Here is a 144,179-nt window from a genome sequence, read left to right on the forward strand (position 1 = left end):
TCAGGAAAAGATGCCAGCTGAGAGAGAAATTTGAACACATCTCTGTTCACTGAGCATCCAATGTGACATTCTTGTTTTTATTGTTTTTATTACTTGAATTTTTTTTATTGAAATCAATTAAAATAATATAAAATAAAATAACAAAATGCTTAACCACTGTCCCTTTCTGAATACATAATAAAAAATAAAATAATCTAAAATAATTTGATATAATATAAAATAATATAATATAATATAATATAATATAATATAATATAATATAATATAATATAATATAATATACTGATAATTATATCCTAGCAAAAAAATAAAATAAAATAAAAGTTGTGACCCTTTTTATACAAGACCTGATCATGTTGTTTATCGGCTGATAATGCATGAGCACCTGACAATGAAAAAAGAGGATTTCCATACATCTAAATGTTGCAAAAACAATTTCATTAAACATCCAACAAGCAACATCCCAGAGATGTATAGCAGAAAATCTAACATTTTCAAAACTTGCCAACATTTTCCAAATGAAAACACGCGCACAGTTGTGCTTTCAGAAATCCAACCATATATCCATCTGATTTCAAATTGACACGGCACAAAATGGATCTTACTCGTCCCTATCCATCATGAGATGCTCCATCAGAACTTACTCTAGTGTGTAAGCACCCTAATTCTGAAAACATTACTGTATTAATGTTTCACCTCAGTGTCCCGCAGTGACATTCCCGAGAAGAGATTTCTCTATGAAGACTTTCAACAGACAATAAATAACAGGAATACCTTAACTCCATATGGTAAGAGTGTGGAGGTCCTGAATAATTTCGTTATCCAAGAAACAGAACCCCATTAATGCAGGACTACACTGCTACATGCCAGATAGTTGCTTAAAAGAACAATAATCCAGAGAAAATGAGATAAAACAGCATTTGCTGAGCAGACAAACACATTCTATCATCTTAGAAGGTCACAGCATAGGCGCTATTGAAATAAACAGCTCCATATCCTGGGCTTTGCCTACAAAAAATCATTTGAAATAGTCAACTTATCTGGCCTCTACCGGACAAAATGACAAAAGCAATTGTTCACAATAGCATATGAGAGCCCCATTTGGCCTTATTTGTAAGCAGTCAGGCTTGAGCGGTCAGCAATGTCATTTCCATGTGCACGTCCAGAGCGCCCATGCAAAATGAGTCTGAGTCTTGATTTCTACTATACAAAGTGGCATTACTAATCCACGAGTGACCTGCATTCAAATTTACATTTGTCATGTGGATAGTTTCATAATTAAAGAGCAGTGCAATGCATTGTGCAGCAGCCCTGACATGCCTTCACATCAGTTTCATGGACACAGATGCATGAACCAGATAAACAGATGCAACTGTTCCCAAAACCGTTATGAATACTGAATTGTTGTTATGAATATTGAAATAATAAAACTTGACATGCATCCTGAAAACAGCTAAAGGCATTATAAAAATAAAATGATGGTTTAAACCCTTTTAAAAAATATATACTGTTTTAATCTATCACAACTGTAACTTTACATCTCACAATAACTGTAGCTTTATATCTCATTTGAACTTTTAGGTCGAAACAGACTTTCATGAAAAATAAACAAATTTATGTTTTACGATAATCTAAAAGTGAACGCAAATGGTATTGACAGAAATAGTTTAACACTTTTTGCATTCACTTTTAGGGACAGAAATTTAATCAAACCACGGCTTCACCACAGTCCAACCAAAGACAGGAACTTGTCTTAAGAAAGCGAGAAAGCTAAATAAACAGTCGAGAGTTGGCCTTTGCTCTGATGGTTCAGAATCAGAGCCCTTAAAGGTCAAATGCATAACAGATTACAGGCTTGATATGTCAAATAAAAAGTGAAGTACTATTCAAACTGAGACCAAAACCAAAGGAACTTCAGGGCTTTAGGATGTAAAATAGCTGCCTGTCCTGGAGCATATTGTACCTGACTAATGAATTAAAAAGAATATGTAGCAGACTAAATTAGTAGTGTAAATTGTATTAGCTAAATTATTCAGTGTTTATGCCACTGGCATTGAACTGCCGTATTATAATCCAGAGTCACCTACATGGCCAGAGGTCTCATTCTACCTCTTTTTAAAATAATTGTATCTCCATTTAACATAATTTCATAATCTGAGCTCAGTGGAAAATATAGGCTACCCTCAACGATGAATCAGCCCCCTGGTGAACCGTAAAACTGGCTCTATATACAGACAAACTACTTGAACATTAACATGAAACAGCCATCACAATCTATTGTGACTCATTTGAGTCCAAGTGAAACTAAATATTTAATAAGAAAAAAATATATAGGACGGACTGGATTTAAATCTTGTGAATGTAATCGATCATGGAAAGTGTAAAATTCATACAAGAATTGAGTCAAAACTGAATGCAGATTTTAAATATCTGTCATGATTTCCGGTTACAACTGTTACTGTAGCTTGACGTTAAAATGATACCCAATATTAAATGACTGTATTAAATGCTGAAACATTTTTCAAAGACTTCATTAACAATGCTAAATGAAAATCAGCCGTGCAAATTAGCTAAAGAGCTGTTTACAGTAGCTATTGGCTGACTTTAAAAATTTTTTAAAACATGGTAAGGACTCCTTTTATAGGGGTGTTATAATGTCCTGCACTTTGCTATATTGATTTGTGATGCACTGAGGTCAAATCTAATCCTGAGGTCAATCTGTCTATACTGCCTATGACACAATCAAGCACTGTTAATAAATCAAACCCTAAATCCCAACCTCAGCATGTATAAAAATCTCTTGTTTAAAAGCACAATGCATCAAGTTACCAAATAAAGATACAAAACAGTATTTTGAAAGGATGTATACACATCTGCATGCTTCAAAAGATGCTCACAAAAATAGTTTAACCATATTATCCATATTTTGTTATGATAGAAACAAACCAAAGAATTTTGTTAGAGTCTAGATTCAAGTGAAAAAGTTAGCCATACTGTACGTAGGAGGACCCACATGCCTGAATGTTTTCAATATTTATACCACATAAATCATATGTCAGGAGTGACACTGTTATTCAATATAACTGTACTGCATTGATCTCCCACAAAGCAGTGAGTTTGGTCAATTCAAGCCTCTCTTTCTCTCAGCAAGTCTCCAGTCTTTCACTTTTCACTCTCTTCAATCGTTCATTCTGTTCATCACAGTCAGACTGAACTCCCGCCAGACCCTATCAATCTGAATTCAGTAGAAATAACAGCGAGCTCATAAAACACAACATGTGCAAGGAACCGTCATTATTTATAGACTATAAAGTGCATTTAACTTAGGGATATCAAATAAAAAGCTGTTGCCTTTAGTTTATGGAATGTCTGAATTCACAGTCCCATCAATGAGGCTTAATTAGCCATTTATCGTGAGACTAATGTCATTAAAATTATTTAAATATTTAATGCCATTCATTATTTAAATATTTAAACATTATATAAAATTATTACAAATAAAAACAGCCATTTTTATTTACTGCATTATTTTATATTATTTTATTTTTATTTTTTATTTTTATTCTTCAAGGTCTAAGCAAGCATGACTGATACATACCCCTGGACGGAAATCTTACCAAAGTTTATAACAGTAGTCATAGTTTACATTATATGTTTCATCTTTAAAAGAATAGATAAAGACGCACATGACTCTAGTACGCACCAAAAATAACGTTGGGCTTTCCCTAAACTGATATCATTTTAAGAGCTAAAGAGGAAGAAAGAGGGGAAATAAAAGATCAGTTTAAGGTGTCTGTATCAGTTTCAGAGGTTGTGAATGTGAATGAGGACAGACAGATGAAAATCAGACTAAGAGAGATTTAAGAAAGAAAAATAATATTTTTTATGCCATAAAGATCTGCATTATTACAGACAAATCTGCATAATGGCTCACATGAGCAGAAAATAATTAAGAATCTAATCTGATTCAAAATCCTAAAAAGCAAGAGTGTTTCTGACAATATCTGACACACAATGCCAGTAATTTAAACTGCTTGTATTTTCTTAGTCATTGTTGATGGTTTGGTTTTCTGCAATGGGGCAAAACTAGTAGATACAAAAGAACAGTTTTTAAAAGGCTTGTTTTTATAAGATACACAATTAACATCCATTTTCTAAACATTTCCAGAACTCCTAATATCAGTGCATTTACACAACTGACAGAAAATAATCTACAGTACACTTCCTTTTGATATAACTCATGTTAATGACTTTTCACAGTTGACAAGGGACTCTGATATGAAGCTCAAAATGTCATTAGAGTCTACAGAAGTCTGTCTGGATTGAGTCTCAGGCACAGAGGGGAGTTAGAGGTCTTTTAAAGCAGGAAGTTGGATTATTTTAGACCTCCACTGTGATTCACAGACATGCTACAGATAGAAACCAGACGCCAAGGCTTTTTGGAAAACATTTAAAGGCAAAAAACATGCTTGTGACTCACATTAGATCAACATTGAACCCTCATCAAAGCATACAGGAGTGTTGTAGTGTGTTTGGATGAAGAGAGGACGCAGGGTTCACAAAAGAGGCCAGGAGGACAAGAACAGAAACTTGTCTCGCAGGAGCGAAATTTCACAGGGCTTGTGGGTGCCATGACTTCCTAGTTATTTACACTGAGTCATAAGTCAACACACATCTTTTTAAAGCAGCACGCAGGCCACAGATTACAGCTCTCAAATACCCATAAATCAGCACGGTTGAAGCACAATGATTCTACACCAATTTAAATATTTCACTATTCTCCATGGTTAGGTTGGTCAGATGTTATGCGTTTTGCAACTAAATGCCACTCTTGAGATACCAAACACAAAGAAGCAGTGTCTGTAAAGGTTTGTACAATGTACTACAATTTCAAAATATTTCACATTAAGTCACATTTATGTTAATAGTTACAATATATATATACATACTACCAGTCAAAAGTATGTAATGATTAAGATTTTACAATGATTTTGAAAGAAGTCTCTTATGCACATCAAGGCTGCATTCATTTTAATAAACAATACAGTAACATTTCTAATAATGGTGTTGTATTTTTTAAAAATTATAATATGTAATTGATTCCTGTGATGGAAAAGTTGAATTTTCAGCAGCCATTAATTCGGTTTTCAGCGTCACATGATCTTTTAGAAATCGTTATAATATGCTGAAATGATCTTTATCAAACAGAATAAATCCATTAACAATACTGAAGTTTATAATATGACAGCAAGGGGGATGGAAAAAACTTAATATATAAATACTTAATTACTTAATATTGCTGATAACAGCTTTGTTTTAGTAAAACCAACAACTCTGAAGGAGCAAAGTCAGTTACAGCCCATCAGAATCCAATAATTTAGCCTTCTAGAAAACATTAAAAAAATATATTATTCATGTTTTTGATATGCTGCCAAATCCAGTAATTTCAATAGACTGTAAAATAGATGGATGGATGGATGGATGGATGGATGGATGGACAGATAGATAGATAGATAGACAGACAGACAGATAGATAAATAGAAAGATAGATCTATGTCCATCTTCAGTCATGTTTGACCTTAATCTCCACTAATCATTTATCGGCCATGACAAGAGTCAGCTTATTCTTTTTGAAGCATATTAAGACAGAGCAACAGAGACGTTTGCCCATACTGAATAAATCTGTAATCCCAATGATATAATGTCAGACTGATCTAAAATGAAATACAGGCAAAGGTTCACTACCTACACTAATGTTACACCTGTAACATTTCCCCAGACAATTCCTCTCACAGAAAATACTGTTCAATAATCTACCACACCAACAGTAAGTTAGTGTTACACTGAGTTCATGCCCTTTAAATCAAGCTCTATGATGCATTAAAAAACTATGATGCATTAAAATCAGGTCACAAGGCACATGTGGCATGTTTGCAAAGCAATTACCAGCATGCAAATGTCTAGCCTGCCTTGGCGATGACAGCTGGTGCAAATGTAAATATCCAGCATTTGAACTTACTGAGTCACAAACAAACACTCCAAAACCACAGCATAAGCTATTTACTTCATTCCCAGTGATCCTCTCTGTGCAGTATTGTCCAGTCACTTCATACCAGATGGTGGAAAGTGCATGGCTAGATAGAAGGCAAAGAAAGGTCCATGATAAAGCACAGCTGGCTTGGTGGCACGTACTGTACCAGGTGCCTGTTGTGCTTCATCAGCGTTGCTATAAATTCCCATCCAAAAAACCTCCTTTTCATGGAGCATAATTTTGATATAAACAGGTTAAAAAGCAGTAACCAAACAAAAAATGCATAAATTATGGAACGTAATAACTAAATCGAATAGAAATGTAATTTCTTATTACAAACAAAACTGAACAAAATTTGTTAAAGTCCAACAAATTCAGATTTTTCCAATCTACTTCCAAATTAGATGCATTGGATGGAGCGGTGACAAAGGTATTAATTGAAAAGTATATTTTTGCAATTCAAAAATGAATTGTTCCAAAACAATTTCAGATCCAGTAAAGAATTATCAAATACAATTTTTTTAAATAAAACAGTAAAATAAATGAATTACATAAAACAAAAATAATAACAATACAAAAAATAATAATAATATAAAATATAATAATAAAATCTCAAATAAAATCTAAAACAAAATAAAAATATTTACACCCTTAAATATAAAGAACCTGCTCCACAAATGGCTTTCTGTTCCTGTCTCTCAACTGCATTATACTAGCATTCACTCAGCATTTCTGTTGTTACATCCCTGTGCAAATGCTAATGAAAAAATTTCTATGAAAATCTAAATGGGAAACTTTTCTCACCACAAGGGACTAGTGGCTCTGCAGCACACAAAGTAGCAGCTGTTATGCACATGTGCATTATGATATCTCATTGCCTTGGACAAGAAAGCAAATGTCCCATATTTTCTCCTTCATTAATCATCATTCAATTGTGTCGATGTGAGACCGCCTGCAGGTCACCTATGAAGCCATCAGAGTATTTAAAATCCATTAAAAATTACAGTGAATTAGTGTAGAGCACACACCATCCATACTATAAATTTTCCTAACCTGCAGTGTGTGAATGTCCGAATGAAATAGCACTATAGTGTTGACCTGCAGTAAATGGTCACAAAATATAATGAAGTGCAATATATTTTTTGCCCAATTAGAATATGCCCTGAAGAGTTATTTAAAAATAACTCTAAATAGCATTACCGATTCTAATTAAATAACATGTCTGACATACAACAGCCACAGACCACATCATGACCACTGATGGATTGCTCCATGTGTTATAAACTGCCATTCAGCGGTGAAATCACCAGAAGTGTTTGAGAAGCCATCTTACTATTCCCTACCAGCTGAGAGCTTAATTGACTGACAGCAAAAAAACAGACCTAAAGACTTATCTGCAATGTTTATAGTCTTTTCGGGTAGGATAAGTGCTTGCCGACAGAGGTGACTGATCCAACACAAAATATATTTCTTTATGTTCGTAATTATGCAGGAAATATTAAACATGAATATATATCTGGTATTAGCATCTGAAATTGATTCGGATATACAATACATGCTGGGCTGCCAACTCATCGACTCATGAGCAGTGTAGCCAATCACAGACAGATCTGTTGATTCTTGAACACCTCTGATTGGCCATTCCGTTCAAATAAATGCTGGATCTTGTTCCACTCGCTTGCAAATCCTTTCACTGAAACAGGATGTATATAAGAGGTTCATTGATTATGAAGGAACTTTGTGAGATTGCGATGAACTGAGGTGACACCGTTTTAGTGATTATAAAGGAGGTGCTAGTTGTGCACTTTCTAAGATAAAAATATAATACGTTTAGAATTTTTAAAAAAATATGTTTTTGGTGCTAAAGGCCATATACTACGGAGCCCTGCACATGACATGCAAGAAAAAATAAATAAATTGTGCGCATGATTTACTAATTCGTTCCCTCACTAAAATGTGCACACGATTACTATAGCGTTCCCTTGATTTAATATTGTGTTAATAGATTATAGTTAATAGACTAATATATTAGTAGAAAATATTAAATTTTTCATATAAAACAGCCTATTGCTTTATTGCGGTTGAAATCATTTACAAAAGTAATGAATGGTAAATCTTGCAATTCTCTCAATGTACTTTGCTATTCTTGTTGAGGTAAAAGCTGAGCTAGTTTTGTAGCAGTGCAACAGCTATTTTACATAATTTTATGATAGAAATGCAGAAAATAAAAACAGCTTAAATAATATTTGACAACACAGAGGCGGACAACTGTCCTTCCATAATATAGAAATAAAAGTGCAAAATAAAAAATATGTACATTTTTAGGTCCCATTTGCAACCGTTTAATGGAAAATGCCATTAAACATATAAAACACTATTTTCATAAAGAAACAAAGACAGAAAAGAAAGATGCAGTAATGAAAGAGCCTTGTTCCCGTTGTCTTTTGTAGGGTATCCTGTATCATCTGTGGTTGTTTTTTGTCTTCATACCATGACAGCAGGTCCATTCTCAAATGAATAAATATGCAAATCAAATATTTACATTTGAGAAATGCACCATAATGAATAAATATTGAGGGATGATGTCTTTAAATGACGAGAGCACCTGCTGGTGACCGATCACGATTTCAATCAAACACAGACTTTCATGATGGCGCGTTTATCGAGATGACACACAATGAAAGCTTCGTTTTAAACGGCGTTCAGATATTTCATTGAAACGCATCCTTTGTGATCCCTGTCATATCGCCGTGAAAATCCGCATCATCACCGGTTGCCATGGGAGAAGCACGACTGGATGCTCCTCATCGACTCAAATACTGCACCTACTGCGCCTTCGCCTTCCCAAACGCGTCTCGCCATGAACACGGAAAGAATAACGCAGCTTCCAAGATAAAAAAACTGTAAAACTCACCGATTCCAGTGAAGAATCCTCGACCCATCCGGTTTCACGGGATTGTTGTACGTTTGGTGTGTTGTGTAGTCGGCGCGCACCGCAGCTTCTCTTTCTCCTCGAGCGCTCGCGCTGCTCCTGCTGCTGTCAAACGCGCAGCGCCGTCACGCGCACGCTCAGTGCAGGCGCAGCTGCAGCGCGCGAGGAGCTCCAGGCTGACAGGACAGAGCACACACAAACAGCACTACTGGACACTAGTTATTATACTCTTGGCGTAAAGAAGTTGTATTTGTTCAATTCTTTTTGTTTTTCAAAGAAAGGCGTATTCTTATAAATGATGGAGGCTCCTCAAACTTAAAGGGATAGTTTACCCCAAAAGGAAAATTTCCAAACCTGTATGAGTTTCTTTCTTCTGTTCAACACTACAGATGTTTGAAGTTGCTGGTACCCATTGACTTCTATAGTATTTTTTTAATACATCGATTTATAATTAGTTTTAACTAATTATTTTACAATTTTTTTTTAGTTGTGCTTATTATAAAAAAAAAAGTAATAATAATTAAATATTAAAAGCAACATCATTTCCATATTATTCATTGATATAATTTAATATTATATATATATATATATATATATATATATATATATATATATATATATATATATATACATATATATATATATATATATATATATACATATATATATATATATATATATATATATATATATATATATACACTATAACAAAAATATTAACTAATATATTCTGTGTGCATAGATATTACACACAGAAAGAGGCATAAACACATACACACACACACACACACACACACACACATACATTAGAATGGCAAATGAGCTCATCAGAATGACTGAAGGATTTTGCAAGTGTTTTCTTTGTAGACTGCAGAAATACTTCTCAAATTGGGGTTTTGACATCACAGGTTAAAAAAAAACTTTCAAATACATAAAAATAGACATTTCAAACAGTTCTTGGTGTATCTTTTAATCAATTAAATGTTAATCTGGTAAGAAGCAAAAAACATATATATATATTTTAAAACTTGATTACCCACCATAACTTGATTAATTTGATAAAAAAAATGTTAGCCTGAATGCACTGTAAGTCACTTTGGATAAAAGTCTGTTAAATGCATACATTTATTTATTTAATTTAAATTTAAAATCATTAATTATAAGCATATCATTAAAATTCATGGAAGAAAACCAATCCAACTCAAATCAACAATGTCCACTCTATACAATTTTCTACATTACTTTGTCAAAGCCATATTTAGGCATGTGTTTGTGCAGATGGGTAGCGTTGCTTTTGTTGCCTCTATACAGGACATCTGATTCATGGTGTTGGTTTGGCAATCCAAGTGAAAATGAGCATGTTAGTCGTCACACTGTACAGCATAATGTCTGGTCTGATACCCAGCCACGTCTTCTCAAAATGTTAGACGTACCATTTACTGTGCACAAAACCCTAATTGTTCTCAAAAGTCCTGAATGTCATGGGACATCTGTTCTATCAGGGAAATATGAGGAGCACAAGGAACAAGAGGGAGAAAAAAATCTAATAGAGTAGCATGTAGCGTAAGGTAAGGTAAAATAAAAGACATGGAAACTAAAGTCTAACCCGTTTCAAAACTTTCAAGAGTATTTTTGAAGAATAAAGTCTGCACTGATCAAGTGTTGCTCTCTCTCTCGGAGCTAATGCAGAATGGCTTTGTTTATACTTCCCACTTCCTAAATTGGTTTGTTGACAGCTTTGAAGACATACATCATCCAGAAAAAATCCATACAGTATATGTGCCAGAGCAGAGCCAACCGGTAGGCTGTTTTCTTACAGAAAGCATGTTCGTTTTACAGCAAGGGACATTTTCAGGGCTGTGGGTAGATCAATATTAATTGAACCAGTAAAAAAATAAATTAATATTTACTGATAATAATGCTCATGTACATAAATGATATCCTACCATATATATATATATATATATATATATATATATATATATATATATATATATAAAGCAATTTTATAACTATAAACGACTAGTTCTAGGTAGATTACTTACAAATTGTTGTCCATTACTGATTACAAATTACATGTTGAAAACGATAGTTAGTAACTGAACCTATAATGTAATAATAATGTAATGAATTTCGACTAATTTTTAGATTACTTTTTATTAACTAATGTTTTTTTCCCCCTTCAAACTCAGAAGTAAGGATCGCAACATTTTTTACATGACATTTACACATTATTTGCAATTGTATATTGTGAATAAAGTCAAAGCTAAATGGTATGACACACAGTAGGATTTTTGGAAAGGAAGCTTTAAAAGAAAAAGAAAAAGAAAAAAAGAATAAGGGGGAATCAGTAGATTATTAATAATTTCAGCTATTTTATTAATAATATATAATCATGTAATCCAAGTAACTCTAATCTGATTATGAGGATTTTAAAATGTAGTGGAATACTCAATGTACTCAGTCTATGTAATCCAGAATATGTATTATCAGTAAATGACACATTATAATCAGACTATTGAAAATGAACTATAAATGAATGGTTAGTGTCATTCCATTGACTCACCTATGTGTAAATAAATGTTGTCCTCCGCTTTTTCATAATGTCTTATTTGCATATGACTCTGTCGTTCAGTCTCTTTGTTTTGTGATATGTTTTTATTTTGTATTTCATGACATTTTTGGCAAAATTCTAAAGTTTCTATAACACAGGTGTGAAAGCGATTGAGAGCGACTCTTTGTGCTGAAACCGAAAATATCATAAACTTTCAGTAGAGAAATGAAGCAAGAGATTGAAGTCCAACATTTTCAAACCTGGATCTTGTGAAGGTGGAGAAATGGTTGCTAGGGAACAGGTCTAAATTACATAGGGTACTGACATATCGCTTGATATATGAATTTACAGAGTAGATGAGTGTGTGGCAATTCAGCTACTCAATATTAAAAATATTAATTTTTCTGAAAAATAATAATACTGAAATCGCCTTAGTGACATATTAGTTACATTTGATGCTGAATGTGTCAGAAGGCTCTAGTCTGTTCTTCTTGCCCAAGGGGATTCTGGGAGGTGGATGATGCAAAAGTCGAGTCAGATATGGTCCTATCTGCTCCTGCTCGAGAGGAATACTCCACCATCTCACATGTATAAATTGCATTCCCCCAGTAACATTGATCTACTATCTGACTAATTTTCTGCATACTCGACAGGCTGCTAAAAACTACTCCAAGATTCATTTCAAATAGAATAATGTGCAGAAATCCATAACTTTCAGCATAATGAAACTGATAAATAATAGGCTAAATTGTGGATTCCCAATGATAATCTAAAAGAGATTCTAAAAAACATATATTTTATGACATCTTCAGAGAGAACAACTATAAACCATGAAACAAACTGAAGTTAAAAACATTTATTTCTCTTCATAATCATCAGGGAATACAGTTTATGGTGATAGGAAAATTGAATTTCTGAATCGAGCTGTTAAAACTGAAATCTACAACACTGTTATACATGTATTTTTATTTTTTTACACACACATGGATTAATTATATTTTACAATATTATACACTCGGTCTGAAAAGAACCAATAAATTATGTCAAATATTTTCCAGCTAAGTGCATGCAGAAGCAAATAAAAATGTGTACTGGAAAGCAGCGGAGGCATTCAAACATAATACACGAAATCAATGATCATTTCATTAGTTTTTCCACAATAATCAATGCAAGCCATCTTCAGCCATAACGCAACCGCATTGAGTGCTTTCGAAACATTGTGTGCAAAATCTTTAAAACATTAGTGCTGCTGGATACCACTGTGGTCTGACATAAAATTACAAGGCTGATCATTTGAATAAAAAAAAAAAAAAAAAAGTGGTAGAAATTGATTTAGCAGCTCACCTCATGCTAACTACAGTACTGTCAGTTCAGTCGACTAATACTAAGGGTTTTTCAAGGAGAGACATTACACAACAGCAAATGTATCCTATTGTAAATGAACGGATCAAATTACATTAGTATATCCCAACAAATGAAAAGCAGCAAATGCATTGTGATGGCTAGCCAGTATTGCCGCTAACTTTTCGTGCTCAAGGATCTTCGTTTCAAACAACACAAGGTAAACAATAACTTTTGTTACAATAAAAAATAAAGCCTTAAAATCAGACCTTATGAAACTTTTCAATCTTATGTGCTCGTCAGTATGAGGCAGAAGACTTGATTTGCTATTTTAAACTGACATATGGCAACATGCATTGTGTAGTTACACTGTAGCGCACAGTTTACCTTGTTATATGTGAAAAGGTCAGAGGTTGTGCTAGTTTGGTTTAGATTGTAAGTTTAGAGTTTTGAGCGAAAAGGAAGGCCATCGTACATGTCAGCTTTTAGCTGGGCCCATTCGGCGAGTTTCTGAACGATTCCCTTTTCTTGAGTGAGAACACTAGCCACTTTCTTTAACTTATTCTCGTTACGCTCCAGGTACTGCTGACCCTCAGCCTGCAGGACGTCCAGCCTATCCTGTCTGCTCTCGTCCAGTGGGATTTCCTCACTCATGTAAGGGTTAAAACGAAAATAAGTGTTCGGGGGGAGAAGGGCATCCAGCATCGTGTGGACCTCTATAGTATAAGAAGAGATTCATTAATAAGGGTTTATGTAGTGAGTGACAAACAACAGAATATTAACAATGTTTCAATGTTTATAACTTTACTTGTTTCATAATGTCATCACAGTTTTCATTATTTTTTTTATGATACAGTGTTCCTGTAGCTCAATTCGTAGAGTATTGCGTTAACCAATGAACACATGATAGGTAAAAATTGATCGCTTTGGATAAAAGTGTCTGCTAAATGCATAAATTCAAATTTAATTTTATATATATATATATATATATATATATATATATATATTTTATAATATATATATATTTATAATATATATAATATTTTTAGAAATTAAAATAAGTTATAATTTTTTTTATAATTTAATAATTTTATATATATTTTTATATACATTTTGTATATTTCTAATTCTAAATTATTATTATTATTTTTTTTTTTAATTTGTAAATTATTCACATTTTATTCAATTCAAGAATTTTTTTTTTTTTTTTTTTGTGCAAAAACAGATGATTATTCTTATGGAATCATTTTCTAAATGACCCAATTCACATTCTTGCTAAAAACAAGCCTCGGCTGCTCTTGTCTAGCTAGAATGGATATCCAGAGCTGCAGGTGCTAGTGGACAGATCTGATCACGTTCTCACCTTCAGTGTCTGTGGCGCTGCTGATGACATTGGTGAGTTTGGTCTTCAAGCTGGTATAAGTGCTCGAGCTGGTCTTGCCTATGGTTTCGTATCGGCCTGTGCCCAGAGACACCACACACTGCACAGGCGTGTTGGGCCACAAACACTTGCTCTCGTGGATGGCCAGAGCGGTAGGGTTATTGATCAAGAGACCACCGTCCTGGATAAAATCAAAAATCAATCCAATGTTAACAAGATCACAGCCAGGTAACCAAACAAGAGGGAGAGCGATTCACAAGGTGCATGTGTGCTCTCGCAACTACAACTGGAGAAACTAAAATATACTATTTAAAAGAAATTTTGAGTTTCTGCCAAAAGAACTGCTTCTGTTATTATTATTATTGTCCACAAGCATTTCTTCTTTGTGGAAATATGGGTTATTCTTTGAAATACTAGATAAAAGAGGTAAATTTGCATTTCTAGCTGATGTGATGATGGGAGTCATCATAATGGAGACGTGGGTAGAGGCATGTGAAATCCATTTACTTGGCATCATCCTTCTCCATTTCTATGCCTCCCTTAAGGAGTACATCAGAGTAAACAAGATGAAATCGTCCATTAGACAGCATCCCTCATTCCTCAAATGTGCCCTACATTTAGTGACACGGATACTGATGTGTCTCAGTGAACTACATGTTGCTTTCCCAGTCCAAAGATAATGAAGGATAGCTCATTACAGCAATCAAAAGCTAATTAAAAGGATATTTCACCCAGAAAAACAAGCAAACTTGAAAAACACTTTTGTTACTAGAAATTAAATAAACATTACCTGAAATAATAAAACGTTTTTAAAAATATAATAAATGTTTTCAGCTAGTTGCCATTTATTTCAGCTAGTTAAACCTGTGTACTAAAAATAACGAACTAAAACGGAAATATAGATTAAATAAAAACCACACAGACAAGTGATAAAAATGACAAAAAACACTACTTTGTAAGTACAAGAGCAGCATGAACAACTCCTTTTGCATTCCACAGGATAAAGAAAATCAGATTTCCTTAATGGGGATGAGAAAATGAACATAAATCTTTCATTTTTGGGTGAACTATTCTTTTAATGATTGAATCAATGAATCAATCAAATGAAGAAGAGTGGTGCGAGTGGTGTGTGTGTGTGCACGCGCGCATCAATTAAAGCAGCGCATTAATCTAGAACAGTGATTAAACCGAACAGTTTTAATGCACTGGCCTTGTCTCACACACACACACACACACACAGTGGTGTTCAGTACGGTCACACTGTATATCTGTAAGAAACATAAAAAAAAAAAAAAAAAATGAAAATTGCATGAAAATTAAATAGGCCCATTGGAAAAATAAAATATGGCACGTCATGCCGAAAAGGTTGCCGACCCCTTCAGTAGAGGATTGACTTCTTGTTTGATGGTCGAGACTCCTTGAGGAGAGTATGCATAACAGATTACAGCCCTGGCATGTGGAGAAGAAACTGAAGAGCTATTCAGAGCAGAGAGAGAGAGAGAGAGAGAACGAGTAAAAGATGGATAGAGAGAGGTTCTGCCATTGGTGGCATTCGGAGTCTGAAGTGCTCTGTTGGCAACAGGTTTTAGAGCCAAGAGCCTCTAATACATTTGCATTTTAATGAGGACACATTCATCCCACACAGTAAAAAAACACATCAAAACATCACGCAGCAGCTTTGAACGCAGAACTATTGGAAGATTAACCTATTGAATGTGCATTATGTGGGTTTGCTCTGCCCTTAGGCTAAAAAAATATATAATAATAACTGAATCAGCTACACAGACTATTAGATGAAAAACGAATACCATCTGAAAACGGTTCATTCTCATCTTGTTCGCCAATAAATTAGGCCTTCCCTAAGGACAATGTCACTCCAAATTTCCTATGCAGAATTCTCCAAAGAGGATTTGACCGCAAAGTGAGGATTATATTATATGAAAGCATCATGTGGATCAGTTATACATAAGAGCATCTATGAAAAAGAGAGGGAAGAATTTTTTTAATGAAAGGAAAAAGAAACCATTTTTTTTCAGTGCATTCCTTGTTGCACTTTATGATTTGAAGTAAAAGAAAAAAAAAATGTAATATGTGAACAGCATTTTTTTTTATATATTATTTTTTATTATTATAAGATGCCAAATAACTTGATCAACTTTTCAAGAATTTAATTATTTTAATAAGTTAAGTTTTCTTCTTCATCATGATATTAAGACTTTTTTTTAATTTAAGCCAATTCAAAATAATAATAATAATAATAATAATAATAATAACAACAATAATTATCAGATATTAATGTATTTTGAAATTAATGTATATTATTTCAGATTTGAATGTATTTTGAATAAATTAATAGATTTGAAAAATAAACATTTATAAATGAAAAAAAAAATAATTCTTGTGACATTTTTTAATTATGCCGCCCCCAAAAAATTATTTATAATTCATGAATGGGCTGTATTTTTAATGTATTATTAATAAATTAATATAGAAAATCCTTATTTATGAATTAATAGAAAACAAATCACACCATTTCCACCCTTGTGATCTATCAGGACTTTTTTTATTTTATTTTATGCCCCCCAAAAATATAAAAATGTATTTTAATTCTGAATTTAACTGTATTTTTGTATTTTAAATAAATGAATAGATTAAAAAATCAGTATAAATTAACAGAAAAGACATTTTTAGTTTATGCCTCACAAAAATATATAAATTAATTTTTATTCATTTATATTTAATGTAATATAATGTTATAATACATTGTATTTAATGTATTATAAATAAAATAATATAGAATATTATGAAAATAGATTATTATTAGATTATTATTAAATATATCATAAAAAATAATAATATTTTTTATTATATATATATATATATATATATATATATATATATATATATATAATAAAAAATATTATTATTTTTTATAATAAATAATACAGAAAAAAACACACAAATGGGTAAAACTTTGGCAGAAACTGCATGCAATCCTTCTCACTGTTAATACCTACATTTCTAAATAATAACAGGCCCATCTTCTGACTGACCACAGATCTCATTGGAATAAATCTGGGCATTCATTTAGCTCGGTCACCAACAGCTTTATTGGCCTTTTTGGGACAAAAGGGACATTGTGAAAAGCTGTATGCGAACTTGGTGGGTGTCAATAGGCAGACGGACAGAATGACGCCTTCCTGATGGATTAAGAGACACCGCTGAGGGCTACGATTCAACATTAACGTCTGCCACTTGGCTGATGAAATCTCAGGCTGTGAGGGTGCGTTCAGTGTGGCAGAGGTCGGACAGTGCCAGTTTGAGCTGGATGAAGACAGGCAGTGAGGCAAAAAGACCTGACAGCTACTCCAGGGTAATTCAGACACATATTCAAACCATGAACTATTCAGAACAATACACTTTCCCTAACAAATCTGGTTTGTGTATACCTTCTGTATTACACATCTTGATGCATATTGCAAATACGCAGCCACACTTCAAGACTATTATGATTCAGAGAGAAGTGGATCAGAGAAGTGAGAGGAGTCTAAATAATCTCTCTGACAGGTATCTCTTCAAATAGCAATACGAGAGCCACAAGAACAACACTAATGACTCTGACTGTACAGCACAGGAAACAGCCTGTAGTGCATGTACTGTATGTGCAGAGTTTGCTTTTCCTCTCTCTTCTTCTGACAAGAACCTAAAAGGGTTTGTAATGATTTTCAATACTGCAAGAGATCTAAGCAAGGATGACGTCACAAACTGTCCGAACGCTTGGACCTTAACATGTTAAAAAAGTCATATGATAAAGATTAGCCTTAAAACATGTGGATAAGTTAAGAGCAAAAAGAAATGTAATGCAGATAATGCAGAGCAGACTTTGCATGCTTTACCTGGTGGAGGTCATTTCCTAGTACAAACTCCTGGAAGTATCCTGGAGCAGCGGAGGATGCTCGAATGGCTTGCCACATTTTATGCTGGCAGCTGCCCAAGTAGTGTGAGCGAACCCCAGGCAAGAAGTTATAATTCCTGAAGACATATGCTTTCAGCGGCAGGCCTCTGTTCACAATTGTGCTCACCGCTGACACCTAGAGGAAGCACTGAGAGATTTATCTAAACAGCGAAAAGGTGAGAATTGCATTTTTTTTACCAAATATATATTGAAACCCACCTTGGGGCATTTAGAATCCTTGGAAGTCTCGATCATTAGTCCAGGCCCCATTCTTTCTCTGTTGAGAATAAAAATAAAAAAAAAATATATATATATATATATATATATATTTTTTTTTTTTTTCAATGCAGTTTTAAATGTGTCTCTTTACCTTTATTATTTTATTATATTATATTAATATAATTATATTATTTATTACCCTTTTCTTATTTTGTTATTTCTATTTTCAGGTCCAAAATATTGCTGTACAAATAAAATAAAATAAAATAAAATAAAATAAAATAAAATAAAATAAAAAAAAATAAAATAAAATAAAATAAAATAAAATAAAATAAAATAAAATAAAATAAAATAAAATAAAATAAAATAAAATAAAATCAAATCAAATCAAATAAAATAAAATAAAATAAAATAAAATAAAATAAAATAAAATAAAATAAAATAGGCTTGTCCACTTAATTGTCTTACTTGAGGATCTCTTCCCAGATCTGGCTGTCATAGTACGCATGACTCCAGCCCATTTTCATTGTGCCCACAATTAGGTTCTGTTTAAAGACATCAGATCCCAACTTCCGATAGAGTTCCTCACACTCATCCAGAGGGATCTGGAACACTCCCAGCATAAAGGCCAGGATGGACCCTAAGGGGAAATAACCGCACAGATTTAAAGGAAGTTTGTTCATTACTATACTTACCGGTAATAGACATTTTCCAAGCAGTTAATATAATATACCTGTACTAACTCCACATATGTAGTCAAACAGCTGGTAGATGGGCTTCCCTGTCAAACTCTCCAGCCTGTGCAAAGCCTGCAATGCAACCAAACCCCTACAAAACAATTACATCAAATTACAGGACTGCACACATTACATTTCACTGCAAATATAAACATGTTAATTCATCTTATAACATACAACTAAAGGATCAATTCACTGAAACAATTAAGGAGTTTTCAAGAGTATAACGGACATTAACTTTTTACATCTTAGGCTTAATAAATGTGGGAAAATTTCCACAAATCTGTACAGTACAGTCACAGTTTATTTTATGTTTTTTTTTACTACATTTAATTAATTTTTTGTTGCTCACAAATTCAAAATGAAACATTCCATATGGACTTTAATTGAGAATTAAACGTAATATATCAATAGGTCTATAGATTAGTTGATAATCTAACCTGATACTTTTTACATTATTTAATACAAAATTTAATGTTGTTTATTTTAACTTTAAAATGAAGAAAGATTAAGTATATCCTATCCCACTGCTGGTAGATATAATGGTATAAAATAGTGGTTTATCATTTTATTCTTGTTAAAACTGTGACATGACAAATCCTTCAAATTAGCCAAGGATGATGGACAGCATCTAAAGGGATTGCAAAATTGTGTCAGTTCTATTTTTTGATGACCTACTCTGAGAGAAATTTGGGCTGACCTACTTTTATCTCAAATGTACTTCCACAATCTGTTAACTTTCAGTTAATAATCTTTCCCTAGTAGTCATCTGTCTGTCACCTGGTCCCCCCTCCGTCGATGGAGAGGACACGTATTCCTCTGCCTTTGACTGGGTCATTGTAGCCCACCAGAGCCAGAGCCTGTCTCACTGCAGCCTGCAGATTGACGTCTCTGGCCTGCCTCAAACGCAGCAGACACGGGATGACCTTCTCCTACAGCCAGCGAGAGAAAAGATGAAATGAAACACAGGAAGTCATTAATGGAGATTACGATGTACAAAAAAAAAAATTGGCTGGACACACACTTACAGTGACTGCCACCCCTCTGGTCTCTGGAAATTCCAGCAGGTGGAAGCTCAGTTCCTCCACCCTGCTGATGGTGATCTTCACATCAGTGACTCGCTGAAGACTCTTGACCAGTGCTCTGGTTCTGTTATCCACACTAACACGTGCTATAATCTACATACAACACACAGAACAATTACATTTCATTCTTAAACATCATAATCAATGTGTTTCTAATAAAACACACCATTAAAGATATTCTATTGTATTTACAGGGATATTATTCTACCTTCTCCCTCTGAGACAACAGCCTCTTTGCTTTCTCTTCTGCCTCTTTTTGCTCCTTGCTTTCTGCACTCTTTGCATCCTGGGACGCAGCCTGTTCAGATCCAGAGGGCTTTTCCTTCTCTGCTGTGCCACTCTTTGATTCCGCTCTGAACTTTGGGACGAGAGGAGTGATGTAGTTTCCTACAAAAGCCTGGACGCTGGGCCTGGGGTAGGACAGGTAATGACTGATGCCTTTCCTTGGCGATATGGGGATGTTTGAAACCGCCTCATCCTGAGCTGGAGCAGAAGGGGCTTCTGGACTTGGGACGGAGCTATTCTTCTCAATAACAGGGGGCGTTTCTGGTGTGGATCTATAGGACACAGGCAACGCCATTAGGATATCATCCTTGCTACTTTTTGGAAGAGCACTAGACTGGATCTGAGATGGCAAGGATGTTGTGTCTTCTCTAACCCGTTGTGATCTTTTGTCATCTTGCATGTCACTTCCAAAGTAGGCATTGACATGTTCAGCCAGGTGATCGTACGTTTCATCCATGTTGGTTGTGAAGGCTGCAGGCTGAAAACGTTGCAGCGTTTGCTTTGCAACTGCACTGGTCGTGCTTCCTGTGCTGCTAGACAGACTGCTGATAGATTTTGGGGCTTCTTTATGAAGTTCCATGTCTTTTTTCACCTCTTTCTCTCTGGGCGGCTCAGGTGTCGCCATGGTCATGACAGCTCCGGCGTCTGCCTCGGGACATTCCACTTTAACATCTATAGTTTTGCCCTGGGTGGCACTGGGTTTGAGGCGCGTGATTTTGGCGAGGAGGTCAGAGTTCACCGTTCCGCTCACAGCTTTGGTAACGGTGTCCAGTGTGCTCCTGATGCGGGACATGCGGTGAGGTTACTGGAGGGAATTCTGGGATACTCTTTGAGGAAACACACGTGCGTGGATTGGGCATCAGAGTTGCTGAACCCTGGAGAGTTCAGTCAAAGCTTTAGCCATAAGTACTCCATGATAATACATGAGGTAGGAGGACTTTCTCATTTTAAAGGCAACCTGTAATGAGAAAAATTGTTATATAATATTCAATATTAAGAAATCGTCAGTATCCAGATAATCCTAGCAACTGCATAGCATTGTGCTAAAAATAGTCAGAACCCTTGAGCAACTGCAAAAGAACACCCTGGAATCACAATATTTAATATTCAGAGTGATTAAAATAAGGTATTTTCTGTGAGGAAAAAACAAACAAAAAACAATGGGCCTTATTCATGAAGTATGAGCAAAATGAGTGTTTAATTTTCATGATATTTTTCCAACATAAAAAAATCTCATTACAATAATAAATGTAAAATGTAAAAGTAAATATAAAAAATGGCCCCGTTTACAGTTAATAAATAAAAAGAAAATATAATATTTTATATTTTGTTATTTTTATTAATATTATTATTAATAAAAATCAAATATTATTAAACAATAATAAATTATTAATATTATTATTACTATGATTCCGACTCACCATCTCTGCAGTACAGTGACGTGACTTCATAAAGAAATGCACCTTTTTCGATTTTAATTGTTTCGTTTTAGAGCAGACATTTTGAGCTTTCTATAGATATATTTTTAATTTCTGTGAGGCATTTAGCTTAAGTTGAAAAAATTTCTAATAGCACACATTTGTCTAGGTTAAAAGTTTAAACTAACATATGTTTAACATGTTGTATATCTAGAGATTTTATTGTAGGCACGTGAAGTGTTGATTTGAGAAAGGTTAAACTGATCAAACGCGGTAAATTCACGTTTCTTTGTCGGTCTCTTGGTCGTCACTTTAAAAACAAAAATGTTACATTTTTCTAAATTACCTTAATAAGGAAACAAAAGGAAATAAAACCACTATGCAATTAAAAACAACTATTTGAACTATTTTAATGGCTGTACAGTAGGCTATATAAGTGGGAAAAAATGCCAAAAATATTAAAAAATAGGCTTTTTTTTTGTATGCAAAATATATTTTATTTCTCTTGCGTTATATTCAAAGTCGTCAGAACAAATGAGAGAAGTAATATATCAAGTTAGTGAACGGACTGTTATTTTGAGTCAGATCATGTTAATGTTAACGTCTCCATTCAATCAACTAACGTAAACATTAAACAGTGACTTCTTCTTTGGTGTTCTACAGAAGAAAAAATGCAATAAAAATGTTAAACGCGGTGAGGAAAAAATAGAATGTATTTACAATAATTTGTAAAGCATCGCGTTTATTGCGAGAGCTAATGCAACCGTCACCTGTCAGTCATCACCATGGAAACCGACGTCAACATTTCAGAAACGCTGACAGCGCACATATTGCACAAAGTGAGCATAAAATCAAAACCACAGCCAGCGTGTATTTCATCATAGAAAACCGAAAACTCCAAAATCCGACCAAACACACTGCCCGTGGGCATTCACTTTCTCGTCGAAACCAACAGATCCAAACTTATTCCAGGACAGACAATGTTTAGGGAAAAGTGGCTGATGGATGTCATCGAGAGAAATACTTTGCTTATGGACACTGTTGACTTTTAACACTTCAAAATATGTCAGTTTAACTCTGTAGAGCTGTCTACAAACGATCTCTTTCAATGGATATAAAGTAAAATGATTCGACATAAGGAAACACTGTAGTATCAATGTCTCATATTTACCATACAAATAGCTGTTTTGGCACTGCAGATCGAATTATCTAAACGTTGATGACTTACCTAAATATTAAGTTATCTAGATATATATGATATATGTTAATAGAGATAACGATTTATTGTTCATTTGTTTATTATTTTTAAGAGGCAGCTCATTGGACTGGTGTTGTTTTGATCAGCTAAGACTGCATTAAATAATAGTCTAATTCTGATCTTTTAAACCGGAGTTTGAAATGTTAAGCATAAAAATTTAATGACATACCCGCCGATTCCTTATTATTCGCTGTTATTTCGTTTAGAGATATTATGAAAACAGAGAATTATGAATCCAAAATTGACAATTTGACAGGAAACGTAGAGAAACAGAACAGATGACGCGATGTGAACACAGCCAATCAGAGCGCCGGGAATCTCCTCTTCTCTTCAGCTGACCGGAGACAAACAAACAAATGGGAAAGAGCGCACTGCCAACTACTGGGAGTAAGTGAGACAACACCTCACGAAACGTAAATAAAGGTAGAGTTTCCATAAATATACCATATTTAGAAATGTCTTATATATTATAGAAAATGTATATACAAAGAATGATTAGTTACGTTAAAAAGCACAGTACAGTAATTCTGTTGTAAAGGGTAACTACATACAAATGCACTGGATTTTGACATAAGCACATAATCTGTTAAATTAATAAATCTGAAAATACTAAAACTAAGTCAAATTAAAACTTGTAAACTGAAAATATTAAAATAAAAACATTCAAATATTAACAAAAACTAATTATATAATATATATGTGGGTGTAATACAATATGCATTTAAATACATGTAATTGATTTAAAAGATTCTCTCTAAATATGTAAATGCAGATTACAAGGGTCAGAATTCAATATTCTGTGCCTCTGATGTACCTCACAGGAAAAATCTGTATGGGTCAGATTGCTCCATCTCAAAGTCCTCCAACTTGGAGAGCAAGAGCTTTCTCTTCTGGATAAACTGAGCTGCCTGACCTGCATCTGTTCTCCATGCAGCAGTCCAGAACCTTCACCTTCACCTTCCTATGCCTCAGACTGAAGAACATCAATCAATCTCTCTTTCTGTCTACCTATCTATTATACAAAAAGGTGACTGTGAGCTAGACTGTGTGTTTCAAACTTCTTTCTGCTAAATAGAAACCAGAACTAAAAATAACAGTGACATGACATGATTGACGAAGGTCAGTGGAAAAGAGAAGTGCTGTGTTATATTATGAGGAAAGGAACATGAACTCACTGCATCTCGTATTTCCTCTTCTGGATTTTTCTCTGAAAAACAGATATTTCTGCATTCATTCACATAGTTTTGGACACTAAATAATGCATTTTGATCATTTCATTTTTTTAACTGTAAAATACCATCCAGTTCTTCCTAATCCTCTCATCTCTATGGTGTTGATGTTCCAGAATCCTTGTTTCTGTCTCCTAATTGAACTGATATGTTCCTGTTGCTTTCTGAAAGAGGTGATGATCAGATAAAAATAGGTTAACTTAATATCAATAAAGTAACAATATATTAATATAAATTAAAATGTTGGTGTTTAGCCATTTGCTGACTGTCACAGTGTATGAAGTTGAGGAGATGTTTCATGGATGTTCAACATGTGACATCAGTTACAGTGACTAACCAAGTGCAAGTCATCATGCATCATTCTCAGAGTAAAAGTGGGAGGATACAAAAAAGAAATCATCCCCTCTCGCTGCAGCTGAGCCAGTTTGTGTCTTTCTACCTCTTCATCATAATCACTGTCATACAAGTGAAAAAGCACTGACAGATAATCAGAGTCCTTCAAAACCAGGGCACATACTGTATAACACAAGCACAATTGTTAAAGGCCACAAAACCTGAAAATATTTAGCATTTATTATCCATAAACAAACAATATTTGTCACCTCCGCCCCTGAAACCAGGCTCTGTATGCTTGAGCAGTTGCATTCGGAGGCCTCTTCCTGTTCACAGCCCTCTCTGTTCTCTCTCTGCATTTATGCAAATCAGTTACAGATTTATATAATTTTGTGGTGTGAAAGAACGACAAATACACATTTAATAAGAACAAAGAGAGCACTTGTGGGATATGCTGTATGGGTTGGGCCTCCTTAGTGAAAGGTTGATTAGTTTGTTATTAATTACTTTTTTTAAGCAGCATGTGGCATTTTTCAGAGCAGGCTCAATCCTGGGGTCATTCAAAAGATTGAAAGCGGCTTTTAATATTCTTAACTTCATAATACGAGGATGCTGTGACACTTCACCCATAAAACATCTACATTTTAAAATGCTACATCTAAGCTCTTAATCAATTTACACACTGACCACGTCTCCTTGTGGGTGCAGAGGTTTCTCCACAAGAACTTTGTGCTTCTTTGTTTCCTCATCTTCCTCCATCATTTCTATAAAAGACATTCTCGTCTTTAAAGTTTGATTTCCAGATGTCATAGGTCTTGCACATAATTCTGTCTGCAGTGAGTTTATTCCTGTACCTGCAGTTTTAGCTTGAGCCTTTGGAGTCTCCTGGAACTATAGCAGGTCAGGGATTCTATAAGCGAGCACAGATCTGTCTCACAGTTACCATCATCCATGTATTCACTCTCCTGTAATAATCTAAAAACACATATACACAAATTAGTTTCAGTTCCTATTACTCTTGCACATAAAGACTGTAAGGGTACTTTGTAACAGCCCAACCTCTTCAGATCCTTCCCGGGACTGATACGCTACTCCAGGCTGGAGGTAGGATCTGTGGACAGTGGGAGTAATGGGAATGGAGTCCGATCAACCAGCGTTATCCCCAGCTCCTCCAGCAGTCTCCTTCTGTAGGTCAGGTATGGAATGGTATCCATGAGAGTGCAGAAGGAGAAATCATTAAGGATGATTTAAAGTCTACATGCAACTGTTTGAAAACTTAGATTTGGATTTGTGAATTGGAATTGATCAAAAACTCCCTGGTCACCTTTAATCTGACCAACGGGTTTGGCTGGGACTTTAAACCTGCTCTTGATTCAGTATATTGCACGTTCTGGTTGTAGAACCTGGCCACATGCACAAATTAAAAGTGTCCTGATGCCACATCCTGAATTAAAACCCATCACTTTAAAGGAATAGTTTGCCCCAAAATTAATATTCTGTAATTTACTAACCCTTCTATAATTCCAAACCTGACTTTCTTTCTTCTGTGAAACACAAAATAAGATATATAATTATATATATATATATATATATATATATATATATATATATATATAATTATTATTATTTTTCTTTTAATATTGCTACTGTTTTCCAAATTTTTGGGTAGTACCTGAATACCTGATCATATGTAATCTGGATTATGTAATCAGATTACAAAAGATAAATATTTGTAATTAGATTGTATTACCTTTAAAATACTCATAATCAGACTAGTTAGTTTTTTATTGATTACATGATTACTTAATATACTCAAAATTCCCACAGCATATGCATTTCATGATGTTGCTAACAAAGAATAAAATACATTTCTTTATTTCTTAGTATTTTTGTATTGTATTTTCTTTATTTCTTTGTATTGTATTTATATAAAAGATTATCAAAGAAGATTATTCTACTCAAATCAAAATGATAAACAAGTCGGGTCAGAATGAATCTATATTAAGAATTAAGATTCCCACTCACAGAAAATTTTGAAATATTTTAAAAAGGATATTTTAAGTTATTATAATATTTCACAATATTACAGTTTTTACTGTATTTTTTAATTGAAAAGTAAATGAAATAAAAATAGCTGTGGGGAGAATTAGAGATTTATTTCATCTTACAGACCCCAAATTATATATATAATATATGATGTATATTTATAATATATTGTATATATATCATTTTAAACAGTCTTTAAATAAACTGTAAAAGAAAACTAGTCTCTTAACAAACATTAAGTCATAAAACTGAATGCAAAATAATAATACTAATAATAATAACAAAGCTGTTCAGTCTTGATTACAATACAAATAGTCTAACACATGGTGTACATCTACAAATACCAAAAGTCATAAGAACCCACCTAGTGAATAAATAAACGTACTGCAGTTTAAAGTCTAAATAACTCTATGAATACTAAATTTAACCTAAGAACAATCTCATAGTCGCCTTCTGTATTTAAGCCAAATAGGCTATTTAATGAATGTTCAGAAATTAATTTTCTTCACAAATGTGATACAGACCATCAAGCTTCACAATCAAAACAGTATAATCCAACCAATAAAAACAGGCGTTCAGTCCTTATTTAGTATAATAAACTGCACTGACCTTGTTTAACTGGGTTCGGGTTAGGGTTAGTGTTCAGTGGTAACCCAGACCGCGTAGATGGGTCACAGTGCATGTATGAAAAATTAAACACAAACCACTTCCGTTTACATTGGCCCCTGTCATCCGGAAGGGTGGTACCTGTTCAACTTCTGCAAATACGTCTTCTGTCGTCTCGTGCCTTGTGAAAAAAACAACATGGATATGAGAGAGTCCTCCTGGAGAGCCGTGCTCAGTCGGTCCTCGGACGTTTGATCTGCTGGAGCTGAAAGGACGTACAGACGCAGATCTAAACCTCACCTGATCTGTATGCGCCCGTCAGGTAGACGCTGAACCGACCCCGAGTCACCGTTTGGACACTTTTCAGTGCAGGTGAGTGATTTGAAGTTCGCTAAACCGTTTGCAGAGGTTTCGAGGCATGAAATTCGGAGGGCTATGTCGTATTAACTTGGCTTCGGAAACCAACCATGTTGGCTTCTTGAGTAATAGGCAATGTTTATGTTTATCTTTTATGTGTGGCTATTTGCATGTTACTAAATCTGAAAATATCAAAAAAAATATTGTATGTTGAAACCTTAGTAAAAAATAAAAAATAAATGGCATGTATTTGATCGCATTACTAAAATCTAAAAACAACGATATAAGTAAATTAAATAAAACCAAAATGATATATTAATATTTTTAGTATGAAATGTATTGTTTAAATATCTGAAGAGAAATCAGGTGCTTAATGTCAGAATTCTTAAAAAGAACTGCCGACATATATAATATAATTATCTCATTTGTTTTTACCTTAATTTCACAGAAATATTGAGCAAATTCTAAAAAATTTAGATCCCAATAATGCATTAAATCAATAAAAATAGATTAAATAGATAAATAAAATAAATGATAAAAGTTTCTCAAAACATAATTTGTATGACCCTATGTAAAGTTTCTAATGGGGGAAACAAAAATAAAAAAATAGCTTTTCTGGGGACCTTCACACATGCACAATGCCATCCCTTCGTCATTTACGATATCATATGCAGATGTTTGGAAAGTGATGAACTGAGTCTGTTACATAAAGATAACCGAGGGTTAAAGGAACTACATAAGAGTACACCAAACATAATCGTTATATAGGTACCCCCCCACCCCCACCTACTTCTACACCGTAAACCAAATCAAAAACACATTTGGTTAATATTGTTCCTCTTGTTGATTCATAATGAAATTAGCACTTCCTTCATGGGAGGACAATATCAAGACGGCATTTAAAACCAGGGGTTTCCAAACTCAGTCCTGGAGGGCCAGTGTCCTGCAGAGTTTAGCTCCAGCCCTAATCAAACACACCTGAGCTAGCTAATCAAGGTTTAACTGGTATTCTTGAAACTTCCAGGCAGGGGTTTTGATGCAAGTTGGAGCTAAAACCTCCAGGACCGAGTTTGGGGACCCCTGTTTAAAACAAAGTCTCTTGACTAATGTTTAATCAGAAGAAGTGACCTTGAAACTTTCACAGCCTCTTTTTCGTTTCTGCATAAGTCACAGCCGTCATGAAGACAACTTAAAATGTCTTTTTAGTGCAGGTGGCTCTAATGGTGGCGTTCACGCTCGGCCTTCATTGTGCTCAGTCATGTTGTCGTTTATTTACAGAGGTAACATGACCTCAGTGCTACTGAGCTTTTCAAACTGAATACCCACATGCTTTCTATTTTCCCACGAGCACCGGCTTTGATAGCAGCGATTTTAAAGACTTGGCAGAGGCCTGAAAGCTCACATCTTGTCACATTTGTCATTGTGCTGCTTTTGAGTTTTAGATTTATTTAGTCTTTTACCCTAAAATTGTGTGGAGTGATACTTTTCAAAAAGAAAAATTTTCAGCTTAACACCTCTCTTTGGCAGATTCAGCTTATAATTATGTTCCTCTCCGATAGTTGCCAACCTCCAGACTAAACTGTCTGTCAGCAATGTAACTATTTCTCTTTTTTTTTTTTTTTTCGCCCCATTATGATATTAGCTGACCAAAAGAACCGTGTTCACCATTACTACTTCCTCTGACCAGCACCATGAGTGGTCATCCACGGAGGATCCGTCTGAAGCCGTGGCTGCTGGCACAGGTGAATTGTGATTTACTATGCACTTTGTAATTTCAAGGAACATTTCTGAAGAAAAGCCTAAAAACAATGGAATTTTAAAGATAGAATTCACCCACGATTGAAAGTTTACTCACCCTTATGATATAAGCTGTATAAATGATCAAAAAGCAACATAAAAGTAGTTTTATGACCTTGATTCTGCCACATGCATTGATTCTCACATCAGTAAGACGAACCAAACCATGACACAGCATTTTTTTTTTTTTTTTATGTGCATATGCAAATTATATTGAGTGCTACATCAGATGAAAAGTGACGACTTGAATTTCAGTTTTTACCTCATGACCATCAGAATATTTGGAATAAGGTTGGATAGAATACTTTTATGATATTTTTAAGTTACTTTAAAGTTTTACATTTACCATTGCTATGAAATCCAGTGATTTCGATCGAAAAACCCACCCGATTGGAAATGTTGCATGAGGGCTATAATCCATGCAGCACTTCCGGATATCAGCATCTAAAATGGAAGCAAAACTAGCAGAGGAATATCATTTGAAATCTTGACGTCCTAAGCTTGTTCTACATTAGTAAAGTAAACATTTCTCACCCTGCTAGATTAACAGTGGGAAATACCCAGGACTGCAATGGCTCAATCAAGAGCGCAGACTGTTCCGGATCCCTTGGAGACATGCCACCCGCCATATGCCTACCCTGGAGGAGGAGAACACTATATTTAAGGTGAGTAATATGGTCTTGGAATCACCCATGCTGCTTTTTGTAACCTTTTTTTTTTTTTTCTGTAGATATTGAAGTGGTATCTCGTCTATTTTTTACTCTGTACTTATTCTGTTCTAAAGTTAGCACTAGGGGGAATTTGTTGGGGGTACTGAAATACCTTGTAGTTTCACTCTTCAGTATTTATTTTTTCAAATAAAAGAAAATGATTGGAAAGTCAGTGTTTTTTGCTGAAAACTGAGGCATTACATGTCTGTATTTACAAGTTCTAATGATTTTTAAAGATCATCTTTAGTATTTTTGCAAGCAACTTTAGAGAACTAAAAACGGAGTTTCAATTCCACTTGACTGAACTGTGGCAAAATTTTAAGAGGAAGTCAAGAAAAGTATAGAACGAGGTGAAAGACTGCGAATTCAAAATTTGTTCTGCGACTGTTAGAACTCATTTGAGGCATTTTTAAGCAAGTGTACATTAACAGACTTCATATTTAGCAGATTTATGCTTTCAAATTGAGTTTTTAATTTTCAGAAAAACACATCAAAAATATAGACAACTTATCCTGCACTACATACATGTTTTTCCAAACAAATACTAGAATAGGAATGCCTCGCCCCCTGATGATACTTGAAATCGACTGTGACATAACTAAAGCTCATTTTCTGTTTAAAAGAGAAAGGAACAAGTCATGTGTCTAGATATTTTCTAGTCCGTTTTACTCCTTTTGCTCTGCAGGCTTGGGCTCTCGAAACAGGCAAGTATCAGGAAGGAGTAGATGAGCCAGATCCAGCAAAATGGAAAGCCAATCTCCGCTGTGCTCTAAACAAAAGCCGAGAGTTCGGACTCCACTACGATGGCACTAAGGACACCCCCGTCCAGCCTTATAAGATCTATGAGGTGTGCGACCAATCAGTCAATGGAGGTAAGGACTGGGAACACATGCTTCGGACCAGTTACATGGGATACTTTCTGAAACAACGCTGTTCGCTCTCAAGCTCTAAATGGGTTAGCTGCTCAGATCATTCAATATTTCCCACCACATCTTCTTGCTTAAGTAGGAAATATCAACACAGAAAAGAAACCATAGAAGTCAAGCCATAAAGTCTTTTAAGGGATAAAAGATGGAAAAGCCAATAAATGATCCCTTCTTTTGTTGATTTTAGATGCCGGAGACGATGAGGAAGAGGAGGTAAGTTCTGGAGAACATAAACAGAGCGTAGATAAATGGCTTGATTAACTGCAAGTTGAAATAAATAAATTGTAAAATCAGCATGATTTCCACCAATGTCTTCATGTAGTATTTTTTTTTTTCAGTTGCAGCACTTTGTCAAACTCTCCATTGGTAAGATTTCTTCAAAGTGGATGCTGTATGGAAAAAATATATATTTAATATATATAATTGTTTTTTTTGTTTTTTTTTGCATGTTGCTTAACAGACCCTTCCAGCTACCCAGCATACCCTTCTAGAGTAGATGATCCGTTTAACTCTACTATTGCTGATGGCTATAATCCCACCCACCATAACCCTCCGATGAACCTCTTAAGAGATGTTGTCCATAATAACCCCAGTGGAGGTGCTCCTATGTCCTCTCACCTCTCCCAGCCCAACACTGGACCTTCGGCTGGTGCAATCAAAGTTGAGCAGGCATCATATCCCTGTGGAGGACTTTCAAACGGTCTGGGAATGGGGACTGGAGTCATACCGCCGCCTCTTCTTCAAGATGTAGTCACTCATTCTGTAGGCCCTCAAGCAATGGTGGACAGCCCAATGCAAGAGGTGCCAATTCAAGCAGAGAACCAGGTTCATCCCTGCATCTCAGAGTTGCTGAGCAGTCCGCACATGTTACCCTGTAAGCCTCTAATGCCTTGTTTTTTACTGAGTAATGTTGCAGTTTATGATGAAGACATACCTAAATTGCAGTACAACCTTGTCCCGCTGGTTCAATTTGAGTAATGCTGATGTTAATTGACTTTGCAAGAGGTGTGTATAGAGCTACTAAAACTAGTGCACACCTTAATTGTATTGTGAAATTATGAAAATTTCAGTTGTTAGACTGGCAATCTGTTATTAAAGAAAAAGTTAATCCAAAACTGAACGGTCCTTCATTATTCACTCTCATGTATTTTCCATAGAAGAGAACATTGGTCTTATTTTCGTAAAAGCACCACAAAATGATCACAAGAGTTTTCAAAATGAAAACCATAGACTTTTGACATATTTGACATCTGCCATGATTTGTTAAATCTAGCCCAACATGGATTGATAGAAAAGATACAAAAAGATGAGTGAAATTTGAGATCTGTCAAGAACATTTTCAGTGATCAATCTAACTTTAGATTTGTTTCTATATAGCTACAGAAGTCTGGTACGGACCACTTTTATAATGCCTTGAGTAATTTTCTATCACTTCGTCACCATTTGCTTTCATTATATGGAAAATAGCAGCATCAACATTCTACTGAACATGTCTTTTTGTGTTCCACACAATGACGATAAAATGTTCCTTTCTGTTTTCTCTTTCCTAGTAACTGATCTAGATATCAAGTTCCAGTACAGGGGTCGGACAACTGGTTCTTTGACTGTCAGCAACCCTCAGGGTTGTAGACTTTACTACGGTAATCTGGCGCCCACACCAGAGCAAGTAGAGCTGTTTGGTCCGGTAACGCTGCAGCAGGTGCTGTTCCCAGGAACCTCTGAGATCCAGAACGAGAAGCAGAGGTTCTATACTGATCATCTGCTGGATGTGATGGACCGAGGGCTGATTTTAGAGATCAGAGGACAAGATATCTACGCAATCAGGCTGTGCCAGTGTAAAGTGTTCTGGTCCGGGCCAGGTGTGCTCGAGCAGGGTCCACCCAATCCAATGGAAAGAGAAATGAAGATCAGGGTCTTCAGTCTGAACAACTTTCTCCATGGTAAGAGGAATCAGTCTTTCATTTCAATAATCACAATATCCTCATTTATTGGGACTGCTTTACAGCACTGACAAACAATTGAGCACATATGATAATGGGTCTGGATTCAACCACTGGGTTGTCTTTGAACCTCAAGTTTCAGAGTTTGGAAGAATTCTTTATTTTATGCACTGTTAATGAAGAACAGCTTTTAAACTTGAGAGAAATGTCACTGATATATGAGGTGACAAAATGTTTCAAATTCATTCTGTCTGAGTCCGATGGCGTTAACACACTTTGCTCTTCATTTATTGCACTAGTACTAAGAAGCTTCCCGTCTTTGCTGGGAAGTGAAAAAGAGAAAAGAAAAAGTTACACAACACATTTTCACAATTTTCAATTGTATGTTTTTAGGAGACACCAAATGGGATCATCGTGATTTGGTATGTAATTTATTTAGTTTACAATTATTATTATTTTTTTCAGGTCTCATTTTGTATCAGAAAGGAGAGGCGCCCACTCCACCACCCTTTGAGATCTACTTCTGCTTCGGAGAGGACTGGCCAGACAGGAAGCCCAAGGAGAAAAAGCTCATCGTTGTCCAGGTTTGGAGATGAAATCCATGTTTATTGGTTTCATTTAGAGTGCAAAAACTCTTCAGGTGTTTATTTGTGCAAGGTGTACAAGGCTGTGCTATATTGCTAGATGGAGTTATTAGCAAATGACTCACAGCATTATATTAACAATATAGCACAGCAACAGCTAGGTAAACAGGTGTTTCATATCACGTTACTAAACTGTGTACTTTAGCAAATCCGCTTAAAGAACCAGAGCTGTTTTATAATTTAGCATTCTTCAAAACTAGCAAACCATGCTATATTACATTGTTGGCAACAATGCACAGTTATAACTAGGCAAACAGGTGTTTCATGTCAATGTTACTATGCATAATATTTTAGCCAATCAGAATCAAGAAACAGAGCTGTTTCAAAATTGAATGAAAAACCATGCTATATTGCATTGTTGGCAACAATAAACAGCGGTTGTTTCATGTCAAAGATTTTACTATATTGTGTATTTTAACCAACCAGCATCCGAAATTAGAGCCATATTTTAAATCTAGCAAACCACGTGGTGTTAGCAATGATAGGCAGCATATCACAGCTATAACTAGGAGATCAAACACCGTAAGTCAAAACTGTTATTACATAATGCATTTTAAGACCACTGCTTTTTTTTTTTTATAATTTAGCAAACCATGTTAAATTGTGTCAGGAAGAACATACAACATTGTTCACACAATATAGCACTGATAAAACTAGATGAACAGATGTTGTATTTTAGCCAATTAGCACCCAGGGCTAGAGTGGTTTTATAATTTAGCTTATCAAAACTAGCATTGATTGCTTTAGCTTAATAATAAACAGCATCTACTCATACTAAATATTGCTGTTTTTCCTTTATCTAGGTTGTTCCAGTTGTTGCAAGAATCCTTACAGAGATGTTTTCAGGCGAGCTTTCGTGGTCCACAGACAGCATTCGGTTGCAGATCTCCAACCCTGACCTGAAAGACCAAACGGTGGAGCAGTTCAAAGAGCTCCACAGACTGTTGCAAAGTCAAAATGCGCACCACACCTGGGCTCAAAACATCCAATAACTGAAAGAGGAGCTCATTTTTCAACACCATCTTGTTCATTGCCTACTCAGAATTGGAAGATCTATGGAGTACTGGAATAAATAAATGCCCTCAATGATGCCATACTGAAAACATTTACATGGGAGACCAAACTTGACATTTCGTTTCCCACATTTTTTGTCTTCATGTAAATTTGTCTTTTAAAATGTTATTTCAATAAATACCATTGCAGTATTTTAAATGGTTGCTGGCATGACCAGGTTACCACAGTATGATTCATCTCCTTAACGTTTGAGCAACCTTAGTACAACTCTGACTCTGTAAAAACCTGAAATAAGCTGTCACTATTAGATTTAAGACTTACATTATATGCAAGTTCTTTGCAAGTTCTCATCCGATGGGGTCCCTGCCAGCAACACGAATCTGTTGAACTTGAACGGATATGACTACATAACGTCCATTCTGCAAATCTGATGTGGGAGGGGTGACCCGAGGGTTTACATGTCCAACTGAGAGAAACCCATGATTGTAGGGCCTGTGGAAAACTACAAGACAATAGAGGAGGGTTCGATTTACTATGACTCAGAAAACGAGATGGACCCATATAACTTTTCTAAAATGAAATCTGGTCAAACAGGTTCTGAGAGCTGCAAGAGAACGTAAATCACTTCTCAAACACAATAGTGCATCTGAAAAGATACGAGACGAAAATGAGTTTGTTCCTCACAATGTTGGTTTTATTTGTTCACACAATCGGCCGAAGACGATCTCTGCATCTCAAAATGTGCCAATAGGGTGAGAAAAAAAAAAAAAAAAAAGCCTCTGCCAGTCCACTGAATAATTTACAGCATAACCTGTATGGATAAAATCCCACCCAACTTTAAAAATAATCAAGGGTGATGCCAAGTCTCCCAAGATTCTCCCTTTCCAAATGTCCCACAGGCGCAGGCTGCTGCTGTGACGATCTTTAATTTGGTAGTCGTTTTTATGGCACTGGCAGCAAAGCCATATCTTGATCTCTAAACACACGTCCATGAAAATAAATCTCCATTTGTTTTTAAAAACGTACAAGTCTCTCTTTTTTTTTTAATGATGCATTATGATTTGCAACCAGGCACATCCTTATTTTTCGTTGGTTTTTGATCGACCCCCAGAAATCCGACCGATGCAGAAGTTCATCTATGTTTTGAAATGTGTGTGTGTGTGTGTGTGTGTGTGTTTCAGCGTCCATTCGATGGCCCCCCTCCCACAAGACAACGGTGTCCCTTCTGAAATAACCCCCCCTTCTCTCAGTGCGGCTGACATCAGTGTGCTCAGAGGTAAAAGGGAGGGATGGGGCTGCAGTCTTGACACCCACAAGGCAAACTGCTTTTCCTGAAACCCTGCCACTCCAAAGCTCCAATTCGATTGGTCGGCTTTCCCATGGTGCCAAGTCGCACAAATCCTTCATGCAAGAGTTCCCTTTAGTTTCTCAACAGTGGTCATCATGGTCATCTCCCTTTGCCACTTCCTCCAAATGTTAGCAAAACAAAAAATCTGACCTGCAGAGGACAAGAGAGAACATTTTAAAATGCTGAATTTATTCAGAAATATTTATATCATTCCAACATGTTTGACCAATGAATTTTCATGAGTTCTTCAGTCATTTGTGACTTAAAAAAAGGAAGTTTTTTGACGATGTGTAAGATCTTGTTAACAACTTAATCTGCTTATGACTTGATAAAATAAAGTTTTCGCAAAGCCTGTTTGCACAACAGTAAATAGTATTGGGGGGGAAAAAATAAATGTAAACTGTTTTCTTGTATGATTTTTCTTATCAGCAGAAATGATAAATTTTATATAAATTTTAAAAGAAAAAGATACATTTAATTTTATAAACTTATTTCAAGCTTTACTTTATTAAAATTTCATAATACAATATTTACATGATAATTATTACATGTATATAGTTCCAATTAAATTAAATAACACCAAAAAAGAAAGTTACATTTAAATGTATTATAACAAATAAATAAAAAGCAAAAAATACAAAAGATTTTGAATTGTATTCATTACATTAAGTTAACATTGAAAAATAAAATCTAACAAATATTTTAATAAATCTTATTGATATATTAGTGCTGGGCAACGATTAATTTGGGGGGGGGGAGGGGAGATCGTGATTAATCGTACGATTGTCTGTGATTAATCGAAATGAATCACATTATGCACAAAACTAATAATGCATTCAAAAGTAGTGTACCTTTTCATTTAAAAGTACTGCTACATGTACAAAAGTGTAATAACATTTGTAACCCTGGACAACAAAACCAGTCTTAAGTCGCTCGGGTATATTTGTAGCAGTAGCCAAAAATACACAGTACACAGTCAATTTTTCTTTTATGCCAAAAATCATTAGTATATTAAGTAAAGATAGTGTTCCATGAAGATATTTTGTACAATTCCTACTTTGTATATATATATATATATCAAAACTGAATTTTTGATTAGTAATATGCATTGCTAAGAATCCATTTAGACAACTTTCTTTAAAGGCAATTTTTTTCAGTATTTAATTTTTTTTGCACCCTCAGATTCCAGATTTTCAAATAGTTGTATCTCGGCCAAATATTGTCCGTTCCTAATAAACCATACATCAATGGAAAACTTATATATTCAGTTTTCAGAAAAAATTCCAAGGTTTCATTCAAGAAGACATTCAAGGTTTTGTGGTCCAGGCTCACATTTGGTTTGCAAACACTTTAAACAAATAAGGTGCTTTTTTTTTTACAGCAGTATTCCTTTCACATAGTAGCAGTTAAAATATTTATTGTAAATCTTAACTTATAACATTAATGTAATCAAATCAAATATAAAACAAGCTGTTATTTGTCACTGCCAGGACATGAACGTTTTTATAGAAAATATAGAAAAGAGCCTCGATCATAAAATTATAACGGGCATCTTCAGAGTAGAGACCTGCACGATTGCAGGACCCATCCCAGCAGTGTGGGACAACACTTGATGTGCGGGTAGAGAAAACTACCTATTTCCAACTTATAAAGTCATGATTACAAGCTTGTTGCATTCTTTTCTGTTAAAAATAACAGTGGTTTGTGAATGTTGATGCTTAACCTAAATAATTTGATCGGGAGCATCCCCTCCTGTGAGCCATGATTTGTCTGTATGTGTATTCATAGCCATTGAGCAACGGAATTTCATAATTTAAAAAAAAAACTGTTAACATGCAATAAAATAATTATCGGTGTTATTGCGTTTGAGTTAATGCGTTAACTTGCCCAGCCCTAATATAAATATATAGTAATACAATATAATATTTTTACATCTAAATATAAAGTTAATTTTAAAATGATTTAAGAACACAGTATAAAACAAATATAAAAGTTTTAAAATGTATTTAAAACAAATTTTAAAAGGAATTACATTTTAAATCAACTGATCTGATCATTTAAATAATTACATTGTTAAACATCATTTATTGAGGAGAAAGTTTCCATGTTATGCACAATAACATGACAAATTGAGAGTTCAATATGCTTGTATCACCTGGTCTTGCAGCATCAGCTTGTAAAAGACAGCTATCGGTACAGCCTGGTGAACTCCCTTATCGCCCAACAAACCTGTTTACATTCCTCTGCACTGGGGTGACAGATTAATAGATAGATGGAGAAAAAGTGAGAATAAATTAGCATCACTTTTCATCAAACTAATAAACAATGAGCTGGTCTGTTATTACTAATCACAGGTCAATTTCCAAACACGCCGAAAGCATGGGCGAGCAACACAACAGCGCTGCATCCATCAGTCTGGCATGGTTTGGACTTTCCATGCAACGCTGTGACTCATTTGTCAAAATACGCATTTGACATCTGTGCATGACACCATGCTGGGAGGCTCCTTATTCCTCAGGCCAAGACTTGCCAAAGTATGAGATACTTCACCTTCTTGGACGACTGGTTATGGGTACTTGTTAATGCATGCTGTACTGAGCTAACCAGAAGGAGAACCGAACTTGCACCAACTTGCAATACCCCAAAAGATGTTGAATGTTGCGAGTAATCTACACTGATAAGCACTATATTACTTTTACAAAAGCTTGTTTAATTAAGGAACAGGCAGATTTCTTCAGGAGTGTAATGAAATTATAATGAAGTTATCTTAATGCAGTTGATGTTCACGGCCTTCTTTGAAGGATCAGGTGACAGCCGACACAAACTCACCTTGTGACCTGCTTATGGAAGTCGGTGAGCTGCTTGTGTGTGACGGTTACAGCGCCTCCTGCTGTTTCTTTTGGAAGACCCTTCAGCGCGGTTTCCAGCCAGCGGCAAAATGTCTAGAGACACAGAGACAGCCACAACATGTGACAATTTTGGCAACACAGCCTCATTTTTGAAAGAATTGACAATTGTTCAAAATGAAATATCTACATTAAACTTATACTTAGCCTCAAACTCAAACACTGGCGAGTGAAATCTAACAATTTATTAGCCAATGGCTAACGAGAAGACATTATTTGGTCACCTAGCATGGAAACTTAGTCTCACATGCGAGTGGTTTACTCACATTTGACAAGGTTGTTAGTATAAATGATTAAAAGTGTTTACATTTCAACCGAACACAGACAGCGCGATTAATATTCATTAAGCCAAAAGCTGTATAAATATGAGCTCTGGGAAATAATTAATTACTAGCCAATGGTAATTCTATTGCCAAGGTGTTTGGAGATATTTGAAATGTGTAAAGGTTCATCTGTATTCAAAAAGTGTTGCGTGTTCAAAAGGAGTAAAAGCATACCGGCCGATCAAAGACCATTATCTCCCAGAGTACCTCTGCTACATCGGGCAGGGTGTAAGGTGGCAGACAGAAACAGCAGGTGTTGATCAGCTGAGTCACTAGCTGCTGCCCGTGTTGCTCCATCACCTGACCAATCAGACCCTTACGTGCCTCAAAGTCATCCTCGTGCTAAATGAGAAGAAAATCAGTTATATGCACTGAAAATGTATATACAAGGTCTTTCGATTGGTTTAGCTTGATCGACGGTGCTGCTCACGTCATTAGTGACCCCGGTGTGAATAAGGTCTCTGATAAACTTCATGACACTGCAGTTGGCATCTCGATGGTCCAGAGTGGTAGAAGCGATGGCACACTGGATGATGTGGACGACAATACTGCTGTTCAGCAGTGTGACTGGACTGCGCTGGACAAACCTGAAATAATGAGAGGAAACGGCTTTTTTCTTGCATTTATTGTAGTGCGGCAAGTCGCTTATTTTGAACTTGTTTTATCATATCAAGTTGCTTGTTTTTCTAACATAGAACTGATACCTTGTGGCGAGTCTAAAAAGATCGTCCACTGTGTCGGGGTGATTGCGCAGTCCATTAGGCTGCTCTAACAGCTGGAAGGTCGGCATACAGAGAGCCTGCAAGAGGGGAAAATGCAGCTACTGATCAATAACACTTAGTTCATCATCATCATCATCATCATCAATTTTAATCAACTCAACGCAGCACAAGATTCAAATTAAATAACTTTGTAAGCTGGTCAATGCCAAATTAGTTTTAAAATATGTTCTTAATGTTGGATTCATAATGTTTTCAAAAACGGTCATACCTTGTTCAAGCTTAATATAAAAATATTATATATATATATATATATATATATATATATATATATATATATATATATATATATATATATATATATAGTTTTTGTTTTTTAAGTCTAAAGTCTATCTACATGAGATTGCGGGTTAGACTGGTGTGTTTCAGGCATACCTGTAGCATATCCAACAGGCCTTGTCTGCATCCTTCCTCCATGCCGTACTCATCCACTAGAATGCTGCCCAGGTACAGGAAACAGGAGTGAGGGTACACCTGGTACACACTCACCATCTGAAACACAAATCCATTCATGATCTGAATCTTCCATTTCAGAAACACACACTCAGATCGGTGGATGTGCTTTAAGGCAAAAAGACCAACCTGAGTAACAAGTGGCTGTAACAGGCAAGCAGAGCCTTTGCCTACACAACGCACTGCAAATCTCAGGCAGCGGCAGCAACGCTCCACTATCCGGTTATCATTCTGGTGGGCGTTTAACGTCTCAGACATCACCGGCCAGATCTACAACAAAGAACAGTGATGATTAGAAAGAAACACACTTACAGACAGAGTACCGTGTCATTCAACACACAGCTAAACATACCTCTTGAATGACTTTCTGGCAGGGGTGTGTCTGTCCATTCTCTACTATGGGGTTTGTGTGTCTAATAGAGAAAGATTTCAACCCTTTAAGAATTTTTTTTTTTTTAAACAGCATGAACTGAAACAGCACACATTCAACTTCTTTAATGTGACATTTTTGTGAAATGAAGATTTAATGAGAGGAATTAAATTTTATCCAACTGGATTCAACGGAATTGTGAAATGTATAATATTAATAATAAATGTTAAAGAGTTGTTTTTTTACAATAACATGCAGAGAGAAATTGTGAATTTACGAGCAAGACAATATGGTGTAGAATTCAGATGAAATATTATCTTTTATCTATTCTTAGTTATTAGTTTCTTAAACATATTTAAAAACCTAGTTTTTTTTTTTTATATATAAATATAAAACCAATAATCTGCAAGGACAAATGTTACACTTGATTTTAAAATTTTCTTAAGTCTCAAAGCCATTAAAGAAATTATTATTATTTTTTTTTACCACTATGCCAACACTATGCCAAGCTTTAACTTATTTACTATTTTCACATCAAAATTCAGATTAAAATAATATTAACAAATTCAATAATAATAATAATAATTATAAGTAAAAAAATAATTTAAACAAAATGAATACATGATCAAACCAATAAATAATAAAAACTAAAATCAATAAAAACAAATACATAATTTAAATCAAACTAATATTTAATTAACATTCCATGTATACTTAATACTTTAAATTACTAAAACCTTAAGAAATTACTTTAAAATCCTTTTCAAGTTGAAAAAAAAAAAAAAAAAAAAAAAAAAATTATATAAATTATAAATATATATATATATTTTTTTTTTTTTTTTTTTTTTACAGAAATATATTCACAATATTGCAAAGGTGTTGATGTTGAGTCTCACCTGAAGATAACAGCCAGTCTGTCCAGCCACACAGTGGGGTCTGATGACTTCCCACTACTGGAGTCCGCAGTCAGCAGCTGGTCACAAAGACAACACAGAAACAGACATTACTTTATTGTGTTAACCACCAACATTCAGAAATACAGAGCACACAGTAAGAAGTATCTAACCTTCCTCAGTGCCATGACCTGAACCGCACACAGATCGTTCAGACACTCTGTGATCTTCTCCAGCGGGAGGCGGGCCAACACCAACGCCGTACCTGAGATAAACCAATCACACCACTTAAACAAAACCAGCCAAACAACAAAGGCATGACTAAGATCAACAGCTATATATTTTAAAAAGATTATTAAAGAAAAAAAAAACACCTTTCAGTAAGCCAACCGCAGCATCCGTTGACAGGGCAAAGGAGTCGAGCAAGCGGGCGATGTTCAGCAGGCCCTGGAAGTGCTGCGCCATGTGATCTCGACACACCGAACAGATGTTGTGAATGGCTTTAGCTGCCACAGAGGCTAACGGCTTCTCCCGCAAGCCCTTCATCAGGAAATTCAAAACAGGATCTACCAACCCAATACAGACATCATGAATACACACAGAGAAACAATACATCTTGTGAGTGAAGATCATGTATCATGTAATGAACCAGACTGTGACAGTCACCTAACATGCAAGGGTTCCGGTCGATCACTTCACTCATCTCGCCAACCAGCTCGATGCTGGTGTAGCGAACAGCAAGGTGGACCGTCTCGGGAAGCAACACTACCTGCTCCAGCACCTCCGTTAGTGTGGGATTATTCTCACTAGGAGCCAGCAGAGAGAGAGGGAGACAATTTACAGTTACAAACAAAACGCTATATGTGCAACAGAATCACCAGTGCTTTTGACAAATAACAAGGCCTTGGTAAAGCCCAAAGTGTACTTTAGCCGTCCGCGTTCACACTGTCTGAGTGCAACAGTGCACGGTTTATGTTGAGACAGAACGAGTCAAGGAAATGGAACGCAGAAAATTAAGTATACCTGAGCCTTAAAAATAGAGATTTCATGACTTATCTATTTTGTTGTGTAAAAAAGAGGAGTAAATCAATCTGAAACACTGCCCTATATAATTACAGTATTAGCTGAATTTTTCATATTTAACCAAAACGGACTGAACAACATCCAAAAGAATCAGAGCTAAGTAAGGTAAGTATCAAATCGAGAGCTTGTGAATCAGAATTTAAATAAATCTGTAATCCAGTATCAATAACTAGAGCTATACAAAGTGTCAGAAATATATATTTTTAAAGGCATATCAGCATCATACACTAATTCCAATTCCAATTAATTACTACATAGTTTACAAATGATAACTGCATCATTAAACATTACAAAAAAAAAAAAAAAGTTTAGTAACCTCAAAATACAGGACAATCAGATAATGAAATGTATAATCTGCAACAGCATGACTCAAGAAGTTTGCACTACCCCAGCCACAGGTGTGACTTTGATTGGTGAAAGCAAGAGTCTTGAATATGAAGTGGTTTAGTCATAACTGAAAGTGATACTTACGGATCTATACTCTTAGCAATGGACGCCATGATGAACAAAACAGCCTCAGTTACTTCCCATGGGGGGTTTCCCTCCTTCAGAGTCGAATACAGCTGATGAGAGGACACAAAGTATTTATAATAAGTTCGGTAAGGTTGAATATTCCCTTTCGTTTCTCAATAAATCATTCTAAATATTAAAATAATTTTGGGGGCTTTTCTTCAAATCACTTTCAGTTCATGTTTCTGTTAGTATAAATTCTACCTGTGAGAAACACTCCATGGAGCCGACTAGGAAAATGACATCCTTCACAAGATCAGACACCCTCATCCTGAACTCGCCGAAATCATCTGTGTCCTCCGGGACTCCTTCCTGTACAGGAAACACAAAATAAGAGATCATGAAGCTTATTCAATTTTGTTGTACAAAAGCAATAAGCACTGGAAAGAAGTGGCTTGTATTGGATATGGGAGGGGAAGGACGCTCACATGATCCGGGTCAAGCTGGCAGTGGCGGGCGAGACTGTGCAGTAGTCTCTGTATGTACGGCTTGAACACTCTGTGGACCGCCGGATCGTTTATTTTATAAAGATTTTCTCCCAGACGGTACCAGAAGTTGAACGAGATTTCAACCACCTGAAGGAGGACAAAGGTTCCCGACAGACAGTTAAGAGGATGCTTGAAAGTCTCATAGTCACTTTCGTTTATCATTATGTGTGAATGTGTCAGCTTTCACTCTCACCTCATACTGCGGATGTCCGGCACAAATAAGCAGTAACTCTAGGATGCGGAGATCTCCCATGCCCTGGCCAGGTGTCCTTACTGTCATCTCCAAAAACGTCTCACACAATTCGGTAAAGATCCGGCAATAATTTAGCACCCTGTGGTGGAAAAGCAAGAAAAAACTGGTTGCAGTTTACACAACAGAGATCACTCGCTCGGTCTCAAAACCTAAAGAGCTTCCTGATAGAGTATGAATATAAGCGGCCTTTTAAATTACCTTCTTTTGGCCAAATAATAAAGATTAGCGAGGTTTGCTTCAATAGGAATGTAAAAATCCATCACGGTGGAAACAGCAAATGAAATGAGATCATTTGTGAGAAGAGTCTCTCATTTTGAGTATTGCACAATTTGACGTTTTATCTTTGCGGCATGCTAACATCAAACTCACAGAAATCACCCAAGAGTCCAGTCTCCTGTTCGCTTAGTGCTATTTGTTTTAGCTACCCATGCATACTATTCCAAATGCCACTTATATGGTCCCATGAGACTTAAGATGCTGTCTTATGGCATCTCACTGGGTATCAGAACAGTGCTATTTTGTTTGATACTTGCATGACCTGCGTACATTGATCACAAATGATGCCATACGTACTTATCGAGGTCCTCTCGGGCTACGGCCATGTGGTAGGCTGTTTCTAGAGAGAGGACTCCCTGGAAGAGCTGCATGGCCAGAGGCATGTGTACAGCCACATTCTCGATCGCGTACAGTGCTGAGCACACGCAGTCTGATGCCGCCTCATGCAGGTTTGTGGACGTCTCGTCCCTCTGCTGTAATGAAGAGAGGGGGAAAAAAGATTTTTAAAGTAAGCGAAATGGGGAGTTAAGTGAACGCCTGACCACATTGTCTGAACTTACCAGCACTTGGAAGAGAATCATCAGCAGTTGATTGTTAGCCATGAAGTTGTTGTCCAGTACTCCTAAATTAAACCAGCTCCCCAAACACCGGAACACCTTGATAAGCATCTTCTCATCATGTCCGGACTTCTCCGCACACGTCACCTGATCATGGAAATACAACAACATTCAAGCTCACCATCATAAACTATTATTTAAATGTTTGTGCAGGGCCTAAACCACTGAAATGATTTGCATGGATGGATTGATAGCACAGAACAAAGAATAAGTAAAAGCAACAGACAATGGCCCCATAGAGGAAGAGATGTGTTTTCATGCCTTGCAAACTTAATTTTGTGAATTCTGCTTATTTAAAATAAAGTAAACATATCTGCTTAATAAATAATTTGTTACATTAATATAGCACTTTTCTGGGTACTCAAAGCGCTTTACATGAAATGGGAGAATCTCCTCATCCTCCACCAGTGTGCAGCAACCACCTGGATGATGCAACAGAAGCACACACACCAGCTTACTGGGGGAGAGGAGACAGAGTGATAAAGTCAATCAGTGTATGGGGATGGTTAGGACGCCATGATGGTCAGAGGCCAATGGGGTAATTTGGCCCGGATGATGGGGTTACACCCCTACTCTTTTTCAAAAGACATCCTGGGGTTTTAAATGATCACAGAGAGTCAGGAGCTTGAGTTTAACGTCTCATCCGAAAGAAGGTGCTTTTTTTTCAGTATAGTGTCCCCATCACTACACTGGGTCATTAAGACCCACACAGACCACAGGGTGAGCACCCAATGCTGGCCTCACTAAAACCTCTTCCAGCAGCAACCTAGTTTTCCCAGGAGGTCTACCATCCAGGTACTTAGCAGGCTCAAACCTGCTTAGCTTCAGTGGTTGCGCATTTGAACAGTCAATAGCAAATACTTAAACTAATAAGAAAACATACTAACAGTAGCATACTTTTCAGCTTGTAACACTCCTAAGAGAAAGGGAAACTTGAAATCGAATCATAAGACCCCTTTAACAATACCGGCATGGAAATGCTTTAAGTGTCTGGAGTATATGTGTGAAAACCATTAAATTTTGGACCAACAGGCTAGGCATCTTATCTGAAGACAGGAATTGTTGTGCAAATATAACTGTGTTATACCAGAAGAGTGACCACTGTGGTAGAGTAGTAGGCCAGGTCCTCAATGATCTCAGACCGTCGATTGGCTCCGATTCTTAGAGAGCGGCTATGCACCTCCTCCGGCAGAACGGTGAGTATCTCAATCAGGAACGGCATGGAGGACACGTCATTACTGTATCTGGAAGAAGCATAACAGAGCGTTGGGTAGACTATGACATTTCAAGGTGACACCAACTATTTCACAGGTAATTCATAAAGTCACAAAAAATCTTGCATTTTAGGAAATTTTGCCACCAAGCAATCCTGACTTACTTTCATTATATGTAATATCCATTTTGGAGTGAGTTATTTCAATATTATTTGTAAACAGGGTAAAAGATAAGGAACATATCAATTACATGCAAATGAAAGAAAGTCTGGAGTGGATTCTTACTTTTCTATCAGGGTTTGAACACAGCCTTTCCACGAGGCCATCTGAAGAGCCAGATCTGCGATTGCCAATGCAAGCTGGGAAAGAGAATGACATTAAAACACCAGTGACACTTTCTTAACCGTTCTCAATATGTAGCACTGCAGTGTGGTCGGGATAGACAGTCCCTGTTAACACCTCACACTAAATGTCCAAAACACGATCATGAATGCCAGATGTTTGAGATCATCACCACTGATTTTCATTTTGATTCAGGACACAAATCATGTCACGTTTAGCAGATGCAACCCGAGTTCAAACAGACGATGGGACGTTACCTGTGTGATGATGATGGGAGACAGGTCTTTGAGGTTCTGGATGTGAGACAGGAGTGAATCTCTCAGTGCGGTGTGGGTCTCTGGGGGAAGCTCATAGAACGATGTCTGGATCTTCATCTTCATTGTCTGGGCTGCGAAGTAACACGATTCCACGTCCTGCTTCAGCTGCAGGAGCTGATCCGAGATCTCCCATGCGTACATCTGCACAGGAGAACAACTTCAATGAGGAAGTGCCAATAAGCGGTCAGATTACCTCTTAGAAAACATGACAATAAAAAAGCATAATAGTAAAACAATAACGCTTTCCATTCTTGCTTGGCCTGCAATAGCGTAATGGAATGCACTGATGATGTATCATGTCTGTGCGGAGGTATGCAAATATATACAATTACAGGCAGGTAGGACAACCTATCGAAGTCCTCGGACCGAGGGATATGATTGGACGAAAATGTTATGGTCCAACGCCTTCCACAGACTAAAAAAAATGCATATAAATACATGTAGACACACTTAACTTAGTAATTGCCATCAGGATGTGAAAAGACTTTCAACCAGAATTACAAAATATGTATTTGAACCAAATCACCTACCCTGCCTTTAAATCAACTGTATTCGCTATTTTCAAATGGATAACCAGCATTATATCCGTCACCCCACTCTCTAGATATCACTAACAGCCACTGACTGAACATCAAGCTGGACCAGTCGTATTTTGAATAAATAAGGAAAAGCAAAACAATAAACACTTTCACATCAGATGCATCACACAAAGATACATATTTCTAATGCAAATAAATACCAGCATCAGGAACCAGGAACATATGTGTAGCTTTCACTACACAAAATGTCAGGATAGATCAGCTTAAGTGTCTTAAGGTGAAGCCATGTAACTAATACTATTGATGTCATAATATTGCAGAGCATTTTTGGGGGAAAATACGTTCTGAATTTACTGCATTCAGCAGTCTTTTGTCAAATTATAGGGTCATTTCAGATTTCAACAAATTAATTTAACTCAATACTCACAAACTGTAATATATATATATATATATATATAAAATTTAAATTATGCATTTAGCAGACGCTTTTATCCAAAGCGACTTACAGTGCATTCAGGCTATCAATTTTTATATCTATCAGACAGTACTGGTAGATCAGTGTGTGGTTTGGAGCAGGGCAGTTGACTTAAAGGGATAGTTCACCCCAAAATATAAAAGCTCTGTCATCATTCACTCATCCTCAAGTTGCTGGTGGTACCCACTGACTAACACAGTATTTTTTCATACCATGGAAGTCAATGGTTACTATTAACAGTTTGGTCACCTTGAAAATATCTTATTTTGTGTTCAGAAGAAAGAAATTCATAGTTTTTAAATGAGATGAGGGTGAGTAAAAGACAGAACTATCCCTTTAAGTGACAAATGTGAAGCCATGCAATTCTCACCATCAGCATCACAATGTTGTGCTACTCTGTTCTGCAAAATGCAACAAATGTGTTGTTCTCAACGCTAACAATATTAACACCTTCCTTATCACTAATCTTACACTTTGCTGAAGTGGAACTAAGTGAAGAACCAGTAACTCAAAGGACAAAACAGCAGGGGCAACATTTACACTGAAATTACATTTGCAGTGTTTGTGTTATAATGCCAACATTTAAAATGTCTAATGGGGTTTAAAAAAAGCTGTATATCCAAAGTCTGAATTCAACCTACCCTGCTGGTAAACCCAGCGTAGACAAGATGGGTTTTGAAACATAGTAGCTGGTTTCTAGAAAGTCTAGAGTGCTAAAACATCTTAAACTATCAAATAATAGCGACTAGTTGGTTATTCCGGTTTATTCGGTGGACAAGCTGGTTATTGGAACTTGGTCAACCAGCTAATGCCCAACAAGGAACTAGCTAACATGTTCAAAACACAGTCACCAGCTTACTAACAAGTTGGTCTAGATGATAAACCATATTTTCTGCTAAACTTGCTGCTTAAATCTACCAAAAACTCGCACTAAATCCATCTAACCACAGCGGAATGGATTCAGCAATGGATACAAATAAACCCCGACAACAGTCCAAACACATGTGACCAGCTCTACTTCCCAACACAACTGCTGTTTGTGCTTCAGAAAGCTTCACTGCGGCCTTAAGGGATACTAGTTGCAATGCAGCGTACATCGTAAATGTGTATTATTGGGCGAAGGTGCAATGGCGCAGTAGGCCCGCTCGTGAACGCACCGATCTCTGCAGCTCTCCCAGCCAGACCGAGGCGCGCTCCTTGCCGGCAGGGTCCGGGTCGTGATACAGCGCCTGCACGGCCTGGTAAACCAGCGGCAGGGTGGGTTTCCCGCCTTCCATAGCGTTCTTCTGTTTCTAGAGGGTGTAGATATGGGGTAAATACCACGGCTTGCGCTTCTCTGGAGGTTATAGACGCGCAGGTGAACTGTTTACTGGGCCCTCGCGTTCTCCGATCTGGCCGCCATCTCAAGCAGACAGAGAGCGCTGCTGTCAAACAAGTCCGTATGGAAACCGCGACACAGGAACTAAAATTAGTCCGGACTCGAGCGATTTTATAACAACAACGCGCTATTCGTGCTGTTTTTGGAACTATATCCTCTTCTGATGAAGAAAAGGTTGGAATTAACGTGTTTTAACGTTTGTGATTTGCCTATATGACGAGGAATACTCATTGCGTGGATAATTTCATTAGGGACACACCCACTGCTACACATTTATTTAAGGGTCACCCATCAAAAGGTGACGGATTCGGAACTCTTTTACTGTCTATGATTCGGAACATGATTCGGAATCGCTTCGATTCTTTTAGGACTTTTAAGAAATAAATACTTTAAAGGCACTTATTTAATTCACTGGAATCAGCAAAGAACAGAAGAGATTAAAACTAGATAATTAAACTGAGACAATGTTTTCAAAAGGAATGTTTAAACTTTTTTAGAGTCGGAATAAATGCCTTAATAATAATAGATAAACTAGTCCCAAAATATATGTATTACCTAAAAACATTAAACCAAAAAAGTGAGATTTAATTTATTCAATAAAATGACACTGATTATCCCACAAGAAAACACATAAACTACATTTGATTTAAACAGTCAAGTGTCTGATTTAAGTCTAATAAGTCACGCATAGCATACCACAGTAGACGTTCTGATTCATTTCAAGTCAGATATGATAAAATATATTTTACTTAGAATTAGAATTCAACTGAGTCCGTTTTTATACAATCTATTTATGGTCAGTATCTATGGTTTTGATTCAAGAAAAAGAACCGATTCAGAAGAGTCATTCGTTAGGGAATCGGATTACACTGGTCGTCAATTTTGATTCCCCAAAAGAACTCAACAATAAAAGTAATTCATTCGTGTATTTCAGTATTGCTGTGCTGTTGTTATTATCTGTATTATATAACTAGTAATTTACACTTTATTGATTACATTTGTTGTTCGACAAACAATGATTTAATAGCATATTTTATTACGTTATTAACCCTACATTTATTAATAGGCTGCTTTTACATTTATTTACCTCATGACCTACGTTTCTGCTGTACAAGTTGCATATAAAAATCAGTCACTGAACAAATCATAGATGTTAAACACAAACCTGTAGTGATGGGCAAAATTATGAGACTTTCCCAGTCCCACGACTGTTCTGGGAAAAGATTCAAAGCTTTCAGAGCGTCGGAAACAGCGCCATCTGGTGGTTAGTAAAAAACAATAATAAAACAGCCAAAAGTCTGTAATTGAAGCTGCGTAGGACGACGCACATATTCCATTAAAATAAAAGAAAAAAATAAACTTGTGTTTGCATCTGTTGAATTTTTAATTTACCCGTTTAACTGTGGCATTAAATGCCAGTACGAATATCAGTATGATATAACAGATTATATGAATTGCATATGAGAAATATTTTATTTTCCTTAAATAATTTTTATTCTTCATATTACTTGTATGACTGTGTATTTAAAAAAAAAAAAGTAATTGCATAAGTCTGAATGAAAACTTAGGCTACTCGTAAGATCTGGAGGTTTGAACATTCCGACACCCACATGATTGGACAGAAACTGAGGTTTCGTTTGTCATTGGTCACGTGATTTCTAAATTAACAACACAAGCCTCCGATCGAAACTTCCTCTGGCACGTCAATTTATTCTCGATACGAGTTCTAATGCTTAACTAATCTGAATAGCGTGCTACAAATACTACAACATGCAGTTTTTAGAATGACTCTGATCTTAAATATAATCAATAAATAAGTAGGCTATAATTCATTTTTAAATATAATATTTTACAAACATTTATCATTACTGAATTTACTAGTTTCTGCATATAGAAATTTAATTAATATATCTATGTGAAATGGCAAGTAAGAGTAGGCATAAAAACATCACTTTAGCTGATGATGCCTGGAAGAAAAAGTGTTTCTGATATAGCTTTTTGTCTTCTAATGTGTAATATGTCTTAAATATAATGTAATATGAAAAAAAATATATAATGAGAACATATTTTGTTTTGCAGACAATTTTCAAACTATTGAGTGTATTTTCCCAGTCTCCCTCTTTCATCTCTTTCTCTTTTTTTTTTTCTCACATACACATGCTTCTGTCACACACTGGCATAACATTTTTAAATGTAAAGATCATACAAGAAGCAAAATTCCATATAGATGGCTTTAATACACATATATATATATATATATATATATATATATATATATATATATATATATATATATATATATTCTTTTTTCACATTAAAAAATCCAATCTATTTTTATTCACACACATTCAATGAATTTAAACATATTTGATTCAATTATCATTTACTGATATGAAGTTGATAAAGGTGCATTACGTAGTTCCCAGGATGCATGACCTTCCTGTAACCCAGGTCGTATCATACCCATACAACTCAGATACGTAGCTTGGTTACAATACAACCCCGGGTCAAAGGATGGCTTCTGACTTTCATGAATGAAATCATTCAACATTTACAATTCTACAAATTCAACACACTGTACAAAATATCTGACACACACAGGGGCATTCTTATTTAAAAATTTAAAAGTAGCACATCTGATTTAATCAAGAAGTTGGAAGGGGAAAAATCCAATATAAACTCGCCGGTTATTAAATCTGTGTAGATTATATTAACATATTCCATATAGTATATCTATATATATAAACAGAAAACATATTTCTCTTAGTGAGTTCAAATTAAAGACCTACAAAAATCTATTAAACAGAACTGCAAAATGTAGCTTTTGAATGTTTCTGTCTATGCGAATAAAGAGCGCAAAATAAACAAGCTGAACTGAACTGAAAGCTAAAAGAGCCATTAGCAGTGAATAAATGCAGGTGATGTTAAAATGAACCATTATCATTAACCAAATGTTTGTAACCTATAAAACAATAGGCTACTTACCATGCCGAAACCAAAGAAAGAAACGAGGGAAAATTTTTTCAGAGGAGAAATGAAGGAACTAAAATGAGGTGTATAAAAAGAGGCTGGATGTACTGGATGTACAGTTTAACACTCCGTATCTCTCTCCAGATTATCACAATCGACCCATAATCTAAGTCTTAGCTAACAAGATAAACTGCCAGTTTGGATGTAATCCCTCAGTGACTTCAATATGGTTTGTTTAAATCTTTACGTAAATCTTGTTTCCAGATCACAGCTCATCCTTGTGCTTGGGGACCTTAAGAGTTTGGTTTGCCTTTCACCTGCTTCTACTGCTGCCAAGAATTAACAACCTTGTTTGGGCCTCAAAAAACTAGGCCAATAGTTTAAGTTTAGTGTACTGTAAGTTAAATGCTACCCACTGATATCATCTTTCTAGACGTTAAGAATGCTGCATCCCTGTTATTTATGCTCAAACACAATCTAAAAAATATGATATTCTGCATTTGTTGTAGTAGTTGCCTAATCATGTGCTTAGATATTCTATGTGGGTGTTGAGCATAATTTGCATGGAGAGGACGGATTATCCCAACAACATGTCCGGAAGATCATCCCCATCTGCCCCCAACTTTTCAGACCATGCAAAACTTTGAGGATTTTATAAAAGGAAAACCAGGCTGCTCATTGACTCCACCATGGACACTGTGCAAGAACAAGGACACTAACGGCGCAACCATGGATATGTGGGCCTTTCAATTTGAGAACCTCTCCAAAGTCAGCCCCTTCGTCTGGCCCCAAAGTGGGCTTTCTACCTGCATGCAGCTTTCATGGGCTTTGTATTTCCGTGGGTGTGACTCTGAACGCCATTGTCCTTTTTGTTAAATAAAGTACAAGAAACTCTGATAGCCTTTCAATTGCATTCTGGTGAATATCTCCCTAGCAGGCTTCATTTTTGACAGTTTCTCCATAAGCCAAGTATTCCACTCCGCTCTTAGAGGTTTTTATTTACTCGGTTATTCATTATGTGCAGTGGAATCGGCTATGGGATCAACTGTGGATAAGATGGAGAGTCAACGAACTTTGAATGGCATATAGACGTGAAACTCTCAAAAATTATGTTTTTAATGGCATCTGTGGTTCCATGAGGAATGTTTGACATCCATAGAACATTTCCAAGCCACAAAGCATTCTTTATAGTGTAAAAAGGTTCTTAACACTTTTGTTCTTCACACTAAGAAAAACTTCAAGAACTGTGCACTGAAATGAACAAAGCTTTGCTGTGGAAATTATTGCACAAACTGTTGTCAACGCTGGCAATTTGGTTTATATTTCCTCATGGATATTATACTTTATAGCCAATAAATTTAAATTTTCCCCCTTTATTTCTCCAATTGGATATAGATTTATAAAATGCTTCTTTTTGGCAATCATGTTCACATCTAGATGGTAAAATTTTTGAAAATTAAGCATTATAGAGAAATTTATATTTACTCTAAAAATGACCATGATTTTTCCATGAGCTCTTGTGATTTGAATATGATTTTTTTTTTAAATAGGAGTATTGCTTTCAAATATTTAAATATATAATTCGTAATTAAATTAAGTATTATTTTAAACTTTAATTCATGTATAATATGGGTGTGTAATATATATACTATAGGCTGTTAGTAATACGCTATATCTAATATATATGACTTTTTAGGACTTTTAGGATTGAAAGCAGAAAATCCTTCTTTTAAGAATATGTGTGAACGCTTTACCAGAATAAATGTATATTTTACGAGCTTGAATGGTTTCAACATTTACCCATAGGTTGCAGTCAAGCAGGCCGAGTCAGCCTCCACCCAAAAGGCAGAGAAGCAAGTGTCCAGAATGGTTATTGTGATGGTTGGCTCTTATAAAGTTTGCTATGGCCCTATTCTAGGTTATTGCTTTTGATGATGCAAAAAAGTATTACCATCTGGTGGCCATCCCTGCTTTGTTCTCAAAGAGCTCCTGAATGTACAACCCCACAATTTACACCTTCTTGAACAAACAGGTGAGCTGGAAAACACATATGCCCTGAATAACAACACTACACATGAAGACAGACACTAATATTGTGTTCCAGTTCAATGCCTGCATCATGAAGACTGTATTTGGCAAGAAGATTGATGAGGGCTGAGGTTTCCAGAACCAGTTTATTTTGTGATCCTCCCCAGTTGTTCAAATTCTGCACCTTTACTTCTTGTCAAGGTTCCGAGGGAGTCCCTTTGTCCCAAAGATACGGTCCGCAGGATGGCCAAACCGGAGGGCGATATCCTTCCATTCTTTGCAATAACCTAAAAGCCCATACCAATCAAAACGGCTTGTTTCGACAAAACAGCACAGCATAACCAAGCAGTTTACTCTCCTCTTCTCTAAAGAATTTACTAAAGACCAGTTTTCTGGCTGGATTAGCCCAGATATACAAGATCACAAGTCCATCTGCTTGTTTCCACATGAGGATCCATTCACTAGAAGTATGATGGTAACAAATCGTGAGCGACAGCTTTTGTCAAATCACTGGCTTCATGATGTTGGATCTGAGATATCTGTATTTATATTACCTCTGTACATGTTTTGTTGTAATTAGACATACAGTGTGCATGAATTTGTACATGTGCCCGGATTTTAGAATGAATATTATATATGAATATATAAGATTTATATAGTTCGATGCATTTTTTCTTCTACCTGTTAATTTCTGTTAATCAACCTAAATTGCTTTTATCCAATCTGTGGGAACATTAACATTGTTTCATCATTAAATGGCAAATAGTCAGTAAATGAAAAGTCGGGTGATAAATTCTAAACTTTTAACTAAAATTAAAACTAAAAACATAAAAAAATAAAAAAAACTATTTTTGTTACTAGAAATAAAATAAACCAGAGAAAAATATTTTTATTTCAGCTTGTTGCAAAGGCATTAAGTACTAAAATATCTAAAGCTGAAACAAAGCATATATATACATATTTGACTTATAAAAATGAATACAAATTCTGAAAACATTTTACAAGATTACTAGAACTTTAATTCAAATTAAAAGTGGAAAATATAAAAATGGAATCAAAATATTAATAAAAATTGTGATAGTATATCAATGACACTAAACATTGATAAAGGCTGATCCAGGATGATAGATTTAAACATTATACATATTACTTTTAAATTATATTTACTCTATTAACTTACAACAGGTAAGTAGAACAGTTACAGTACATAAGCAAAAAGAAACTTTTTATCTGGGATAAAACCAAACCAAATAAATTGTTATTGTAAAATACTGACATGAAAATAATTTCAATTTCAGTCATAATTTTGTTTTATTGACAATTTGTTGTTTTCAAGATACAATCTCTAGGTGCTGAAATGGCACCACTTAAAGGAAGTCACCTGAAGCCCCTGGGTGCCAAAACATTTTATAAAGAAAAACTAAAATGCATTCAAAAGACTAATGGACCACAAAGTATATTCTTATGTTTGCAACATATTGATAGTGTATTTCAAATAATGAAGCTATAAATCAACAAACAATTCAGCAACATGTAAGATTGGACCCTTCAAACCAAAACGATTTGAGGTTTTAGCCAAATAGCCCTAACCTAAAGGTCCATATCAAATAGAACATTCAGTGAAAGGCACAATGAGAGTGTGTCTATTAACGTTCAAAATCAAGGAGTCTTTAAGAAAACAAACATCCTATTATCAATAAAAAAATTCACGGATGCGTGACTGAACAAGTTTTTTTTTGTTCTAAATAAATACTGAAAGAAAAAAAGGATATTGCCTTGAGAGGTTCATGACCTATGGCTCTAAAATCAAAGCTTGCGCCAAGACAATTACACACAGTGTGAGTTTATAATATGTTTATATGTATAAAACTATATACATATTCACATAAATGTGTGAATATATACATGCATTTTATACCTACTTGTATAATCCCTCGGAAGAAGCCAATCTGAGAGCTTTCTGTACTTACAGTATCCCAATGAGCAGGACTGTGAACAGCTGATCATAGATCAGAAGCAACAGGTATACAACTGCCTTGAATCTAGCTCTGAATAAACCTCGTCACAAAACAAATATACACAGTTAGTGAAATGATAGTAATGCTGTACATGGACCACGATTCCAAAGACGGATCAAACAAACACTGCTAACACACTTTACAGTAAAAATAAAATTAAGTCATGAATGTATTTTCGTGTGCAAAAAGGGAAAACAATCTATCAAGTGAACTAAATCTCAGGAATTAGTGTTGTATTATGATGAAGCAATATCAAATAAATTATATTCTTTTACCAAAACAAGTTAAAAAGTAATTATCTATTATACTAGAAAAAAAGAATTAAAACTCATCGTGTCGAACTAAAGCCTCGCCAAAGTCAGTCGCTTGACTTCCCACAAACAAATCGTACTTGTTGAGTATTTCCTCTTTGGTGAGTTTGCCATCCTGAAAGACAGTGTGACAGACTCAGTTGAAATGATTTCAGTTACAACTTACGAAAAGCTGGCGAAATACGTTTTTAAGGTCGGCTCACCTTGTTCGTGTCGGACTCGTACACCAGATGCTTGGCTTCGGCTTCTGCGTGATCGTAGTCGGCCGGCAGGATCCAGTCCATGGTCTCCTCTTTGTCCATCTTCCCATCCTTGTTCTTGTCTCTAAACTCTGAAAACTGCTCTCGCTCTGTTGCCACCCATTCTGGCTCGTCCATTTCATCCTCGTGGTTGTACATGTCGCCTGATGTTCAAGAAAATTCAATTGATTTTAAGCTATACTGACAAATGGACATTTTTATGCAACACGCATCGACTTTTTAAAAGATCACTCACTCACCAATATACTCCTCCAGGTCAATAAAGCCATCACCATTCTTATCAATGTCCTCCATAGTTTCCTAATGATAAAGAAAAAGATTAGTGACTGGTTACAGTAAAGACAGACAAAGGCTAGTAACTATAAACAATCCAGTTAATGTCCTTCATATATGTTCCTGACCTTATGAAGCAAAAAGCATCAATGCACATTATGAAGGAAATAAAAGTTTGTCATCTTACTTTATCGTTAATTTTCATTTGAAATCACCATTCTCAATGGATTAAATCATGCCTCATCCAACATTTGATTTTAACACCATTATGCGCTGCCATTCAAATGTTATGGGTCAGTAAGATTTTTTTTTTTTTTGCATAGAATTAAAGCTTTTTTTCTGAAAAGCTGCATTTATTTGATTAAAAGAGAAAGTAAAGACATTTCTATTGTTATAAAAGATAAGCGTTTCAAATAAATGCAGTGTGTTCTGATCTTCCGGATTATTAAAGAGGTCTGAAATTTTTTTTTATAGCATTGATATTGATGATGAGAAATGTTACTTGAGCACCAAATCAGCACATCTGAATGATTTCTGAAGAATCGTGTGACACAGAAGCCAGGAGTAATAGATTTTGGAAATTCAGCTTTACCAGGAATAAATTCATTTTAAACTGTAATAGTATTACAGAATATTGCTGTTTTTAAATGATTTTTGATCAAATAAATGCTGACTAGGTGAGCATAAAAGACTTTAGACATGAGTTTACAAAAGTTAAACGGGATACAAAGAGGCTTCACATTAACTTGCATGCCAGTAATAACATTAACCGACATGCCAGTAATAACACACCCACCAACACAACAATGTCCTTCATATGCTCATACTCCTCAGGATGGAGGAAAGCAGTGAACTCCTCTTTGTCAGCGATGTGGTCTCCATTTCCATCAGCCATTTTGAAGCGCCGTTCATCTCTAGCCATCATCTGCTTGTAGTTGTAGCCATCATCAGACTCAGGATCATCTATAAAAACACAGAGAGAACAAACGATTATTAAAATACTTATTGTAATTCTGCTTGGACATGCTAGTGACATTACACTATTCACCTTTACATTTTTTAAGGGGTACACACAAAAATGATAATTCCATCATTATCTGCTTCACATTCATTCTTCTATGGAACATATTTTGAAGAAAAAGTGTTTTTGTTCATAAAATCAAAGTCACTGGCCCTATTGACTTTCATTATATAGACAAAAATAAGAATACAGATTCATAAATTCATGCAGATGTGGGAAGACATGGGTGTGCGCAAATGTTGACAAATTTATTTTTTGGTTGATCAATTCTTTAAGCTTGCTTATGAAAACAGACCGCAATTTTACCAAGGTAGGTGCCATAAGTGACATTCTTGTACTCGTCCCAGGAGATCATGCCATCATTATTCATGTCAAAATCCTTCCACTGTCTTTCTACGTTGTCGTAGATGTACTTCTTCTGAGCCTTTTTGATCCATGCTTTCAGCTCTGCCTCTGTGACGAAGCCATCCTCGTCTGCATCGATCTTATCCACAATTTTACTGAAAGGCAGCACACACACACAAAAAAAGAGCAAAAACAAAAATATAAATTAAATATATAAGTGTGTCTTCTCTTAACCATTTATTTTATATTGAAACTACTAATTCTCAATGAAAATCAATGATTTGCGGTCATCTTGTTGCTGCGAGTCACTATTAAATTCCCCATTACACTCAGCACAATCTTTACCCGAGCCTGTTCTTGCTCTCCTCTGGGGTCAGGTCATCAAACGTCTTGGCTTCCCCCTCTCCGAGGAAAGCATCATGGTCATAGTCAAAGTTTGTGCCATCGTCATGCTCCTTGCTGCTCAGTGGTGCTTCATGCTGGACACGGTCCTTCTTCTCTGTGGGTTTGCTGGTGGCGTAGACCACGCACAGAGCAAAGCACATCAACAGAGGCCTAATCTCCATCTTCACCACATAAACTCTGGTGAAAGAGAGCGCAAATATTAACATATATACATCCCGAATCCCTTTTAAACTCAAATAAATACTGATCACAGGTATTTCTAATGCAGCGATGTTTGACAATCCAATGTGCAAACAAAATTTTATGTGTTAACAGGGTCTGTTTGAATCAGTGTATGTAAACACTGTATGTTTGACTAAGAAGTGTGACGTACACTACGTTCAAAAGGTAGTCTCTCATGTTCACCAAGGCTGGATCTATCGGATCAAAAACTCCAAAATAGCAGCCATTACTTCAGTATTCAGTGTCATGTGACCCTTCAGAAATGACTCTAATATGCTGATTTGCTGCTCAAGAAATATTTCATATTATCGTCACCATTGTTGGAAACAGCTGTGCTACTCAATATTGTTTGTGGAAAGCAGAATCCACTACTGATGCTGAATCCCACCAACAAAATTAGCGCGCGCGCACACACACACAAACTTTTAAAACTCAATTAGAGATTAGGCACACCAGAAATAAAATCACGAGAATTTTATAAACAGCTTCATTAGGAAATACCTGGCAATATGAGGGCAATGGCAAGATGATGTTCTTGCCTTTCAAAGTAAACAACTCCTTACTAGTGGTTTACCAAAGATTTAAGAGAGATATGATCATGATAATCTTGAGCAGCACAAACCAAGCAAAAAAAAAAAAAAAAGATTACCTGCAACACATTTAAAATATAATGGTCACCATTCACTTTTAGTGCAACAAAAGTGAACGGTGACTAGGGCTGTCAGTCTTCTAACCTTTTTTGGTTTTCCACAGATGAAAGAAATCATAGACATTTAACGTTATATCAACATTGGGGAAGGCAAATGATAACAACATTTTTGTATTTTTAAGATGTACGATTGTATTATTTTACGAACTAACGTTAACTTACCCCCTTTTTACGCATTCAATACTAACTGTCCCTTAAAGTGCGTCGGCATTACAACGAACACGGTCAGTCAATGCAGTGGTCACATCACATTACTAAAGACCAAACATGCAAAAGCGTATAAAAACGTGTAAGTTATAAAACACAAACATACCTAGATTTAATAAGAGGCCGAGAGTCCCAGATATAACACCGCGTCTTTGGTTTACTCGTCTGCACACGCCTGTGCCACACCGTTTTTCGGACTGGGGTAACGCAGCAATCCAATCACAGCCCAAACATTGGAGTCCATCCACTGCCATTGGGCCACTTCAGCACAACGAACCCCGGATGTAATTGAAACCGTTGTTTAAAAACGCGCGACTCACCGCACTCTCTTTTGATTGGCTACAGTGAATCGGAAAACCAATCAGCGCCGAGGCTTCAACATCGGTTGATGCATCGCTCAAGATCACTGCGCATCTATTAGATTTAACGTTACGTCTTGCCACGTCCCCAAATTTGAGAGACCGGCAAATTCTTGCGGAAAGGTGCCGCTATCCTGGTACTGAACATTATTTGAAAAAGTGATTGAATTTTAATGGTTGGATTACCTGAATTGAAGTAATGCAAGGTTTAGACTTTTGATGACATTCACGCTACTTGTAATTTAAAGTAACGTTACTAGCTAGTCAGACTATACATTAAAGTAGTATTGATGGCGAAATTATATATATTTGTGTTTATTATGGGGTATTTAATTACTACCATCTGCTGTTTAACTTTAAACAACTATAATCAGTATCAGCTACAAGCAAACAACAACAACAACAACAACAACAAAAAAACATATGTAACTTAATTATAAATTATTCTAATAAATTACTAGACTAAACTAAATGCAGCATTAATGACACTTTTATTGCAGAAAACATGACTGGTACTACAAACCATTTAAATTTATGCCCAGATGACATAGACATTAGGTTTACAGTTTGAAAATCTGCATTCATAAATGTAAAATCAGCATAGGAAAACAAGCTTTTGTGGAATCTGAAACAAAATACCCAAATATAATGTTTGTCAGATGAGCTGAATGATACATCCGACAAAGGCAACTCTTAAAAGAATCTGAGAGAAATTGCATGACCTACATTTGTTTCTTTAGAATTTAAACAAAAAAAAGCACGTTATGTAAGTTTAATTTATTTAAATTTTTCCGGAAAGAAATCAAATCTGACCAATGAGAGTAGGCTATCCTAATAAATTTTACTGCTGCTACTACTACAACAACAATTACTACTACTACTACTACTACTACTACACACACACACAGTGCAAATCGTCACAACAAATCGGCTTACAACAGTGCGCATGCGCGTAACCTGGGACGCTGCAGCCTCACCAAGGTAACGGCAAAGCCCGTAACCGAATCTAATCTTTCTCCACCAAGCGTGAGACAAAAACACTTCTTTTGTCTACGGACCTGTCTGTGCACTAGTAACCACTGGCTCAGAATGCCTGTACGTTTTAAGGTAAGTTAATTAAATTATCATCCACTGGAAACAGTTTATTACGTGACACAGATAGACCAGATTGAAGGTGCACGCGCTCGTGTGACGTCATTTGTTTTAAGGAAAGCGAGCGCGCGCTGCAGGCTGCAGAAATGCTTTCAGTTTTGAGATTTATTTCGGTTGTTTACATTTAGGTAACTAAACATACATTACCACGAAGCCGTGTAATGTATTTTTTAAGCTTTGCTGACAACAAATATAAACTGTATGATTTTATTAAGAAGCGTCTTAAACGGTAAACCCTTTAAAAGTCCATGTTATAGTAAATTACTTCCTGTTATCTTGAAGAAGTTTGTGCGCGGATAAAAAGGCATCAAGATTATCAAATTGTCACTAAGAGCTAGTTATTAAACAGGGCTTTTCTAATAAATCCCAGAAATATAATTTCCCAGACCTCTCATTTGAATATGCAGATTGTATAAAATACCAAATGCAAAGTGTGCTTTACTAATGCTATTAAGTGTCCTTGTTTTCTGTGTGCTTTAATTCTAATAGGGAATCAGCGAGTATCGAAATAAATACAAGGGTCGAACAACACGATCCAGAAGTGATTCTCCACATCGCAGGATGAGACTGGCAGGACTGCGCTCTGACCAGTCAAGTATGTACAGGATAGATAGATAGTATCAAATGTCTGATAGATATTGATCAGAGAGATAGGTAGATGTGTTGATAGATGTGTCCTACTAAAATAAAAAAGATTATCATGCAATAAATTAAATTTTTTATTTGATTGATCTTCTTGCATTTTAAGGAATTACTCAGGAACCACAATTCATATCGAAAAGGAAAGTGCCATTTTATCCACCTCAGATATCCAGTTCTTTCCAATGGGTAGGGCACCATCCATCTCCACAGCGTCAGGAGAAGAGGCCTGTCACTCCTCCAGCTGTCACACCTGTGCTCAGACTCAGAGCCTCTAGTGCAGAAAGAGGAGTGACCCCTCTTGCCCCAAGAGACCCCGTGCCACCAGAGGGCACCACTGCACCATCCCAACAACTACAGGCAGCTCAGACATCCACCCCTGCAGCAGACCAGCAACAACAGAATGGAGTGAGTCTAGTTATTAGTGAGTGTGTAAAATGACTTTAAATAACAATAATGCAAAATGGTAACAGATTTAAAAGGGAAGGGGGGGTGAAATGCTATTTCATGCATACTGAGTTTTTTACACTGTTATAGAGTTGGATTCCCATGCTAAACATGGACAAAGTTTCAAAAATTAAGTTGTATGTTTCCGGTTTGTCACAAGTTTCGGAAAGTTTTTTAGAGTATGGCTCTGTGTGACGTTAGATGGAGCGGAATTTCCTTATATTGGTCCTAAGGGCACTTCTGCCGGAAGAGCGTGCGCTCCCGTAGACCAGAGCACAGACATTCACTGATCAGAGCGAGAGACCGAAATGTCACAAAAGAAGTGTGTTTTTGGTTGCCAGGGCAAGACAACCCTACACAGATTACCAAAAGAGAAACAGCATTAAGGGACCAGTGGATGGAGTTTATTTTTACAGAGCATCAACGGAGTTGTGCAAGTGTTTGTGTTTGTTCCCTGCATTTCGAAGATGCTTGTTTTACAAACAAGGCCCAGTTTGACAAGGCCCGGATTTGCACATCGTTTATTTCTTAAGGATAATGCAGTCCCAACGAAAAAGGGTCACGATCGTGTGTTGGAACCGCATGCGGTGAGTAAAACTGCTTCAAACATCTCTGTGTTGTTAACTTAGCTATCGGCGCGTAAGCACATCAAGTAAACAACATGCGATGTTGTCATCAAACTGCACTTTCCACATGTACAGCTTAAAAAAAAAAAAAAAAGACAACATAAAGTGGAACTTAGTCATTTTCCAAAACCGCTAAGCAAATATATACAGTTTCAGTACATACCACATAGAGACGTCGTTGCTGATGCTGCTCTTGTTAAATTTCAGCCTCTGGATCTGATTCTGGATCATAAATATACGCTGAATATACGCTGTACTCAAGATTAACAGGATATTGAGTGAAAACGAGCATTTCACCCCCCCTTTAAGGAGGCCCATTTGTAGTTCTGTTCATATGTAGTCCTTTCGATAAACAGAACATCTGACCAGAGTATGTGGACGAGCATTTTTTTCCCCTACTGAGGTTTTTCCTCACTGTTTCTTTGATACATTATCACAAAATATAAGGCTTCTATACCACAATTAATTTTACGTGATAAAAAAATCTTTATTATAAACATAAAAAAAAAATTTCCAAATCATTTATTACTCCATAATTAGTGTATAACAATTAATATTGTATTATTAGTCATTAATACCATCATTACTGCAGTTACAGTTATGCAGAGTTTGTGTTTTCTATTAGATTAACCATGTGCTACGGAAAAGAGCGGGACTGAGATCGGAGCGACAGCGGAATGGCCGTTTGAGCTCTGAGTACCAGAGGCAGTTCATGTGGAAGAAGCCTGTGGCCGATTCGCCCCTTCTAGCTGCACATGAGGTACTTGGTTGCATTTTTATGAGCATTATCATAATTCAAAATTATTTCTAACATGACATATTGGTTTGCATCCAGTCCTTTATTTATATTTCCGGACCAGATTATCTGTCATATTGGGCACAGCACTTTTTGTCACTTGATGTGTTCTAGATGTGAAAATAGTTCTAAAATATTGTTTAATTGAATGCCAAAAAAAAAAAAAAAAATCCATGTCCACTAGATGGTAGTATAGAGTTTTTCATGTCAGCGGATGCATGATTACCGTACTTATAATATATATATTGAATTTTTTTATTTTTATTAAACTAATGATAATAACAGAGAGCAACAAAACTATCTTTCTCAATGGTATCTTGTAATCAGAATGCCTTCATCAGGTTTATTTTTTGTGTTTTGGATTATTTCACATCTGTTTTAGATGTTTTACAGTAACAACAGAGCCATCCCCCCCTTCAAATCAAACCCAGTAATTATGGAGAGTGAGTACAAGAGAAGTTTCAAAGGATCACCTCCTTCCAGACCACCACGCTTGAGGCGAGATGTTGAACAATACGAGGTCCCACAGCTTGATGCAGAGAACACAACCCCAGAGAAGGTACACTGAAATATCTAAATTCAGCTTTGTCATATACGTCAATGGACACAGACTTTCCAAATACCACTGCATAACTATGGAGCTGGATAAACCAGTTTCACTAACCTTTTAGTTCCTCGTAATTTTTTTTATACATTCTTTATGCATAGTCGTCATTGCATAGTAAGGAGGTATACATTTTTGAAATTGTTTGCACCTTTGACGTGGTTTGTCATGGGTTTTTGCCTAAATGCCCGTCATGCCAGAGTAAGGGGAAGAAGAAGAAGAAGAAGAAGAAGAAGGAGCGACAACAGAGCAGGAAGTCAAGCCCCAAAGAGGAAGTCACCCATCGACAGAAACAGGAAGTGAGGTCACCCTGTGACCTGAGAGACCCTTCACCCAAAGTTATGAGGTGACTGCAGTTATTTTTTGTACAGGACTAGAAAAAAGGCCTGTTTCACACATTTTGCATTAGCAGCACATAAGCACCACATATTTATTTTGACAGGTTACATTTTAAAATCTTCAGTATGTCAAATTTTTTTCACAAATTCCACAAAAGTATTGAGGGATGACAAATGTATAAAATGTTAACTGAAAAACTCCAAAGTATTACTGCTTAGGTGGGACTTGAATTTCTGCAGCGACGCACAGCGAGTCTTCAATAAAGAGGAACTTTCTTGTATGAAAGATATCCCAACGTCCCATGGCCTCCGCTTCTGAGTTTCCAACAGTATTTACCATGTCCCTTCTTGTTTGCCTGACAGGAAGGTGAAAACTGAGTACGAATCCAACTTTCGTTCTCCCCTCCAGTATAGTTACAGAGATGGAGCATGGGTGAAGATCAAAACGGCAAAGGACGAGGTGAGTTTCTCGAAAATAAATTAATTAATTAATAAAAATCTATGGGAAAAGTCCACAGAAAATAGCATTTTATTCTCATTGGCATAACAAAATGGTAAATGCAAAAAAAAAAATAATAATAATAATAAAATAATGATTTTAAAGAATATCCATTAATCCAGTAAAAAAAATATAAATAATATAAATGGATGAATTTAACTGTTTTGATCTTCCCATGCAATATCCTTTGATTCTGATATGGCATAAAAATATATAAAAAAAAAAAAAGGAATTGAATGAATATCAAATACTGAATCAAAGTAATATTTCATCCGGAAATGTAAATGAACAAATTACATACACTACATTTAACCAGACTGGAGATTGCGTGAATGTCCAATATATTTTAAAGATAATTTATATATATTTTTCATTTACGTATTATTAGACCGTCAATTAAATAACATTCAATTAATATGCAAAAGGGATGACTTAAAAGACAGCAAATAATAAAAGACCATAGATAATGAACGCTTAATTCAAGAACAATTGTGACACCACATTACATTGTGCGTTAAAGTGGAAGAGATGTTAGGAAACAGAAAGGCAGCTTCTCTAATTACTGGTCTGTATTGTTAATCTTGCAGGGGTGTGAAGGTTTTCACGAGTGGTATCATGAGGTAACCGTTCCTCCTGTTGCATCCATCCTCTCACTGCTGCTGCTGTCTTAAAAGAGACCTTCAGTTGCTTTTGTGTGTGTCTGTCCTGTGCTGCCTCACAAAATGTACTCTATGACATCACTCAAAGTTAGACTGCATGGTATCATCTCATGTGGACCTATTCTTGAAGAAGTGTCTGTGTGTGTTCAATCTGTGTGCATGTGGTGGATCAGTCGGTAAGATGTTATCTGTCAGCATACATGGAACTGAAGTTGACATGAAGATGTCTGTGGTTTTGTTGGTTTTTTTTTTTTTTCTTTCGGCTGTCTGGTAATCCTGTATTGACTTTTAGCTCACTCACTGATTATATACAAGGATAGATAAATGTTTAAGTAGAGCTTAGAATTAAAAGTAAAAAAAAAAAAAAAAAACACCTAATTTTACATTTATCCACTTAGCAGAGGTTATTTTTTCATCAGTGACAAATATACTATCTTATTTGAGGAGCCAATAATTAAGAAAAATACACAGCTAGAATACAAATGAAATAAAAGATTGATAGGATTAATATTTGTAGTATTACATAACTGATTAATTAGCTCTTATTTAAGATCTTAGTTAGCTCTCATAATTTTTCCCACAATTTGTATGTGTCACAATGTAGCTTACATTTGGTTCCTTTGCTGCTTAGTAAATAATTTGACCTGATTTCTTTGATTTTACATGGTCAGCATCTGTCATGACAATACATTTAGTGCTCAGCTCTTTATTTTAATGTGTAAGTGCTTAATATTTGTTGGTTAGACTGAAAACCTTATGGTCTAGAGCCTTCAAAGCAGTTTTTGTTACATGCTGACCCTGTAAGAACAAAGTAAGTTTTGTAAGACATAAGTACTTCATTTTAGGTTATGGTGTCAAGTGTGCTTTGCTGCATCTCCAGCAAAACCCCGTATGGGACAGGAGTGTTTTACTGAGTCAGCTCTTTAGGAGCGGAGCATGGCTGCCTTCACATTTACACTAATTCTACACAGGTTTCAAAGCGGATGTGACAATATTGCATAATGTGAACTTATGCTGATTCAATAACAAATTTATATTAACCATGTATAAGAACAATATCAGAGCTCAACAATAAATTCTACCACCACAAAAATGTATATAAAATCATTTTTAACAAAATAATTGTGTATTTTATGTTTCTTTACAAAGGAAGTGAAAATGTTTTTTTTTTTTTTTTTATTATTAATATTATATATTTTTTTAGCTTACTAAAATATGATTTTTAACCTATTCCGTCAACCGGCCCATAATTTCACTTGGTCAGTGTTTTTTTCCATGCTTCCAATAAATTATCAATCTTCCTGCCTAACATATTATCTTCAGTCGAGTCCTAGTTTTTCCACGCTCTGATTTATTATTTACATTTCTACTGTTTTTCCTCAGGTTCAGGAGCTACGTGAGAAGGCTGAGGCCTACAGGAAAAGGGCCAGGGGAACTCATTTTTCTCGGCAGCACCTAAATCAGATCCTGTCAGAACACAACTGGATGTGGGAGCCATCCAGTGGCACCTCATTGTCATCCTCCATTGAATCTGAGGCCTGCAGAAACACTAGTAGCAGCCCTATCATCGAGGCTCTGGACCTGGCCAGGTGAGCAGAGCTTGAACATCAAAATTCGTCCAATTCAGTTCAAAGTTTACAGCAAATCCTGAACTTGGCTCTTTAGGGCTGGCAGTGTCAGGAGAAGCTCTAGCCCTGGGCCTTCTGCTTCTGTGGCAGCCAACAGAAGCTCTCCTGGAGAGATTGGTCTTCATGAAGACCCCACCCTCCCTGTGCAGAGGAAGTTGGCCTGGGATGAAGAAGAAGGACTTGGAGAGAGGGATGAGTCTGACATTTCACAGGAGGGAGAAAAAAATAAGGGGAATCCAAAGGATGAACATGGGGACATGAAGGAGAGAAATGAATTGTATGTGCTTTTTGTTCCTCTGAAATGTGACATCAGCTGTTTTTGAGAAAAGAGAACCTGCCAACAGTAGAACCAACATGATGCTCTCAGTGTTGGGCAAAAGTCAGAATTGAAGAACTGGTTTCTGTTCTATTCGTTGGAATTTGAATTGAGTTGGCTGCAAGTTGAATTGACATTTGAATAGGAAGCTTGTTAATTACAATTCAAAGAAAGAAACATAGTCATACAAATATAAACCATTTAAATTGTTAATTTGATTTATTATATCTATTTTCCCTCATATATATATAAAAAAAAAAACATGCATAAGGATAGTTCACACCAAAATAAAATGTATTATTAAGACATATTTAGATATTTTACATTTATTTCTATATTTATTTGAAATTCAAGAATATTATTGGAATTTGAATGATTGAAAGTCCAGCATGCTTGGAATCAGTACTACCGTGTCCAGGCACAATATAACAAAGATGACTCTTATGTGCAAAAATGTTTCTGCCCATACTATGACAGTTTTCCATTTAATCACTTCACATATGTTTTCTAGGTTGCAAGTGTTGGAAACTGAGTCATCATCAGAGGTGGACGGGTCTGGAGGTTCCATTGACAGAGGCAGATTGCCAACTCCCAAACTCAGGACCATGCAGACTGTACAAAGAACACATCATGATCGGACCACTCCAGCCACTGGTATCAAACCTATTAGACGTCACTTTCAAAATATATATATATTTTTTGTTTAAATTGGATTTACAGACAGGTTTTCTGGGTGGATGGTACATCCGTTTGTCACCTTGAACCTATACTTCTGGCATCTCACACAACAGTTTCACTATGATTGAAGGGTTTGCAGTCAGAACAACTGACTTCAAGCCTCTTGTTTATTAGAAAAAGCTTGCTATCGAATCATTAATTATATAGAATTTATAATATTTATTATATGATATTTATTATATTTTATTTTAATATTATTTATAATTTCCAATAGGAGGAGCTTTGCTGGTCTCTCCTCCAAAGATCAAGCATTCCTCCAGGAGAGTAAGGAGGAGTGAGCCACCTTTAGGAAAACCTTACTCGCCTTACAAACATATCATAGACGGCTCTCCACAGAGGCCACACAGTAAGGTACATGATTCCTAGGTCAAGTGTGCATTATTATGTCATACAATATGTCTTCAGATTTCAAATTCTATTGTATTGCAAAGGCTGAGAGTGGAAGCTTGCCACATTCTTCGCCAGCCGCTGGCCTGACCACTGTAGATCCACTTCCCATGCGTGAAGAGGCCTGCTCTGAGGAGGAGGCGGCAGACTACTCCGCCAGTCCAAAACAACCCAAGCCATTGCAAAAACAACAGACCAGCCACCGTCACAAAGCTGCTGGCCCTCCACCTGCCAACAGAATCCAGGGCACAATGAGAAACGCCGAATTTCAGCATAATGGTATGGTTCCTTAAAGCATCCACTGATGTAGATCTAGTTGCAGCCATGGGAGCTTTATTAGGAAAGGCCAACCAGTCACAGCTTTTTTTAATTTACTCTGAGCCATAGTAAGCTGTAAAGGCATTTATGCACTTTAGAAGGAGATATTTTATTTTGCGCTACAAAAATATCGCTTTATTTGATTGTGCGATCAACGATCCATACAAGGGAAGAACAACCGCCACATTATAAGCACGCAATTGAAACGTGACTGAGTCATTTACCAGCAGAAGGAGTAGAGGGAGGTTAGGTTACCGCCAGCAATAGGGGGAGAATAATCTAGGTCAGTCTCCTGTCTTCTTTTTTTTGTGTTTTTTTTTTTTTCCACTAACGTCAGTGTATTATTTTGGTATCACTATATTGATTCAGGTCCTTATTATACTTGATAAGGTTTTCTTTTGTTGCGTTCAGGAGTCATTTATTTCAAAAGAAATATTAACTGGTCAGAAGTGATATTAAAGACATTTATTATTTTACATAAGATTCTATTTATTTACTAAAGATTCTATTTCAAATAAATGCTGCTCTTTTGAATTTCAAAGAATCCTGAAAACGAAATGTTTCCACAAAAATATAAAAACATATTAATATTAAGCCGCATATTTTCAGCTGAGATAATAATAACGAATGTATCTTGAGCACCAAATAAGTATATTAGAATGATCTCAGAAATGATCTCTTGTGACTGGATTAATGGCTGTTGAAAATTCAGCTTCACCATCACAGAATTAAATTACACTGAAAAAAAAAAAAAAAAAAATATATATATATATATATATAGAAAACAGTTATTTTAAATTGTAATACTTTTCAATATGAATGTTGCATTGAATTTTTGATCAAATTAATGCAGCCTAGGAGGACATAAGATAGCATATATTTCCCTGCCAGTATTGATTATTTGAATATTATTCAGTAATACATATACTGAACTAGGCAACCGGTCTACACTATAAACATTGTAAAAAGTGAAAATACAGTTATTTCAATTACATAAACTGATCCTTAACAATTGCTGACTTATTTAACCAGTTAATTTAAATATTATGTGTAAGGCTGTCAAATAGATTAAACTTGATTATTCACATCCAAAATTAAAGTTTGTGTTTACATAATATATGTGTGTGTACTGTGTATACATGTATCTATAAATACACACACATGCATGTATACATTTAAGAAATAAATGTCATATATATTTATATATATAAGTCAAATGAATAAGAATATATATATATATATATATATATATATATATATATACACACACTCACACATAAATATTTCTGAAATATACGCATATATATGTATGTATTTATTTATATATAAATATACACAGTACACACACTTAGCATGTAAACACCAACTATTAATTGCAATTAAATTATTTGACATCACTAATTACGCGACAAAACATGTACTCTATGTAAAGTGAAGATTACGTGATTAAGTTTCACAGCCTATGGTGCTACGTTCATTTATGTATTTCACTCATACACATTATGCTTTTTGCTTCAACTGTAGGTAACCTGGGAATTTTTCGGCCAGAGCTCTTTGTGTTTCCTGAAGCTGAATCTTCAGATGGTAAAATCGCCTACTTAATATTAGCAGATATCAGCAGCCATAAGCAGTTAGTTACAGTTACTTCATGCTTTTATGTCTGTCTAGCAGTTTTAGTAGGAACAGGAATTAGATCAATGTGTCCTTTGATGTGGTGCTCATATCAAGAACAGCTAATGCTTTCCATTTCACTGGTTTCACTGATTGTCTGTACTGTTTGTGCATACAATACATGCTGCTCTTTATTTCTCATTTATGGAACAGCAGTATCTTAAAATATTTTGTCAAAAAATTTTTTTTTTTTATATATGTGTGTGTATTTTAGAACAATTTTTTAAAAAATATTTCTTTCAAATTAAATCCAGATGATAAGATGTCTCAGATCTCATCTAGATCAGCAGCCTCATGCTCCATGGCCTCTGAAATCTTGGGTCGCGCTCAAAGAAGGAAGGAGGAATTCTGGGGAAAAAGCTAATGTGTCAACGCTCATTAATCAGTTGTGCATAGACTGAAAAATGGAGATTAACTTCTCAAGATGTAAACATGTAAATTTCCTTCTACCATTTTTTACCATCAAGCTTTTACTGATTTGTCTTTGTGTGCGTGTGTGTGTGTGTGTGGATATTTAATTTTTTTGATAGTTTGGTGTTTAAAGAGATTTGTAATTTATTTACTTACATTTTAATATGACTATATCAATATTGTGCGTTCATGAATGATTTTGCTAAACACTAACTCAGTCTGCAAAAAGTAATAAAATAAAATTTGCATACAAAGATGTGTACTTTTTCTCTTGGATACAAAATTATATCTGATAAAAACTAGTATTTAATAGCTCTTGGCAGAGAAGTTGAACACAATAAATCCACAATAGTGTTACATTCAAGCTCATCTACTACATCAGCGATAGCACAAAGTAAGAAAATGGTGCGTTCATGCAATGTCAGAACATAAAAAAAAGTAAAAAGAAAATCCTCAAATCAGATAACAATTTTACTGCTAGCCATAACTTATATTAACATATTTCATACATGATGTAGGCTACCAAATGTGGTATAACAGTAATTCCTACACCGCATTTTTCATACACATTAAAAACACAGAGCGTGACCTGTTCACGAATAAATGACTCTTGAAATGAATCTTTCCGAAACCTTTTAAAGGGGTCATATGATGCTGCTAAAAAGAACATTATTTGGTGTAATGAAATGTGTTTATGTGGTTTAAGGTTAAAAAAACACATTATTTTCCACATACTGTACATTATTGTTTCTCCTCTATGCCCCGCCTTCTGAAACGCGTCGATGTGCTCAGATTGGCCAGCTATCCAGTGCTTTGTGATTGGCCGAATACCTCAAGCGTGTGACGAAAATGTTAATTTATGTTAAGCCCCTTAACATATTGTGATGCCCCGTCCAGCCAGAGCGATAAACATAAATCATCATAAAACATGATTTCTAGTTGTATAATTTTTTGGAAGTCCAAACAAAGTAGTTTTAACTTTCTCAACAAAACAGCGTCACACACCACAGCCTTGTGTGAGTGAGATGACATTCAGCCAGGTATTGTGACCCATACTCAGAATTTGTGCTCTTCATTTAACCCATCCAAAGTGCACACACACAGAGCAGTGAACACACTCCCAGGGGGTAGCCATTTATGCTGAGGCACCCCGGAGAGCAGATGGGGGTTCAATAACTTGCTCAAGGACACCTAAGTCATGGTAGGGCCAGCCCAAGACTTGAACCCACAACCTTAGGGTTAGGAGTCAAACTCTCTAACCACTAGGCCACGACTTCCCCTTCAGGGAGCAGAGGCTGGCTTGAGTGAACAGTGGCGGGTGGCTTCTGTTGGGCTTGTTGTAACCACATGTGATGACCCTGGGCTGGACTAGGCTTCGTCCATGGTGAAAGCTGATCTGGTGATTCACAGAGCAAAGTTGATGTTTTTCCTCAGCGACCAGCATATATTGTTGTATATTATATTGCATCATAAACCATAACAAAAAAAATAATATAAATGTGTATATATATATATATATATATATATATATAAAAGTATTAAAAGTATCACAGAACCTTAATAGAATATTAATAGAGCTTTAAAAACAACAGATTTATGAGGTTTGTATTTGACGTCAGCAAATTATACAACTTAATTAGACAGACCTTTTATGGCTATCTAGTTTGACGTAATGAATTATATCAAAAGCGTTAGACGGACGGTCCTTCCTTATAGTGCTCGTCAAAGGCGTCGACTTCTTCAAACATATCCTCCTGACACAGAATTTCTAACAACATATGGTTTATGATGCAATATTCTTCCCGTCGGCTGCAGCTTTCAAACTTGTATGAACATGCTGATTATGAAAAATTTCCCAGGTCTCCTAGCAGCGTAAAATGGAAAGAACCACATAATAAAGGCGTTATTTTTGTCGCGCACTAATTACTAATATTCGCCAGTACGGGAAGTTCACAGGAAGTAGCTACTCAGTCCACTTCAGACCGCTTCACCAGTCCTTTGTCCTTATTGCAGTAATTATTGGCAGCTTTATTTCTGTCAGACAGAATGCGGTGCGAATTTCCGATGCAATCACAACAGTCAGCGAATATGAATGAAGCATGCACGTTTAGAGATCCGCTTGACCTGATAAACTCAGGTGCAGAGGTTGGGGGATTACGCCAAAGGTGAAGAGATGATAGTGACGTAGTGGTAACGAGGACAAAGCAGGAGAATATAAAAGCTCCAGTCACAACATGCACTCCAAATCTCGTCTGCGAGGAACAACAGCCTACATAAGAGGAAACATCACTCAATCCAAAGGTCTGCCTGCAAGATGAAGTTCCTAACTCTTCTAGCTTTGATGTGCTGCTGCTTCCTTCTGCGCGGCCAGGCGATGCACCTCATGCGCCCGCGCCCCACACCTCTAGACAGCTCCTCCACCTGGAACGACCTCTATATGATGACCAGACTGGTATGTTTCAATGCTTCAGCTACAGTGTATACTCTATATTATTATTCTATATTATATTATATATATATATTAAAAATTCAGGGTTTAACATGTATGCGTATTAACCCCCACAGGCACAGATGGAAGACACAGACCACGAAACACGACTGCTTCCAGTGATCTCTGAGGTTATGCTAAAAGTATGTGATTTAAATCATAACCAAAAATACAAACCTGTCATTATGGTGGTACAAAAGCTACAATGTACATCTTTGCAACTTGTTTACCACTAAATGGTACATATTGGTAACTTTACCTAACGTTAAATGTCCATATGGTACCAAGTTAGTGCCTAATATATATATAGTGATTATATTCATATGTGTTCCATCCTTTCTGAGTCACTTTTGGAGTACCCTTACGAAAGGAAAATATATTTACCAATATATTTCTTAAAATATATTGTGATATATTGTAATATATTATTTTCCCTTTTTATTTTCTAATATTTTATATATTTGAATACATTTAATAATATATTGATGATACATATATTAATATATTGCAAAATATACAAATGATTGCCGCTTTCAATATATTGCAATATATTGGAAAAAATAAATATATATAAGAATATATGCCTAATATATTGAATGATATTTTCCAATATACTGCAATATATTTTTGTTTCATAAGGGTATAGAGTACCAATTCAATACTCATTACTACTTAACATACAAATGATTTTGCTACTATAGTCATAATTTATCCTCTAGAAGATTTTGACACTAAATAAATAGAACAGAAAGGAACCACATAGTCTATAATTCAATTCAAATTTGCAGTAAATTAACAATAACAACGGAACAGATATTTGTAGCAATGAAATATGCACTAGTGCCTAATCAAATAAATAGTCACATTTGATTTCAAATAGATTTCTTATTGAAACAAATTTGCCGCTGAAACAATTCTCACTTCAAAATTGCTAATACATTTCACAATTAATGACAAAGAAACGTCAACAAATGGAAATAAACGTAACTTTTTGAAGTAGAAAGAATGACATTGTATTTTTGACAGTGTAGGAAGTACTTAATATATGGCATTAAACTTATGTTATAAATTATGATCATCCTCTATTCCAGCAGGAGGATTCTTGTTGCATCAACACCATGATCCTGAATTACTATCTAAAGCACATCTTGCACGCAAATGACCATGTTGATAAAAAATACCCCCACATTCATTTTGTGAGGTCTGACCTGCAGAGGATCGCACATATTTTGATGCCACACTGTGTAAGTGTTCGAAAACTGTTTGATCATTTTAACCAGCTGACCAGCCGTTATGTGTTTTGTACTTAAACATTCTGTTTTTACAGGGAAGCAGCAACTACGCAAACGATGTGCATGTTAAGGAATTCGAGAAGAACTATAAAACTGCCAGTGCACATGAATATGAGGTAAGTCGATATTTTTATTCAGTGTTAAATCAGTATTACATGTGTTCTTCTGCATGCCTTGAGAATGTAAAGGACACGCTAATCCCTAACCAGTCTCAAAGTCATCTGCGCTTCTCTCAGAATATGCTCCCAAATGTCCCATGGTCTCGTATGAGGCGTAGTGGAGGCCGCACTTTTTCTGTTGTGGCTCCTGCACTCTGGAATGTGTTACCATTATCTATAAAATCCTTGTCAAGCATGGACATTTTTAAAAATGACTTGAATACATAATTATTTAATAAAGCTTTCGGCGTATGATTAAGTCGGAGAATTGTGAGGGATTGGCTGCATGATTTTCTTGATGTTATGTCTGGTTGTTATTTTATGTTTGCATTAATTTTAGAATTATTTATTATTTATGGACCACACTTTGGTCCATTTGAATGGTTTTGAAAGTGCTTAATAAAAAAAAAAATGTAGTTGAGCTGAGAATGCCTTTTAATACCCATTGTTTTTTTTCCTTCAGAAAACTCATAACAAAGCCGTCGGGGAGACGATTATTCTCTTCCACTACCTCTTTGAATCCTGCAATGCAAGAATGTGACTCTGAAACTCTCCTCTGCAGTATTGCCATCTATTTTGTTTAAATATTTAAAGGATTATTTATTATGGACTTATTTATTTTGGATATTTATTTTACGAATGGCATGGAAACTGTGCTTTCATGCTGTGTATTGTAAGGTCACACTTGTGGCTGCTGTTGTGACTGACTTGGGCTAAACATCCCAAGACAGATCACTACAAAGTAAATGCATTGTAAAAGCATTTTTTATAAACCAGTTTAAAAAAAAATTGTTAGCCTGAAAGCACTGTAAGTTGCTTTGGATAAAAGCGTCTACTAAATGCATACATTTAATTTAATTTAATTTAATGTAATTTAGTTTAATTTATATATAGATCTGTTTTATATATAATGTATTTTGCAATATATTAATTTATTGTTCCCCATACAAGAGACATCTTTGTTTGTTTGTTTTAAAATAAAGCAATTTTATTTCTCTTAAGCTTGTTTCAGCTTATTACACAACAACCATGTACACCATTTGTTTTGACATCATAAAGGACAACCTAAACCCATACAGTGATAGTTTAACTCATGATTTCATCATGCTTCCTTATAGACCAGTTTGGAGTAGACCTAACAGTTACGTCACTTGCAGCTGCGCTCGCATTGTGATGGCAGAAAAACACGTAACAAGTGGAGGGAAATATATATTGTTATCAGAAAAAATATATTGTGCCTTTGGATGTCAGAATAGGAATGCAAATCATGTTTTTATAGAATGCTGTCATCAAAGACACCATTTAAAGTTTAACGCAGACATTTAAACAGACAGACTATGGATGAAACCTATGATTACCCTACTTTTGAAGCATAAATTTAATTTAAACAATAGACATAATATTCACATATGCAGTTCATAGATGACATATTGAGTTAGCCCTATAGTTAAAGCATGAACTAACCTACTATTTAACATTTTACATAATACATATCTGTTTTATCTCACAATTCTGACTTTTCTGAAGTTTATATCTTCTAGTTTGGACTTTATAACTCGATTTAACTCAACAATTACGAGTTTGTCCATTCTGAGAGAACAAAAGACAGAAGTTTGGCATATATTCTGAGCCAAAGGGAAAAAAAAAGTTTTTGAGATATAATCTTGGAATTGCAAAGGGGAAAAAGTCAGAATTTTAAAATATAAACAGAAAATGCATTTTTTTTTATGTTTTTTTTTAATGTTTTTTTTTCTTTCTGCCAAAAGATAGGCTTCGCCCACAAAACACAGAAATTGGTCTATAGGTGCGTTAAAGGGCGTTTTGAAACCCCTCTAGTGAAAAAGACTGGATGACAATATCAACAAGATCAGCTATTTGATTTTGAAAATAAACTATAAATAAAATATTATTTTAGATTCTATTGACAGTTAACACCTTTAAATTTTTCAAATGAATGAAATGTAAATGTACCAATAATGTGACTAAAAATTCTGGTGACTTCATTTTCTTTAAACAGTAATTTGTTTTTGAAAGTCAGTTGCCTTTTTTGACAGCTGTATGTTGATGTAACCCGTTTCATCAAACGCTAACTTTCATTGAAGATTCAAGTTGGACTTTCCTGTAAAAACTACATTATGAGATTGTTTTTTTTGTTAGATCACAAATCATGCACATTGGCCATTGGTGCTTGGACCTTGATGATTGCTGCTTGTGGCTATATTTTGTTTTTAATTGTAGTATAGATGCTGTATAGATACACTTTAATCTATACCGATAATTGACGAACAGCTAGAATTGATCAAACTTTTTAAAGATGCTGTTTGAGATGCATCAGCACTAATATGACACCAAAGTACCACGAGAGCGACTAGAGAACCAACGACTCTTTATTTGAATTGCTCTCGCGGTACTTTGATGTCTTACATCCATCGGTCTACACAGCACTGATGCATCTAGAACAAGCCTAATTAAATTCACTCTGTGGAACTCTCCAGTTTTGTTACTTGGGTATCCAACGCAAGAACTGTAAAGGCTCCACCCTCTCCTGGAAGGGGTGGGAAGCAGCAGCTCATTTGCATTTAAAGAGACACACACAAAAACAGCGTGTTTTTGTTCCCACCCAAAAAGGGTAATTTTGGTCTAGGTATAATAAACGATCTGTGGGGTGTTTTGAGCACAAATTTCACAGACACATTCTAGGGATACCTGAGACTGTACTGACATTTTGTAAAAATGTGGATAATATGCCGCGTTTCCACCGAAATTATCCGGAACATTTGTACCAGGAACTTTTTCCCCCAGGAACTATTTTCCCCCCAGACCTGCTGCTCTCTGCGTTTCCACCACGGTGTAAAGTACCAGGAAGATTAGGCAAATAGACTGGTGACGTAGATCTGTGCGCATTTCTCAATACAAAGTGTTCAATACAAAGATTTTGGACGTGCATCCTCGGTAGTTCAGACTTCGCGCATTTGACTCGGGAGTGCGATGTCCGCGACGACGCAAGTCCGGTAATTCTGCAAACAACAGCGTACTTCAGTCAGTATGCCTTGACTACTGCAATTTTCCTCACTGTACATTAACAATAAAATTATATATGATATCAAATACCACTGCCTCCTTTCGTTTTCATTTAAACATAATAACAGCTGCAGTTCTTAGTTCAGGGATATGTGTTTATATACAGCCATTAAAATGAAACGAAATATTATAGAAATTTGCCTTTTTTATTTTAATTTTAACATATAGATAAAATGAACACAGACCAAAGATTAACTGTCACATTTACCCAAAACATAATTATATTTTATGTTTAACCACTAAAGAGACATCAGAGCCAGTGGCACACATCAGAAGGTCTAGCCGAGGTGAGGCTGCTCTCGGCGGATAGATGATCACTGAGCTCCCGCTGATCACGTGGAGCTCACCGTCTCCGAGATCGGCGAAACACATTTTTAAATAGGCTCTGTCTTTATAAATAAACCACAGATTTCAGTTTTAAACAACTACATTCTCGCCTTAAATACTTTTAAATTTACATTTCATGACACGATAACAGTAATATTTTGAAAATGTTGATCCGAATAAATGGTGGTTGAACTCAACCAATGCTGCGTGAACTTAACCAATCAGGATGTTTAGCGCCCGAAAGTTCCAGAACTTTGAAAGTTACTACCTCGCCAGCAGGGACTTTCTGAGGGGCATTTTTTTACCGGGAACTTTATTTAGATCCTGGTTCCTGCGGTGGAAACACACCGAGTACCAGGCCAAAGTCCCTAGTTCCTGGGTAAAGTTCCTGCGGTGGAAACGCGGCTATAGGTTCCCTTTAAATAAACAGTTAATGGTCCCCATACCATATTATTTTTATTTTTCTCCATACTATCCAAGTCAATGTGGTGCATGAATTGTTCGGTTACCTGTTTGGAACAGAACTGTACTGGACAACTAGTTGTCAATCACATCATACAGTGTGAGAGAGCTGCACCGCTCTGCATTTACTGTACGCATATTGTGGGTTTTCATGTGTGATTTCGGTAACTTACAAAAACGTCGATATGAGTTGTGTGTCACAAACAGAATTTGGCCTGATACTCATTTATTAACTGATAAATGTCTTATATTTAATCAATAAACAATAAGACAGTTTATAGAGCTGTTACTAATCAAATGAAATAAGAAACAACAAAATTAATCTTTGCACATGGTACATAAGTTGCATCTGAATTGGTACAATTACAACTTCATATATAATGTTGAGATATTGCTTTAAAAATGCAATTTTTTATATAAAAAATGTTGGAAAAATTTAATGATTTTTAAATGTGAAACTAAAACCACCAGTAGGCTAGATGAAGGCAAATCACTTAATGAGTCACAGAATCATTCATTCAACCGATCTGCTTTTGTGGTAGGTTATTGCTTACTTATAATATACAGTATTCTATAATTAGGGGTGTAATGGTACACAAACATGACGGTTCGGTGCGTACCTTGGTTTTGAGTGATGTCACAGTTTGGTATAGTTTCGGTCCGAGGGGGGTGAGAATAAAGTAAACATTGTCAGAATACCAATCAGCATACCAAGACATTTTGGACAATGCTATGCTCCCAACTTTATGGGAACAATTTGGGGAAGACTCTTTTCTATTCTAGTAAGGTCCATAAAGACATGGTTGGATGAGTTTGAAATGGAGGTGCTTGACTGGTCTGCACAGAGCACTGACCTCAACCCCATCTAACACCTTTGTGATGCACTGGAACAGAGATTGTGAGGGCTTGTTGTCTAACATCAGTGTCTGACCTTACAAACGCTCTACTGGATGAATAAGCAACAATTTCCAGAGAAACACTACAAAGTCTTTTGGAAAGCCGTCCAAGAAGAGTGAAAGCTGTTATAGCTCCTGAAGGGGACTGACTTCATATTAATGTCTATGCAATTAGAATGCAATTTCATTAAAGTTCATAATGGTGACGGGTCCCAATACTTTTTGCAATGTAAAATTTTTAAGGTGAACACATTTGAACATTACAAGAGGAACATGTTTGATTAAAGATGGCTGATAAAATACCATACAGTATATGGACATTTGTGCATTTAAATTAAAAAAAAGTAAGAATTGTGATGAACAATCAGACCAGTTACATACAAAAAAAAAGATAATAATAATAATTAATTAATAGCAAAACTGATGTAGAAGTAGCAATTTATTATAGCTCATTTATTTTTTAACGTAGTATTAAATAATACATACATACATTTTAATAGTCAATTGACTGAACAATACCCACTTTGCATGTGCACAATGTGTATATTGTAACTGCCCAAAATCCATTCCCACGGCTTTGTACTACCCTCTTTTCTGCAGGTCTGAGGTGTTGTGAAATTCCCAGGAAGTGCTCCACTGTTGGACACTCCATCACACACAGTAATGCCTCCTTAGAGAGAACATTTCAAAACCTTAACGTGACAACGGTGAAGGGTAAATGCACGAAAAATGGTGGAATGCACAGGATACTGAAAGGCTTGGGAATTTTCAGGTTCATGTTTTCTTGCGTGCATTGTGTAACATGTTTAACATACACACACAGAGACAGGCAAAAGTGAAAGTTTCCAAAAATAACGTATACATACAGTACAATGTAAGTTTGAATGGTTCAACCAGCCGGGGTATTTTTAACTTTCACTTCTGATGCTATCAGATCTTGTGGTTGAAGATCACTTGTGGTCAGTATTGCCACAAGTGATATTGGGAAGCTTATTTCCCTTTCTTTCATAGTGAATCAGCATGACTCAGTTCAGAGTCAAGTTCAATTTAGTCTAGCAGCAGACTTGATCAAATGATCAAACTAGTGGTCCTTTAATAAACGCACATTTTTTTACATTGAACTTCCTCTCGCACCCTCTGACTCAAAATGTTCACTGTAGCAGTTAATCTTTGATAGGCATTTTAATACCGTCGCAGCTCTTGAGAACGTTTTCTGGGTCAGGTTAAGTTCTTTGCTGAGTTTTGTAGGTGCTGACCTGGTTTGAGAAGGTGGTTAAGCCCTTTGGAAGAGTTTTTTGTCATGGTAAAATATGTTTCGGTAAATGTCAATGATCACATAAGTTATTAGTAACCTAAGCTCTAAATTTGCAGAAAAGATTTTTTTTACATATATTTAACTTTTAGTTTGACGTTTGGGATGAATGCATGTCTAACATCATTTTAAATCATTTTAGTTTTTAAAACAATGAATGATGGGATATTCTGTGGCTTTCAAATAGTGTAAGTTTGTCCAACTTACAAATTTAAACCTGTTATTAACTAAACAATTGATTAACTAAACAACATTATGCAGTATATTTAGTTAAAATTATTAAAAATAAAATATCTTATTATTTTTATAACACTGACATCATCATTTTAATGCTCTGTATGGTTAAATAATATTCACCGTTTTTCCAATAGCTAAACAGTTATTTAGACACAGTTCACTAGTCACTTCAAAGGAAATGCTGTAGTTATGAATGCATCGCAACACATTTTATGGTCTCGCAACCTAGATTTCATCGTCCAGTAATCGATATGCACAAGTCTTTTGTCTTAAGAATACAAAAAACCACATAGGCCAACAGGTGACTGAACCCACAAGGAAAGATGAGGGCTAAGCCAGCATGCAGTTCTCAGCATTTGAGGTTAAAAGGAAACTCATGAGTGTGGGAATTTTTTTTTTGACAAAGGATGGAGCTATAAAAGCTATGATTGTCAGTGGTTGTTTTAAGCACACTGAGCTACTGTACACACTGTACGCTGCATTTCAGTCCTCTCCGAAACCGAACCAGGATGCGGATTGTAACCTTGCTCGCCCTCTGCACTGTCCTGTGCTGCTCTCAAGGCTACAAGCATGAGGAGTGCTTGAACCAGAATATTACTCCACCTATGATCAAAGACATGATGGAGACTTCAGAACTCATCCAGAAATTTCTACCTGTAAGTATCTCAATTTATACATGGACCCCAATTACAATATGTACATTTAATAAGGTGACATGCATAACAATTGTTAATTTGCTGTTGCAGAAGGACAATGCACCCTACCACCGAATATTAGTAAAACTTAGAAAGTGCTCCAAGGTAAGATAACAATTATGCATTATTTACATATATATATTATTATTATTATATATATATATATATATATATATATATATATATATATATATATATAATTATATATATATATATATATATATATATATATATATATATATATATATATATATATATATATATATATATATATATATATATATATAATTATAATTAATTGTAATTAATAATTTAATTAATTAATTAATTGCAGTTAAAAAAAAGTTGGGACAACTGTTCTGATATCTTAATTAACATAAAAGACCTCAAAGCGCCATGCAATTTTAATATTATTTCTTAAAAAAAAAACACCTTTATACACAAACTTAAACAGTAACTTAAATTTTAAGCTTTTTCTATTTTTAAGTATTTATAAATATATATATATATATATATATATATATATATATATATATAATTGTTTTAAATATAATTATTTAAAATTATATATTATAAAATTATATATTCATTGTAATAATAATAATAAAAAGTTTGGGACAACTGTCCTGATATCCTAATTAACATAAGATACCTCAAACAGCAAATATTAAACATTTAATATTATTTCTTCAAAAAATTTTTTTACAAAACTTCTTCACCACTAATAAAGTCGACAACATGCATATTTACATTGCATTTATATTTAGTCATTTAGCAGACTTATCCAAAGCAATTAACAAACAAATGAGGACAATAAAAGCATTTAAAACTAACAAAAGAGCTCTAAAAGTAAAATTTTACATATTTATGAAATTTATAAAGAAACATTAAATTATCAAACCAACAGTAATCAATGACTTAATAGGTAAACCACTAATATATAGTATTACAAATTGGACAACTTGCCCAAACCTCCCTTTTGACTCTTTGTGCCTTTGTGACAACTAGCCCCGGTGGTTTCCCCCTATACATCTGTCATTTCAAATAACAAAAATCGGTTTTGGCAAAATAAAATAAACTGATCTGCTACCTCCTTACAGAAACTGAATGTCGCTGACTTCAAACGCATCCTGGAAATCTATGATGAGCATGTTTTCCAGAAGCTGTGGAAGAACAGCTCTCAACAACTGTCAAAAACGTTTATGGGTTCTGTTTTAAGGCTAAAGCGCATGATGGAGAACTGTGTAAGTCATTAACATCCATCACTTTGTACAGTCAATTTACTTGTTAAGTTATTGAAACTATAAGTTAATGGTGGGAGCTAGCAGATGATTTACATTTTCATACACAGACAAACATTTTGATGCATTTTTATTTTTTAAACCGATATATTTTTCTTTGACACAGGTAACTGAAGCCAATCAAACTCTGTCACTCTGCGGAGAAGAGAATCTTAACACAATAGAGGACACAATTAAGATGGTAAGAGATATTCATTTACATGATCTGTTTGCAGCCTCAGCTTTATAAGAAGTTAACTGTGCTTATGTTTGTTATGCCGATAATTCAGTGGCCAACTGCAGTACCGATAACTTTAGTTGGGTGGCTGGATTACACAGTCTGGTAAAAGCGATCAAGATTATAACACATAAACTCATTTATGTTTTACTTTTTTACCAAAAATTCACAGTAAAAATATTTGAAAATCAGAGCTGTTTCTATGTCAGCAAGTGGGCACAGTCTCAGCCAATGTTAAGCATCTCAATTATCATATATGTAAGATTTTATATATATATATATATATATATATATGTGTGTGTGTATTTGAGGTGCCATAATCTTTTAATATTATTTCTTCAAATATTATATATATTTGCACACACACACACACACACACACACACACACCATACATACATACATACATATATATATATACAGATAATGTGACCTTTTTATGACACAACACTATTTCAGGTTATAAAATGTCATGTAAAGTGAAATGTAGAGCAGAAAATATTTTCCTATATCTTTATCAGAATAATTATCAATGACTTAGAAGCTTATCATCTCTTTTTATGCCCATGAGATATCAACAGCAGTATGTTTTATGAGTAACCCTCTTTGTTTTTCATACACAGCTCCAACCAAAGGGTCTCTTAAAAGCACAGAGTGAGTTTCGCCAGGTTCTGGTGTGGATCAGTATTGCCATGGATAAAAGTAGAATGCATGAGATCCACTAGCTCTTCCACACAGGCACAGAAGAATCAGGATTCACCCATCCACAGTCAGACACACACATCCTGCAGTTGAGGAACCAGGTTCAAATAAACACAGATATCATAAAAACGGTGGCTTGAGTCATACATAAAAATACTATGACTTCCTCTATCAATAATCAACAGACAGCTTTCAGAGAAATTAGTTTGACTTCCAGACTACACCAGCCATCAAGTCACATCCTGTGAGAACTCATGAACAATAAGTCAAATTCTAGTTTCATTTAACAAATCTCAGGGAAACCAAGGCAATTTTTCACATAGCAAATAAACCCATGCATCTGTTAGATAAGCCTAACCTAATTAATAATGTTTTGCATCATTTTGGTACCTTGCTATTATGAACAAAAATATTTATGCTTATTAAAATAAAATGCATTATAGTTTAAAGGATACAAAGTAATATATAATAACTGAAGACATATTTATTATTGTTATTTTTTTTTTTGTATGTTATTTTTCAAATCCATAATTTATTTTTTATTAGATTTTATTTTTTTGTGTTTATATTTGTAATTCATTTAAACAGTTTGAATTGTTGGATTGAAAATGAGAATTTAAATATATAAGTTATGATCAGGCATTACCTGTAGGCCTTGTTCTCTCTGTGAGCAATTATTCTGTCAGTGTCATAAATTAACAAGATTAGCCAAGGTTGAATTTGATATTTGAATGTACATTTGATACCTTTGATGTAATATTTGATGTCTGCGAACCTTGAAAGTTAATAAAATTTAAATCAGGCGGAGAGGTTGCTTTTGTGTTTGTCTCTTTTCAAAGCCTTTCAATGGCGCTCCAGTGTAGAATGTAAATAATATAGCACTGAGCAAGCTATCTCACACCATGGGTGGTATTAGATTGCCTCTAATTACGGTTCAGGATGTTAAAATGTGATTAACTTTACATGGAAAAAACAGTATCAAGGCACTACACATAAGAACGGCACACTCAGCATATAAGACTACGATTCATGACTAATAACATTCGTATTAATATTGTCTTTTTCCATCACTAAACAATATAAAAAGTAAGAGCTGACGGTATCTGTCAGCAGGTCTGGCTACCATCTGATGATAACAAAAACATTTTCGTGTTGCCACTGCTACCTCTTCAGGCGAAAACAAGCATTTATTTAGAACAAATTATACATTTGACTAAACTTTTGTGGTTTTCGAAACATTAAAAGTTTCAGTTAGGCTAAATAATTAATATGATTCAAAATTTTCAATAAAAGCCTATAACTTTCTGAAAAATATGAACGATATCACTGGAACAGCACTACAGGTACAACTTTCGTTTGACTGGCTCCCTCTAGTGGCTCATTTTTAGGTATTGCACTAACAAGTGAAATATTTTCCAACTCCGGGAAGCACAGTCTGTTCACACGATACATTCAATATACAAATTTTAGCCCGATAATAATCAAATTCAAAAGTTTATCATATATTACTATAAAAAAAAAAAAAAAAAAAAAAAAAATATATATATATATATATATATACAAATAAATAAATACATAAATATTATAATTATAATAATAATACTAATAATATAGTTTTTTTAAATATTAAAGACTTGCATTTTTAGACTTAAATATTTATTATTATTATTCTTATTATTATTATCATATAATTGTTTTTATTTATTTAAGTTTTTTTTTTTTTTTTTTTTTTTACTAATGTATTTAATCCTATGGCAAACTCTACCATCACTGTCACTGTAAACAGCTGCAGTTCCTGGAAGTCGTAGCACCATGAAACTCGACCACAAACGTCTCTCTCACATCGCCACCAAACAACCCAAGCTATGCTCAGTTCTGGTGCAACGAAAGGGCGCAGGCATGCATGTGCAAGCACACCCAAACACAAACACTTAGATACACTAATAAACACACAACTTTCTTTCTCACTATTGTTTCTCTTAGCCACACAAGCACCAGTAAGCAACTGCTGCAACTGCTGGTTACATCAAAACTGCAAGCTTGGAGTTTCAAGAAGTTATGAAATGTAGATTTTACTCAAAGCAACCAGTCAAGTCCTTCTAGCTAAACGCATTTGCCTGTTAGAAGCAATAATTAAAACATGTTCACCCCAAAATGACAACAGTCCTCATTAACTCAACCTCATGCTGTTGTGAAACTACAAAAAAGAGATACTTAGAAGAACGACAAAGCTGCAAAATATGGTTTTAAAATGTCAGGATGATGAATAAATGATGATGTACATTATTTTATTTTTGGGTGAACTATCACTTTAAGTTTGAATCAAATATAATAATAAATAATTACACAAGTGAGTATGTAGGCTTTGTAGTGTCTTAAAGGGATACTTCATTGAATTCTGCCATCATTTACTCACCCCCCACTTGTTCTAAACCTGAAACCTGTATGAGTTTCTTTCAGTTTTTGAAAACACACACACACACACACACACACAAACAAAATATATTTTAATGGTAGCCACTAACTCCCATAGAATGGAAAAAATACAATGGTAGTCAATGGCTACCGTAAACTGTAACTATAACGGTTACCAACATTCTTTAAATTATCTTCTGCATTCAGCAGAAAAAAAAAAGAAACTACATTTGAGAACAACTGAAAGGTGAGTAAATGACAGAGTTTTCATTTCTGGGTGAAATATCCCTTTAATAAAGTCAATTAGGGGCAAAATAAATATTAAGCAAATTAAAAGTCATTTTCAGATCCTTATCTATACATATCAAACCATTATAAAACACTACTACGTTTGCATATATTGAATGGAAATATTCTGCTTCCCCAGTAACCTCATTTCACCATAAATGCTTACATGAATAATTGTAAAGTTGAGTAAATTGCCACCTCAAATCCTCCTCACAAAAAAAAAAAAAAAAGCAAAGAAGGTGTGAGTGAGAAATCGGGTGAATTTTGACTCCAGTGCTCAGAAGCAGCAGCGCTGAGCAAGTGCCTGACCACAGCAAGCTCATTGGAAACTCACAGTTAAGCCGCTACGCAGATAGAGAGGCCGCAGAGGAAGCAGTTAGGTCACTGACTCAGTGACTCAGTCAGCAATACAGCTGAATCACTCTCTTTTCCAACATGGAGTGGAGACTGGAAGGCCCTCGACCAAACTCTTTTCGCTCATGGTTTTTTGTATTCTTCAAAGTTTTTGTACAAATATATACACGAACAGGATCGCATCCTGTTAGAGGATAGTATAGAGTTAAATTAGTTGGTTAAACCTCACAGTGACACAGTTTCAATCTATCTAGACATGCGGCTGGGAAAGGTTGGGGTCGGATGTGTATTGTGTGTCACAGTCACAGATATGGCCCCTTGTAAGTCATTGTGTAAACTAATTGTAGTCCAGTTGGCTGGTGGTTTTTCGTGAACACTGGGTGGTGCGCTTTACAATACTGTTCTGTCACCAATGAGTGATTAATAAATTAATACAAAACCACATTTAGTTGTATGTTGTGGTTCACATTTTGAATCAAAAATGAGTTTCTTATAGTAGTTACTAGTAGTTACTAGAATTCATTAATGAAAGATATGTATTCTAGTGTTACCACACTTTTTTAAAACCATGATCACTAAAACCACTAGCCAATTAGACCACAAATAGTTTCACCATTTAGCTCCCACTATACCTTTTAGTAGTAGTTATTCGAATTTTAATATTCATGAAAGAGTGTTTAGATTTTCACTGAACTAACTTTATTTTTCTGAGCTATTACTATACTTATAACCAGCTGGTCTCAAAGTGATTTTTAGTGGATGGATAAGTCAGAAGTTCAGTAAGTAGAGTATGTGATGAAGATATGTTATCCAAATTTAAGACAAAATGTTATATATAATATATATATATATATATATATATATATATATATATATATATATATATATATATATATATATATATATATATATATATATATATATATACAATTATTATTATTATTATTATTTGAAAATAAACGACACATGGTTGCGTATTTTGTTGTTTAAAGATTTTTTATTGTAGCTGAAGTGTCTTTTTATGGCCTCTGAATATTTAGTTCAATGCTGTGCAGTGCCTGTGGGCCATTCAATCATAAGCAATCAGATAAAACTAAAAAAGGAAAATAGAAATATAACAAAAATACTTGATTATTTAAGAAATATATTCACTCAAAAATGCCATTAAGCTGGAGCAATCTTACATGTACAGTAAGCCTATATTTGAGCCTAATGTAAATTAGATTTGTTTTTTTCAAGGAATGACTGTTACTTAAAAATGCAAGTATGTGAGAGTTAGTTGCAACAGCTGTTTACATAATTAGAAACTTTTACCCAGTGATGCCACCTGGTGATTCCAGATAGCATTTGCAGTCTTTCAAATCTTCTCATCTCACTGATAATTATATTCACTGATGCACAACTATAAACTATAGTGTTTTAAATGCAGTGACAGACTGAATTAAGATGATTTCTGAGGTTCAGATTCAGAGAAGTGATGTTGCTTCACCACAGTATGTTTGAGGGGAATTCAACTGAAAAATTATGTGGCCACAGACTGTAAAATGTAACTTAAGCAAATCTTAAGTAAACCACGGATCAACCACCAATGCTATAGAAATGCATATGGGATCAAAAATACAAAATATGCATAATGCTTGATTTGATCTTTTAGCAGTTTTGTAATAAGAAAGTCTTAGTCAGTAACAGGTGCACGTTAAAATCTAAACAAATACACGTGCAGGCATGCATTTAGGAATGCATGTACATAAAGAGTCACAAAAAATGTGGATGCATGTTTTACATACTCATCTACATTTACAAAAGAAGCAAATACCATGCATTAAACTACAGGAATATACCATCACTTGTATTGCGTATGTGAAACGTGCCATGGAAGAGATAGATGTAAAATCATAAAAAGAGTTCTGATATTACCACAAGTATCCAATGAATGCTCATTTCTGCAACATCAGCATGTAAATCACATATGTCTTAAAAATTCATAATTATAAGATAAATATTCACCAATATGAGATACTAAGTCATAACTGAGAAAAACCAAAATTATGACAAAAATAAGAAACTGAAATTGAGACACTAAGTCATAATTATGACCTAAAACCTGAAATCGCAACATAAAAAAGACATTTCGATTATGACTCATACTTTTTCATACTTTCAATTATGTCAGTTTCAACATTTTTACTTCATAATATCCTGAAAATCCTTTCATCTCATATTAGATTTAGTATTTCATAATTAGTTGTTTTTTTTTTCAGCATTTTGACTTTAACATGAAAAATCTGAGTAATGTCATTATTATGATTTACCAAAGGAAGGTATTTTTTTTATTTTATTTTTTACTGTAGCAACAAGCTTCACTAAACAAATGCTCTGCTTGCATTACACAGCAAGCAGCAATAAGAATAGCCATCAGTTATTGCAGTATATGTGATGGTGATCCAGTTTTCAATTTGCTGAGTCATAGTTTATCTGAATAGCAACCCAGTTTCTTGAAAGCTTTTTCTGTGGCTTGCAACCATGGAAATATTCAATAAACAACAATCATATGAATCCTCATGAAAGCTGCCCATTGGGTATGGGGTTGGGTAAAAGCAGGATATCTCCGGAATAAAGGAAGCGTTTTTTAGAAAATGGTGTCACAGAAACCCCAAAACCAGATGGGCATCCCCTGTCACCCTCATGTCATTGCCCTTAAGTTGTGCATATAAACCCACAGCCCCATCCTCGTCAAAATCACTCACCTGCTGACGAGCGTCACATTCGGGCACCGTTTTTACAGCTGTGTGTTTAGCCAAAAATGTATTCTTTGCTTAACATGATGCACTTGCTATGTGCATTTCTCTTAATAGTGTCTCCTCAAGGAATCGACGGAGCCAGACTTCCACGGTCCCAAAATGACAAAGAGCAAATGCTGAAGAAAGTAGAAGAAAAAATCCAACCTCTGCAAATGCATTATGTAAGTGATGTTTAATGGCAACTTCTTAAGCGACTTTAAACATGTTTGTGCATGCATTGAGTTTGGTATTGCCGTATGGTGATGCTAGTATGGAGCAATGCAATTACTTTATGAAAAACACTCTTTTATGTCTGCTTTTTAGCATACCACTGGAATGGAATGGTTTGGAAAGTCTGCTTTTGTTTCTCATCTGCACCAGCTGAATGTAAGTATTTAAACCGTCGTTACTGTCGCTAATGCTAAAATCTGAAAAAAAAAGAGATGCTAATGATACCTCTTTCTTTTAGTCCAAGGCTTCCTGCACTTGTGAGTCTCTGCTGCTTGATACAATGCTGAACCTCTCTGAAACGATTTTCCAAGACATGAGGGGGAAAGCTGAGAATGAAGACACAAAAACCAGCCTAAAATATATAATGACTGAGGTGAAAATGCTGAGACACAAGTATAGTGAAGAACAGAAAGTATGGAAGGAGCTTCAGGAGATTCACTCAATCGAGGTATAAATAAAGAGTATAAAAGATGTCCAGAAATGTTATGCTGATTGCCAGTATTTTAATTTCTAGTTTATCTGTAACCACTGTTGGGGTGTAATGCATTTCATGTAACGCGAGTAGGTATCTTTTTTTCAAGGAAGTAGTAAAGTAATGCATTATTTTTAAAATTGCAATGAAATATCTGAATTACTTGTTCAAATCAATAATGCAAGTTACATTGTTTTTACATTTATTCACTGATACCTCTCCTGTCCCAGTGTTGAGAGACACTGGGAGTGAGGTGTAGAGGCACTTCCTTCAGCTGGAGGCTTATTAAATTTCACTTTTGGTATGTAAGGGCCTTTACAGTTGCCAAAAATGTAACGTTGGGCTTTTTGTTATTAAAAAGCAAGCAAGGAAGCCCAGCCCAGGTGACAAAAAGTGCAACATTGTAATGCATTACTTTTTAAAAGTAATTTTCCCCAACACTGTCTGTAACTAAAGTTAAATGTTGGTTATGATATATGATTTGTATGTTTGTCCCCAACCAGGTGAAAAATGACACAATCCAGAAAGGAATCCTAAATTCCTTTCTCATTTTGTATGATCTGGCCTACTGAGGAAGACCAACAGAAACAATCTCCAGGACAAGAATCATCTTAATTTCTCTGGCTGTTTAGTCAAATATTTAAATTATTATTATTTATTATCACACTGGCCTAACGAAACAAATAAAATTACAAGTTTTGCATTAATTTATGTCTTGTGTGATCATTTATAAAATGCACCTACAAAAAGATGTTCATAAATGTTTTGAAGTTTTATAAATAAATAAAGATGGCATGCATGTAAAAGTTGGCTCCCTAAGAAGAAAGTCTTGCATGAACATGCATAATAATCTAAGATACTTTTATAGTTCATATTTCTTTGCGCTCTGCAATGAAGATGAGGCAGGGATATATTTGGAAGAGTGAGGGAATGGGAAACTTCACTTTATAACTTAAGTGAGATTCAAACCTATATATCTCTCATGTGGGATCCAAGACTTCAATGTGTCATGCAAACCGCTGAAGAAAGTACAAACCCGATTCCAAAAAAGTTGGGACACTGTATTTAATTACAGTGTAAAAGTAAAATTTACAAAAGTAAATTGTGAATAAAAAGGAATGCAATAAGTTACAAATCTCATAAACGTATATTTTAGGCACAATAGAATACAGATAACATATCAAATATTGAAAGTGAGACATTTTGAAATGTCATGCCAAATATTGGCTCATTTTAGCAATAAAAGGCCGGACAAGTTAAATGTACAAATAAGGAACAGCTGGAGGACCAATACACATTTAAACTGAATCATTTAGCAGACGATTTTAACCAAAGCGCCTTATAAATGAGAACAACAGAAGCAATCAGATCAACAAGAGAATAACCACAGTATACAAGTGCCATGACAAGTCTCAGTCAGTACAGAACACGTAGGCAGGTTTTTTTTTTTTTTACAAGAATATGAAAGACAAGAAAAGGAAAGTGCTAGTATTAGTTGGTTAAGTGCTGGCGAAAAATATGAGTCTTTAGATGTTTTTTGAAAATGAGTAAAGACTCTATACGAACAGAGATTGGGAGGTCATTCCACCAGCTGGGCACAGTCCAGGAAAAGGTCCGTGAGAGTGATTTTGAACCTCTTTGGGATGGCACCACAAGGCGTCATTCACTTGCAGAGTGCAAACTTCCGGAGGGCTCATGAAATTTAACCAGTGAGTTTAGGTATATTGGTGCCGTGCCAGTGGTCGTCTTGTAGGGAAGCATCCGTACCTTGAATTTGATGCGAGTGGATGAGGAGAGGAGTAACGTGAGCTTTTTTTTTTGCTCATTGAAGACAACCCTCGCTGCTGCTTTCTGGATAAGTTGCAGAGGCTTGATGGTACATGCAGGAAGGCCCGCCAGGAGAGCATTACAATAGTCCAGTCTGGAGAGAACAAGAGCTAGGACAAGAGTTGGGTGGCTTGCTCTGACAGGAAGGGTCTAATCTTCCTAATGTTGTATAAGGCAAATCTGCAGGACTAGGTCGTTGTAGCAATATGGTATGTGAAGCTTAACTGATGATCCATCACAACTCCTAGGTTTCTGGCTGTCCTCGAAGGAGTTATGGTTGACGAACCCAGCTGTATAGAGAAGTTGTGATGAAACGATTGTGATGAACCGATGGGTTAGCTGGAATCACCAGCAGTTCTATTTCTATTGACCTAAAAATTTGTAACTTATTAGGTCAATTGGCAACATGATTGGGTATAAAAAGAGCATCTCAGAGAGGGGCAGTGTCTCTCAGAAGTCAAGATGGGCAGAGGATCATCAATTCCCCCAATGCTGCGGTGAAAAATTGTGGATTAATATCAGAAAGGAGTTTTTCAGATAAAAATTGCAAAGAGTTATCATCATCTACAGTGCATAAAATCATTCAAAGATTCAGAGAATCTGGAACAATCTCTGTGCGTAAGGGTCAAGGCTGGAAAACCATATTGGATGCCCATGATCTTCGGGCCCTAAGATGGAACTGCATCATATACAGGAATGCTAATGTAATGGAAATCACAACATGGGCTCAGGAATACTTACAGAAAACATTGTCAGTGAACACAATCCACCTTGCCATTCGCTGTTGCTGGCTAAAACTCTATAGGTCAAAAAAGAAGCCATATCTAAACACGATCCAGAAGCGTATGCATTTGCAATAAGGCTCATTTAAAATGGACTGTGGCAAAGTGGAAAACTGTTCTGTGGTCAGACAAATCAAAATTTGAAGTTCTTTTTGGAAAACCATGTCATCCGGACTAAAGAGGACAAGGCCAACCCAAGCTGTTATCAGCGCTCAGTTCAGAAGCCTGCATCTCTGATGGTGTGGGGTTGCATGAGTGTGTGTGGCATGGGCAGCTTACACATCTGGAAAGGCATTATCAATGCTGAAAGGTATATCCAAGTTTTAGAACAACATATGCTCCCATCCAGACGTTGTCGTTTCCAGACCTAATACTGCATCAATTACAACATCATGGCAGCGTAGAATAAGGGATCCGGGTACTGAAATGGCCAGCCTGCAATCCAGATATTTCACCCATAAAACACATTTGGCACATCATAAAGAAGAAGATGCAACAAAGAAGACCTAAGACAGTTGAGCAACTATAAGCTTGTATTAGACAAAAATGGCACAACATTCCTATTCCTAAACTTGAGCAACTTGTCTCCTCAGTCATTTGCAGACTGTGATAAAAAGAAGAGGAGATGCCACACAGTGATAAACATGCCCTTGTCGCAACTTTTTAGAGACGTGTTGATACCATGAAATTTAAAATCAACTTATTTTCCCCTTACAATGATACATTTTCTCAGTTTAAACATTTGATATGTCATCTATGTTGTATTCTGAATAAAATATTGAAATTACTGCATTCTGTTTTTATTCACAATTTGTACAGTGTCCCAACATTTTTGGAATCGGGTTTGTATTTGATAATGACCTTAATAACTCTAATAACCTGCACTGCATTCAAGGTACACATTTGATCAGTTCACACTTTCCCTGGGAATCCAACCCACAACCTTGAAACCGTTTCCGCCAGCTTACTACTTAGAAGAAACAGTTCCTGAAACTTGCACTGTACTTCACTGTCCATCCCTTTAGCATACTATGCACAACTTCATTTACATCTTCATCATGTTTTTAAGATTTCTGAGGTTTAGATTCAGAGAACTGATGTTTGTTGCTACACCACAGTATGTTTGAAAGGAAATTCAACTGAAAAGCTATGTGGCCACAATCAGAAAGTTGTAGATTAAGCAAATTTCCATCAGCACAAATTTACCAGCAATTCAAATTAATGCATGATGAATGAAAAGTGCCAAAATTATGCAGTATGTTTACATTATGCAGTATGCACGACTGACTTTTTCAGTATGTGGTGCATTTGCAGCACCAAATATACAAAGGTATGTATGCATACATATGCACTTTCACACATGTAAACAAACACTTGTGGTCAAATGCATATGCATCAAATTCAGACATATGCAATTACAGATATGCATGCAAAAAATGCACATTGATTAATGGCAGTTAGATTTAGTTGGCATATATAAAAGCAGTTGATGCGACTGATAAGTAGTTTCATTTTCACACAAAAAATAATATCTGATGAAGACCCAACTTTCAGTTTGGTAATGACTAATTGCATACGCATGTTAACAAGCCCTCAACCCAGTTTCATGGTTGTCCAAAAGTAGATTGCAATCTTGACTATCCACAAAGGCCACTATATCTGGCCATACGAATCCTTGTGAATAATAATTTGTTCCTGGGCTATAGGGGTTAGTGCAACGTCACTTACTTAAGAGCATCACATCTCTGATTTATAGGAAACTTTCATAGAAAATTAGCCCACGGAAACCCCAAAAACCCAAGCGCATCCACTGTGCGCTTATATAAACCCCCAGTCCCTTTCCGATCATCAACACTTACCTGCTGACTAGCTTCAGGTCACAACGTTGTGTGTCAAGTCGCACTGAAACACAAACACAAAGAATGGATTCTTGGTTCAACATGTTGCTGCTGTGTGGACTTCTGTTATTAGCGTCTCTTCAGACAACCAACGCATTCAGATTTCGACGGTCCGAAAGCGAAGAGAGCTCCAAGCTGGAAACATATATCCGTAATCTTCGATTGCACTATGTAAGTGATGTCTACTGTCACGAACTTCTGCAGCGGGTTTGAAAGCAGCTCAGTCTGTGTAAGCAAGATGACTTTAGATGCAACTCATAACTGGATGCTGTAGTTTGGTCTTGCAGCTAATATTAGCAGGAAGACCAGGTGATTCAGAAACCACATCTATTGCACACTAAACATGATGACAGTTTGATCTTAGATTAGGGGTTAAGATTCACAAGAAATGCATAATATATTCATAACGCTCGCTATTTTTTGCCCTCCTTTAGAACACAGAAGGCCCAGAATGGATCGGAAAACACGTTTTTGTGTCTCATCTGGACAAGCTGAGTGTGAGTTTTAACTGTGCAAAAAAGCTCAAATGTGAAAATGCAATTTAACATTTTTTATGATACTTGTTTCTAATGATACTTGTTTCTCCTAGTCCAAGGCTTCCTGCACTTGTCAAGCACTGCTGCTCGAAAGAATGCTGAAAATCTATGAAGACATCTTCCAAGACATGTTGAACAAATCTAAAGAGACAGAAGTGAAAGCCAATTTAACATATGTTAAGTCTGAGGTAAGCGAGCTGAAACGCAGGTACATTCAAGAGCAGAAAGTATGGAGTGCGCTTCAGGACATTCACTCAATCAAGGTAAACATGAGGACAAGAGAAAAAAACTGTACATATTACTGAATTACTTACCACAATAGCCAAAAGCCATCAAAGTTTTGATATATGATATGATATCTGATACATATGTTTTTTCTCTCAAAGGTGAAAAATGGAACAATCCAAGGAGCATTAAATGAGTTTCTCATGGTGTTTAATAAGGCCAAAACAGTAAAACCTGATCCAAAAGCCCTGTCTCCCATGCAGTAAACTAGTGCTTTGCTATGTACGAGCTTATTTATTTATAAATTAATTGGAAATATTTATTTATTTTTTGTTTTATAATGTACTGTACTACACCATAACACAAAGGAACTTAACTTAAAATCTAACTTATTCTCATCACAAGTATGTTTGCATCAATTACAGTGTACTGAAACGGTGAATGTTTTTAACTGTGGATTTGCTTGAAATATTTTGTGAGCTTAATGGCATATTTTGTGAATAAAACAACTTTTGCATTCATTTACGCCTTGGTTTGTTCAATAACAAACGTAACAAATTACACATTGTCATATTACACACACACACACACACACACACACACACGAGACAAACACCCTGCATGACATTTGACACTAAAATCAGAGCCAGTCTGCAAAAATTGGTTAGTCAGAATTCAGAGAAATCTGTTTTTTTAGGTTCAGATACCATCCATGTTTGATATTTTGAACCAGTTTTAGATCACATATTTTCATTTGTCATGTGTCAACTACACAATGCACATATTTTTGTATGTTGGTGTGTTTGGAATTACTTGAAAGTCTGGTATTGTGTGATCCAAGACTTTAAGTGCATGGTGCTCAATTTTTCTTTGTAACCTTTCAAAACATCCTTTTTGGTTCTGATTATTGTGCTGGAATCATGCGTTTTTAAACCATATGAGTTTAAACTTCATATATATGTTTTTCTGAGTGCACACATCCGAAGCACACTGACACAGCATGCTAGTAAAGTTACCATTCACACACAAGTTTACATTAAAAACACACGAGTTACAAAAACAGTTGGTTATGTCTGTGAAAGTAAACTGCTGGGAAATAAATCATGTTTATTTTAGATCTTTGTGGCAGCAGCAATATACAGTGAATAGATAACTGTTAATAAATCGACTGCTCTGGTTGTCTCCTTTGAGGATGGGACTCTAAATAATGTTCTGTGCTGTTCTGTGCAGCCAGACAGAACAGTTAGCATGTTTTGCTCAAACTTTTGCCATGGCATTAGAACTGGTACACCGTTGTCTCTTGCTAAATCAAAATGATGGTGCCGTGGGTATAAACTTACAGATTAAGGCCGGCAATATTATAATGAGATCCCTTTGCCACATCACCAAGGGAGCAAATTCAGACGCGCTTGTTTTCTCAAACACTTGCAGAAAAAGGCTTACCGAAAACAAAGTTACTGGTTTAACCTTTTTCTCGTTTCCTTGGTTGGTAGATGCACCAGGGACCAGATTATAGCACTTAAAACCTGGAAAAGTCAGATTTTCATGAGATGTCAGCTTTAAATATTTGACACAATATTTTCTGGTGTGCCCAATAACAAAGATAACATGTCAGCAGCGTCATACATCAACAGTCACAGAAGTCGCGCTTACAACAAACAGAATAAAGTCGTATTTTTTTTTTATTTTTGGACCAAAATCTTTCTGACTGACCCTCTGATGTCACATGGACTATACTTTGATGATGTTTTTATTACCTTTCTGGACATGGACAGTATACCGTACACAGCTTCAATGGAGGGACTGAGAGCTCTCTGACTAAATCTAAAATATCTTAAACTGTGTTCCGAAGATAAATGGAGGCCTTACTGGTTTGGAACGTCATGAGGGTGAGTCATTAATGAGATCATTTTCTGTAAAGTTGCTTTACAATGATTTGTATAGTAAAAAGTGATATACAAATAAACTTCAATTGAATTGTGACCCAGTGTGAGCTCAGTTTCAGTATCCAGTGTCGAACCAGTGCCTGTTAAGTGTACCGTTTAGGTTGGTGTGATTGTGACCCAATGCCGATGTTGTTGGCTCAGTTTCAGTACCCAGACTTGGGACAGAACTGCCTAAGTGTACCATTTTAGTTGACGTGATTGTGGCCAAATGCCGGTGGTTTCAGCTCAATTTCAGTGCCCAGACTCAGGCCAGTAATGGCTAAGTGTTTCATTTCTCAACATTGAGACTGTGGCCCAATGCGGACCGGGGTGTTTAGACGGGGACTTAGTTTTAGTACCCAGACTTGGGCCAGTACTGGCTAAGTGGCACAATTCTTTGTTGGCTTGATTGTGGCCCAGTATCGGCTCTGTTTCATTACCCAGACTCCGGCCAGTACTGGCTAAGCGTTTCAATTCTTGATTGTGATCAAGACATGATTGTGGCCCAATGCTGGCAGTTTTGGCAGCTGGACTCAGGGGAGTGTATTTGGGATAATTTTGGGGCATCATTCATCCCGTGTCCATGCTGAGTCTGGCAATCACAGCCGGGCCAAGTTATTTTTTTAGGCCTGCCAGATCTGGGCCATTATCAGGCTAAACCATTTTGGCTACCTGGTAAGCTGTAAAACTTAGAAGAAAACTTTCATTTCTTGTATTTACTGGAAAAATGGCCAAGCATCCACATAGTCTACAGTAGAACATGGCACTATGGTCATGGGGTCAAATCCAAGGGAATGCATGAACTCATAAAGTACTGCAATGTATGTTGCTTCATATAACATCCCCCTCAAGTCTGCAGAATAATAATGGCAAGGACATGTTCTGTATATTTCCCAATATTGAATGACTGGTTACATTCTCATATGACTATGGATGTTTAGTATGGGAACCCTGGATTTCACCTCAGTCTCTTGCTGCATTTTAAGTCCTTGTCAAATGGAACATTTTGGATGAAAGGTTTGGATGATAAGCCTTTTACTTATCATGAAATAAACCATCCAACTTCCAATTTGATTAATTATATCTGGTTTGTACTCAGAATATCAGTGCATGTTTAACATGAGGTGCAAAATATAGGGTTTTCAGCTGATGAATAATGTAAACGAAACAGTGCAAAAATGACAAGTAAGCGGTTCATAGAAGGAAGATCCTTTTTGGTTTTTACGTAGTCTGTATGATGTACATTGAGGAGTCTTGGGTAACACATCATACAACCACAGCTGTGGAAAATCAACCACGCCGACGATACTCAATTAGAAAATGCGACATACCTCCAACACTGAGGTCTGGAGTGTCTGAGTGGCAGCCGATAGGAACTGAAAACATACTTTTCCGACTTTTTATTTTTATATTCTTTCATTGATATTTCCCATTTTACCATTACGTAATTGGTTGGAGGACCTTAATCATGACAAAAAAAAAAAAAAAAAAACCTAGCTAAATGAAGTGGCCTTCAGGTGGCCTTTCTCTGTTCTTACTTACAGTAGATGTAGTATCACCTCAAGTGACCTAACAGAAAAAATTCATTCTCCCTTCTTGAAAGTGTACCTGTCTCACACCACTCATCACTTTTGAGTCTGTCTTCCTCTCATTTTCTTTGTCATTCTCTCTCTTTCTCTGTGTGCAGGGCAAAACTGATGAAGTGATAAAACCTCAAACGCCGGTTGCATCTCCTGACGAGCAACAGCACAACTCAATTTTTCTGCAGTCATTCAAAAAGTCCTTCTTTATAAAAAAATTAACTGACCTCGCTATTGTTGGGTTAATAACTTAGTACTCAGAAGCTAGATTGTTAACTGTATTTACTGAATGGACTAGGGCTGTGCGATATGAAAAAAAAAAAAAAAAACTTTCACAATTTCTTTGATCAATTTTGCGATTGTGACACACACCGATATGCTTTTACAGTCATAAATGCATTCAGGATTCATTTGAAAGAAAACCAATTAGAGCTTTAACAAAATGTTGTAACAAAATGTCACATCACAGACAGTGTGTGAACCTGGAGTAAGGCATATGCCCAGTCTGTTCTGTTCTCGCGCTAGGCGCAATGCATTCTGATTGGATCGGATAGCATACTACGGGAGGTCAGGGCCGCGGAAAATCGTGCTATAAAGCAATTTAGAAATCGCGCACGCTCAAATCGTGATTTTATAATGATTTATTTTAATCGCATAGCCCTAGAATGGACTGGAAATGAACAGAAAATAATTGGCGGCTTACCTGCAATACCACCGCGACCCACTAGGAGTCCGCGGACCACAGGTTGAAAACCACTGATCTACATCATCTTTTTTTTGCTCCATGTGGGATTCTGAAGAATTACTAGTGAATGTGTTTCAGCCTACTTTTGTTAGTTTTTCCACCAACTGCATCTAAGAGAAAAGCTAAAAAAATGCCAAGGTTAATTACTCTTGTACTAAATGCCACAAGCTTTAATCAATGAAACAAAAAAAAAAACTTCTGATCTCCTTGCTGTCAGACTGCATAAAAGTGTTGTGTGGACTGTGTATTGCACATCATTGCATGTAGAAGCTGAAAAATAAATTAACATAGTAAGTGGGTATAAGATCAAAATCTACTAAATTTGGTGCAAGGTTATTATTTGAAACCCTAGGATAAGAGGATAAGAAGAAAAAAGCACTACTTCCTTCTCAAATGGGAGACATTCATGCATGAGCATCATTGTAGTGGGCCCATGAGTCCTGAACCCCTTACTTGATCACCAAAAAGATTCCCAACCACAAAACCACCAACAGCCCCGCCTAGTGGCATCCCTGGGATTCCAGGCGAGAAGATGCGTGGTGGGCTCCATAGCAGTATCATGGTGCATTGTTTCAAAGAAAACTTCGGCTGTAAGCCACATAGATCACACCTTCATTACTGCTTGCTTGCTCGCTCTCACACATAACTATTAATACCCCCATTCACTCAAACACATGCATTCAGAAGATTGCTAGGACACGAGAACAGTCGGGTGTCGCAAGACGTCTTATACATTTAAGTGAGAGCCTTCAACTTACAAGGATTATTGCGCAAAACACAACAATCTTTTTCTGGGGAGTATGTTTGCTGACTTCAGGATGGGCAACATACAGCGAGGCCAGCGTCCCTGAGAACCTGGACAAGAGCAAGTGTTTCATTTCTCAACATTGTGACTATGGCCCAATGTGGGCGTGGGCTGTTTAGACGGGGACTTAGTTTTAGTACCCAGACTTGGGCCAGTACTGGCTAAGTGGCACAATTCTTTGTTGGCATGATTGTGGCCCAGTATCGGCTCTGTTTCATTACACAGACTCAGGCCAGTACTGGCTAAGCGTTTCAATTCTTGATTGTGATCAAGACATGATTGTGGCCCAATGATGGCAGTTTTGTCAGCCGGACTGAGGGGAGTGTATTTGGGATGATTTTGGGGCATCATTCATCCCATGTCCATGCTGAGTCTGGCAATCACAGCCGGGCCAAGTTATTTTTTTTAGGCCTGCCAGATCTGGGCCATTATCAGGCTAAGAATTCAAAGGTACAGCACGCACATCCTAAACCTTAAAACTGGGTGCTGGGCAGACAAGTAGTTGCAAAGGTAAACAATGAGTCCACAAGTTCAATGCCGCAATATCTGAGAGAGGAAACGTTATGAGAGGTTTGTGAAAAATGCACCGCTACTGGACTTATATATATACAAATATTTGATCTGTGTTCTGAAATTCTTGTTTTCAGTGGCCTGGTCGTTTTACCAACATAGGCCAAGCCACATGGGCATTTAAGTAAATAGATGACATTCTTTGTGTTACAGGTGATCACACCTTTGATTTCATAGAGTTTTCCTGTGCATGGGTGATTGAAGGTGGTAGTTTTATGTGTGAAGTTGCATTGAGGGCAATTACCACATCTGTAATTCCCAAAGGGAATAGACTGCAAAAAATGTGGTGGAGTCAATGGTGGAAGATGCGCTCTCACTAACATGTTTTTGAGATTAGGTGCTCTCTTGTACACAATGCGGGGTGATGTAGTGAAGCATTTAAGTGCTGGATCAGAGTCAGTAATGTGCCAATGTTTTTTAATGATGGATTCGAAATCTCTGCCAAGAGGCGAGTATTGGACAATGCAGTTAACTCTAGACTCAGAAGTTCTGGATCTGATTTTGCGGAGACAATCAGTTTGCAATATATTTTTAAAGCAATTACGTGCTTTGGTAATCCAATCATGTTTCTATTGTCTCTGTTGGAAACGTTTTTCTAAATCAGCTGCCTGGGCTTTAAAATCACTATCAGAACTACTAACTACTAAATTTCTAGGCTATGCTTCAAGCACTGCAAGCCTTCTCTTAGCCACTTAATATATCTTATATATCTTTTGTATTACAAATGTCGGTTTATATATATATATATATATATTTTTTTTTATCTGTTTTCCTGATGTAATTGCAATTTAACTTGATTGGTCATGTGATTTAATCATGGATGTATGTGATCATGTGATCATACATGGCTGTATATATGGAGGTGTGTCTCCCCACTTGTTTTCATGTCTGATGAAGGGCTTGGACCCGAAACGTTACACGTGGTGAGCAATCATTTAAATTGCTAAGGAGCATTTTCTGGTGTGCGGACTCTTTCTTTACCTTTGCAACTACTTGTCTGCCCAGCACCCAGTTTTAAGGTTTAGGATGTGCGTGCGTGCGTACCTTTGAATTCTAGTGCACGTATTTTGACCGGCACAGCACTCCTTTTATGACTCCTGAATTCAAGTAACCACATCGGTGAGTTAATCAACACTATCGACTATGGATCCGAATGCCTCTGCAACTTTTGAGTTCTCTCGAGAAGACTACTCATGTATCATCTTTAAAGACTCACTCTTCAGCAGCTCAACATTAGAACCAGCTGGAGTGTCGTCTAGAACACTGGAGAAATTACAAGAAAGAGAGACACGCTTGTACTTACATGCTGTTACGCTCAGCGACTACATGCGGGCAAAGAGAATCCCAAGGGGCCTCAGGATCAACAAAGGTCCTATTATTATTAAAGATAAGGATACATTCTGTGATCGTTGGAGCGAAATACTTAACAAATGCTCTTTTGACCTTATGGCTCTAACTATCCAGGAAGCGTCTACCAATCTCGCAATAGTGCGTGAGGAGATAACTAGAGTCAAACAACAACTAGAGAGCGAGCACACAGACCCAGATAAATACAAACAGCTCCTTGATGAGTGTGAATATCACAAAAATGAGCTAGTCAAAGAAATCACGGCTTCGAAGAAAAAGAAATTTGAGAGAGACGCTGCTGATTACGATAGTGGAAGAATCTATCAATGGCGAAACCCGCCTCCGTGGAGAAGTCCAGGCCAGAGAGCGGCAATGCACGCAGAAAGTACACACGACACAACATCCGGAATGATAATCCACATCAGTCAACAACGGACCTGGAATATGACTCAGAGTCTAGTGCTTACTCTCAGACTAGGTGCCCTTTTTAGGCAACGTGAGAAGAAACGAACCGAAACCTCCATATACAGGAGAAAGAAGAAATGCAGGCGAGGGAAGAGCGCCTCCCGCCAGAGAGCCATATCGGACACGCCAGACACAGAAACGGAACAGGTACAAAATGTGATCAATCTATCTAGCAAACCACTATCTGACACTTGCCTGACTGCTTAAAGTAAAGGGCTCTCTTTTGTTCCCACCACACATTGTCGAGATTTTGATACAATTGTAGACTTTCATAAGTTTTTCCGAACGTTGAGACTCAAAGACTTTTTCAGTAACCATAATAAGTTTCCTTCCAATTCTGCTGTCACTGTGACGGAAGGTACTGAGGACCCAGATGACTTAACAGTGGCGTTTGAACGGGAGAGTGAATTAAGCTCCAGGCTTTCTGCTGGACCAAGGACTCCTTTTAGAGGTAAAAGCACCTTTATTCCCCCTCATAAAAGAAATGCATCAATAGATACTTACTGCAGACTAGTGGAGAAGGATGTTTCCCTCCTATTAGGCAAAAAGAGAGCTTATAAGGTAGCCAATAACCTGTCTAAGGATTAGAGGATGGAACTGAACTCTATAAAACATGATAGATGTCAGTGGTGATCCAAAGTGCAGATAAGGGTGGTGCTATTGTCATCATGGACCGGACAGCATATGATATGGAAATTCAGAGACAGTTGAGTAATACGATTTTCTATAACAAACTCAATCGTAATCCCACACAGGAGTTCAAACAGTGTATAAGGGGGAAGTTGGATTCCCTCCTACAAATTGGAGAAATTACAAAACAAGAACATGCTTTCATGGTAGTAGACTTTCCTGTCACTCCAGTTTTGTACACTCTCCCCAAAATCCATAAAACCTATATAAATGTACCCCCAGGACGGCCCATTGTGGCAGCCATTGGGTCTCTAACAGAGAAAATAGCAGCATTCGTGGATCATTTTCTCCAACCACTCGTCACTTCTCTTCCATCGTATGTAAAAGACTCCATGGAATTCATTAATATGATTCAATCTATTCAATTAACAGATGAACATTGCATCCTGGTGACCATGGACATTGAGTCTCTTTACACCAACGTACCCTTTGAAGGTGGGCTAAAGGCAGTAGAATTCTTTTTAAATCAGCGCTTGAGCTGCACACCTAGCACTTCCTGTATTGTGGATCTCATTGAAATTGTGCTTACATCTAATTATTTCCTTTTTGGCTCGGACTATTATCTCCAGGTGTCAGGCACGAGCATGGGAGCTAAAATGGCCCCAAGTTTTGCATTCCTATACTGCGGATTCCTTGAAAAGGAAATCATCCTGAATCAACAATGCAACCCACACCTATCCTCAATTTCCAACGGGAGGAGGTACACAGATGATATTTTTTTTATTTGGACTGGTTCTGAGACTCAGTTAAAACAGTTCCATGAGTTTATCAATGCTAACAGCTGCCATTTGAAATTTACAATGGAATATGACAAGCACAGGATGAACTTTTTAGATATCCTTGTTTACAGAGACTTGAATAGACTGGGATCCAACCTGTACCGAAAAAGCACTGACAGAAATTCTATTCTTCATGGACATTCTTTTCACCCTATTCCACTTAAGAGGAGTCTGCCTTTGTCTCAGTTCAGTCGCATTCACCGGATCTGTAGTTCTGATAGTGATTTTAAAGCCCAGGCAGCTGATTTAGAAAAATGTTTCCAACAGAGACAATACAAACATGATTGGATTACCAAAGCACGTAATCGCTTTAAAAATATATCGCACACTGATTGTCTCCGCAAAATCAGATCCAGAACTTCTGAGTCTAGAGTTAACTGCATTGTCCAATACTCGCGTCTTGGCAGAGATTTCGAATCCATCATTAAAAAACATTGGCACATTATTGACTCTGATCCAGCACTTAAATGCTTCACTACATCACCCCGCATTGTGTACAAGAGAGCACCTAATCTCAAAAACATGTTAGTGAGAGCGCATCTTCCACCATTGACTCCACCACATTTTTTGCAGTCTATTCCCTTTGGGAATTACAGATGTGGTAATTGCCCTCAATGCAACTTCACACATAAAACTACCACCTTCAATCACCCATGCACTGGAAAATTCTATGACATCAAAGGTGTGATCACCTGTAACACAAAGAATGTCATCTATTTACTTAAATGCCCATGTGGCTTGGCCTATGTTGGTAAAACGACCAGGCCACTGAAAACAAGAATTTCAGAACACAGATCAAATATTCGCAACCATGACATCAAAAGTCCAGTAGCGGTGCATTTTTCACAAACCTCTCATAACGTTTCCTCTCTCAGATATTGCGGCATTGAACTTGTGAAACAGCCCTCCCGCGGAGGAGATATTAATTGTCTGCTACTCAAAAGAGAAGCATTCTGGATCTATACCCTGGACACTTTAGCTCCAAAAGGGTTGAATGAAGACTTTGACCTGAGGCCATTTCTGTAAATAACTATTGTAATTTTGTTAATATTGTAAATGTTGTGTTATTGTTCTGCTGACTTGACATATGTAACACACTTTTGTGGTACCACTTATGTATTTACATTCTTGCTCATCTATCATGACTGCCTACAGTGGTAAAGACATTTTTTATTTTTTTTATTTCTAGGGTATGCTTCAAGCACTGCAAGCCTTCTCTTAGCCACTTAATATATCTTATATATCTTTTGTATTACAAATGTCGGTTTATATATATATATTTTTTTATCTGTTTTCCTGATGTAATTGCAATTTAACTTGATTGGTCATGTTATTTAATCATGGATGTATGTGATCATGTGATCATACATGGCTGTATATATGGAGGTGTGTCTCCCCACTTGTTTTCATGTCTGATGAAGGGCTTGGACCCGAAATGTTACACGTGGTGAGTAATCATTAAAATTGCTAAGGAGCATTTTCTGGTGTGCGGACTCATTGTTTACCATTATCAGGCTAAACCATTTTGGCTACCTGGTAAGCTGTAAAATTTAGAAGAAAACTTTCATTTTTTGTATGAACTGGAAAAATGGCCAAGCATCCCCATAGTCTACAGTAGAACATGGCACTATGGTCATGGGGTCAAATCCAAGGGAATGCATAAACTTATAAAGTACTGCAATGTGTTGCTTCATATAACATCCCGCTCAAGTCTGACGAATAATAATGGCAAGGACATGTTCTGTATATTTCCTAATATTGAATGACTGGTTACATTCTCATATGACTATGGATGTTTAGTATGGGAACCCTGGATTTCACTTCAGCCTCTTGCTGCATTTTAAGTCCTTGTCATATGAAACATTTTAGATGAAAGGTTTGGATGATAACCATCCAACTTCCAGTTTGATTAATTATCTCTGTTTTGTACTCAGAATATCAGTACATGTTTAACATGAGGTGCAAAATATAGGGTTTTTCAGCTGATGAATAATGCAAATGAAAATGACAAGTAAGCGGTTCATAGAAGGAAGATCCTTTTTGGTTTCTACATGGTCTGTATGATGTACATTTGAGGAGTCTGGGGTAACACATCATACAACCACAGCTGTGGAAAATCAACCACGCCGACGATACTCAACTGGAAAATGCGACATGCCTCCAACACTGAGGTCTGGAGTGTCTGAGTGGCAGCCGATAGGAACTGAAAACATACTTTTCCGACTTTTTATTTTTAGATTCTTTCATTGATATTTCCCATTTTACCATTACGTAATTGGTTGGAGGACCTTAATCATGACAAAAATAAAAAAACCTAGCTAAATGAAGTGGCCTTCAGGTGGCCTTTCTCTGTTCTTACTTACAGTAGATGTAGTATCACCTCAAGTGACCTAACAGAAAAAATTAATTCTCCATTCTTGAAAGTGTACCTGTCTCACACCACTCATCACTTTTGAGTCTGTCTTCCTCTCATTCTCTTTGTCATTCTCTCTCTTTCTCTGTGCGCAGGGTAAAGCTGATGAAGTGTTAAAACCTCAAACGCCGGTTGCATCTACTGACGAGCAACAGCACAACTCAATTTTTCTGCAGTCATTCAAAAAGTCCTTCTTTAAATACATCCTCTTTTTTTTTTTTTTTTTTTTTTTTAGCTCCATGTGGGATTCTGAAGAATTACTAGTGAATGTGTTTCAGCCTACTTTTGTTAGTTTTTCCACCAACTGCATCTAAGAGAAAAGCTAAAAAAAAATGCCAAGGTTAATTACTCTTGTACTAAATGCCACAAGGTTTAATCAATGGAACAAAAACAAACAAACTTCTGATCTCCTTGCTATCAGACTGCATAAAAGTGTTGTGTGGACTGTGTATTGCACATCATTGCATGCAGAAGCTGAAAAATAAATTAGCATAGTAAGTTGGTATAAGATCAAAATCTACTAAATGTGGTGCAAGGTTATTATTTGAAACCCTAGGATAAGAGGATAAGAAGAAAAACGCTACTTCCTTCTCAAATGGGAGACATTCATGCATGAGCATCATTGTAGTGGGCCCATGAGTCCTGAACCCCTTACTTGATCACCAAAAAGATTCCCAACCACAAAACCACCAACAGCCCCGCCTAGTGGCATCCCCGGGATTCCAGGCGAGAAGATGCGTGGTGGGCTCCATAGCAGTATCATGGTGCATTGTTTTAAAGGAAACTTCGGCTGTAAGCCACATAGATCACACCTTCATTACTTCTCGCTTGCTCGCTCTCACACATAACTATAAATACCCCCATTCACTCAAACACATGCATTCAGAAGATTGCTAGGACACGAGAACAGTCGGGTGTCGCAAGACGTCTTAAAAAGTGAACTTCGGCTTTTAAAAGACAGGAATTCATTTCAGTAAAGAACCTTCAACTTTAAAGGATGATTGCGCAAAACATGACAATCTTTTTCTGGGGAGTATGTTTGCTGACTTCAGGATGGGCAACATACAGCGAGGCCAGCGTCCCTGAGAACCTGGACAAGAGCATTGATGAGCTTAAAGCATACTATGTAAGTAGACCAGTTCAGATTTCAAAGATTTGTCACATCACAGAGAGGGAGTGAAAAAAAGAGTCCAAAAAGTTAGCTGATAGGCATTGGTGATGTGTACTGTTTCAGGATAAGGCCTGTAAGATACCTAAAGACACAAACCATTCCAGATCTTTATTTATTTTATTTTTTTAAGCTGGCTTTACAAATTAGTCAACTTTTACTGGAGTTGGATGTTTGAGAGGTAGCATAATACAAAACAGGAAGTATAGTCTACCATAGTCTGAAACTGGCCTTTCTTCTATAATTGAACGTGTCTGATCTGTAGGCTGGGTTTCAGATGTATCGCGCTGATGATAATAATAAAAAACACATTCATCAGATTAAGTGAGAAAAGATATGAGTCCATAATGACGTGTAAATTCTAAAATAGTAGCTGATGTAAACAATGACCCTTTCATTTCTTCCAGATAAAAGATGATCATGAGATACACAATGCACATCCTGTGTTCCTACGGGTCCTGAAAGACTTAAAGGTGAATCTCGAGGTAATTAACCTTCTTAAAAATAACCTCCTTTGCACGATGGCTTGGCATTTGCAATATTTTTTGGTCTAAAATACCAGTCTAGTCATTCTAAACCAAAAGTCATATTGTTTTGATGCACCCTATATGGCATATCCTGTGCTGAATCCCCTTTTTCTTTTTCCTTTTTTGCAGGAACCTGAGCAGAATCTTTTGATGAGCATCATAATGGACACATACAGTAGGATATTCACTCGCATGGAGAATGATAGTCCGGATGAAGCTACAAAGGAAAGAATTGCACACGTTCAAGAGCATTTGGAAAAACTGAGAGAAAACTACTTCCCAGGCAAAAGTGCAGAGCTCAAGACATATGCAGAAACCCTATGGGCGATCAAGGTGAGACAACAGTTTCATGCTCTCTATCTCTCTCTCTATCCAAGAAAAAACAAGAAAATGGGCATACAATTAACAGATATTAAAAATGGCAGCAATATTTGCATCATCTTGCCCTTGAACTTTAATCAGTCACATTTGATACAGTTCTTTAGAAAGCACACCATATGCTAGATATGAAAACAAATAAATGCACAATATAGATAGAACATTCTCTTTTTACTTTGAAGATAAATGAGCTGTGCCCTTGTATAGACATATCACTGATGAAATGCTTTACAATTGCAGGAAGATGACCCAGTCATCCAGCGCAAAGCTTTGTTTGAGCTGAAGCGTGTCTACAGAGAAGCAACACTGCTGAAAAACCTGAAGAACAAAGAGCGCAGGAGACGACAAGCCAAAAACACCAAAAATCTAAAATCTTAATAGATCTTGATCAACATTTAAACGAATTGTGGGAAATCAGTGTTATTTATTCTATTTATGAAGTTTATGTTGTACACATATTTAATTGTTTTTAACTGACATTATTTATTTGTCCTTATTTATTTGAAAAAGCACTGTGAACCACTTGCTAGTAACATGGCAAATTTTGTAAGGTCTATGACTGAATAAAATATTTTTTAAGTATGGTTGTGCTAATGTAAGTTATTATGACATGACAGTCTATTGTTATACTTTTATGCGATGACATTTTTCTATTCAGAGAATATGATACAGAAATGCTTCCCATTTCCCCCCAGCTTTTAAAACTCTTTGTCATGGTTTCATTAGCATACATTTGACTTAGTCCACACACTGAAAGCATCATCACATTTCAAGATACAAATCATGTTTGAACAAAAAAACAAATAGAGAGCCCTGAGAAAATGTTGATTACAGTTGCCAAAAAACAAGATGGATACTTATATCACCCTTAAAAGTGTATCAGTGTCAATGTATTAGATAACAAACATCAAACCAAGTGGCATTTCTTAAGTACACACACACAGACACACACACATGGTATGCTATCTATTTTAAATGTGTCTGAAAACTTCTCAGGACCTCTATAAATATACCAAACTAGGTGGTTATGTTAACAGAGCACATTCTATCACTTTGCTATTTCATTTCTCTTTAAAAGACTGGCAAATGACCCAGCTGTGAAATTTAAAGCTGCTTATACAATCATATACAGTCCTTATGGGAATCCCAGACAAAAGGCAAAATGTAATTTAACAGGTTTGGCGTTATCTGGCCATGTAAGGAAGCCTGTCACAACACAATGTAATAATAACAAATGAGCTCATATAAGGTTTCAATCTGACTTCCTTAAAAAAGTTAAGTTGGAAATGTATACTTCTCGTCTGACTGCCAGGAAAAAAGTGGCCCTATCATGTCCAAGAGGGTGGAGAATATTTCTACTAACACGGTTCAAGCTAACAATTAGCGTGCAAAAACTAATTCAGTTGTGATTTTCCTTGCAGCTCCATGCTGGTTTATACTATAGTTTGTTCTGATATGGTGCTGATCTAACTGCAATTCATTGGCAATCAAGTGAAGCTGGTCGACCAGCATGGACTTTTTTTTGTAAAAGCTGGCTGATCAGTCTTCTTATGCCCATTGAGGACACCAGCATCACATACAGGGAGCCAGAATGATGATGCAAGTGCTATTTCTCAGCAAAGTCATTTTAACTGCTGATGATGCATTAACCACAAACCAGAAAATAGAGAAAGAGTACATGATTACATGCTCATACTCACCCTTAAACAGCCCACGCACTTTCCTGCCGGCAACAGGATTTGCAATGATTCTTGGAGCTTATGGATCTAAAAATGATATATATTTTTTCCCCTTTTGCTTTAAGAGTCATGAAACTACCCATTTCAACACATGCCAGCTCTCACCACAGTTTCGAAAAAGCTGCAGAGCTGTCTGCGGTCCAGCCAGCTTTACTTTGCTTTAATGGGGTTAACAGTATCAAAGGTTCTCACAGATTCGCAAAGCAACATGTACTACTATACGACTACATATAATGTCACTTCCATTACTTGAATATAGTGGTTCAATAAATACTGGCACATTTGCATGTGTATTCTTAAAGAAGCATGAAGCAGTACAAAGCAGTCTGAAGAATGTTGCAGCACTAATGACAGACTTTTAATTTAAAGACAAAGCCATGGCTTGTTTTCTAAACCAATGTTTAATAAAAAATAAACAATTAATTTAATGCTGTACTGAAAACATATTGAACTGTGACTTAAAACACAGAGGTACATACAAAGATTTGTGAATAGAATATGCTATTTTTGTGATGTTAATACGCTCATATATACCTAGAACAGATCATGGTAATGCAATAGCAGAGCCGTAATTTTGTGGGCATTGGACCAACATGGGAAAAAAAGCAGATTCTGTTTTGAATGTACACTGGAAAGCAAACATTCCAAAGCCATTTTTGTTGTTTCAGGAAGTAGAATTAGAAGTAGAACCTAATGTTCATTTACTGCCGCCGATGTCCCAAAGCATAATTGATTTCTATGTGCTTTTGACCTGATGCGTCCACTGTAGACTGGGTGTAAACATAAACCTAGAAACCTACCTTTATGGCATGCTGCATAGAAATTAAATGTTGAACAGAAATTATAGAAAGTCTGTCGCTGTATAGCACTGTGAAGATGCTATGTAACACCTTTTAGCACCATGCAAGCAAACATGTGCAACACTTGCTTCTGAATATCAGTTTAATGGCTGCAGGGTAATGTGATAGAAATGATATACACATTTATCCCAAAGCAATACCAATGAGTTATCCTGCAGTTTTGTCCAATCAAATGCTAGAATGAGAACGTCCCGCCCTATAATACCATTTGCATCTGACTAGCAAGTAGCAAATCATGGTCGATGGGATGTTACTAAAGTTAGGGTGCCTTGTATTATAATATATGTAGGCTTTTTATATGGCCCAACATATAGGTGAGATTTCTTTCATTTTTAAGCAGCTCAAACTGCTTCCTGTTTACACTGACATTCATTTCAAAGAAGCAGTGTAAAGGGCTGATGAAGTGTGGATAAGAAAAAAGCATTATGACTCTGGAAATCCCCCCTTACCCCTCCCCAACCCTATTCCCCATTTGTCTCTTTTCATTTAATGCTGAGCACACGACAGCAGAAGCTGGAAATTCCTTGGGTCTGGGGATTGCACAGGTGCACATCTTAAAGTGTGTTGCTGTTTGGAAATGTATGTGGAAGGGTCAACAGACACATAATCAAAGGTTTAGATGGAATTTGCTGATTAAAATGAGGACATTTGACTTAAAGAGAAGAATAATAGTTCAGTTTGTCCACTAACATGTGCATCGTTGTAGAACTGTTGGCATTTTTCTGAAACATCCTTATCATTTCCACTATAATTCTATTTCCAACACATCTCAATGGAATATGTGGTGGAAATGTTGCTGGTGATGTTTTTATTTTATTTTATTTTTTTAAATAAAATTGCCTCGTCTTTGTCTTGCTAAGACACTTAAATTGAACTTATTTACAATAAAAATATTCACACGTGATTTGTGCCTTGATTTTTCATTGCGTTTTTATAAATCATATCTCATACTTCATCTCAAGCATTTTAATAACACTGTATGATAGTAAACACTAACTTTTGATACAAAAATGGCAAAACTAGTTGTGAAATGGCATTACTGAGGGAAGTCTTAAATTGTTATGACATCCAATAAACATTGAAATGGTTCGTGATTATTATTATGATCACTATAAGTTCTGTAAAACATGTGATGAATTGAATATGTTGAAAGCAGGTTTGGAGCAAGGGTAAAGCATTATATTGATAATCGAATCGAATCATAAAAGGCATTATACTATATAAAAGCAAATTAAGGCATAATAAAGAAAAGAGTTTCTGCCAGATTTAACTGAATAAGGAGAATAAAGAGTGTACATCTCTTTAAATAAAATCCACTCCTGGTTAATAAAAGGCCTTAAAGTTATAACGTGACAAAGTAATATAGATTTGAAGCTACTGACCTAAAAAAAAAAAAAAAAGAATGAGATGAGATGAGATCAGATGAGATAAGATAAGATATTGCAAAGTGGCCTAGATTTCAAATCCCCTCAGTTTCCATTAGTGACCCTAAAACAAGTTTCCATTTGACCAATCCGCCTTGCTTTAGAGTCATTATCATGCAAATACAACATTTCGTGCTTTCTTACTGTCTTTAGTACAAATTTAATTCATTATGCCTTATGTTGTCCTTAATTAACTTTCCTTGACCAAGACTGTGGTTTGCGTAGATATTTAGAATCTGGGACATCCTCGAGTCGCATAAATGTCATGACCTCATTATAGAGTTGAAATGCAATTTTGTGGTATCTTTTTTTTTATTTAAGCTCCTTTGAGTAGCATGAAGCAGCCAGAAAACTTTGCCTTCTGCAGTGTCAATCTGAGCCAAGACACAATAACCACTGGATACACTAGCCAACATGGATTTTATTACGCTTCAGGAGTCTGACATCATCACCTGTCTTGATCTCAACTGGAAAGTCAGAATCAAAGAGAAGGGACTTCTGCTGACGTCACCAGGAAACTAGAATAAATACAAAGGTGAGGAGCAGAGCGAAGGCAAACGGAAGAACGGAATTAGGCAGGTGCATCAGCTGGACCTGGATTCACGTACATTCATTTAGTCATTTTGCAACTGAATATGGCCAGTGCTTTGCTGTATTATTTTCTGATCCTGATTTTCGGCATTCCCATGCACGAATGCACGGCGGTACTCCGAGATGGCAAGTGTGTCATCGAGGATCCCTGTTTTGACCTGAGCATGATGGCTAAGTTAGCCAAGCATGTCAGCAAAGATGTGGTGAGTATTCTGATCCTACTATCAGCCTAGTGCTAGAACTCAAATTGCCCATTATTCACATGCAAATAACTGCATGCATTTATTATAAAACTAATCCGTACAAAATGAGGGTGATATGCCTGTGGGAATAATCTAATGTGCTACAACAAAGGGCTGCAACTAGAACTAAAAGTCAGGTGTTCATGTGCAGAATCAGTTTACTAGTAAGGTTTTTGAAAATTCCTTGGAGACTTTGAATATTTCAATTGGTGACCATTTGAATGATCCTCTCAGACACCTGAGGATGGTGAGAAGATACTCCTGAGGCACAACTCCTTTGACAAAATTCGGAAAAAGGTAAGATGCTTTGTCTGAATTCATATTATGAGCTATCGCATTATCACATATCATATGTTATTTGTTGGCAAATTAAATATATTGGGGGTCCTGTTATGAGGCAGGGCTCAATGAGGTCCCATATGATAAAACCAGCTAATTGGGCATGGGGCCAACCCATAAAAGGAGCCCAACCCATAAAGATATTGACTTGGCCCCTATGAATTTTAGCAACAATCTTAATACACCTATAAAAAACTGATTTCTGTGTCGTGTGTTACATATTTCAGACTTCACTCTCAGAAAATGATTTTACTACCCAAGCCATGTGCATGTACGCATGTCTTAACAGTACAGAAATATGATCAAGATGCACCTCTGGAAAGTTTTTGTTGACATACTATCATGCCATCTACATTTCTGGTGGCATCGGGTTTCGCGAGTGTATTCTGAACTGAACTGTATCATTTTCATCCATCAGAAAAATCTTCATAGCTGTGTCCTGCAGAAAATCATTGACCTATTTCAAGATGTTCTCGATAAGACGAATGGGACCTATGTACAAGAAAATGGAGAAATAAACCACCACATTGAGCTTGTACACATTATGGAACAGCTCAGAAACTGTGTTTATAAGGTCAGCGCATTCCATTTTCAAAACAAATATCATAAACTTGTCATGTTACATCATCATGTCTAGGTTTAACTAGACAAGCACTAACCAAAACCAGATCATCCTGGTCTTTTTAGCAGTGTGCTACCTGGTTTGTTAACAATATAGCAACATTTTTACTTAAATATTTAGTTTTTAAACTAAAGGCCATTTCTTAAGCGTAGGTTGTTTCCTCAGACTGACTAATTTCTTTACTACCAATTCTTTGTTTCAGAAAAAAGATAGATGTAAAAAGCTATATAGGATGTCTGACATAACCACAACTTCCTCTCCAGTGGTAAATATTCTTGTACTTATTTGCAGTATACAATAATATGAATAAATAATATAAACTATTACTCGGAAGCAACTAAAACTAAAATGTTTTGAACTATCTTCAAAAATACATGTACTTTTATCTAGATTTTGGAGAAAAAAATGAACCCAAATCAGCTTGCGGTTTTACAGCTGCAAAAACTGAAGTCTGCCAGTGAGAGGGTAAGAATGGGTTTCGAACTATTGAAAAACGGATAAATCCGGTTTCTGTATGTTTCTTATTAACTCTTCATCTTCATTGGTCTTACAGGTCAGCGATGTGCATATCCAGGAGAAGGTCATGGACGAGCTGAAAACCCTCCATCTCTACATGCAGGGAAAAGGCTTCCGGAAAAATACGAACGACTAAAGAGAAGCATGATGTTTTATGAATTCTGGCCAGCAATGTGTTATGTCACATCTCTGTCTGATCACTTTAAGATGTGTCAGTTTAAGCAGGGACAGAATACCAAGCTATCTCTTATAAATGAGACCAAACTTATTTTCCAGTTTCTAATAAGGTATTTTACATGTTAATTATTTAGTGCAAATGTCTTTTTTGCTTTTTATGTAATGAGTATTTAAACAGTATATGCATATTGCTTACCTACTTTCGGTGAAAGATTATGTGTACTGCAGTAAACGCAGGTGAGAAAATAGATAAGATATAGATCATTTTGTCAATGAAAACACAAAATACATGTTTTCTTAGATTTTTTTTTATTATTATTGCATTAATTTGTCTGCTCAGTAAAACATTTTATATCTGGCTCTGTATGTTTGCTTAGTGTCCAGAACAGATTCAATTTGAGTGCTATCCACAGCATTGTGAGATATTATTGGTAATTTCTTTGGGAAATTCTCAAGTGATTGGAAAACATTGGTTCTGCTAATAAACATAAATATATTTAAACAGTTAATATAATTTTGTATTCATCATTTGTATGTGTGTGTGTGTGTGTGCGCCTTTTTCTACCCCTCTGTAGATGTTTATTTATATCCATTTTATATATTTAACTACACAACTCTACATTAACAGCTATATTAACTACTTAACTCTGCTGTAAGGCTCCCAGAACTGCCGTTCGCCTCGTTACATGAGTGAGATGCAGGCATGCATAAAACTTATGTATGTTAAAAGCAAACAATGCATGTGATACACAACAGGCTACTGCTTAGAGATGATGAGATCATCCATATTTACCATATGTGACCCTGGACCACAAAACCAGTCTTAAGTCGCTGGGGTATTTTTTTTTTAATCAGTAATATGCATTGCTAAGGACTTAATTTTGTACAACTTTGAAAAACTATTTTCTCAGTATTTAGATTTTTTTTCGCCCTCAGATTCCAGATTTTCAAATAGTTGTATCTCGGCCAAATATTGTCCTATCCTAACAAACCACAAAAATAGAACGCTTATTTATTTAGCGTTCTGATGATGTATAAATCTTAATTTTGAAAAATTGACACTTAAGTGGCATATTTTCTTTTGACTTTTGTAATATTGTTTGTTCCTTTTTTGAGGCACATCGTGCAACCTGTTCATGCTGGCACATGACTAATTTGCCTAGTTTCTATGAATAACCAAGTGACTAATAAATGAACATCTAAATACCATAGAATTTGACATTGACAAACTAAAAATATGTGCATTTGCATCTCTTTTAAGCGATGGCATGCTTATTTATTTTGCTATTTTAAAAATGCCCCCTTTTCCCCTTCTTTTCGAATTGTGACCCAGCAATTGTAAATAACTTATATTATATTTGCTAAGTAACTAATGCTATAGTAATGATGTGCATGTTCATGTTAATTAAGTTCCTTTAATTATTTGCTTCACCGTGTTGCATGTTTAATTTAATTATTTGTAAAGACATTTAAAAATGATTGAATTGAAAAGTGAAACTTCATATACACACCATGACCAAGCAGGATATCATTGCTGCTGAGCGTCAAAACAACAGTGACTTAGGGAGTCGAAAGCTTCAGATCTTCATCATATCTCATTTGAATCATGCAAAAAAAACTGCAAGAGATACACAAGAAATAGCAGAGCCCACGGCGGAAACTGTGGCGGGTTGATGAAATTCGTGCATGTAAAGAAAAGAAAGAAGATAATGAATGAATGAAGGAACTATGAAACTTTGATCATCTTCTAGTACTCAAAAGATGATTAAACACATGTCATCCGCTTTCTGCTTCATGCATGAGTGCAACAGCTCTGCCTCGTCGCATGAAGTGATGTCACTGAGAAACCCCCAGTCTACCATCACTTCTGGTAAGTGGCTGCGGCAGCTTACGATAAGCAGAGCAAAGTTGACCACAGATCCAGCCTTCTACTGAAGGGTGGTGTCAAACACATACAGTGACACAGAGAGAAAGAACTGAGGTAGAGGCCTGGAGGAAGATGCACACTGACAGCCTGAAGAATTTAATGAGAATCAATACAGGTACTTTTTGCAGGGAAAAGTCTCTTGTTGGCTTTTGTAAATTGACATATTAAAAGAAATGAAATAAGACATGATTGTGTTGCTGGATCTCCCTTCACCTGTTGCAGTTCCTGTGATTTCATGCTAAATACCTCTTCGACATGGCTTGATCATTAACCCTTTGAATACAAGAGCTCTCTACTGTCAGCAAGTCATCTGTCATTAGACGTTCAAATTGAAAATAAAAGTATATCTGTTTATATGTGTGTTTGTGAGTGGGTGTTTGTCAGCACTTTCGTTTTCACTTGGGTCCTGCTTTGCATCCAAAATGCACAGTGTGAGCATCTCTACACCAAACGTTAATGACATCAGCTTTTAGAGGCTTCTTCCTCGAACAAGTGAGAAGTAAAACGTATGTGGAATCAGCAATGCTGTGAAGGAAAAAGAACTACAAATCATTTGGCAAAATCAAAAAAGTCCCGGTTAAATAGCCAATTACTTCGCACTTTCAAAGAAGTCGGTATGCTTTAATATCTGATTACTTTTGCTAAAGCAAGTTCTAGTGAAAAATATTGGGTATGTCACATAAACTATAACCTCAGAGGTCTTGACCTTCTAGACGATGTCTAACAATTAAAAGTGTACAACAATACCACAGTTATCTATATAGAGAATCTAAAATGTACATTAAAAGGAAATGACAACAGTACATACAGTAATGATCTGTGAAAGATAAGAGAGAATGGGTTAGGTCGGAAAAAAGTCACGATTGGAGTAACTAGACCATGAACCTTTGAAGTTCATGCTCGTCATGGTTCTCCTCACCGCATTACCCTCCGAAATCTGAGTTCACCCACCTGTCATTGAAATATATCGCAGCTTAAAGTTTCGGGGAGAATGTTCGGGGACTGACGCATAGTGTAGGCTGAGGATATCTAAAGGTTCCACTTTCATACAATACATGGGCTTCCTGAAAATAAGGCCCTCATGCTATGTGTGCATTGAAGATGGAGCATGCCTATGTTTCTAGAGTCCTCTATCCCACACATTTATATAGCACATAAGAAACACATCAATCTGTATAGCACATGAAAAAGGGTCCTATGTTCCCAAAGTCTTATGTTCACCAGAATTATATGGCACATACAATAGGTTCAACTTAACAACAAAGATAGAGACCGCTTTATTAATTCACTTGATGTTCAAGGCAGACTTTGTGGAGGACTGTAATGAAATCATTTGAAAAGTTTGCAAAGATTGTTATCCAAGTACATAACAGTGTTGGGTCAGAGTCCACCTTTTCGAATCTTGAGTCTATTGAGTTTGAGTGGCAGATGTTTATTAATGTCTTTTTATCTTCATTGTATGTTGTTACTTATTGTTTCATATTTTATATTACACATGACGTAAATTCATCTGTACTTCTGGATTTCTGCGTCCAAGTCCAAGTACCCCAACTCTACATAACTGAATCTTTGAGTGATTAGAACATAATCATGTGTTCTTATGTGCCATATAAATCTGAAATACATAGGACTCTGGGAAAATAGGAATGGACACCCTTGGGGAAACATGCTAAGAAGAAAATCTGTTCCCATTATCTTATATCAAATAACAAGACAAGCTTCTACATGTGAACTGCGACTGTGTTCTGAAAGGTCATGTGCAAAACCGCCATAAATAAAACACAAATCACAACACAACTTTACTTGACGGACACTATTCACCGATACAGACCTGTTATTACCCCTGGTGGACCCAAGGTGAGTGTGTACCTTTCACAGTTCCCTTCTCCCAATAGACGTACACCTTTCATGTACAATTTTTATACTCAAACACCCTTCATTCAATAATACTGGACTGCCGTCGACTTGCACAAATTTACAAGAGTTATATCGGAAACAAATAACAAAGTGGTTTGGAGATAACGATCAGAAACCAAAATAGACGTAAAGGAGCCGAAACATCCTCTCTGAGATAAATTCACAAGACGGTAGAGATATGTGTCAGGCTTAATAGCTGGAGCACTGAACCGCAAACTATTGCCAGATGTTCTTGTGATACAGGCAATGTAAATTCATTGAGATGTTGGTGTCAATAAGCAATTTCTAAAGTTTTCTGGATGGTTGCTAGGCTGTTTAAAATGTGTTGTCGTGGGAAGCAACATCAAACTATGAAACATCTCACATCAGTTAGCGGTATTACAAATGATTATAGGCCATGCTTCAATCCTACATTTAGCTAATATGTTAACAGCCTACTCTCTGGATACATTGTGCTCCCTTGTAGATGTCTGTACATTAGTTAGCATAAATTAAACCTATAGTTTAGCCCCTGCAGCAGTTAATTTGCATATAGAAAAGGGCAGAAGCAATTTAGTTTCCATGAACTGTCATTTCAGAACGTGTCACATTTCCTGTGCATGTTTAACTGCTCTGCACACTGCGTGGTTGTAAACATGTAGGAGTGACGACCAACAAAAAGAAACACTGACAAAATGCATATTTAGGCAGTCTAATGTTCGACGGATTTCTTATAAAGTTAGTGAGTGCCGTGAGCACAGTGAAATAGAGAATGAGTGCCATTTGTCCATTCAACGAGTGAAATAACACACTGGTGCTGAAGGACTGTCCCTAATCTGAGTGGGATAATCCAAAAATCATTTCTGTTCCATAGGTGAGTAGGTCTAATTAAGAAAAGGTGATTGGAAAATACGGATGAGTCAGGCTCCACCCACCCTCTCACACATGCATGCGCTCTCTCACATGTTGCCTCATGAATCATGAGTATGAATGGCCTACAAATATATAATTGAACTGCGCTTTTCACAATATACAAAGCTATATAAACTATACATTTTAAACAACATGCAATATAAGAAACTAGGATAAGGGATTCTTTCAGATAAATTACAGCATTATTGATTTAAAGAAAATAAAAGCCTTTCTAACATTAAAATAAATAACTCAAATGACAAGGGGTTTAAAACTGTGCCAGTCACAAGTTCCAAATTCAAAACTTGCATTTCAATGCAGAGAAATATCTGTAGGAGCAACAATGCCATCACCCTTGAACACCACCTACAGCAAACATCAGGGGTGGAAAATATTATTCAGAATTATTGCGTATGAATGTGGGTATTCTTTGAAGGCACACGCTTTTTTTTTGGTCTAGTCCACCGTGAGGTTTATAAAAAGATTCACAATGTGTACAACTGTGCCTTATAGCAAGACTTTGGTGTCACTAGGCCATGGTTTAGTTGAAAAAAAGGATACTGAGCTGGGGAGGGGCTGAGGGTATTTCCAAAAACACTTTTCACCTCAGTAATGACTGGACCACTGACAAGAAATAGCATTCACGTTATTAATAGCCTGTGCTACATGAATGTAATGAAAATGTAAAAGCAGGGTGCTTTGAAATTTTCACTTAACTTCTAAATTGTGGGGCAAAATAATAATAATGTATTGGGGTCGGGGGAGGGGGGGGGGGGGGCGTAATTGTTGGCAAATAAATTTGATTAATTGCAAAATAGGCCTACTCCTGCACAAAGACACGGTGATATAGCTCCATCTCGTGGAGAACCTCGTGGCAAACAACCATCACCAACATAAGTGAAAAGGCATAAGTCATTAAAAAAAATATAATATTTTAAAATGATAAATAAAAATAACAAATCTAAAAAATAAATACAACGGAACTCCGTTGTATCGGTTGTCAATCCACTTTATTTCAGTACAAAAAAAGCTGAAAGCCATGACAAATTTTATGAATTTAATCGTATAATCAGAAAGTCGTCATATCACTAAAAAGGCATTTTTCAAATTTCAGTTTAGCGGGACGCTGGAGTGGTACGTTAGCTTTGCAGCAGAGACTCAACGGTGAATACTTAATATTGCAATAATAGTACACGTATTGGTGATCTTGGAGTAATTTCAATTTTACAACTGACAGTTTTTAAATGTGCTTCAGGCCAGTATCCATAGAAGACATTGTCTTTTATCTCTCATTATTTCATATCGAAAATTCGCGCCCTTTATGAAGAGGCCTATTGGAAAACTGTATTCTTTATTTTGCATTAAGTCTGTCAGACTACTGGTTTATATAACTGATTTTGATACATTTTCTTTTATTACAGGTCCTTGGTGCCAGGAATAAGGCAGCAAGATTTTATGAACGTTTCTGACAGAATGAAGTAGGAAGAGTTTCCTCAAATTGTCTCTGATGTTTACTTTATGGAACGACACAAGGTAAGAGATTGGGAAAGTGCTGTGGGGACTTTTAGTGACATCTAGTGGTTAAGTGGAAAATAAAATAAAATGTGAAATCACATTGTACCCTAATTGTAGAGATATAGTATATCTATTAAATACATATTTTAATAGACATATATCATCATAATTATGTATTAATAAATAAGTTCATAATATGCATAATTAATATTTTGCTGGCATATGAAACCCTCCTTAGTGGAAGCTTGTTTTGAAAAATCTGAGAGATCTGTGAGTTCTTTGGACTTTTAAAAAAAATTAGAAGGAGCGCAAAGAGAGGGAGCCCCACAGACATCAAAATAAAGCAAATGTAAAAACACATGGAATACTGAAAGCTCTATATTGAGATCACTTGACCAGCAGTGAATCGTTGGTGGCTTAATATCCCTGAGCATCACAGAGTGTCAAACGCCAGGACATACTGATGCAAGTTTCTTTCATTTAAAACCTACATACCCAATCAGCCAAGAATGACAGCAAACCTGTCAAACCTGTCATTATTGTGTTTTTCTTTGTGTGAATTTCTGTGTTCTGCTTAGGAGGTCTCATGAACCAACAAACGCAGGGAGATATAACTTAAATGTAAAGCCACTGATAAATGCCAAGATCTGGCATGAAACTCTAGATGGCGCAGGCTGATGGGTCCTTAACTCAAACTGATGATATTCACATCATTAAACTACTTTGCACAGGCTGATTGGTTCATGTCGCATGCATCCAGTGAACTTGCTGCTTTACATTGAAATGGCTGGTTAGTATTCACAAGAGGAGTTTGCAGGGTGCTTTCAGAGTCCTCTGAGACCCTCCATCTTCCCCAGTTCAACATGTACTGATATGCTACAGGTTATTATAAATGAACTTGTCTTGTGCAGTAGCAAAAAGTCTTAAATACTCACAGCACCGTATCGGCATGTGTATTGGCAATGGCAAGTTCCTGTAACTGCTTTGTAGCAATAATCTACAAAAACAGCAATAACCAACAGCAACTTTGACATATCCAGTACCGTACTAAAATCTTCTGAGATTTGTCATGATAGAACTACTGTATATACACCACATTACTATTGCTATGTTTATCAGTGTATGAAGAGCCCACTTCCCATCTAGTAGAATTGTATCTATACATTTGAATATTTGGTAGCGTTATATTTTTTTCTAAATGATTAGTGTCTATTTCAAAACGAGTTTTTATTTGTTTGTTTTTTTGAGTCTGAAACTTGACTTCAGGCTTAATGTAATCATAAACTGTATTTGATGTAAGAGTCAGTTCCTTTTTTTGTTTATAAAATTCTATTTAAAATAATTTAAATAGTAATAATTTTAAATAAAGTACTGCATTCACTGTGCAACGTGAGATATCAAACTAAATAAATACTTATTTACAGCGATGTCCGAATTTTTTTTTTTTTTTTTTTTTTTTTTTTTTTATGTCCTAAATGTTTCTGTGGACACAAATGTAAACAATACCCCAGCAACAAGTGAGGCCTGTGATCTGTTACAGTTAAAGGGACAGGAGGACGTTCTTTGTGTAGCTTTACAGTCTCACTTTGGCTGAAGATCTTGTCCTAGCTTGTAGAAACTGTCTGGTTCTTAAACATCAGTGTTCACAAAAGAAGGTGCTTTATTGTTCTGTGCAAGATTGGACTCTGACTATCAAGTAACTTATTCCACTTCCTCTCGCTGACTGCAAGGTGAATGCTAAGAAACAGGCAATTTAACTCATCAGTGAAAACTTATCTCAGTTTAGGGAGCCCTTAAAGGGGACATAACACTCACACAGTTTCTGCCAATCTCAAGTTAATCTTCAGTACCTTGAGTAGTATTGCGTCCTTCATATCTCAGAAGATTCTTTAGTTTTATCAGATTAACAAAAGATAGATACAGCTTTACACTTCTCTCTAAAAACAGTCAATCTCCTGGAGGCGTCATGAGGGCGGGGCTAAAAAGTAACAAGCATTTAAGTATTCACCAATGAATACTTCAATTTTAATCATTGCCTTAATTTTTGTAAAATGAAAATGACAAGACCCATGATTAATTTTTATTGTGCATGCATAGTTCTCTGCCTATTCATAGTCTAGTCAATCAGCTGTAGGCAACACATAGAAAAGAAAATGCATAGAAGATTTATTCAGACAGGGCTTCTGTTCCTCTTCATGCTGATCACTAGATGTCAGCAACGGAGACTTCAAACAGTGCCTCACAGCATGGGAGAGGAAGTATATATGTATGATTGTCTGTGTGGGTGTGTACGTTAGGGTTAAGCTAAGGCTAAGAGGGAACATGGCTCATGCAGGTGCTTTCTAAGACAGATTAATATTTGAGAGGGAGATGGGTGGCATTATATTTATCTACAGTAAAATACAGGTCACTGGCGATAAACGTTTCGGTTACATTCAATTTCAAGTCTCCATATGCATATAACATCTATTCATTTTGCAGACCACTTTTTCTATATGACTTAAAAAGCTTTCAAGCTCAAACCCATGACTTTAGTGTTGTTAGTTCTTTGCTCTTGCAATTAATCTGCAGGCAAACATATTTAATGAATGGTCATTGTTTTAAAACAAAACCAAAGACCAAGAATATCAGAGCCCTTTATTAGCCAGTAAGATCAAGGTCAGTCTGTACACTATCTTAATTTCACAAGTTGAAAGTCAAAAAATGGTCTGAAGAATTAACCTGTTTAAATCTATACTCCCATTAACACAGACCGACTGAAAGACTTTAGAAATTATAGACCTATATATACATATTTTTTATTTTTTATATATATATATTTTACCTGGGACCTAATAGATCAGTACCAATTATATTGCTTCCTGGATTTTGAGAATTATCTGCTAATGTTCTCTGATGGTTAAAAGTATAACCTTTGCAACTAAAACAAATGGATATTATGTTTCTTAGTTTAAGGAGTTGTCAACTAGTGTGCCACTAGATTTTGACATGTTTACATGGACTAAACGGTCAAATTACATCTAACATGTGCCTAGGAAAGAGGGCATGCAGGATATGAGGCGCCACAGCTCTGTCTGCCATGTAGATGAATACAGAACATGAGCCTTAATGAGATTTGGCACAGGCAAAGTCAGTTTATTGATTGACAGTTCCACTCCAAGGCTCTGGCATCTGCCAACCCATGCAATCATTGGATCTGGAGTCAAGAAAGAAAAGGGGTAGGACCATGGGCTAAGCTGGGGTATACCCTCCATGAGATACCCTCCATTTGCCTGAAGCCAAAAGCTGAGCCTCTGCAACCGCAACCATGTGGGGACCACTGTCGACCTTGCCTTCAAAACGACATGCCGAAATACTATCCCATGGAAAGACGCTCTTTACTCAGACGTGTGGTTCACAGGCTGTCAGTGACAGGGACTGTGGTTTCCCAAGCTTAGCTTTAACCACAGGCTGAATAGGATCCATTACTAAATCAGCTCAGATCAGTTTGTTGTTTGGCATTGCTAGAGCTCCATCCTGAATGGGATAGCGGGAGGATAAAATGTTCTGTGATGAAACCAGATGATGCTCGGTGTCATAGGCTATGCCCTGTATGCTGATTCGGTCAGTTCTCAAAAGTACTCTTGTTTTGAAACTGCACCTTGACTTTTACTCTATTCCGAGAGGGATCATCTGTTTCAAATGCATTCCTCTGGGTATCTTTTCCATCCTGAGAATGATACAAGATAGTCAAGTATGAAATTCTAAACTAGTCTTTGGCCACATATATGACAGCTTTGTACAACTCATGCAAATCACTCCGACGAGCTCATTTGGACCTTTACCCTTCAATCACCACTGGGGCTAGTGATCTATCAGACTTTTGCACCACTTAGCGAATCCCCTATCGTTTAATTGCATTTATTAGTTAACCTTTATATCTGACATTAAATGGTCAGACATATTGTATTCCAAAGCATTATTCTTTTCAGAATACTGAAGAAGAAAAACTTATTCTCAGCATGACATGAATAAGAAAGACATTTCATTAAAATATTATGCATATTTTGAAAGATATACTTATGATTGAATGCTTTTTGAAGGGTTATATTGCCAAAAGTTGAATGTCACCTAGAAATGTGTATGAAGCCAGTAAATGCAGCAGGAAAACTAAGAAAATAAAAGTCTGTTAAAGGTGGACAAAGCTGTTACTATATTCCTGCTAGATTGCAGGTTAAATGGGTCATTGGTTCCAGTGTCCTGTTTACCGTTGGAAGAGATAGAAACGACATTGATATTCATAAAAACATGACTAAATGTCTTTTTTTAGGAAAATAATAAGCTACACCCCCTCAGAGGGGCCTTCTTGAAACCAGAGAGAAGTAACCGTTGTGTAAAGACAAAGCTTGTTCACTCAAGACTACCTGATAGTTTAACTGAAATACAGTATATTACTGTATATAGATAAAGATACCAAACTACTTCTGAATGGGCTGTTATAAAAAATATACAACTATACAATTCATGTAGCCATCTTTAGTTGGAACCATATGACAACCCTTTATTTAATAAACTATTAAATGTAAAAAATAATCACAATATTTTAAATGTTTTTGTAGCCGATGTTTCAATTTTACAAATAAATCAAATCCATTGAGTCACAGATTGCTCAGCTGGAAAAAGATAATAGGGTTGCTTTAGTACAAATATCACACCCTTTGCATTTAATGAATCATTGAAATATAAAAGTACAACCCACAAGGGAATGAGAAGGCCACAATGAGTGTTTGCATGATCAGGTGAATAAAGTAAATGGGTGCAACACCGTCTCATATATTCTGGTCTGCAACTGGGATTTATTTTGTTATGTTCAAGTGAGCTGACTGTCCAAACAAGTGCCGATAGATGATTGTAAACCTATAGGAACACACCAAGACCCCAAAAGAGCTTGTGTAATGGAGAGCGAGTAGAAGCTGCATCTGTTCCAGTCGTGCACCAGAGGCCAGCCTTTGATGGAAACATGGCCATTCCCGAGAAGGAACTGGGAACCGGCTTTATATTTAGAGGACCAGTGTCATGGAATCTTCCTACTGACAGATGTGTGAAAAATGTTAAAAGGGGGCTAAAAGTTTCACAAGGCTACTAACAATAGCAAGCGGCCAGTTTGAAGTTCAGGGTCCATGTGTGCAGCAATGGAAATCACTAGCAATGTCCGAAAAATAAAACAAAACGGGGTCCTGGAATACCGTATTTCTATATTAATTGCAAATTCATAAAAGTCATCCTGTTTATTACTCCAGAGTCATAAACATGGACTGGTGCCAACATTCCTTAGTGTATTTGGATAGGAACAAATAATGAGCATAGCACATGAAAGGCTTAAGACACAAATCACAGCAGAACTCAGCATTTTCCATTCAGAAATTATCAGTCAAAGAATAAAGTTATAAAAATAAAGAGATATCCATTACACATGCTCATGAGGCCAGAGGGCAAACATTTGCCAGTAGGGGACAATATTTTATGCAGCCAATTGGGCCACATAAATTTAAGAGCTCTCACTTAATCAACCTACCAAATCTAGGTCACAGGTGCTCTCACATCAGACCAAGGCCCATTTTGTGTGGTGGTCCAAACTGACCACCCGCATTGTGATGTAGACTTATCAGCATATGACAGGAGTTAGCATGAAACCTCAGAAATATCAACAATCAGCTGAGGATAAAGCCTATTTTAAATGTTTTTACATGACCATGAGTTAATTTAATTTGTGGGCAAATGTGATAGTCAGTGAACGAACAGTGTCCTCATTAGACAACAAATCACTCTGTATTTCAAATGATTCCCCTATGAAAGAGTGGACAGAGTGTGTGAATCAAGGAATGTAGCCAGGCCCCATTGTGCAGTCAGAAATAGCCCTGCTCTAAAGATGTGCTTATTGTTTCCTGCAAGCACAAGGGATCCAACCCTTTAAAAAAAAATAAATAAAAAAATCACTCATCCCTGACTGGTAACAGTCACTAGGGAACAGTGACACCTGTGCGACTTTGCAAAGATGGGATTTGCTTTGTTGGGATTCTGCGTTATGCTCAAATCCCTCAGACAGATCAGTAGTATCATATTACTGTTCCACTGAATGGGTGAATGTCCTGCCCCTGGTCAGTTGGGTGAACCTGTTGAACCCTTTTCACAGACATAGACATGAGGCAGCCACGGACCAAATTAAGATGTACAGAGTGTACAGACTGACCTTGATCTCACTACCTAATGCTCTGATATTCTTAGTCTTTGGTTTTCTTTAAAGCACTGTCATTTTGTTAGAGACTGACCCTTTGTCAATGCAATATTTACAGAGTAGCTCCTTCTTATTTCTCTTTAGTTCAAAGGATCTATTGTCATCTTAATACTGTAATTTCCTTGTGACGTTTTTCCTTAGCCTTTACATACTTGTATGAATTTCTTAGTAATTCTTTCTAATGTCGTACAAAATTCCATGTCTGAGACGTGTGCAAACAGAGCATTTTGGAATAAAAAGAAAAACATTCAATCCAACATATGCACGCTTTTTATGTTAAAGCTTAAATGTATAAATGAATCTTTTTATTAACTAAAAGATAAGATGTTCAAGTAAAATGCACAGGAAAACTGCCATGAATAACCAGCTGTAGGGGTCCATCCTGTCACATGCAAACATGACAGACTCAAAGTGATAAGGCTCAAAGCATGACTGTAGGTTCAAATGCTGGCTCAACTGGTTTACAAGAGGGTAAACTTAAAGTTGTTTATATGTCATGGAGAGTACTTGCAAGCTAAGAATGTTCAATGGAAAAAAGCAGAGGAAAACAAGTATGGTGAGAGAGGGGACACAAATGTGCCCGAGTGGGAGAAGTATCTGTTTTATTTTTTATTTTTTTTAAATAATTGTGTCACCTATATGTCTGGGTCAAGAGAACACAAGAAATTAAATATGAATTGATTAAGTATAATACAAAAACGTAGACTAAAATGGTTATGGCAGCTACTATAATACTGTACAAGAACCTTGACACATACCTATTGGAAAAAGAGCATAAATATGAAATTCAAGCCATTAAAAAAAAAAAAGAAAAAAAAAAAACTGTAAAATGCTCAAACCTATTAGAATTATTGCAATAAAGTTAAAGAGCTATTTTGTCTGTCCAAAAATGAACGATTTGCATGCAGAAATGATCACACTCTCTTTGGACATTCTGCTAGATCAGCAATGGCTAATTGGCTGCACAATGCAAAAGATACTAACATGTACAATGACAAGAACAAAGTCTTATATATAAGATTACAGGACCAAAATCGAAAAATCAGTGTACTGGGAGCTCACTGCTTTTTAAACACTTTATTGAGTGGCCCTCACTTGGTGTGACCGCAGAGCTCTCACTGGGAGCATCAGGGGGCCAAGGGGCGGTCAGTGGCCAGCAGACTTGGCTTTATTCTGGCTATGCATCAAGCCAGGCTAAATATAAGCTTGCTGTGCTATCCTGGGAGGACAGATCTTTTTCTAGTAATCCCTGTGTTGAAACCTGATGCCATGTCAAGGATTGACAGCAGAGTTCTTAGTGTGCAAAAGTGACCTATGTGGGGCGAGGTCATTGCAGATATTGCCTTCAAAGGCTATTTCACCTGCATTGATGTTGACTACTCACCTCCCTAAGCTGTAGAGCAAGAATGCAATACAGTGAATTAGAAAGGAACTGCAGAGGTTTTGCCTGGTGTAATGCTATTCATATAGAGCATTAAGCAACATTTTACTTCATCACTGTTAATTTCTAAGATTATATAGCTATACCTGTGCATACCATGACATCCATCTCTTGAGACGTGTTCTTCGCATACATTGATCTTCACTCAGGGCAAACAAAGAGACACCCAAGGTCAGCATGGTGTCTGCTTATCCAAATATAGGCCATCGTTTATTTGAGAGGACTGGTGTTAGTTGATGGTTAACATAACGTGCAAAATGATGCATGTAATACATGTTCTAGCATGAGTCTGGCATGATATGGAAACTGAGATAAGCTTATCTCAATGTATATAAGAATTAAACATAACTGAAGTTTTAGATATGCCATACACAAGATCTAGGCAGACATTTTCAGACCATCATGTTCATCTTTATGACAAATACTCATAAGCCAACATTTACAATAAGTGAATGCTAAAAATGCTAAATATGCTAATGAAAGCAATTCATGTTTGGGGGCAAGCAGTTATAAACCTGGATGGGGTCAGTAACTATTACATGTCTGATGGTTAAATAGTCCTAAATATTTCCCTGCAGTCCTCTTAATCTGTCTGGATAGTACAGTGTCAAAGAGATGTGCTTAATTACATGCAGGAGCAAAGCTCACGCACAGACTGACTGTCAGTAAATTTTAACTGTCAAACCTCAAAGACAAAAAGACCCTTGTTTAAAAACGTTTAAGACCCTTGAGAGGGAACTCAGGAGAAATGATAGCACTTGGTCAATCTCAGTTTTGAAACATAGGTTACATTCTTTGCCACAACATGAAGTATAAGTGATAACAATTAATTTGCTCCTGGTTGCCTCTTAGCGATTTGACAAATGGCAAGTTGAGCAAGCAAGAACTTCCACACTAAAGAGCAGTAAGGCGATCCCTTCTTATCCCCTTACGTCCACCCCAACAAATTTATTCTCCTAGACAGGACTTGTAAGGTGATCCGAGACAGATGTTACATGGATGATGTGTAAAACTCTCAAAAGAATGATGATAACAAGAAAAGAAGGACAAGAAAGCTGGAGAGCCCAGAAAACTAAGCCATCAGTTTTTAAATCTATGACAAACAGGTATAAGAAACAGGAATGACAATCCCATGGCATAGAGTACCAAATAATTCAGATCTCTCAAACGACCCTGGGCATGATTTTCAACAACCAGACATGTACAAATAGATTGTATATAGATACAATGTAGGCATCATTGTTTCACATTTATGTCTTACACAATATCCTATTTATATATATTTTTAAATATTCCAAATTATGTTTGTTTCCATGACGCATCATTTCCAAAGTATCCTGGAATCCTCTCTTCATCCTGTACCTGCTTAGAGGCCAGCTAATCAGATTAGCTCAATACGCAATGCCTCACTTTGATTCTGCAATTACACAGCTAAAAATCGCAGAGGAGGAGGACATGACAGAATGACAATGAATGAAAGGGCACCTTTTTTCATCTAGACACAGACTTGCTTATTTAATCCAATACTATCAAATTAGCAAGTTAGCAATCTGTGTAACTGAACGTTGTTTTGATGTAGAGAAATGGCTTGCTTTGTATGGGGTTAGTGTTGTATATTTTAGATGTAGATGAGCTTTCCATTTCAAGTTAAATATATCATTATTTACTCACCCACATATCCACAGGAGAATAGTGATAAAAGAATCATTATTTTGTGAGCTGTTAACCACTCTGAACTAATCATTGAGTCAGAGAGAACCGGAAAAGTTTAATTTCTGAACAAATCATTCAGATTGTTCTGTGAACTGATTCACTGAAAAGATTAATTGAAAAAACACTTCATTCACTCTACGTTGATGTCAGTTGGACATTATGAATATACCAAGGCAAGTGATTCAGATATGGACATGATTACGTTTGAATACACTTCACAGATGGCGTATGTTCTGTTGATCTGACAAATCAAATGCCCTTTGACCTTTCACACATAGATACTATGCACCAATCTATGTGACCTTTTGGTGTTAGTATGACACTCTTCATTCTTGGCCGTATACGCTTTGACACAAACATACAATTTACTGCCCTGGTTCTAATTCTGTAATGGAGTCACATTTCTCCAGAGAAAGACGTGCTAGTAAAATGATGCCAATAATACCCATACCCGCTAAATACAAGCAGCAATGAAAGACATATATTGTTTGGGTCAAAAGTATGTGTGCCTCTCTGGGTGCACTTGACATGTGCATCCTCACGGGGCTTAAGTGTCCTGATCTATTAGCAGTCACAGAAATGCATTTCATAATAGAAAACTGCAGGTATCTTGAGCTACAGTGATGCAAATCTGACGGCTTGCTTTTGAATTCATACAACTGGAAATTAACAGCAGCTCAACAAGTAAAGAAGCATTATCTATCCGAATTGTGGTGGAGTGGATTATGCAAACGCTTTTAAGAGTCGTTAGCTCATTGGTAAACAGGTCCATATCATGATACCACTCTCCACTATTTTAATGCCTATACTGTTCCATCAATAAAAGCAAAATAACAAAACAAACAAACAAAAAACTAAAGAGATTTGAAGTTACTAGAGCAAGGTAGTTTTCTGCAGCACTTAATGAAGATAGATTTGTTTGTGTTTGTGGCAATGGCTCAGGACTTGGCAGTCTGGGATGTCTATGTCACCTCAGCTCACAGAGAGGACCTTTCTTGGCAAGCTAATGGTACGACAGGAAAAGCTTTCCTCTCTGTTTGACAGCTGCCCGTTATGAGGGCTCATCCCTCTCCAGCCCACTGTTGCTCCCTTAGGGACCCGGCCAAAGATAAACAACAATGAGAGAACCAGTTGCATGAATAACCTGCTCCTGCTGTGGCCAGAATGAAGATTTATGGATGACGAAATTCAAATTTCATACTCTGCCAATGGCCTAAATAGGACCCATGGGCTACCGGCAGAAGAAACTTGAACCTGAAGCTCCATAGTACATGCCATGTGCAAATGTATCATAAAGTTCACTCCCCTATATAGACAGCGATAGCCAAGCCCAAGGACTCGAGGCTATTTCAAAAGCTGTTAATTAACACTGAGACTTGGGCCTAGTCAGCCTCCTGGTAGCAAGCCGTCTGTACTTTTTTAGTATACTTTTTAGAACCTGTGAGCATAGTGAGAGAGAGAACAGCAACACAATATATAAAAAAAACACTGATAAAAGTATGTAAAAGATGTGGATCTTAGGGAATGAGTGTGTGAAAAATATTCTGTAATATGCCATTATGTAAACAGACTTGATAGATACTCACACGAGACAGCATGCAGACATTATAGATATTTCTATTTATTTCTGACCTAGGGAATAACACTGCCATGAAACTACTGCTTTAATAACTATGATATTAAAAGAAGTATATGAAAAAGTACTGCAATTATAATAAAGCAGTGAAACGTAATTTTGATTTGTGATTCACCGAAGAGACAAATAGTCCTGATAATAGTGGCAGTAACATGACAATTAACAGATTTTCCAGAGTTGACATGGAACTCTGTTGCACTGAAAAGGCCAAATCGTTTTGGGGAGAGTGCACTATTAGCAGCTCAGAACAACTGGGAATTGAGCCAACAGAAAAGGATGCTTTGGGAGCTGAGGCTGTCCAGGCAGAGGGAGAGAGATACCGTAGGCAGGTGCAAATGGAGATTGATATAGAGAGGAAATAAGCAAGATCGAAATAAACAAGAACAGGACCGAATGACACTAAGAGAGAAGATGAAAAACCAGACAGGGTGAAAAAGGGAAAAATGAGAACAAGTGTTGTCAACTGCAGCACAGACGAACCATTGGTGTACTCGCCAGGCTTCACATTCAACCATTCACACAAATACACAGCCAAAATGAATAGTTTTCCATTTTGTCTACCTATTGTTTGAGTCAAGCTGGCAGCACTGCTGTTTTCAGTTTATCCATTATGAATGAACAAGAGAGTGGAACTGGCGTGAAAAGAAGGCCCTCTGCCATGCAACTCTAACAAAACAGCTTCCACACGTGTGCAGTTTACTGGATGAGATCCTCAAGCAAGGTTGGATTTGTGGCTTTGTCTTTATTTTTTATGTAATGGCTGATACAACAACAATAAATTGTCTTATTTGAAAGGGGACATACACACACAGTTTCTGCCAATCTCATTTTAATCTCAAGTACCTATCGAGTTAGAATAGTATTGCACCTATCATATCTCTGAAGATTCTTTAGATTAATCAGATTTTATAAAAGACATATATGTCTGTACTGCTTCTGTCCAAAAACAGCTGAGCTCCTGGAGGCGTGCCGTGGGTGGAGCTAAAAATTCACAAGCACATGAAGCTTTTGCGTAGCGGTTGTCTGGAAGCTGACATCAACATGAATAAAACAGGAATAAAAACGGACAAATTGTATTTAATTTGTTCATAAAACATATGTCTCTGAAATGCAGAGAACAAACAAACACACTTGCACAACAGAAACAAACAGCATCCACTGTTCCTTTAATGTTGGGCTCTGAACTGAACTCTAAACTGTGACTAAAATGGTTGCATTTGTGACCATAAATATTAAATTGTGAGTAAAGTTTTTGCTGAAGTCACCACCCTTATGAAAATTAACCATGGTTTTACTACAAATAAAACCAAAAAACCATGGTTACTATAGTTAAACCATGGTAACCACAAATTAACCATGGTTTTGCTAAATTAACCATAGTTTAACCATGTTATTTGTAGAAAATCTGTGGTTATACAAATGGTAGTCAACACGCCAAAAAACCATGGGTTACTACAGTTTTACTATAATAAAACCATGGTTATTTTTCGTAAGGGCACTGGTGACTAGGTCTATGTATTTACATGTTATCACTTAAAAATTTGCATGTAATGCCTTTTTTTCTGATTGTTTTACAATCACATCTTTTATGTTCGTGTATTAAAATAAGATAATGCGCATCAACATTTAAGTGAAAAAAGTGTTTCAAACAGTCCTCATCTCAGTGACACACACCTGATAAACACAGCTCAGTTGTGCAGTGTGCGAGAAATAAAAATAATGGAGACGTAAGAAGTGAAAGTGCAGAAAAACAGCATCTTTTTCGTTCACAACTTTTAACGAACTACAACAGGTAAAGCTGTCGGCTGTGTGGATATTGGGAATATTGTTGTATTTAGGATTAACACTGAGTGGTTGAACTAGGTATTGCAGTCCAAATTCAAAATATTGGAGAGACCACTCCTCCTCACACTTGATGCACACGCAGGCTGCTACAGTAGATTGATGAAACCAACAGGAATGAGTGCACTTGACGATGAATAAAATGAAATATGCTGTGTTTTCCGCCAAGTGGAAACAAGGGGGTCCGAAAACAATTGGTTAAACTGGCAGTGGGTGGAAGGAGAATAAACTGACTATAGCAATGTTTTTCAGATAAACTTAATATTTCTCGACAATTAAACCAGATTTACAGCCCAGTGTCCCATTAACCACAACACCAAGACTATAAACTTGCTAGGGACCTAGCGTACCTTATCAAAATGGCACACAGTTGGAAGGGCCGAGGCTAAATATAAAAGGGTCATGCAGTGCAGGACCTTTGTACAGAAACAGCTGCTTGCTGTTTGTCTCTGAAGAACAGGTAAACACTAATTTGATTTCAAGTCCACTGTGACTGAGAGGTTCAGAAACAATCACATTGGCAGGCCGACTGTAGAAGAATGTGAGTCCTGTGATGCCTGTGGGTGAGGAATCCAAACCTCGCTCACAGCTTCCACCAAGTCTAGCACCACAGGCCTGTTAAGAATATCGCACAACACTTTCACATACAAAACAGATTTAAATTCATAAAGGCAACACATAGTCACACCATGCTGAGCTACTTTGTGGCCTGGTGTCTCCTGTTTTTACTGCTTCCTAGAAGCCTTACAAGCCAATGGTTAGCTGATGACGGCCTGAGACTTTTCACCTGCCTACATTAATTAGTGTCGATTGCATTAGGAATTTATCCTCTAACCTAGGGGTCACCAAACTCTTTCCTGGAGGGTCAGTGTCCTGAAGAGTTTAGCTCCAACTTGCCTCAACACACTTGCCCGGATGTTTCAGGTATACCTAGTAAGACCTTGATTAGCTAGCTAAGGTGTGTTTGATTAGGGTTGGAGCTAAACTCTGCAGGACACTGGCCCTCCAGGACTGAGTTTGGTTACCCCTATTCTAACCTGTTGCTTTTTAACAATAAATGTGCACTACCAAAGGCACAATATGAAAGTTTTCGCCACTAGAGGGCTCATATTCAAAACAAACAAAGGCAGAGTTTGAAGATGCCGTGGATGACTGTGGAATCATGGGAGTTGTCGTCTTCATGCCCACAGCTAATTTAATCTGATGGGACTCGGGCAGAAATCATGTCCATGGATAAGCTAATGATTTAATAATGTAGTATATTGAAACAGGGTGAGGCTAAAAAGCCATCAAAGTGAAAAGAGGCCGTTGAACGAGCACAACACATGGCCCGAAAGCAGCGGAGCTTTTATTAGGCCACAGTCGACTGCTTCCATTTCATCCAGTCTTGAATATGTGGGATAAAGCAGCTCTGTTTTATTATAGATACATTTCAAAGTTCTGTTATAATGCTACACTGTGAGGTCGTCACCTGTCTAATAAAACGCATAACATATTAATTAGTCTTTGGTGTTTACATGTTTTCTAAAACAATAAAAACATAAAGAAATAAAAAAATAAAAAAAACGGAAATCGAGGGGTTATGACGTCAGAAGACACAGTCCATGTCACTAGTTAAAATTGCTTATTTCTCTGTATTTAAACATTCTTCGAAACATTTGGGATAATGTACACAAGTCAGCAAAATATATAACACTGTTCTAGTGGTTTTTGGATATTTTAATAAAAAAAAATCTACATATTGTGCCTTTAAGAAGACACCAAAGACATCACACCATTACATAAAACTGAATCTGTCAGAAAAACTCAGAATTTTAACAAACTTATATTCTGTCCGGCAGGATCCTTCATTAACAAGTGAGGCACAAAGGAGCCTACTTATTTCTTCAAAGCAAATACAGCAGGTTTAATATCATTATGTCCATCAATACTTTTTACCTTCATTTCAGATAACTGAGAAAGTCAGAAGCATTAAGCATCTTATCACCTCCATAATACCTTTCCTTCCCTCTCTTCCTTTCCTCTCTCTCCAATGGCTACTTGCTGTGAACACATAAGCTGAGGTCAAGATTATCTTAATGTAGGAGAGAAAGAAACTCTTTATCTCATGTGGCTAAACAGGTTAAATGGTATACCTACATAAAGATATTGGCAAAGTGCATTGACCTCTGCCACAAATATGGTGACCGAGAAACAGTACATCTATACAATGATACTGTTCAACAACATACAGTGTACAACAATATACTATTTACAGTTTGCATTAGAAGGCAGATATGAAGCTAAACTGCTTGAACATCATCTTCAGCCAGCTGATACAGCACATCTCTACAATAACCATAAAAGATTTGATCGGCTTCCCGTAATGCTGGAAAGTGCTCAGTCACACATTTAAAAACCTTTCATCTTCCTTACGAGATGGTCGATCGCAGAAACCTCCCCCTTCCTCCAACCTTTTAACTGACTGCAATGCAAAGCCATGAAAAAGCCAGTATATCAGTGCGGATAAGTATAACACAGAGTGTGAAGATCACAGTATTCTGTATATAATAATTATAGTTCTATCATGACAACTCTCTTAAAATTTGTAATGGATATGACAGTGTTAATGTATTTGATCTTGGTGGAACAGACCTGCTATATGCTCCTGCAGCTGAATGTGAGTATTTAAGACATACTGCTGCTGCACAAAAAGCATATATAATAACCCATAGGAGATCTCTACAGGTGGAGCTGGGGAAGGTGGAGGATTTCATAGGAACTCTGAAAGCGCGCTGTGAACTGCTCTAGTGAATGGTAACCAGCCATTTAAATGTAAAGCAGTAAGTTCATTGGCTGCATATGCAACATGATCCAGTCAGCTTGTGTCAAGTAGTTTAGTGATGTGAATATCATCAGTTTGTGTTAACAACCCATCAGCCATGGGTTTCATGACAGAATTTGTCATTTAAAGCAGTGTTTTAGAAATATAATTTTTTTTTACCTTTACTGTTGTCTAGAACGATAGAGAAACTACTCAAAGAACCACATAGCTATACTAGCATGCCCTATCACAGTTCAAGATGTATGCACTTGAATGCATGCACTCTGATCCCAATTCAAACTACTCCTCTTCCCTCTCTGGGATTCTGGTGGCTGAAAATAGCATGGCTTCAACTCAACTGACTTAACAGTTCCTGCGAATCACAGCGGTTCCCTATTCTCAGTCTCTCACATTCCTAATATGGTGAGGAAGATGGTCCAGGATTCCAGCTTCTCCATTACTATCGAGAGTTGATTATCCTGTCATCACTTAAGAGTAGTTATTTGGATTGACGGAATCAACACAATCCTGAAAAATACATTTGCAAATATTGGTTTCAAATTACACCTCAAAAGCCCCACTAAAACTAGAATGCAGATACAATACTGTACTTCCAAACATCTTCATTAATACATACATTAAACCCAAACATGACCACCAAATGTAAATTAGATGGAAGACACAGGTTATGCAATGCAATGCTGAGGAAGATTAGCTGTATTTACTGGTCCACTGTTGTTTAAAGTATCATCACAACCAGTGATGAAAACCACAAGTTTAAAATAACGATGAATTAAGAAAAACACACGAAAAACAGTCAAATGCAATATATATATATATATTGCATATTAAAAGAGAGAAAAATGGCCCTGGTCCTCTCAGCAATGTTTGGCTTGTAGACACTGATCATTGTCATATCATCCAGTTGATGTGAGGACCAAAGGTGGTGTCAGATGTTGCCTGACCATGAGAGGCCTCTAAGAGTCTTCATATTCAAGCAGATGAGCTAACTTCAAAGATGAGGAGCTGCATTCCCTTCAGCAGCACAAGGTTTGGCGAGACCGTCCCACAGAAGCCTCAGTTACTCTGTTTCTTAGAAAGCCTGTTCCTCATGCCCCAATATGCCAGAGACCGCCCCACAGAAGCCTCAGTTACTCTGTTTCTTAGAAAGCCTGTTCCTCATGCCACAATATGCCAAAGAGCTATTTGACTTGCAGTATGAACAGCATAATAGTTACCTATGCATAAATATCCATGGATGAGACCGCAGTCCAGACAAGACCACTAGGAGTCATACTTCTGTACCTCATGAGATAGGAACTTAATACAAATTACTGAATTATTAAACTTGGTTTCCTGTCATGCAAATGCAGTATGCATAAGACTCTCAAAATTGTTATGAAAAAGCATATCCAGTGAGGGTAAAATTTGATGTAGGCATCAAGTGACAAAAGAACTGCATGATCCTGCATGTTCTTTTTTTTTTTTTTTTTTTTTTTTCAGGCAACTGAAAACTGCCTGAAGATGATTGATACTTTTTTCAAAGGGGAATGAAGGCAAGTTGTTCATTACATTGCTTCAAGCCAGAAAGTTATTTTTGTAAGCAATTTCTTTCTAATGCGTGGAGCATGCAAGCTTTTCTTTTTTGTCAACTACAAACAAAATTCCTAGCATAATCTGATATCAGTCTCAAAAACAGCTAACAGCATTTATATACAAAAAAATCATTTATTATAAGGAAATCTAAAGGGATATTATTAAAGAGACGAGGCAACAGTGGTGGTTCATCTTGCTTTCTGGGGGAATACCCCTATACATGGCACCCTCAGTGTGTAAAATTTATTCCTCTTCATTCCAGTGGTATGACATCACCAGCTCTGTTTGTTTACAGAGGCCTATCACATGGGCATTCTTCCCACACTCGCTTGCCCAGCAAAAACTAAGAAAGGCCGATCAGCCAAACAACAAAAATCGGCATTGAGACAGAAAATCCTTCTGCCTCCTGTCTCTGAGTTGTTAATATACATGACTCTGCTTTATTTCATGAGTCATTTAAATAGCCTAAAATAAACTGGAAAGTTTGCTATACTTAACAGTCATGTTCGGCAGAGCCCATATTCTGAAATAAGGTTTGTCAGCTTTATGATGGCATTGCAGATAATGAAGGAAAAATCAAAGCGGTACCTTTTATGCACTAAGTTGAAGAACTTACAATACAACAAATATGTCATACTTTATCAGTCTTCAAAAGCACCACATCGTCTACTTGGGAGTTCTTTGTTAAACCTAAAAAAAAAACACTTAAAACCATTTGTGTTTTGGGGACTACAAAGAATACATTCAAGACATGTAGATATTTGATATTTGATAAGATCCATTAGTTGAATTACCTCCATGATGTTTGACCAAGACTAATTTCTGATATCACGCACTTATAACAACAATTTTCATGATTGTAATTATGACCTAGAAGACAAAAAGGTGGTCAGAACTGACCAAAGAACTGGTATGTTAGGAGCCCAATCTATCAGCACTACAAATCATTTGGAAAGCCTATTAATACTCTTCCTTTAAACCACAATTGGCATAGACAGCAAAACAACTTTCTGCTCAAGTCTTATAAAAGATCCAGCACACCATAAATTCTCAGCGTTTTCCATTCATGTCAACACTGAATTCATTAGCACTACAGACAACACATTTTCACTGATGCAAAGACTTTCTACCGAGGAGCACATTTATTAAAGTCAATGAAAGAAGTTGAGAATTTCTCTGCTTCAGAAAGATACCACACTGCAATATTTATGATTGGTTGTTGATAATAACCAAAAGACAGGAGCTTCCATCAAAACACATTTCACAGACCGTTTGCTGAGGAGTCTATGGAGATGTTCTCCCACCTTTTGGTGCAGATGAAATAGGATTCTCTCCGCTGCGCAATAGGGTTCTCTCCGCTGCGCAAATGACTTTTATTTGCACTAGCAATACTCTTGCCATCAATTATTGCCTCAGAATATGACTAAAAAAAAAAACTAAAAAAGAAATAAATAAACTTAACTATGTATATGGACTAATGGAAGCCCAGATCCTAGACCTGTAAGCAGATCTTCTTTTGACAAGAAGTCAAAATTACATGCATCTTTTTCCATGGTAAAGTTGGTCAAAGCTGCACCTGACGTGAGTTGACCAAAAGGCTCCAAAAACTTGATTATTGTAGAAATTTACTCTTTCTCTGCCAATAACAATAATCATATTGTTAAATCTCACTGGGGTTAAGTTAAGACTGTTAACACAAAGAACGATAACTATTGTTGTACCAACAATATCAAATTGCAACAGACTTTATTTTATGCGCACTCTGCAGAGGCAAAGTCAGATGGATTTTGACTGGCTTCCAATGTTTTTATCATTAATCAGATGAAAAAAAAAAAAAGATCCCAACAATATTGCGCCTGTATTATCTTTTATAGTTGTGGAAGTTAGAAAGATTTTTAAAACTTTACGGTATATTGTTATCGTTCTTGTCGTGAAAGGGCCTTTAAAGCCATAAAAGTGTTAAACCTTCAAACCTTTGGTTACTTACCTTAAGCAGTATCTACTATATCACACCACCCCTTGCTGATGTGTGTTCAAAGCTTTCTGTTACACAGATGATCTGAACCGAAATACAGAACAAACTATTAGCTTAGCTTCTAGGTTTTCTTTTTCTTTTCTTAGATGGCTTAATAACATCACCACAAAAAGCATTTTGTAAAGATGGACATTAAAACTTTTATTATTAATGTATTCCAGCCACAACAATAAAATTTAACAAATGATCACTAGAAAAGAACCTCTTCTTTTTCTGCTGTACAATACATACAGTATCAAACTGGCCGCCAACAATAAAACCCCACTACAGCAATATATGTAGTGTTTTCAGCAGCATTTCACAAAATTAAAACATTATACATATGTACACATCCACATCAAATTCTCAACAAATTCACATATGTACAGAACATATCTGTGGCTGAATATAAACAATGTCAACTTTATTCCTCCATTTAAAGATTCGTTTAAAATAAAAAAAAAGAACTGACCTCAGTTGACAGTGGGTAGCTAGATTCAAGAGTTAGGGCTTATATTTAAAAATCGTAAAAAGCATGTTGTTTTAAAATGTACCTTTCAGCCATGTAGTTTGATTTTCCTCAACAATGCTACCACTGTATTGCACACTGGGATGACAACTTGAGTCACTGTGGATTTCTTGGGGTTGCAGTTTTCACTGCTCTGAAGATACATCCAACCATGTCAAGTAACAGAGGTTTGGAGGTATGCTACATCTGTCAGACATTTTACCAGGTGATGCGAGTGTCTAATAGAGCTCAAGCATCCTTCCCCAATCATTCGCTCTCCACAGAGGATTATCAATCTCAAGACATGCCCTTGACTGGCTTGATGGCCTCTTGATCAGGTAAAAATAGAAATTCTGGCTTCATTTCCCTCAAAAAGCCACTAACACAGAAAGGAATGCACTTTGGTATATACCAAATGCCCTGGATTCATAAAGTACAAGAATATCACAACAGTCTGAGGTAAAATATTAAAATGTGTTCTTATTTCTATTGTAATAAAAATTAACCAAATTTATCACCTTGAATACTCTGATGTTAAGACAACAAAATGAATGCAGTGACGAAGACTGTAATAATTGTTGTCTCTTACTAAGACATCCCTGTTGGAAAAGGGTCCTCTCAAATCATAGTATAAAAAACACTGAGTGTCCAAACTGCATGTGTAACCTCTACTGTGCGGCCGCTTGTTCCCAAATCCCATTTAATATGGTTTGGGAAGTATCTTTGGGCGATGCTCAAACATGTGCTCAAATCACCATGAGTCTTTCAAAATAAATGGAAGGGAGAATCATTGTTTGAAATAAAATGAATGGCATTGATAACCAAAGGCACCATTGTATTAAACCTAAGGGCACAATTATTCCACACTGCTGTCAATTCAAAGAACAATAAAAAAAGAACATTTTGAAATGCCTGCTGATCTTAGCAGGTAATTTCTGCATAAAGCACTATGGGTGTCCAAAGGGCCCTGAGCCCCCTGTGCAGTGTGCAGTAGGCCTGGAGGGCACTGTGCCAGTCTCCGTCAGAGGGTGGGGGGTTGAGGGCTCAACATGAGCATTACAGCTTCACTGGTCTCCCTGACAGCCCATAGTTTGACCTCCTTCCAAACCCCCACAATCCATGACTGGTCGAAAGAAAGCAGGACTACCTCCTGCTATAGTAAGAGCTCAACATAGTGGCAGATATATTTCTTGTGCATTACACCATAAATAAAATCCACATTCAGGCCACTGGTTCCACCCATATTAGCTTTTCATTGACACAACAAAACAAGATAAATAAGTTAAACTTATTAAGATTTTACACCCATGTCAGTCAAGTTATTATTTCCATGTCACAAATGCTATAAAAATGGCCAGTGTTTTGTGATCTAGTGAAATATTCTTTTTCAAACCCAATGGTTCTGGATTTTGGGGTAAAAAAAAAGTGTTATTAATAACTTATTTGTAGCATTATTCATTATTTAAAAAAGGGAACAACCTTTAAGAATTTTAACTCTGGCCTGAT

At 36.3% G+C, this 144,179-nt stretch overlaps 6 protein-coding genes and 1 long non-coding RNA gene across 10 annotated transcripts; 3 read left to right on the plus strand and 4 right to left on the minus strand.

Moving 5' to 3' along the window:
- Positions 1–12,358: 12,358 nt before the first annotated feature.
- On the minus strand, positions 12,359–24,867 carry LOC113047994 (calcium-independent phospholipase A2-gamma-like). Of its 2 annotated transcripts, XM_026209476.1 has the most exons (11): positions 24,494–24,867; positions 24,372–24,403; positions 20,444–21,478; positions 20,179–20,328; positions 19,931–20,082; positions 19,147–19,241; positions 18,882–19,053; positions 18,414–18,471; positions 18,136–18,330; positions 14,222–14,420; positions 12,359–13,574 (listed from the first exon to the last, which is right to left on the minus strand). In XM_026209476.1, exons 3-11 carry the CDS (start codon positions 21,311–21,313, stop codon positions 13,300–13,302), a joined length of 2,166 nt encoding a protein of 721 aa, XP_026065261.1. In that variant the 5' UTR covers positions 21,314–21,478; positions 24,372–24,403; positions 24,494–24,867; the 3' UTR covers positions 12,359–13,299. The 2 variants fall into 2 exon arrangements, with proteins under 2 accessions (XP_026065261.1, XP_026065260.1); XM_026209475.1 differs by lacking the exons at positions 24,372–24,403; positions 24,494–24,867 and adding an exon at positions 23,366–23,607.
- A 366-nt stretch (positions 24,868–25,233) lies between these two features.
- Positions 25,234–26,135, minus strand: LOC113048602 (uncharacterized). The gene is made up of 4 exons (XR_003276511.1): positions 26,083–26,135; positions 25,818–25,943; positions 25,613–25,733; positions 25,234–25,522 (listed from the first exon to the last, which is right to left on the minus strand). It is a non-coding gene; the product is annotated as an uncharacterized LOC113048602 (long non-coding RNA).
- Positions 26,136–27,471: 1,336 nt separating this feature from the next.
- On the plus strand, positions 27,472–35,573 carry LOC113047997 (interferon regulatory factor 5-like). Of its 2 annotated transcripts, none has more exons than XM_026209479.1 (10): positions 27,472–27,782; positions 29,410–29,509; positions 30,107–30,229; positions 30,960–31,146; positions 31,388–31,413; positions 31,539–31,566; positions 31,661–32,074; positions 32,751–33,140; positions 33,606–33,724; positions 34,588–35,573. In XM_026209479.1, exons 2-10 carry the CDS (start codon positions 29,459–29,461, stop codon positions 34,774–34,776), a joined length of 1,527 nt encoding a protein of 508 aa, XP_026065264.1. In that variant the 5' UTR covers positions 27,472–27,782; positions 29,410–29,458; the 3' UTR covers positions 34,777–35,573. The 2 variants fall into 2 exon arrangements, with proteins under 2 accessions (XP_026065264.1, XP_026065265.1); XM_026209480.1 differs by lacking the exon at positions 27,472–27,782 and adding an exon at positions 28,814–29,047.
- On the minus strand, positions 35,467–49,485 carry LOC113047996 (transportin-3). 2 transcript variants are annotated; one of them, XM_026209477.1, is made up of 23 exons: positions 49,142–49,485; positions 46,911–47,111; positions 46,597–46,670; positions 46,185–46,341; positions 45,041–45,184; positions 44,778–44,953; positions 44,145–44,283; positions 43,892–44,038; positions 43,668–43,775; positions 43,425–43,516; positions 42,537–42,676; positions 42,245–42,436; positions 42,044–42,135; positions 41,874–41,950; positions 40,960–41,020; positions 40,737–40,877; positions 40,530–40,646; positions 40,080–40,174; positions 39,806–39,962; positions 39,550–39,717; positions 38,976–39,088; positions 38,302–38,394; positions 35,467–36,296 (listed from the first exon to the last, which is right to left on the minus strand). In XM_026209477.1, exons 1-22 carry the CDS (start codon positions 49,259–49,261, stop codon positions 38,334–38,336), a joined length of 2,772 nt encoding a protein of 923 aa, XP_026065262.1. In that variant the 5' UTR covers positions 49,262–49,485; the 3' UTR covers positions 35,467–36,296; positions 38,302–38,333. The 2 variants fall into 2 exon arrangements, with proteins under 2 accessions (XP_026065262.1, XP_026065263.1); XM_026209478.1 differs by lacking the exon at positions 38,302–38,394.
- Positions 49,486–56,199: 6,714 nt separating this feature from the next.
- LOC113047998 (calumenin-A) lies at positions 56,200–60,394 on the minus strand. The gene is made up of 7 exons (XM_026209482.1): positions 60,238–60,394; positions 58,934–59,170; positions 58,550–58,743; positions 58,019–58,185; positions 57,189–57,249; positions 56,893–57,092; positions 56,200–56,804 (listed from the first exon to the last, which is right to left on the minus strand). The coding sequence occupies exons 2-7, from the start codon at positions 59,152–59,154 to the stop codon at positions 56,700–56,702; spliced, it is 948 nt and encodes a 315-aa protein (XP_026065267.1). The 5' UTR covers positions 59,155–59,170; positions 60,238–60,394; the 3' UTR covers positions 56,200–56,699.
- A 1,185-nt stretch (positions 60,395–61,579) lies between these two features.
- Positions 61,580–71,848, plus strand: LOC113048669 (nuclear protein MDM1-like). The gene is made up of 15 exons (XM_026210524.1): positions 61,580–61,597; positions 62,132–62,237; positions 62,391–62,689; positions 63,980–64,114; positions 64,533–64,709; positions 64,955–65,100; positions 65,456–65,552; positions 66,179–66,211; positions 67,634–67,839; positions 67,916–68,155; positions 68,706–68,848; positions 69,147–69,283; positions 69,364–69,598; positions 71,162–71,221; positions 71,563–71,848. Exons 1-15 carry the CDS (start codon positions 61,580–61,582, stop codon positions 71,670–71,672), a joined length of 2,142 nt encoding a protein of 713 aa, XP_026066309.1. The 3' UTR covers positions 71,673–71,848.
- A 42,896-nt stretch (positions 71,849–114,744) lies between these two features.
- On the plus strand, positions 114,745–116,688 carry LOC113048604 (uncharacterized). The gene is made up of 6 exons (XM_026210473.1): positions 114,745–114,903; positions 115,177–115,239; positions 115,700–115,855; positions 116,106–116,168; positions 116,294–116,368; positions 116,457–116,688. The coding sequence occupies exons 1-6, from the start codon at positions 114,745–114,747 to the stop codon at positions 116,553–116,555; spliced, it is 615 nt and encodes a 204-aa protein (XP_026066258.1). The 3' UTR covers positions 116,556–116,688.
- Positions 116,689–144,179: the final 27,491 nt, after the last annotated feature.

Source organism: Carassius auratus, chromosome 29 (genome assembly GCF_003368295.1).
Source record: "Carassius auratus strain Wakin chromosome 29, ASM336829v1, whole genome shotgun sequence".
Classification (NCBI taxonomy): Eukaryota; Metazoa; Chordata; class Actinopteri; order Cypriniformes; family Cyprinidae; genus Carassius; species Carassius auratus.

Bases quoted from the DNA above. Each gene is read 5' to 3' on its own strand.
- LOC113047994 (XM_026209476.1), bottom strand. From the start codon at position 21,313: ATGTCCCGCATCAGGAGCACACTGGACACCGTTACCAAAGCTGTGAGC. The intron at 20,329-20,443 runs GTAGAATAATAT...TGTTGTATGTAG, and splicing joins TGTTGTCTCAGAGGGAGAAG to ATTATAGCACGTGTTAGTGT. The intron at 19,054-19,146 runs GTATATTATATT...ATTTCCCCTTAG, and splicing joins CATATGTGGAGTTAGTACAG to GGTCCATCCTGGCCTTTATG.
- LOC113047998 (XM_026209482.1), bottom strand. From the start codon at position 59,154: ATGGAGATTAGGCCTCTGTTGATGTGCTTTGCTCTGTGCGTGGTCTAC. The intron at 58,744-58,933 runs GTAAAGATTGTG...GCTGCCTTTCAG, and splicing joins GAGAGCAAGAACAGGCTCGG to TAAAATTGTGGATAAGATCG. The intron at 57,093-57,188 runs GTGAGTGAGTGA...CTTGAACATCAG, and splicing joins TGACCTGGAGGAGTATATTG to GCGACATGTACAACCACGAG.
- LOC113048669 (XM_026210524.1), top strand. The intron at 67,840-67,915 runs GTGAGCAGAGCT...TTGGCTCTTTAG, and splicing joins GAGGCTCTGGACCTGGCCAG to GGCTGGCAGTGTCAGGAGAA. The intron at 68,156-68,705 runs GTATGTGCTTTT...TATGTTTTCTAG, and splicing joins ATGAAGGAGAGAAATGAATT to GTTGCAAGTGTTGGAAACTG.
- LOC113048604 (XM_026210473.1), top strand. From the start codon at position 114,745: ATGGCCAGTGCTTTGCTGTATTATTTTCTGATCCTGATTTTCGGCATT. The intron at 114,904-115,176 runs GTGAGTATTCTG...TGATCCTCTCAG, and splicing joins AGCATGTCAGCAAAGATGTG to ACACCTGAGGATGGTGAGAA. The intron at 116,369-116,456 runs GTAAGAATGGGT...TTGGTCTTACAG, and splicing joins TGAAGTCTGCCAGTGAGAGG to GTCAGCGATGTGCATATCCA.
- LOC113047997 (XM_026209479.1), top strand. From the start codon at position 29,459: ATGAGTGGTCATCCACGGAGGATCCGTCTGAAGCCGTGGCTGCTGGCA. The intron at 29,510-30,106 runs GTGAATTGTGAT...TCACCCTGCTAG, and splicing joins AGCCGTGGCTGCTGGCACAG to ATTAACAGTGGGAAATACCC. The intron at 31,147-31,387 runs GTAAGGACTGGG...TGTTGATTTTAG, and splicing joins CGACCAATCAGTCAATGGAG to ATGCCGGAGACGATGAGGAA.
- LOC113047996 (XM_026209477.1), bottom strand. From the start codon at position 49,261: ATGGAAGGCGGGAAACCCACCCTGCCGCTGGTTTACCAGGCCGTGCAG. The intron at 41,951-42,043 runs GTTAGATACTTC...CTTTGTGACCAG, and splicing joins AGGTCATGGCACTGAGGAAG to CTGCTGACTGCGGACTCCAG. The intron at 41,021-41,873 runs GTGAGACTCAAC...TTTCTCTATTAG, and splicing joins AGACTGGCTGTTATCTTCAG to ACACACAAACCCCATAGTAG.